Raw genomic sequence first — 137,567 nt, 5'->3', positions numbered from 1 at the left:
ATGCGGGATCTTCCCGGACCGGGGCACGAACCCGTGTCCCCTGCATCGGCAGGCGGACTCTCAACCACTGCGCCACCAGGGCAGCCCAGACTGCTTCCCTAAAAAGACCTTTATTTGGCTCAGTGTGACCTTGGACAAACATCTGAGCCTCAGTTTTCTCATTTGTAAAATAGGAATAATTACACATACCCCACAAACGCCGTTCTGGAGATTAAATGAGATACCATATAAAAAGCACCTAAGCCAGGGCTTGGTGTTCAGCAGATACTCCTTAAATCCATCTATTTCAAACAATTCCCACTGAGAATACCATATGCCAGGTAAGTTTTGGAAATTAGTTTAGGAGGGAGAACCACCTAGCTTTGAATTCCAACTCTTGCCATTTACTTGCTGAGTATCTGGGCAGGTTATTTCACCTCCCTGAGTCTCAGTTTCACCATCTGTAAATTGGACACAACATTACTTGTCTCACAGGATGATGGGATAATTAAATGAGATAATAGATGGTACATAATAGATGGTGCTCAATAAATGATGGTTATTTCATCATCATCATCATTATTCTCTTCCTAAACTCTCTTCTATGGCATGGCCTCCAGCGTGTAGGAACAAGTCTAGTGCAATGCTGCCCCATAATCTTGCTTGAGCTGTGTCTCCCTTCCCCCAAAAACTTCTTAGTCTATCTGTGAACTAGGGTTTCTGCACTGAGGCTCTGAGAACTGTGGGCATGCTCCTCTCCTCCCCTCCTGCCCTGACAGCTCCCACCTGTGCCTGCCAGATGGCAGTGAGGCCAGGAAGCCCAGTTAGAAAGCCATGCTGTGGCCTGGTCATCTAAAGCCACAGCGTGAGGCTTATACGAGATTGGAGCCCTTGAGACTGTGACTCACCCAAGGTCACAGCAGATTGTGTGTGTGTGTGTGTATGTGTGTCCACATTTCCCATTATGTCTTGTCGAGTTCCCTTAATCTCAGGACCTTGCAGAGGTGCTACAGGGGTCAAGGGAGCCAGTTGAGCCAATAGAAGTACACTATACAAATGTAAGGGTCATTTATTGTCATTTAATACAGTCAAACTTCAACTAAGTAGAACACTGGCAGATAGAAATGTTTAATTAAGACTTAACACCAAATCCCTTTGGTTCAACATTTATAGTGGAGAGTCTTTTTTATAATTATAATTTATAATAAAGTTTAATATAATAAAGATAATGCATGCTTATTGTAGAAAATTTGAAAAATGTGAGAAAGTATTAAAAAAAAAGAGAATGCAGAAACCACCCCTAAGTCCACAACCCAGAAATATTCACTGGTTATATTTTATATACATGTATATGCATTAATATGTATGTATATAGTCAGCACTTTATATGTGCCAGGGACTGAATTCAGTGCTTACTGCATTATTTATGTGTATATATATATATATATATGTAAATGAAGTATTTTACATATATGTAGATGTATCACCTGCTTTTTTCCATTTGGCATTGTATCATAACTTTTCCAAATAATTGAAAATATCCTAAAACATGATAATTTTTCTTTATAAAAATAACACATGCTTATGGTAGGGTAAATAATTCAGAAAAATAGAGAGTGGAAAGAAAAAACTCTCCAAGTGCACTTTGATCTCACCTCCCATTTTCTCAGGCACAAGTGCCATCAACAATTAAACATGATTTTTAAAGGCTGCATAACATTTTGTCACATAGATATGCCATCATTTCTGTCATTCCTTATTTTTGGACAGTTAGACTGTTTTAGAAATTTTGCTGCCATAAAAAATGAGTATTTCTCAGGAAAGATCCCCAGAGGCAGAACTGCTGGAACAGAGGGCATAAACATTTTTAAGCCTTTTGATCCATATTGAGAAACTGATTTCCTGAAAACTGCCCCTGTTTGCAGGCCCTTCAGCATAGAAAGAGAACATTCATCTTATTCATCTCACTTCATCTCAGCCCCATTGAGCACTATTTGTTTTTTATAGTCCTGCCAAGGTGATAAGTGAAAAATAACATCTCGCAGTTTTAATTGAGGTTTTGTTTTCTAATGAGTTTAAACATATTCTTAGGCACTTACTTTTAAACATAAACATAAACTTAGTCACTGTTTTTCCTTTTGTTAATTTTCTTTTTGTGTCTGCTGCCCATTTTTTTTTCTATTGAGGTTCTTAAATTTTTTTCTTTTTGATTTGCAAGTGCTCTTTATATATGTGTTGTTATTTTAATTATATTTATGGGATGTTTTGATATACAGAAGTTTCCAATTTTAAGCACACAAATATATACATCTTTTTCTTTATTTTTTCTTCCATTACTGCTGTGCTTAAAGAGACCCTTCCCATCCAGAGATCAAAATCATGAACATTTTATTCTAGCTATTTCATGGTTTCATTGTTTTCACATTTTGCAGTCTCATCCATCTGGAATTTACTCTGCTCTATAGGGTGGGGTGAAAATGGAGCTATTCACTCTCCTCCCTTCCCCCCTCCTCTATCTCCTTGTTCTCCCCAACACCACTCACGAAGCAAACCTTCCTTTCTAGGGGACTCTGTGAAGCGTAGCAGCCCCAGGCACTGGGCCGTCACCACCTGAAGATACCCCCAGTCCTCCAGCAATACCCAGGCACCAGGGCTCTCTGTCCCTCACTGGGGACACAGAAACCACCATAGCACCGTTACCGCCCTCAAGCAGCTCACAAGTAGAGAGAAAACAGGTCAATCAACAGAAAGGACGGACATCAGGGTGCTGTGTGAGTCTCAACAGGCAAGGTTTACCTGGGCCAGGTGAAGCACCTGTGCCTGCCAGATGGCAATGAGGCCAGGAAGCCCAGTTAGAAAGCCATGCTGTGGCCTGGTCATCTAAAGCCACAGCGTGAGGCTTATACGAGATTGGTGCCCTTGAGACTGTGACTCACCCAAGGTCACAGCAGATTGTGTGTGTGTGTGTATGTGTGTGTCCACATTTCCCATTATGTCTTGTCGAGTTCCCTTAATCTCAGGACCTTGCAGAGGTGCTACAGGGGTCAAGGGAGCCAGTTGAGCCAGTAGAAGTACACTATACAAATGTAAGGGTCATTTATTGTCATTTAATACAGTCAAACTTCAACTAAGTAGAACACTGGCAGATAGAAATGTTTAATTAAGACTTAACACCAAATCCCTTTGGTTCAACATTTATAGTGGAGAGTCTTTTTTATAATTATAACTTATAATAAAGTTTAATATAATAAAGATAATGCATGCTTATTGTAGAAAATTTGAAAAATGTGAGAAAGTATTAAAAAAAAAAAGAATGCAGAAACCACCCCTAAGTCCACAACCCAGAAATATTCACTGGTTATATTTTATATACATGTATATGCATTAATATGTATGTATATAGTCAGCACTTTATATGTGCCAGGGACTGAATTCAGTGCTTACTGCATTATTTATGTGTATATATATATATATATATGTAAATGAAGTATTTTACATATATGTAGATGTATCACCTGCTTTTTTCCATTTGGCATTGTATCATAACTTTTCCAAATAATTGAAAATATCCTAAAACATGATAATTTTTCTTTATAAAAATAACACATGCTTATGGTAGGGTAAATAATTCAGAAAAATAGAGAGTGGAAAGAAAAAACTCTCCAAGTGCACTTTGATCTCACCTCCCATTTTCTCAGGCACAAGTGCCATCAACAATTAAACATGATTTTTAAAGGCTGCATAACATTTTGTCACATAGATATGCCATCATTTCTGTCATTCCTTATTTTTGGACAGTTAGACTGTTTTAGAAATTTTGCTGCCATAAAAAATGAGTATTTCTCAGGAAAGATCCCCAGAGGCAGAACTGCTGGAACAGAGGGCATAAACATTTTTAAGCCTTTTGATCCATATTGAGAAACTGATTTCCTGAAAACTGCCCCTGTTTGCAGGCCCTTCAGCATAGAAAGAGAACATTCATCTTATTCATCTCACTTCATCTCAGCCCCATTGAGCACTATTTGTTTTTTATAGTCCTGCCAAGGTGATAAGTGAAAAATAACATCTCGCAGTTTTAATTGAGGTTTTGTTTTCTAACGAGTTTAAACATATTCTTAGGCACTTACTTTTAAACATAAACATAAACTTAGTCACTGTTTTTCCTTTTGTTAATTTTCTTTTTGTGTCTGCTGCCCATTTTTTTTTCTATTGAGGTTCTTAAATTTTTTTCTTTTTGATTTGCAAGTGCTCTTTATATATGTGTTGTTATTTTAATTATATTTATGGGATGTTTTGATATACAGAAGTTTCCAATTTTAAGCACACAAATATATACATCTTTTTCTTTATTTTTTCTTCCATTACTGCTGTGCTTAAAGAGACCCTTCCCATCCAGAGATCAAAATCATGAACATTTTATTCTAGCTATTTCATGGTTTCATTGTTTTCACATTTTGCAGTCTCATCCATCTGGAATTTACTCTGCTCTATAGGGTGGGGTGAAAATGGAGCTATTCACTCTCCTCCCTTCCCCCCTCCTCTATCTCCTTGTTCTCCCCAACACCACTCACGAAGCAAACCTTCCTTTCTAGGGGACTCTGTGAAGCGTAGCAGCCCCAGGCACTGGGCCGTCACCACCTGAAGATACCCCCAGTCCTCCAGCAATACCCAGGCACCAGGGCTCTCTGTCCCTCACTGGGGACACAGAAACCACCATAGCACCGTTACCGCCCTCAAGCAGCTCACAAGTAGAGAGAAAACAGGTCAATCAACAGAAAGGACGGACATCAGGGTGCTGTGTGAGTCTCAACAGGCAAGGTTTACCTGGGCCAGGTGAAGGGATGGCTGTTAAGGGATGGGTCCCAGAGGAACCGACAGTGAGCTGGAGCATTGAGAAGTGAACATATTAAAGGACACAAAAGCACCCAAAAAACAGGTGACCCAAGGGGGCCTGGGTGGGAGAAGATGATTCCCACCATGCCATTTGTAACACATGTGTGTATCTCCTAATACATACATCAAACACTCATAAGGTTACTACTCTAAATGATAGGAAAGGAGTTTGACAATTAAGCACTGGAGTGGGTGAAGGGTATCTAGGAAGAGGGAACAGCATAAACAAAGGCTTGGAGTCACAAATCAGTTTGGCCTATTTAGGGACCATTGTTGGTTCAGCCTCAGGAGGGTGAGGGGACCAAAAAGGGCCTGATACATCCCATAAGGGGCTTGGACTTTGATGGGCAGCCAATGGATGGCTTTAGGCAGAGGAATGACTTGCCAAGCTGCATTTTAGGAAGATCCATCTGGCCACAGTGTAGAGAGGGGAACAAAAGGAGCTCCTGGAGGCCTGTGGAGGGACCCATTATGAGGCGGCTGTGGCAATGTCACAGAAAGATTATGATGTGCCAGAGCCACGGTGGTCTGGGGCTGCCCCTTCCAGCCTGGAAGTCTGTCCTTGAACAAGTTCAGCCTGTGCACACCTGGCCTCCAGTCACTATGAGATCCCACCCATGAGGGAGGATTCTGGGCCCCCTCAGCCCAGGCCCCAGATTCAGCGTGCTTGGCTTCTCTGGAGCTGAAGGTCAAGGACATAAAGACCACAGAGTCCAAAGGCAACCAGAGTCTGAAGCAAGAGCAATCTCAGTCGAACCCTAGCTCTATCCCTTACCTCCTGTGAGACCTTAGGCAAAGTACTGAGCTCTTCCTAGCTCATTCTTCCATATATGTAAAATATATTCTTCCATATATGTAAAATGGGACAGCCATACCTATAAAAAGTGGTAGTGTGAGAGTCCAGTGTGAGTATTCCATTAGACCGTGTATGTAAGGTCCTTGCCTATGGGAAATGCTCAGTTTATGTCAGTACAACACCACTGCCCTAAAGAAGACAAGTGTTTTAAAACGAGAGCTTAGAAAAGGCCCTGCTTAACCCAAAGGAATGTCCAGGATTTCAGGCACAGGAAGGCAGGTGGCATCGCAGCCGACAAACTACAGCTTATAAAAGAACATTGGCCCAGTTTCTGTGTCTGACTAGCCCTTCCACTCTGCTTTTTTTCCATCCCAGCCCTCTATCAAGCCCTTATTCTCTCCTAAGTCATGTCTCAGACCTCATCAATGCTCCCATCAGTACCTCTAGCTTTCCAAAGCATTTTCCTGCTCCTGAGTTCATTGGTTCCTTGCAACCACGCTGTCAAAGCAGGCCTTAGACCCATTTCACAGATGAAGAAACTGAGACCATCCCCATATGGGGAGGAGGTGTTAGTGAGCCCCTTGGCTACTCCATGCTCCCCCAGTCTTCTTAGCCTCCCAAGCGTGGTGTCCAGAGCCCGGGCACAGGCTGAGAGGCATGAAGTGCTATGAGCCAGGGTCTGTGAGGCACATGAAAGAATCCCAGTGCCTTGGATGAGGGAAAGCTAGTGAGCACTGGAACAAGAATCAGATAGACCCAGTAACAACCCAGCACCACCAGTTGGCTGTGTGACCTTTAGGTGATCGCTTGACCTCTCAGAGCTTTTGCTTCTCATCTATAAAGAAGGCATCATCCCACAGATGCTGAAGCACTGCCGTGGGCATGAAATGAGAGAACTGGTGGTGTATTACTTATTTACTGCTGTGTAACAAATTGCCTTGTTTTTAGAGAGACTATCTCCCCAAACTAGTCAGTCCAACCTGTCCCATTTGTCAACACCACCAGTTAGATGGCATTTATCAGCCTGACCAGATGCCTGAGTGATGGGAGCAGACATTCAGAGGTGCTGACAGGTGTTCTGCATGGGAGGTGCAGGAGTTGGGGCTATCTCATGCTGTTTCTTATAACTTCTTGGTTTGGGAAGGTTAAGGGAAATGGCGATCAAATTATGGTCAGAGCTATCTGGCGGCAGATGGCTAACTAAGCAGTAAATTTAAGGCATGTGCATCAGTGTGGGAGGGTTGTACGGGGTGCTGTCCATCGTGAAGAAGATCCTGATGTCCAAGGTGTTCCCTTCCCAGGTGCTGGGTTGCTGCTCTTCCTCCACTGCCAGAAAACCTGTGTGTTCTCTCCCAGTGTCTATACTTTCATCTTTTCCCAACTCATCCCCTACTTGTACCCAGACCTTTCTCCCATAAGGGCCAGGTACGCGAGTGACAGGGCATTTTAATAAAGTTTAACCCGAATTCCATTTGAATCCCCTTTGGTCAGACTACCAAGCATAGGTTGCATTAACTAGGCTGGCCTTTCAGGGAAAGTAAGAAGTAGCCGGCCCAGGAATGGTTAGGGCAGAATCTCGATATACCCCCCCACCCTTTTCATCCTGGTTATCACCCAGGAGGTGGCCCAGAGTGGATGATCCCTTTCTGCGGGCAGCCACAATCAAAGACCAAACTGCCTTACTCAGGTGTATGGACCAAGTGGAGGGGAGGGAGATAAAGTTGGGAATGTTGACTCGACCAGACCATACGTATGGATGGCAGGGAGCAGGGACAGTCATGAACACCTTGACCATCAGCCCATTGTCAAGTGCCTTCTGTAATACAGTTGCACCATTATTAAACTGTAAATGGTCCCGAAAGCTGAAAACATGACCCAGATCGGTTTCAGGTGCCACGACGTTGTGGCCGGAATTGGCTGATCAGACTGGAACAGCAACACCATAACCTGAAAATGTGTCAGCAGCAGGGAGGCACCCACCCACAGCCCCAAGACAGGGTCAAAGGTCCAGGGCAGTCAATCGCCCAAAAGCAGTCAGGACCCGTGCCCACTGCGAGACAGCCAGGTCCACTTTGGGCAGCAGTCCCAGGTCGGTGTGCAGTGTAGGGACATGGCATCCTTTACTTGCTCAGGCCTCTGCGGGTAGTCATGTCTACTAGGATGACAGGTCCAGGCAGCAGTGGGGGCAGGCTGGGTAGGGCAGGCTTGCCAGCCGGTCTCATCAGAGGACAGACCTTTCCCGTAGGCGTCTGCAGGAGTGACCCACAAAGTTCAATCGATAGCCTCAATTTGTCGTGACAGTTTGTGACCCTATAGAGAGGTGTCTTTAATCTGCCAGCTTGTAGTTTTCCAAGCAGTAGATGAAACAGCTAGGTCATTGGCTAAATCTAAGAGACAGTAAAACTATAGCAAGCTCCCATCAAGAGCAGTGTTGGCTGGAGCTGTGAGAACAGTCTTGAGATCTGCCCACTGAGGCAGAGTAGCTGCAGCCGCCCAGTAGACACCATTGGGACAAACCCAACCTGCAGCAGTAAGAGCCCTGATACCGGTCCATCCTCCACCTATGGTTTCCTCTGGGAGTTTGTCTGTCTTGGGGAAATTTCCCCAGGAAGGTCAAAACTTCCTTAGAGCAGCTAGGACTCACAGACCTTTGACTGTCATCTCTGCCTGGATCTAAAGTTGGTATGACAGACTGCATGAGGGGCTGAGTCATCATTCTTCCCTGGCGAGTGTGACCTGTCCCACCCTATTGTCTCCAAGTGAACAAGCCAAAGTTCTAAGAATCCCGCTGGTTTCTCCCCATAGCAGTGGTGAATTTCCCTCCTTTCTTGGCATAAGTGCCCATCTCCCTAACTGCTATCTGAAAGGCAAGAGTGACCTCAGCCCACACAGGAGAAAACCTAGTGGTGGTTGTTTTCATTGGGGAAGAATGGAGGCTGAGCACTAGATTGACGAGGAAGTCCCACCACTCGGAGAGTTAGCCACGACCAGGGCAGTGTTTTGGCAGCTGTCTTTGAACCTTCTTCCTAGTACTCAGCCTGCAACCGCCTCCCCAATTCCTCCTCATTGAAAGGCCATAAAATAGGGGCCATCTGTTGCCCACTTGGCCATACAACCTGGTCAACCTATTTGCTACTGATTTCCATGGACTTCCCTCAAAATCCCATTAATTGGCTTGCCAGCCCCTCCTTTTTCCTCTTTTGGAAAGCCATGTCTCTCTCAACATCCCATTCTCATCACTGTCAAGATCTATGAAGGATCTGAGATTTTAGCCTATTTGTAGGACAATAAGTTAGCTTGCCCCGTTTCCTGGATGCTGGTGGAAGACACGAGACTCCTGGGTCAGAGACAACAGACTTTTATTACTCACAGCACCACTGGCAACGTGAGCAGTACTGGTTTTCTTGTGGTGCAAAGAGAGACAAGCGACACCTTCACACTCGGTGGGGTGCTTTATAGGAGAGGAATCCTGAGCTCAGGGAACCCAAATCTTTTATAATGGGCAGTAAAATGGCTGTGCTTTGCACAAGAGGGAGACATGAACTCTGTCTTCTAAGTCTGTTGGCTATCATATATCCTTGAAGAGAGTCTAGAAGGCAGTCAGTGCCTTTGCTTGTAAGATTCTCAGAGAGACAGACCATGGAGAGTTGTCGCCCAACACTACAAACTTTCTCATATGTGGTAGAGGATATCATCTGCATTTTACGTATGAGAAAACCACAGCCCAGAGGAAACACATGAAAAGACCGGGTTCACAGAGACTGGAAAATGGTGGAGCCAAGATTCAAACATCCACACGCTTTCACTTTTCTCCAAAGCTGGCCCTGCATTCTCAGCAGCAGCAGCTCGGGCATAAGGCTTGATGGAGAAGGTGGCAAAATCTCTTGTTCAAAGATGATTTTCGGTGGCTCTGTGTCCCCTCTCTCCCCAGCCATGGCACATTCCAGAAGAGACTCACCTCAAAGGCCTTTGGCTTCTCCCGGTCACTTGGGAGCCCACCCCTGAAGCCTAGAAACTGTCACAGAAGGTGTTGGGTGACATTACCTGCTCCCTAGTGGGGCACCCCTGGAATCTCCAGGTTCGGAATCAGACAGAATGGGATCCCAAATATACAAACTGACAATTCCTCAATTTAAAACCTTGTGTGGCTCAAGCTGGTTCTTCTTCCCTGTGAGTCGTGGCAGGGACACCCCTCAGCACAGCCAGGGCCTGGCAGAGATCCTGGCTGTAGGCCCGGATGGGGCCGAGTGGCCCCAAGGGTCAGACCTCAACCCCCTGGAGCCCCAGAGTGAGGAGGGCCTAGGAGCCAGCCAAGGCCTGTCACCAAGGCGCCACTCGGCTTTCTGGGGATCTGATGTGGTTTTTGACATGTATTGACATTATATGTTGGGCAACACAAAGCAGGGGATTCTTAAAGAGTCAAAATAGTTGTCGTCAAGTCCAGGAACAGCAACCATCCTCCCTCCATGGGTGGACGAGGAAAGGGATGAGGGAGCAGGGGTGGGAGTGGGGTCACCTTTGCCAGAGGGTCTGCTTCCAATACACACACTTAGAAAGCACCGATATGCTGCCCATTTTAGACAATTTAAGGAACTTGGCCAACATTCTATGGCCTATGGAGAAGATTTTTTTTTCCCCTCTACAAAAACTTATGAAGAGATGTGTTTCTGTTGAGATGTTAAGGAACGCACACCTTAGACTGCATGCATGTACACAGTGTTGTTTATGTGTGCGTTTTTCTAGGCATTCCTAAAGCTCCATTTTGTTCACTGCTCAAAGATGAGAAATAGAAAGTGAAACTATTACAAATAAACATTTCCAATTAATTTGCTGGTTCAAACAAAACTGACCTCAAAAAGCTGGCAATAAACACAGTATTTTAAAAATTCAACAAATGCTAAATGTGACTACAAGCAGGCCCTATTCTAACTGCTTTACAAATATAAACCCATTTAATTTCATCTTCCTAACTATCCTAGGAGGTGTCCATTCTAACAAATAAGGAAACTGAGGCTCAGAGACCTTAGGTAACTTACCCAAGGTCACTTAGCTGGAGGCAGAGCTGGGCCTGGAGCCCTGGGAGTTGCCTCCAAAGTTTGTGTGCTCAGCAGGCAAGGAAAGTCAAGTTCAGAACTGCTGCCATTCATTAGCAGGACTGGGGGTGGGAGTGGGTAGGAACACCAGCTCTGGAACCAGAGAGATATGGGTGGGAACCCTCCATCTGATACTTCCTAGCTGTGTGACCTTGGGCAACTTACTTAACTCTGCTGAGCCTCATCTATAAAACAGAAATAAGGATTAAATGAGATGATACAAAGTGCCTAGTACATAACAAGTCCCTCAGTAAATGATAACTGTTAATGATTATTGCTAAACAAAGTAACGCTTCTGTTACTAGCAATCATCTCAGCTCCTCTCAGCAGATCTAATAGGAAAGTCCACCCTAAATTTTGGAGTGAGCATCAGGGGCTCTCTAGAGCCCCTGGGCTCCCCCAAAAGGCACCATCAAGCCATCTGGTTTAGACCTTTCATTTTTGAAGGGAAGTTAAAGCCCAGTAAGAGGGCTCTCTCCCAGCATCACTCAGCCAGGTCTCCCACGGTGCCCCCAGGGAGTCCAAGGAGGTCACATTAAAAACCATGTGTGTCCTCTACTCATCACATGAGCTCCCAAGTCTCACCCTCAGAAATTCTAGGCATTTCATCTATACTCCACTGGCCTCGCTGTGACCTGCATTGAAAACAGCAAGGCTGAGAGGCTGTTATAGACTTTATCCCGGGTGACAGTCAGCCTAGACTGGACATCCCCTTCCCCAGCATTCTCCACCAAACCCCCGACCAGGCCAAGGTGACACACAACTTCCCCTGGGTTATCCAGGTTGCCAGAAGTCAGCAAAGGCCTCACGATCCCGGGGTGACGAATTGTAAAACTTTGCCTCCATATGCCTTTTATTAAAAAGCATAGGGAACACGACAATGAGAACGCACTTAATGCCACAGATCTGCACACTGAAAAATGGTTAAAATGACAAATTTTATGTTATGTGTATTTTACCACAATAACACCACCAACAACAAAAGCATAGGGAAGATGAAAAAGTTCCAGGGATGGATGGTGGTGACAGTTGTACAACAATGCAAATGTACTTAATGCCACTGAGTTGTACCCTTAAAAATGATTAAACTCGTCAATTTTATGCCATATATATATATATATATATTTTTTTTTTAACCACAATTAAAAACAAACAAAACCAAAAAATGATCTGTGCCCCTACCCTTCTTGCCTCTCGACTGCTTTGCTCAGGCAGATCCTGTCTTCACAGAAGCCTTTGCAGCATCTCTGAGAATCAGCTCCGGAAGGAGCCCCAAGTCAAGGGTTTGGCCCCCATTGGCCACTGCCTTGGTGTGTGACCCTGGTCACCACCCTGACCTCTCTGAGCCTCAGTTCTATGACAGTGACGGAACTAGATGTCCTCTAAGGGCCCTCCCAGCTTAGCCGTTCTCTGAGTCTGTGTTCTAAATCATCAAAGGAAAACGCTCCCTCCCAAATCAGGAATTCTTGCTACCACATCCCCAGGAGGGTAGAATAAGACTATAGGACCTGGAGCCTGAGGCTAGGGGAGGAGATGAGGGTTCTTAGGGGCCTGTAAGGAGAAGCCAGCTGGGGTTGTCATGAAGACACATGATACTAATAAACACACCCCCCTCTGGATGACTGCTCGTTCCTTTAGAGTTTATAAAACACACCCACATCTATTACCTCCATGACCCTTTCATTCCACAAACATCCAGGGAGCCTATCCTCTGTGCCCGGCACTGGGCTGGACCAGGGCCAGGGGGGCCAAAGGGACATAAGACATCTCTGGCTTCTAGGAGACTCCCAGGCAGGAGAGAGGGGACAGCGGCGTGGGCAGATCTTGGATTGGGCAGGAGGGAGCATAGGCAGTCACCAGAGAGGTCACTGTCACTCGGAGGACTGACAGACTTGACAGTGACACCCACACTGTCAGATTTGGGTGCAGACCATGACTCTGGGTGAACAGTGGATTGGAGGAGGTGGGAGAGGGATGGAAGCCCAGTAAGAGGCCACAGCAGCTGTCAGGAGGAGGCCCTGGTGTCCCCAACGAGGGATGTCCCAGTGGGTCACTGACTCTATTCCTGCTGGGGAAACTGAGGTTCACACAGGTCAGCTGATGGCCCAAGGCAACAGTGACTTAGGAGATCTGGATTTGAGTCCTCATACCTGCTGAGACCCCAACCCAAGCTTTCTTCACCAACCTGAGCTACCTTCCAGATAATACTAGGGAGCACTTGCTGACAGCTTAATACTTGCCAGTTGTGAGTGCTTAACAGGCATTAATTCAGTTAATCTTCCTGACAACCCTAGGATGTAAACACTCTTATTGTGTTTGGGGGTTTTTTTTTAAGATTTTTTTTTTTTTGATGTGGACCATTTTTAAAGTCTTTATCGACGTCGTTACAATATTGCTTCTGTTTTTTATGTTTTGGTTTTTTGGCCACAAGGCATGTGGGATCTTAGCTCCCTGACCAGGGATCGAACCGCACTCCGTGCTTTGGAAGGTGAAGTCTTAACCACTGGACCACCAGCGAAGTCCCAAATACTCTTAACTGTTATTCCAATGAGGCAACTCAGGCCCAGAGAGGTAAAGTATATAACTTGCCTCAGATCACCTATCTGGTAAGCAGCAGAGTCTAGATTAGAACAGGCAGCTGCAGCCAGAGGCAGCCAGAACAACGAAGTCCCCTGAAATGTGTGTGTGGAACGGGAGCTTCCAGGACAGGTGGCGGGGGGATGGGGGGAGTTCACAGAGGTGAATAGAGGTATGTGCATGCCCTCCAGAACACTGGGGGAATCTATGCCCAGACACAGAGGAAGCAGCCAGACCAGGAGTCTTGAGACATGGGTGTTAGGCTCAGCTCTGCCCTGTACTTGCTGTGTGACCTTGGGCTCCTCAATGGTCCTCTCTGAGCCTTGTGTTTTCTCACCTGAAGCATGAACACAAGATCTCCAGGGCACCCCCTCTCCCAGCTGTGCTTCCCTCACTGGTAGATCCATCCCTCCACAGCCCCTACCCCCAGACATTCCCAGAGACCAAGCAGGGAAGGGACTGGACATGGGGGTGGGCTGTGAAGCTGAGACGAAGGAGCAATGGAGGGACTAAGGCCTCTCAAAGAACCTAGTCAAGAGAAGGAAATCCATTCCCTCTCCGCCCTCACCCCAGGCCTGGGCTTGGGTTTGGGGGCAGTAAGCCCCACCCACCTCGCTTCCCAGGGCCTGCAGGGACCAGGCTCCCACGACGCTCTCCAGAGACGGGGCCTTGTTTAGAAAGTGTCTTCTTTGGAGCCTGAGTCACTGGATCCCTGGGTGGTCTGGGGGAAACCACAGAGTTTCTGCCAGCACCACAACCGGGAAAGGGGGTAGAGAGCAGGTCCTAACACCACTTGTGCCCTCAGCAACTCAGCCTGTTCTGTCTGGGACTTGGTTTCCCTGTGTGAACTGAGGGGCTAGAAGTGGAGTCTCAGACCCCCACAAAGAAAGGCAGCCACCAGGCCTTCTCCCTAACACTCGAGGCCACCCAAGGACCTTAGGGAGGTCCTCAGCCTCAGGACAGGGCAGGCCTTGGAGCAAGATTGCTACAAGGTTGAGGCCCCTGGGCCCCCAGAGTTCAGCCCTTCAGGCTCACAGACCGTCCCCAAGGGACAGTCCCCAAGGCCCACTCCAGCAAAGCCGATCATAACCAGCACAGAGGAGGACACCCAGCCAACATCTGAGACAAAGGTTTGTTCCTTTCCCCCCCAAGGAGCTTGGGCAAATGACAGCATTTGTGTAAGCATCCATTCCTCCATCTGGAAAAGGAGAATGGCAGAGAACACCCCCGCGGAGGTTCTTGTGAAGACAGGATGCATCAAAGTCACTTCACGAGTAGGAAGGACTCACAGTGAGTTAGTGTCAGTTGTCACTGACTTGGAAAGAAGACAGATACAGTGACTCCTATAGCCCATCCTCACACAGCACAGTCCAGCTCTGCTCACTGCACCCCAGGAGGACCAAGGCCTGGATAGTGGGGACACAGCAGAAGGAGTAGGGCCTCCCAGGAAGCTCGGGTCTGAGGGTGGCAGAGTGGAGTGAAAGGGTCTGGGCTGGCTGGCCTGGGTATGGGGACAGAATTAGCAGGGGTGGGGAAGGAGTCCACTGGCATATAACTTTGGGAAACCAAGTGAAATAGTGTAGTTCTTGGAGGATGTGGTGGCCATGATTCCCACCTTCTGGCAGTCACACTCTTGTGTGGTCCCCCCACCCCTACCCCCCCACACACACTGTAGCAAGAATGGTTTGTGCGATCAACAGAATATGGCAGGAGTGATGGCAGGACGCTTTTGAGATAAGGTTAGGAAAGACAGCAGCTTCACACTTGGTCTCTCTCTTTTGGATCCGTTGCCACATCATGAGTAGTCCAATGGAGAGGCCTACGTGGCAAGGAACTGAGGCCTCCAGCCAACAGCCACGTGAGTGAGCTTGGAAGTGGGTCCTCCAGCCCCAGTTAAGCCTCAGATGACTACAGCCCTGGCAGACAGCTTGATTGCAGCCTCACGAGACCCTGAACCAGATCCACCCAGCTAAGCTGCTCCTGCATTCCTGAACACAGAAACTGTGTGATAATAAATGTGAGTTGTTTCAAGCTGCCAAGTTTTAGGATCATTTATTACGCAGCAATAGATAACACACAGGACTTCTCAGAGCATTTAATAGGCTAATGTAAATCTCCAAGAAAGAAGATATACAATGTAACATTCCCCTTAGTTACTTGGCCAAGAAGGCCTTCTTTTTTGAGTTTTCTCAAGAGAGGAAACTGATTTAATTGATATGGCTCTGGTTAACTTCTAACCTTGATCTGTCTCATGAGCTAGTCATTTACCCTTCCAGAACCTTAACTTTTCCCTTTTATAGAGTAGAAAAAAACCACCTGCCTTTGCATCAATCATGACTACAGTTCCAGATGGGCAGGTTCTGAGCTACTTGGTGGGGGGATGGGAGGGTAGCTTATCTAGGTCCTAAAAGGAGTTTCACCCTGGGGCTCAGGTGGCTTCTGTGAGGTGGTAGGTGGGTTCAAGACCCACCAGCTCAGTCTTTCTTCCACAGGCCATTTCCCCAAAGTGGTGAGAATTAATGTTTTCTAGCTTGCAGACAGCTCAGAGATGAGAGGCATGGACCCAAGTCTTCCCCATCAGGCTGAGAGTTCCTCTAGGCCAGAGCATGAGCCTCCCCCATCAGACTGGAAGAGCTTACCTAGGATGGATAGCCCATGTACTCTCCCTCCTCCCCCTGAATCCTGCGGACACACTACAGCCATGGGTGGGAAGGAACAACAGAACCTTCTCTGGCCTTAAGAGCAAACATATGTCCTTCCTCCCTTTTCAATGTAATTCCCTCTACTCTTTAACCGGAAAAAGATTGAAATCAAGTTTCGGGATGCCTGATGGGTCAGAAACCCACAGAAGCCCTGCATGTTCCTCTTTGTTAAAAAGAAGACAGCTTAAAAAAAAAAAAAAAAAAAAACTATAATGCAAATACTTTATTATCAACGAGTGACTGGTATTAGCTTTTTGTCTGGGCATTAATATTTCAAAAACCATACACCAAACCCAGGCTCTTCCACCTAGCTCTGCTGTATCATTTTCTTTAAAAAAAAAAACAAACAAACAACAACAACAACAAAAAACCATAAAGAAGAGGAAGGAGGAGAAGAAAGAAAATATATCTGTATTATAAGCCAAAGTGCGTCTTTCTTGTTTTGTCCATATACACACATTGCACCATACATAAATAATTACATTGTAAAAATGACTCCATAATTACAAGTATAATATATATTTCCATATAATATATAAAACTTTATATTAAATCTAGGTAGATGATATCTGGGGGGGGTCGTCCATGGGGGCTGTGTCTCTGGGCACGGGGCCCCCGTTGGCGGGGCGGGTGGCGGGCCGCTATCTGTGGTTGTTGAGGAGGATCTCAAGCCAGCAGGGGCAGGAGGTGATGAACTGCCGGGAGTAGCAGGGACCCCAGCCCTTGGCGAAGCTGATGCGGACGCTGTTGGGGTCGTAGGGTCCGTCGGCGGCGTCGGGCTCGGGCCCGTGCTGGAGCAGGCCGGAGCGCTCGAAGTCAAACACCTTGATGGAGTAGCCAGGGGGCACCTTGCGGACCACCAGGGCGCGGCCGCCGGGCGCGTCCAGCGTGGGGGAGTTGACGAAGATGGGGTGCTCGCCGCGGTTGTAGGCCCACACGCCGTCCGGCTCCTTGCTGAGCAGGATGCCGAAGCCGATCTTGCTGCGCGTGCGCCGCACTGACTCGCTGCGCTGCTCCAGGTTGAGCTGGCCCAGGCAGAAGCCGCTGCCCTGAGGTAGGTCGTAGAAGATGCTGACGGCCTGGTCATACACCGCGTAGAGGCGGCCCACCCGTGTCCGGTGCTCCCAGTAGGCCACGCTGCACCAGTGGCTCGGCTTGGTGGCATCCGGAGACATGCTGGCGTCTGCGGGGCAAGCACAGGGCACGCGGGTGTTATTCCAGGGCAGCGGAAGTGGCACTGCCGCCTGGCCGGTGGGGTTTGAGCGGGGTCTCTGGCGCCCAACAGACATGGGGAGCAGAACTGCGGGCCAGGCCGTCCTCAGATTTAACCCACAGCAGGACCTCACCGCCCACCCCACCCCCAGACACACACGAAGGCAAGGCACCTACTGTGCCAGGCGCCCGTGGGTACCCAAACACAAACCACACCCGGCTCCTGCCTGTAGAATTTTACAAGCCAGCAGGAGAGGGACACACACCCACACACCCAAGGGAGGGACTGAATGGTGAGCACCTACGTTGTTCCGGGTGCTGTGCTCTGCACTCCTCACTCCGCACGTGACTCACTGGGTCCTCCCATAACTGTGAGGCCACCTTCTCATTTTACAGATGAGCGTCCGAGACTTTGGCAGCCACCAGCAGCCTGCCCAAGGCCACTCAGCCGGCGAGTGGCAGCACCGGGATTTGAACCCGCTCAGTCCAAGCCTCAACCTGAACAGAGCGGGGTGAAGCTATCAGAGGGCATAAACCGCCCCTCAGAGGGGACTCAGGCATAGGAAGGCGTGGTGCGCTGGGGAATGTGGCCCCCAGGATCTCTTCCGGCCCAGAATCGGAATCGCGGCTGCCCGACGGCGCCCAGCCTCAGCTTGGAGCGTTACGCAGGGTCTCCCAGTAACCCCCACCCCCGGCCCCTCAAGTTGGCTCTCTGGGCAGGAAGTGCAGCTTTTCACCAGAACTGTAGCCGCCTCTGTGAGACAGAGAAGCAGAGGGTCTCTAAGTGCAAAAGGAAATCGCTCCTCAAGGGCTCCAGTTTGCCAGCGGCTCCTCTCCGGGCCTCAGTTTCCCCATAGACGGCAAAGGGGTGGCCTGGATGATGACTGGGACCCCTCCGCACTCCAGCTTGGGGCATCTCTACATGTCTGCATGAATTTAACAATTTTCTGAGACCAGGCCTAATACCAGGTATAGGCGAGGGACCCATCTTGAAGGGCAGCCCCCTCCGCACCGCTCTCAGGTGTGGCCGGCTTCTCAGATCCTGAAGCGTTTTGACATCTGGTCTCTCCTTTGAGCTCAGGGCTCTGACAAGCAGGTGGGCACCCATGACTGCCCGGTGGGGTTATGTGTTCCCACACAGGCCCCTGGCTGGCGCTTTTGCAGAGGGAGAAGGTCTGCTGGGGGCCTGATGAGGACACACTGAGGCCCTTTATGGCTCGGCTTCTCCAAAAAAAACAGATCAAAGTCCAATCAAACCTGAGGGAGAAAGCACTGCCAACAACCTCATTCAGGAGCCTGGGTGAGGTCAGCTCTGTCTGCCTTCAGCCCAGCCCCGCCTAGAAGCCCCAGAGCAGCCGGGTGACAGGGCTCCTGACATTCTCTTATGTGCTGGGAGGCCCATCTAGCAGGAAAATGTCCACCTGAGGGGCCTCCTGTGGGCTGCCTGCTCTGCTATGGCCTGGGGCTGGGCACAGTCCCAAAGGGCATGCCCCTTGCCCTCTGCCTGGCATTAAGATCCCAGCCACAGGTCCCAGGCCAGCCCCTGAGGGCATCTCATTTTGTCTCACAGTCCCCATTCAGGCCCCTCGTGGTTCTAGCTGATGGTCGGGATGGGGGAAAGAGGCCCTGCTCCCTGCCCTCAGCTGACTTGCCCCTTAGCCAGTGGGCAGAGCGACAGCTCTAGCCCGTGGTAGGTGACACAGCTGCGGGCACTAGGCCAGCCCCAGCAGGTGGACATCTAGGAACACCCCAAGCCACTGCCCCTTTCTCCATCCATCCATCCATCCAGCCAGCCAGCCAGCCAGCCAGCACTGGTCTGAGAGTTTCCAAGAGCCAGGAGAGCAGCACCATCCCAGCCTGGCTGTGAAACTCCAACACCAACCTTCTCACCAGGCAACAAGAACTCCATTAGTGCACTAGGCACAGAGAGGCGGCGAAGCAAAGCAGCTATGCCTGGAGAATGTCGGGTGACAAGACAGACAACAGGCATCCCTGAGTGCCTTCCACGAGCCAGGCACCTTCTTCACAACGGCCTTGGTTGCACCTGTTATCACCCCAGTTCACAGGTGTGGTGACTGAGGCCCAGGGAGGTGCCATAACCGGTCAAGGGCACACACTAGTGAGTGCTGGAGCCAGCATCAGTGCCAGGCCACACTCCCGAGGGGAGCTCTTCTCCATACTCCGGGCAGACACCCCCCAAAACCCATGCACCACGCAAATGCCCCCCTTCTCGAAACCTCACCCCGTTTGTAACCATGACTGCTCTCGTGGTCTGTGAGTCCTAGAGGTGCTCACCCACAAGCCTGTGAGTCACTGCCCGCCCCAGAAACGAAAGGTCTTCATTCCCTGAAGACTCACCCAGTCCCACTGAGTGAGGGAGTACTGCCATCCCCTCTACAGATAAGCTCAGAGAGGGCCACCCTAGTCATAAAGTGGCAGCTCTGCCCCAGGAGGGAGCCACCCTGTTGTCAAAGGCAAAGAAGCAGTTTAACAGTCAGGGAGTGGGGGTAATGGGATTGAGGGGGTGGGGTAATTCCTCCCTCCCAGCTCCTAAAAGGCTTTCAATTCAAGGCCAAGTGGGCCTTCCTGTCCCCCTCCTCTCAGCACCTCCCACCCCAGCTGAGCCAAATGTGCCCTCACCCTCTCTCTACCCCCATCTCATCAACACCTGTGTCCCTGGCCTTGCCCCAGTCAGCGCTCCTCGAAGGGGGATGGGACCCTGTAAGTGGGGATGAACCCCATCCCCTCACCCCCCCGCCCCGCCCCGGAGCTGCCCTAGGGCCCAGCCTGCCCCATCCGTGGCACTCAGGGACACTGCCTGGGCCAGGCCTCACTTTCCGCGGCCTCTTTGGTTGAGCAGACTGGGTAACAACTCATCCAGCCTGGGCTCCAGGCCAGGTCTTCCAAATTCCAGGGGATGGACTGCCGCCTCTGAGAAGCCCTCTCTGACCTCTCCCTCCTGTGCGCCTAGAGCCTTAAATGCAGTCCCTCCCTTGGCCTGAGCAGGTGTCTGTGCCCCTGGCTGGCCTCAACTCTCAAGGAGGAAGGGGTGGGTCTTAGTCCTTTCTGCATCTGTCCCAAGTCTGCATGTATCCCCCCAGGGTGCTCTTGGAACACCTGCAAGGGACGAAGGAAGGAAATAAAATAGATCCCAAGTGTTGGCACACTGCCCTCACCCCTACCTCCCACAGGAATCCTGCCCAGCAGGTGGGGCCGATGCCCTCAGGCCCAAGGGGGTGCTGGGCAAGGACTAGGGTCTCAGGTCTGATCCTGGGAAAGCAGGCTGGCAGGTGAGCCCATCACCATGCTTGGGGCCTCCCCATCCCCACCTAGCTCTTAGGGTCTCTGGGCTCCAGAGCTGGAGGGTCCCCCCGGCATCATCTCATCCAGGGAGCCCCGATGCTTTGGGCTTTCACAAACCAATACACTGTTTAATGGAGGGGTTGGGAATGTCATAAGGTTACCATGGTTTTATTTTGTCACATACAGACTTATTAAAAACCCCAAGACCATCTACTATCACTAGCACAAAAGAAAGTAATTTGATGCTCACAAAATAGGTAGGACCTAAATCAGAAAATTTTAAATTAATGCATTTAGATTATAAGAAATTTTCTTATTTCTTTCACCATGAGCCAATGAAAACTTAGTCCTGAGGCTGGCCTGTGGGAACCATCAGTTGAGTCCAATGTCCTTATGCCTCCAAGATGGCACCCCCGGGGGTACCGGGTGACTTGCCCAAGGACACACAGCAGTGGGTGGCAGAAGTGGGACCAGAACTAGAGACCCCAGATTCTAACCTAATGCTTGTCACATGATCCAGAAGGTTTCCTAGTGAGACAGACCTAAGCTCTCACCACTGACTGGATATGTGGCCGTGAACAAGCCACTGAATGTACCCAAGCCTCAGTCTCCCCATTTGTAAAACGGACTTATTCATAACCGAGCGCCTCATTTGCACAGTCCATCTTTGGATTTTCTGGCAACTCTGGCAGCAGATCAATTGGGAGCAGAAAGAAGCAGCTGTCTGTTTATCCGTCCCAGCGCTGGCCTAACCCTTCCAAGGCCAGGGCTCCTTAGGGGTGTCGCGGGTCATGACCCAGGGTCACCAGCACGGGAAGTTACAATAGGACAATGGACGGCAGTGCCCTTTGCACACGGTAAAGCATTTTACAAATGTTAAGGTTTAGCTCCCAGCCCGGTACTTGAGATGCAAAGAGATGCTCAGTAAGCGAAGGAATGAAGGGTGAAGCGATGAATAACTGAATGTGGGGGACACAGGTGAGTGCTCCTGGGGTTCTATTTACACACACACACACACACACACACACACGTATTCACATCTCATGCCGTGTGTTCAGAACAAGCTGACCCACCCTCTGTGAGAAGGCAGGCACCCCCAAACCCAGGGTCACCTCTCCACTCCTCACAGACGCAGAGCCCCACCCGACCCACCACACCTCTCGTCTGCGGCCTGGGCTGCCACTCAGGCCACGAGGGGACAGTCTCTTGCAGAAGATCTTTTGCTTCTCGTGGCTCCAGGGCTGTGGTCCCACCATCAGCCTAATTAGGAACCAGCTCCTTAATTGCAAATAAATACCGCGGAGTCAGACCCGAGTGAACAACATCAAAGATGACCGCGCTCTGACCGAAACTCCTGCTCGCTACCCACTGCTCAAGGCCTGGCCTAGTTCCCAGCCAGACTCTGGGTCCCAGCTGGAAGGGTTCCAGGGGGAGGGGGAGAGGAGAGGCGCAGTCTGGCGCGATGTCTGGGGCAGATCTGGTGGAGCGGCACCAGGCCGGGGGTCAGGAGGCCTGCAGCCCGGTGTCCAGCTTCCTGGCCCTGATCAGGCAGGCCATCTCCCTTCTCCTGGCCTCAGTCTTCCTTTCTCAACAATGAGCTCTGCATTTCTGTGATTTCATGCATGTTCACAGCAGCTCTACTCGTAATCACCCAAGCTTGGAAAGCAGCTCAGATGTCCATCAACAGGAGGATGGATGTTAGGGACTAAATGTTTGTGTGTGCCCCCCCGCCCCAAATTCATGTTGGAAATCTTATAACCCCCAATGTGACAGTATCAGAAGGTAGGGTCTTTGGGAAGTGATTAGGTCATGAACGGGATTAGTGCCCTTTAAAAGAGACCCCAGAGAGCTCCCTCATTCCACCGTGTGAGGACACAGCAAGAATACAGCCATTTATGAACCAGGAAATGGCTCTCACTAGATACCAGATCTACCGGCCCCTTGATCTTGGACTTGCCAGACTCCAGAACTGTGAGAAACAAATATGCTTTATTTAAGCCACCAATTTATGGTATCGTTATTATAGCAGCCCAAACAGACTATGATAATGGATAGACAAAAATAAGGCTCATCCACACAGTGGAATACGACTCACCAATAAAAACGAACAAACTACTGAAACACACTACAATGTGGGTGAATCTCAGATGCATCCGGCTGAGTGAAAGAAGCCAGACACAGAAGATGTGCTGTTTGTTTCCATTGATACGAAATTCTTGAGTAGATAAAACTAACCTAAAATGACAGAAATCAGAACAGGGATTACTTCTGGGGAGAGGGGATGAGGGAACTTTCTTGGGTGCTGGAAATGTTTGATATCTTGATTGGTACCGTGGGAACTTGGGTGTAGACATTGTCAAAAATCATAACCTATGCACTAGAGAGCTGTGCATTTCATTGTACGTATGGTGCCTTGAAAGAATTACAACGAAGACAGTGGAAATGTGCTGCTAGGCCAGCCCTCTGTGGCCATCCTGGAGTGGTCCCAGCAGGGCTCCCAGGTGGCCCAAGGGACAAGCCCTGTGTTTCCAGGCCAGACAGGGGTGGCCTGGCCGCCCAGTGGCACCCACATTCCTGCCACCAGAGGGTGGTGATGCCCGCGGCAGGCAGGAGGAGACTGGCCTGACAGTAGGTCCTCTCTCCCCTGCACTGAAGCCGGCCCCTCCGACGGATGGCGTTCCTTCCTCTTGGCCTCTCTGCCCAGCAAGGGTGCTTCGAGCCCAACGTGTAATTCTGTCGGGGTGCTGGGGCACCAAGGGGGCCAACTGCGTCTGGGGGAGGCGGGGAGAGCTGAAATCCCAAGCAAGCTTTTAGCTTCTTTGAATCAGCAGTTTTCTGTCAAAACAAAGGGCAGGAACGTTCCTGTGTGCTGCCCCCCTGGGTCGCATGCTCCAAAGGCCTGAGCATACGCGATGCAGCTTGTTTTCCTTGTGATTCCCCCCTTTCCACTGGGCCAGACCGCCTTGGACTCACCCATCCTGGGAGGCAAACCAGAGACATGCCCAGATTAAAGTCTCCGATCCCTTAGACTCTAAGGAAGCTGGATGTGGAGGCTCAGAGCATTCGCAGGAAGCTGGACCCTGAGTCCCCCAGTCTCCAGGGCCTGGCTGGGCCGCTCACGCTCCTCCACGTTCAAAGCTTTTGCTGCTTCTTCACACCCCCTTGGGCCTTAGCAGCCTCCCTGACTCTCTTGGGGCCGGCCCAGCCACACCCCAATGAGTGATGAAGCATGGGCAGACCCCATCGAGAGCTGGGAAGGGAGACTCAGAGACTCAGAGAAGTTAAGTGACTTGCCCAGGGTCACCCAGCAAGTTGGTGGCAGAGCCAGAGAGGAGCCTAGGGCTGGCTTTTCCAATCCCCTTTGCACGGGGCCCCACTGGGGCCTCCTACCCTCCTGGAAAATCCTTTCTTCTGTCCCATGTCATGCCTGTGGCTTTAAGTTCCCATCCAACCAGCGGCTTTTTCATCTGAGGCTCCCAGGCCTGGGAGTAATTATGTGGCCCTGCATCTGGTTAACCTAACACCCTTTTAAAAGCCTTGTTTGCCCATTAGATAAGTAGTTTTTGTTATCAAACTAAAGAGGGAAAAAGAAGTTTCCACTTAACCTTCCTTTGTCATTTTAAGCTACAGAAATGGCTTCAGGTTTTCCAACAAGTCCAGAGATACAGCATTAATTAGAAGCTCTCTTTTTTTTTCTTTGTTAAGGGAGGGGGAGACCAGTCCTTTATCCACTGGGATCCGGCAGTAAAAGCAGAGAAGGAATGTGCACAGGACCATGTTAATGGTCAACAGCTTAGAACAAGCCTCTCCGCTGAACGCTTTCCAAAAGCAGGGCCCAGCTGACAGGAGTTTCCTCTTATTCGCTCCCACCGGCCCCTCCCCACCCCCACCTCAGCTCCAGCACCTTTGGCCCCCGGAGGAAGCCAGGCTTCCAAGAGGAAGTTCCTAATCGGTCATTACATCACGGGCGGTCTAGCCACTGCCACTGACTGCACGGGGTCCACCTTGGGGGCTCTTTCAGCCGCTGGTCTCTGGGGCCAAGGACTGTGCTTTGCCACCACTTTCCAGACAGTCGACCAGCCTCTCTGCTCTGTGTGTGTGTGTGCGCGTGTTCTGTGTGGTGCAAAAGGAGAATGACAGCAAGGGGAGGAGGGAAGCCAGGAAATGCGTGATCCATGTGGCCAAAATTCATGATTCTGCAGATGCAAAAACTGAGGCCCAAAGAGGGAAGGGAACTTGCCAAGGTTACAGGGAAAATTCGCAATACAGGGGCTTTCCTGGTGGCGCAGTGGTTGAGAATCTGCCTGCTAATGCGGGGGACATGGGTTCGGGCCCTGGTCTGGGAAGATCCCACATGCCGCGGGGCAACTGGGCCTGTGAGCCACAACTACTGAGCCTGCGCGTCTGGAGCCTGTGCTCCGCAACAAGAGAGGCCGCGACAGTGAGAGGCCCGTGCACCGCGATGAAGAGTGGCCCCGGCTTGCCGCAACTAGAGAAAGCCCTCGCACAGAAACGAAGACCCAACACAGCCCAAAATAAATAAATAAATAAATAAATTAATTAAAGTACCCTTTATTTAAAAAAAAAAAAGAAAAAAGAAAGAAAGTTCGCAATACAGTGGCTAGGACCAGTTGGGTGTCTCCTGCACAGGGCCCAGAAGGAAAGCTGCCTGCATGTGAATCTCAGCTCTGCCACTCACTAGTGGTGAAATCTTGGGTAAGTGACTTCACCCCCTGGGCCTCAGCTTCCTAATCTGTAAAATGGGGATGCAATCAGAGTTTACTGCCTCGGGCTGCTGGGATTAATTTCAAGTGCATTGAATAATCCCTGGTTCAAAATAAGCACTCCGTAAGTAACAGCTATTATTTTTTACTAGTATTATTACCACCATCTTATCTCTATAAGTTATTTGTATAAATTATTTAATAGATTGACTCAGCCTGTATAGTTCATAAGGGTATTCATATTAGGTAATAATAATACCTGCAATGTGCCAATGGAATTGAGAACCAAGGGGAAATAAGAGGAGTACTAGTAGTAGTAGTAATAATAACAATAAAATAAGCCAGCCAGTAGTAGTAATAATAGTAATGATGATGATTTACCAGCCAACATTTAATGAACCTTTACCAGGTGCCAAGCAGAGTATGAAGCACTTTAAATGCAGTATCTCAACATACTGTCAATCCTCACAGTAATTCCCATTTTAAGATGCAGCTGAGGCCTGAATGTCAGGTAGTGTGTCCACAGTCCTCAGCTAGGAAGTTGCAAAGCTGGGATTCAAGCTCACATCTATCTAGAGACAGGGGGCTTTGCATTACTCTCTCATGGTTGCAACCTATGGGCTGCAAACCTCCAGAGGCCTGCCAGGTAAAATGGCACAGGGACTGTGCTGTAATAACCCACCCGTGTCCACTCCAAGCTGGCACGTGGAGACTCTATAAAGACAGGATGTTAAAAGTGGCCCTTGGATGTGGCAATGTGGGGACCCCACCACACGCTGCCCACCTTCTAGGAAGACTGGGGGTTTTCAGAAACCATGCCATAGAACAGCTATCTATGGTCCCCTATGCAGCCCTGCAAACACATACACTTTTTTGGTTTTTAAGTACAGTTTCTCCCATGCAGTCCCACCACCCCTCCTCTACACAATGAGCATTTTCTAAATGCACTGCAATAATGAAGGGTGACCTTGGGAAAGGGCTGCTGACCCTGGCTGAGTAACTGGAGTGTGGGAGCTGCCAGGTGCTCTGTGCTCTGCACCAAGTCCAGGAAGCAGAATCACCTCCATTCTCAGAGGACAGACCCCAGGGACAGAGGCCACACAGCAATGCAGCACGGGAACCCTAACCGATGGCCTCTGAGCACAGCTCCTCTCTGCTGTGCCCTTCGTGCTGCCTCATCTGCCCCCTCTGCTCTTTTGGGGAGTCCATGGAACCCCCACCCTGAGGGGTTTAGAGGGATGTGAATATGAGGATAGTCAGTGGCCACCCAGCTGAGCTGTAACTGGCCTTCTCTAGAGAGAGGCCTGCTGGGCCCGGCAGGAAGGCCTTTCTTCTGGCCTTGGCGCCCTGACCCTAGCCTGCTCGGCCCCAGGTCTCTGGTTGAACAAAGTGGCGGCCTGGGCTGAGGTGGGGAAGGTTTCCATTCATCTATCTTGTGCAGTAGTCAAACAGATCCTGAAAAGACGAACTCCTCTTGCAACCCTGACATAAAACAAGCTTTCACCTGGGCCCTAATACACACAGAGGAAGCAGAATCACCTCCATTCTCAGAGGACAGACCCCGGGGACAGAGGCCACACAGCAATGCAGCACGGGAACCCTAACCGACGGCCTCTGAGCACAGCTCCCCTCTGCTGTGCCCTTCGTGCTGCCTCATCTGCCCCCTCTGCTCTTTTGGGGAGTCCATGGAACCCCCACCCTGAGGGGTTTAGAGGGATGTGAATATGAGGATAGTCAGTGGCTACCCAGCTGAGCTGTAACTGGCCTTCTCTAGAGAGAGGCCTGCTGGGCCCGGCAGGAAGGCCTTTCTTCTGGCCTTGGCGCCCTGACCCTAGCCTGCTCGGCCCCAGGTCTCTGGTTGAACAAAGTGGCGGCCTGGGCTGAGGTGGGGAAGGTTTCCATTCATCTATCTTGTGCAGTAGTCAGATCCTGAAAAGACGAACTCCTCTTGCAACCCTGACATAAAACAAGCTTTCACCTGGGCCCTAATACACACAGGCCTGCTCAGTCTCCTCCACAGGTAGCTTCCCTGGCACCTACCAGGACCTATGACTTCTATCAGCATCCTTCTCGCCCTGCCTCCCTGGCAAGATTGTTCCAGGTTCCCTGGGCCCAGTGGGCAGTGGCTTTTTTCCCCAGACCTCGGTGCTCTGTGGTCCAAGCTCCCTTCTTAAAAACACTCTGCAGGCAGCTCCAGCTTCTGAGAGCCACACTGAGGCCGCCATCAGATCACCCTCCATCAGAGCTGAGCATTCAGACTCTACCCCAGCAACAATGGTGTGCCTGCCTGGCCTGGCCCCATGCTCCTAAAGGAAAGCCCAACACCCTAAGCCAGAAAAGACAAGACCCCAAGGAGGCAGGGCAGGGGAACCACTCAGACTTCTTACAGGGAACCAAGTCCGGGTGGGAGAATTCTGGTTCCCTGTGCCCTGGAGGGAAGGACGGTGAAAAGCATCTGTCTGCCAGGGGAAGGGAGAGCCGGCGATAAGCGGCTTATAAAATCAGCCCCACATTTTCCAGAAGGAACCAGTTTCTGCAGCAAAAGCCTCTGAACTTTGCTCCCATTCCAGGTCTTCTTTTGTTTTATCACAAAGTCAGACTCTGAGTGTGTTTGTTTGTTTTCTTAGCCAGAGACCCCCTGGGATGGGAAAGCCTGGCTTTTCACATTGCCCCTGGAAAGATTCTAAAAACACACTGTGCACGATAATGAAGCTGGGTACCTCAGTCCCCAGGAAAGAGAAGGCGGTTGTGAGAAGGGAAGGGGCCCCCCAATCCTCTCTGGCTGTGGGTCTGCCCTGCTGATGGCCAAACTCCTGAATTCACACAAGAACCAGGCCCCTGGCTGCGCTTCTGGGTTCCTGTCTTGGCGGAGTGTGGGTTTTCACACCTTAGGCTTCAAGTGCCAAAGTTCACTGACTCAGCCCAACCTTGACTTCCCTGTTGAAGAAAATCGGCCCTTTGGGGGTTCAGATGGGGACAGCCTGGTCATGTGTCAGAGGTGCGTTGGGGGGCGCGATCTGTGGCAGTTGGTGGTGTGCTTCAAGGAAGCCCATTTGGGGGTACTTTCCTGCCCTGCAGGCTACCAGAGCTGGGGGAATTCAGGACACCTCCATTTCTCTTTTATTTCCCAAATACAATTTGAGTTTTATTGGCAAACCTCCTGCCTTAAACTTCTACTTGGACCCAATGTAAAGCCATAAAAGCAAAGTAACTTAAAACTGCTCTCAATCAGCCTGTCTCAGCAGCTCTGCAGGGCAGGAACCTGCCCTGATGCAGAAACATCCCAGGGGGTAATCAGGGGAGGCACCCCTGCTACTGGGATCCCTTAGTTCCCTGTGCTTTGAACACCCCACTCTGTGTGTACTTTGTCCATCCCACCCTCTCTTGATCTGGAAGATTCCCTGAGACCACAGGCAGCAGAGAGGTGAACTAGTGCAGATCTTAACAGCTGGTTTACTGTGGGCAGGCGACTACGTCTCTGAGGGCCGGGATCAGCTACAGAATTTGGGGGGCCCAGTGCAAAGTGAAAATGCAGGGCTCCTTGTTCAAAAAGTATTCAGAATTTCAGTGGTGAAAGCATAGCCTTAAATTGAGCTGAGGCCCCTTCTGAGCACGGGCCCTGAGTGGGGCACACGCTGGACACCCATGAAGCCAGCATAATAATTCACTCAAAGGGGTCAAGGACGGGGGGCAGGTTCATGACGGGCCTAACGGTAACTGGCACTTGATGAACATGAGTTTCCTCCTCCCTTCCCCAAAGTTTGTCAGACTCCTACTCAACCATCAGGACCCCGATGTCACCTCCTTTGAAAAGCCTTCCTCAGTCCCTGCGTCTGAACTGCACGGCCCCTCGTCCATGACACTCTTTGATGCCATCATCAGGAGGGCGTGTGTCTGAACCGCACCCACCTGCAAGCTGGCTGGCCTGGCATGAGGTGTCACTCATCTCTGCCCCTTCTCCCCTGAGACCTGGCACCCTGCCACCGGACCAGGGCACTGTGAACAATGGACGCTGAATGGAATTTCACATCCAAGAGCTGGGAGGGCACTTGGGAAATCATCGGGTTTTCCCCAGGTCTGAAAAAGATGCAGCAGCTGTACCGTTCCCACTGAACAGATGACACCACTGAGGCTCAGAAGCCAGGACACTGAGCGGGGGAGGGAGAAGCAGCATCCCTACTTGCTGATCCTCATGATGCAGCCCCACCAATGGAATGCCAGATGAGCTCGCTATGTGCCACACTTGTTTCAGTGGCTCAAAAAAAAAAAAAAAAATCGCCTAAAGCCTACAGTTGTCTGGCAATGGGGGTGGATTTAATTTCTCAGACTTGCTAAGTCTATGAGGGTGAATGAACAGGGAGCATGGCTGTCAATGGAAGAGCCAAAGAATAGGACGGGGAGCTGGTTTTCTTATTTGCAAAGTTCTCAAAAATAAGCCTCATCTAACACCAGCCTGGTGTTGTTTACCAACGAGCCAGTATCATGTGACCTTTGCAAGTCAAATACACCTGCCTTATTTACATTAAAGATGCACTTTGGGATAAACACCCCCAAATTAAAGTCCTGGGGTGGGGGCATTCAAATTAAATCCTTGCATTAAATCCTTCCCTTAAAAATATCCTTTTGTGGGGCTTCCCTGGTGGCGCAGTGGTTGAGAATCTGCCTGCCAAGGCAGGGGACACGGGTTCGAGCCCTGGTCTGGGAAGATCCCACGTGCCGCGGAGCAACTGGGCCCGTGAGCCACGATTACTGAGCCTGCGCGTCTGGAGCCTGTGCTCTGCAACAAGAGAGGCCGCGACAGTGAGAGGCCCGCGCACCGCGATGAAGAGTGGCCCCCGCTTGCCACAACTAGAGAAAGCCCTCGCACAGAAACGAAGACCCAACACAGCCATAAATAAATAATAAATAAATAAATTTAAAAATTGCAACCTCCCTTTAAAAAAAAAAAAATCCTTTTGTAACACAAAGGTACATGATCCACACCTCTTTAGTGAACACAGGGTCCTACATACTGGATTTTCTTTAAGTGAGGGTTGCCTGGTACATACATTTCTGGAACAAACGAGAGTGCATTATAATAAGCAAAAAGCTCATATTGACTGGAGAGACCATTAAGCCCCAATTAAATACTAATATCTCCTGTAAAGAGCACAGTAACATGAGCTTTAAAGGTTCCTTGCAAAAATGTTGCAAGATGACCTAGGGCTTGGCACAAGCTCACCCCGGAGGAGGCAAGCCGGCCTCCTGTCCGTGGTTGTGCTACCGAGTAAAACTGAAGCAGCTGAAGCTGCTCGGCACCATCCGTGCCCAAGCTGCAAGCTGCCTGGAAAGGGATGGCTTGTTTGATATGGGGCTAGAGGTGCAGAGAAGGGAGCGCGCCAGGCGGTCCGTCCATCACATCAGGCCAGCGGGTGGATCCAGCCCCACAGACTTGCGCCCCATGCCTCAGCCCCAAGTCCAAGACCCATTTCCAAAGCAGAAGGAAGCCAAGCTTGGTTCTCACAGCCCCTGTAGCCCAAGCCAAGAAGGTGGCTCTACTCCCATTGATAGTGATGGTGGAATACTGTTTCTAACTGTGGAGGGTTCTCCAATTCTCCAAGCCCATTTTAGGTTATGGAATATAAAGCTCAGACAGGTTGGGTGACTGCCCACAGGGGGTTAACGAGGAAGGAGGACCAGGGCTCATCCACATCTTCGGAGGCCAAAGGTGCTCCTTCCACTGTGTGCACGGTGCCCCACCCCCGCTCACCCCCAGCCAAGCATCTTGGGAAAATGAGTCATCAGCTCAGTAACAGTTTCTCAGAGTAATTCTTTAGTCTGTGTCCAGGTGCACATGGGCACACGCTGCACAACTCAAGTCAATGCAGCAATAATGTGAGCGCAATTGTCACAACTGTCAACTGTGCTTCTGTTTGGTCTCCTATTCCCAAGGCTAACTTTTCAGCCAAGAGGGGCACAAGGCTTGTTTGCCATGAGCCAATTCATAATCCTTAATCGTCTTCTAGGAAAGACAAGGGGATCAGGGAGACCTATGGGCAGAACCCAACCGATGGCAATGCCCAAGTGCCTTCTAGAACTGCCTCCCCGTCCTGAGGGCTGTTTGCAGCCACAGGGACCTGTGTGATAAAGGGAGGAAGGAGTGCCTTTCCTGAATCATGGGGAAGCCTGAAGGGGCTCTTGGGGAAGGGAACTGAATAATCGTGTCTACCTTAGCAAGCAGCACACACCTGGCATGCATGGGCTCGGCAAACATTAGCAGAGCTTTGCTAAGTAATGATCCTGCCATCGCTGGGTTGCTACTGAGGCCTCGTCTCCCGTCAGCCTGTGGGAATCCAGCTGCTATTGGCCACTGTCCGTCCACATACCCCGTCTCATTTAACCCTGAGAACAATCCTAGGAGGTGGATAGAATCTTACAGAGGAGGAAATGGAGGTTAAGTCCCCTGCCCAAGGTCACAAAGCCAATTAGCCAGAATTTGAACCCAGGGGAGCCAGACTCCACACCCACTCTTGCTTCCATCCCTCCTTGCAGAGTGTGACCCAAGGGGCACTCAATTTCTAGCCTATACTAGTTCCACCAGATAGTGCAGTCTCTCTCCCGGCCATCTCCTCCACTTGAGACCTGTACCTCCTCCGCCGCGGCTGATGCCTGCCCCACCGCGCCCCGCCCCCGGCCCCCCGCACCTCTACTGCCTCCCTTCCCCGTGGGCACAAATGGCCCTGCAGGCCACCAGCGTCTGCTTTCCTGGAGCACATGCCCAAGTTGGGCCCACTAAGGAGGACCCGGAGTAATTCAGCCCATAAATCATGGCCATTGTGAATTTCCCTTTTAGCCACAGGCCAAGTCAAACTCTTCCTTCCCCCACTGTAGTTAACCACTCTTGGTTCACTGTATCTCTCGTGGCTGGCTCTGCCTGGCCGGGGGCCAGCGCTCAATTATTAATTAATCTGGGAGGCGCAGGTTGCATTCTTGGCCACCTAACCACTTCCTCCTCGGTCAGGAACTCACAGGCCAGGCCCTTTTAGTTACATCAAGCGTCTCACAACATCCCAGCCCTATCTTGTGGCCATAGCTGCCAAGAAAGGATGCTTAAAACCAGAGTTAAAAATAACAGGAGAAAACCCAAACACCCAGAAGTCCCCTTTCCCAACTCCATCCCACAGCGCCAGCCCTACCTGTGTGCAAAAGCAAAGCGTGCCTCAGTTGCTCAGGTGTGAAATGGGACCATATCCCCTCCCATAACACGCAAGCTGCTGCGTGTGTGCGTGTGTGTGTGTGTGTGTGTGTGTGTGTGTGTGTGTGTGTGTGAGAGAGGCTACAGCCGAGTTCAGGTTTATTCAAGTGGTTCAGGCGACTCTGGGCGTGAGGAAGAGGATGGAAGTGTGAGCCTCTCTTTGTCTGGGTCAAGTCTTTGGGAGGTCTTTGCATGGACACACACCCCAAGAAATGTGGGGATCAAACAGAGCAAGGTGACCAACCTTGGTGTGAAAGGTAGCCCCCTGTGACAGTGAGGTCCAATTATGAAATCAGACCATGGCTCTCCTGAGATCAGTGCCGAAGCCTTGGGCCAAGTGGGACCATTAATTCCTGATTAGAAGTAATGCTGAAGGGTTGACGCCAGTGCTACTGGGATGAATGTCAAAGCTAAGCTGTAAGACCGGTGAAGGACAAAAATGATAGAGGGAACATATCGGGTCATAAAAAGGGATAAACATCTGTTGTTGCTGGAAATTGCTGTCAAGTATCCTTTGGTCACCGCCTCTCCTCCATCCCCCACTGGCCCCATACACACCCCACAGTATGTCAGCCTCACCTGCAGTGTCCCAGTGTGTCCCAGTCAAGCTCCGGGGACTTAATCCCTTAGGGTGTAGTCTAGGAAAGCTCTTTGAAATATCATGCTTTCTACTCCATGACATGTCTGCTTCCGATCAGATAAAACAAACGATTTGTCCCCCAAGCCTTCCTATAACATTGACATTCTGGGGAGGAAGGGACACTTTTGGCTTCCCTTACCCTGAGCACTGAGGCTCTTGGTTAAGGCATGCAAGATAAATTATCATGCACATACATAAAGTACCATTCATTAGGACCCATAAATCCAGAGTTTGTAATAATTCCGAAAGCAGCTGGGTTGAAGTTAAAAAAAAAAAAGTTTTGATAAACCAATGCAAAATATAAATAAGGTTCAGGAGAACTGTTTATCCTACTAGCACTGTATAAACAACTGGCATACCACTTACAAACCGCTCTTATCTGTGCACTAAAGCAGATCTCCAAATGACCTCTAACGGGAAACATTAGCCAGTTAACATCACCGTCTATGGTATTCAAACGTCACAAAATTTGGTTTCTAGACAGTAACCTTTCCAATCAGCCACCATCCAATCACCCGAATTGGTGAGTCCCTGAGTTGTCAGTGTTCCCTTTCTGTGCAACTGGAAAGGAGGCCACTTGGGCGACTGTACCTCCAGCACCCCCAGGTCCCTCGGCGGCCGTCCAGGAAGGAGAGGTAGCCCTTGGCTCCCGCAGGCCAACATGCCACCCAGTTATTTCCGCGCCCATCTGAAAGAAGCAGCGTTTCCTAGGGCGTATGGCCAGGGGACCCAGCCAACTGGGGAGTTTCCACGTGAGAGAGGGTGGGGAGGGGCCCCACCCCGTGTGGAAACCCCTCAGGCGTCAACTGCAGTAGGGGAACTCGGGATGTTTCTGGCCTCCTTGGTGATGTCTGATGAGCCAGGCCCCATGTTTTCTCCCTGGGAGGAAGCACATTTCACCTCCGGGGGCGGGCCGTGGTGGCCACTGATGTTTTCTGAGAAGCAGGCAAGGTGAGGGGACCTGCGGTCCCAGGGAGTCTGGGGTGGCAGGAAGAGGCCCGGGCAAGGCCGGGAAGCCGTCAAGCTGAGAGGGTGTGTTGGTCCTGGCCCGGGAGGACAGACTGTGAGGCCCCAGAGAGGCGGGCAGAGGGCCAAGCTGGAAACACCGGGGGCTGCTCCAGCTCGAGGAGATGGCCCTGCCAAGTCGGGGAGGCGGCGCTGACAGGCGAAAGGCAGATTCCGGCCAGGCGGGTCCGCAAGGCCACCGAGTCAGGAGCAGCCGCCTGTGTCTCTGGGCACGTGGGGGTTGGAGCTGTGCCAAGGAGACACGGAGCCGCCAGCCTCCCCGGGTGCCCCTGTCCCGGCGCTACCCCGGAGACCGCCTCCCTGCGGAGCCCAGAGGAAGGCAGAGCCCCTCCGACTGGCACTGACCTCAGGCTCAGTCTCGAGGTCGGAAGATGGTCCTTCTCCCTGCACCTTCCATCTCCTAGTTCCAGAGCTGCCCAGCAGAGCCCCACTCCCACCCCAAGACCACCGCTCTGCGGCTCCTGCCCTCTGCGCATTCCAGACATCTTCTGGACCACCAGACCCTGCGGTACCCACTGGGTGATGGAGCCCGCCTCAGAGGTGCTCCCTAGGCTAGCAGGGGCCTCTCTGCTATGCCCTGTGGGGAAGACTCATCTTGTGTCTTGTGGGGCAGGGAAGCCAGGTGTGCTGGCGGACGCTTTTTCTCCCTCTCCCTACCAATTCCTTTGCACCCCCCTCCTTGGGCTTCACATACTGCTATCAGGTAAGAGCAACAAAAATATGAAGGCTGGGACCTGCCATACACATGCATCTGCCCCCAGATGGACGTCCTGCCACAGACACCATTGATTCTGTAGTTGACCCGCAGGTTGACCAGAAGGATCTTCACCCATATGTTTGGAATCTGGGCATCCACTTGGTTTAACCCTCTCCCTCCTCATGGCCTTTACCGTAAAACAGGCAGACCGACTCACTTACTTATTATAAAGACCCACTGAAGAACCACATCCTAGTAGGTCACTCACGCCAGTCTGACCATCTCTACCTTCCCAAGGTGCCCCTCCTGACCGCTCCCACCCAGCCACGAGAGCTGCCCTGCCCAGGCCTGGAACATGTAGGGCCCCACCCTGAAACCCTGAAAGCAAATTCCCTGAGGGGAAAGAGTGGGAAGGATGTTTTCAAGAACCACTAATTGTGGGTTTGGGGTCCAGCCAACAGAAGTGCCACGGAAAGGCAAGAGCAGCATTTGCTTACGAGGGTAGGGCTCCTCTCTCACGCTCACTAAATGCCTACTGTGTGTGGGGGTGCACCAACCCGGACTCCCTGGAAGAAGGAATAATCAATTCTGCGGCAAGGGGCCTGCTGGAGGCGGGAGAGAATAACAGCGATGTCAAAGGAAATCAGAGAGGCTCTTGCTTCTGTAAACATTGCTCCTTCTGGTCAGTTCCAAGCTATTTAGTGGGCTACACACACATGTTTTTTCCCTCAAACCAAAAGAGCCCTCCCTAAGTCTCCAGTCTGAGGGGAATAAAAGAAACAGCATAAACATTCTTTGCAGCTGGCCCACAGGAGGTGAGCACTAGCCCGGGCGTGTAACTAACTGCAAGCCTGCAGAAAAAGTCCCACTTCCTGTGAGTTCTGAGGGGCATTTCCCTGCTCCCAATGCAAAATGGAACCTGTCACTTGGGAAATCCACCCACCGCCCTGGTGGGTCATGTGAATGTCTGAGAGTTGAGGGTGGGGGAGGCCATACCAGTCTTGGATTGGTGGAAACTCGGAAAATTATAGGGTGCTCTGGAACATACTGTCTAACGGCAAGAGCATGCTTATTTCAAAGAGAAACTTGGAGGAAGTAGGGGAATCTAAAGGATTCTTGGGGAGCTGCTCATTGTCAGCGTTAGAACTTATTCAGCCCAACCTCCTCCCTTTACAGAAGGGGAAACTGAGGCTCAGAGAGCAGCAATCACTTGCTGGAGGTTAGGCAGCAGCAGAGCCGGGCCCTCACAGCTAGCACTCTTGTCTCTAAGGAATGACTTGGTTCTATCAATACCACCGGGCAGGAGGAACAAATACTCCTGATGAGTCTGGCCAACATGAATTATTTTTGCAAAAGGGTCTGTTTGTTTGTTCTTGTGAGTTGCAGGGAGAGAGTCCTTCCTCGCATGGCTGTCAGAACAACTCCCCGCCTCTGCCTGAGAAGTGACCCGCCCCGGCTGGCCGGCACCACCACAGACTCTCAGGCAAAGGATGTGCGTTGCAAAAATGGGGCAAAGTTTCCTATTCTGAAGATAACATTGTAAGACACAGGAAGTCTCCGAGCAGAGGCCTGAGTTTCCAGAAGGTCTCTGCACACCCATTTGCAACCACTTCCATTGTACAGGGTTCCTAGAGATTCGAGGCTGGGGGATGGGGCGGGGAGACACTGCTGGGAACGGGCAGCAGCTGTGACTCAGGTAAGAGTCCAGAGAGGGCTTTTCAGGCTCGCCGGGCCTCCCTGCAACGCAGACCCCTCTCCGAAGGCCAGCTTCGTCAACCGAAAAACAAAAGGGTTAAAAGAGCCAGTGTTTCCCCTGCTTTGGGCCCTTATGTCCAGATTCCCAGGCCCCGCCCCTGGAGATCCTGATTCATGGGTCCTGGGTGGAGCCCAGGAATCTATGTTTTTCACAAGATTTAAGAGGCCTCTTTTCTGGCTGATATGTCACTATCCCACGAGCAGAGGGTTCAGAAGCCTGGCACAGTAGTGAGAGAGCTGGCTTCCCCGAGGGAGGGATGACAGGGGCAGGAAGGACACCAAACCAAACTGACTTCCTAGCATCACACGGACGTGGCGGTCCCAGCGCCAGGCCGGGAGACCAGCAGGGAAGGCGACACTCTGGAGCCACCGCAGATGGCCCTGACTCAGTGCACCTGGGCGTGTCTGAGGACAGGCCCTTGGGACAGCATGCACCTCCTCATGGGATCCAGCATCAAGGGCCTCGGCTCAAATCCCAGCTCTGCCACTTCCTAGCTGTGTATTAGGGACGAAAGGCCTTAGTCTCTCTGGGCCTTGGGTTCCCCATATGTGAAATGGGATCAAGAGCAGCCAGGACAAAGAATCGTGGGACAGGGAAAGACTGTGCTAGGAGCTGGCATGTCCTGCCAGCTCACCATGTGCCAGGCACCTATTTCCCACAACCCTGGGGTGTAAATATTATTAACTGCCCATTTGATGGACAAGGAGGAAACTGAGGCCTCCTGACCCATCCAAGGTCACCCACTGGGGTAAGGGGTGGTGCTGGGATTCACAAACAGGCAGTGCAACCTCTGCTCCTGGGGGGCGTGCAGCAGGCAGGGAGGCGCTCTCTCCACAGATGCCCCCTTCCACGCACAAGCACTGCCCAGAGCTCCCATAGGGCACAACGCCGGTCTCCTGCGGGGCCAGGGGACCAGGCACACCTCTGCCCTTGGAGCTCCAAGCCAGGGCAAGAGAGGACAGGACCACCAAGAACATCGTAAATGAGGGGCAGCGAGGCAAAGAAGGTCAGGCCACCAAATCCTCCTAGGGAAGGAGGATGCTGACTGGTACCCCGGAGGGGTGGAAGGGGTGGGGAGGACGGCCAGGCGCTCCAGGGCTGAGGGATGGCCTGGGCGAAGACACACGGGCAGAAGTCAAGGCGAAAGCAGTCTCCTAAGGCCAGGTCACAGAACACAGAAGGGCTCGTGGAGAAAAGAGAGTCTATAGTGGTTGGCTAGGGCTGAGCACCTGGGGTGTGTTGTGGGCATGGGTAGTCACGGGAAGGTGGGGGACAAGGAGGGTCATGGCCTGACTGGTTCTCTGCTGTTTCATGGGCATACATCCCTACACCCCACAGACTACTAGCTCATTCAGGGTGGGGACCCCGCCTACAGCTGGGTGTGATTAATACTGAGAGACAGGTGGACATTATAAGTGGGAACTCTAGGACTACAGGAAGCACCCAATGCTGAAGATGCAGAGCTTTTTTTTACCTCATCTTGATTTGTCCAGCCCGTTTAGAGACAAGACAGACCACTCTAGTTTAAAAAATCCAAGGGATGAATAGGGACCTGGCATGGTACAATGGCACAAGCACCTGTAAATACACAAATACACATATTGCAACATATTTGCAGTGTTGTTCATAAAATTCTCTGTCTACTGGATCTGTCAGCTTCTGAAAGCACTGTGTTTTAAAGTCCCATTCTCCTGGGGGTTTGTCAAATTCCCTTTTTATTTCTATCTGTCTTTTCATTTAGAGATTTCAAAGCTATGTTGTTAGGTGTATAAAGATCCTTGATTATTATATCTCCCTGAGATATAATAATTTAGCTTTGATCTATGTCAGGCGTCAGCAAACGCCAAATGTGGCCCGCCACTTGTTCTGGGCACTACCGTTTTACTAGAACACAGTCACAGGCATTGTGTTATATGTTATCTGTGTATGCCACAACGGCAGAGTTGAGCAGTGGAACAGAGACCGAAGAGCCTGCAAAGCCGAAAATATTTATCTGGCCCTTTACGGAAAAGTCTGCCAACCCTTGATCTTTGTAAAATTTGCCTCTTTGTTCCTTCTAATGCCCTTTTGTCTGGAATTATATTACCTCATATTAATACTGCTGCACTTACTTTCTCTCTGTTTAGCACTGACTTAGTGTATCTTTCCCACCAGGTCTCTTCAGTTTCAACCTGCCTATATGATTTTGTTTAGATGTGTCTCTCCTGAAAATCCAGCATGTAGCTGGGTTTATAAAAACAGACTGAGAGCTTTTGTGAAGTTTACTGTCACCAGCGTTCGGACTTGCCATGATTAAAAAATAATCTACTCTGTTTCGTTGCTGTTTTCATCCTGCTCAGCTTAAGAGTAGTTAACTGGACTTCCCTGATGGTCCAGTGGTTAAGAATCAGCCTGCCAATGCAGAGGACACGGGTTTGAGCCCTGGTCCGGGAAGATTCCCACATGCCGCGGAACAACTAAGCCCGTGCGCCACAACTACTGAGCACGTGCTCTAGAGCCCACGAGCCACAACTACTGAGCCCACGCACAGCAACTGCTGAAGCTCGCGCACTCTGGGGCCCGCATGCCACAACTACTGAGCCTGCGCGCTGTAACTACTGAAGCCCACGTGCCTAGAGCCCGTGCTCCGCAACAAGAGAAGCCACTGCAGTGAGAAGCCCGCACACCTCAACGAAGAGTAGCCCCTGCTCACCGGGACTACAGAAAGCCCGTGCGCGGCAACGAGGACCCAGCGCGGCAAAAAAAAAAAAAAAAAGAGTAGTTAACTCAGGAGCAAAGTGGGATGGGGAAGAAAGGGAGACTTCTGCTTTACCAGTATATTTCGAATGTTATATAAAGAGACTATAACTATATTGACTGTGTGATGACATGCTACTTTATATTTAGTAATAAAAAGGAGAGTGTTAAGGAACCAACGGTCATGACTATAGAAGGATCCGTGTGATGAATTCTTCAGGCAACAAAAGTTCCAGTCACACTTCCCTCCCACCGCCTCCACCCGCAGACATACACAAAGACAACAACTTTATATAAACGGGGTTTGTATAATGTGGAGTAGGCTTCAAGGAGGGTCCCTGGCCCTCTCCATCAGCTTAGCCAGAAACCAGCCCCTCAGAGCCATGTTCGGAAACTGCTCCTTGAGGTCACCCGGCCTGCCAAGGTGGCCGTCCCTCCCTCCCTGGCCCCAGCCCGGTCATCTCCATGTCTGCAGAGGGCCCGATCCCCAGTGCCCGGGCCCATCGCGTTCTGCCTGCTCTCGGCTCTGTGGTCCTGCCAGCGCTTCTTTCGCAGCTCAGTGGCCATTCCAACATCCAGGGCGTGTGTGCGGAATGCAGTGATGGGGAAAGCCCAGCCCAGCGCCCTCCAGCACTGAACCGCTCCCCCCCGACCCCGACCCCGTGCTCCCTGCTGGCCCCACCTCCAGAAATTTCCTTTAGCCCCCTCCAGCACGCTCCAGAACACTAGAGCCAGGCGAACCCTCCAAGAGACCGGGGGCGAGGCCCTGAAAGGGGCTGGGATCAAGATGCACCAGCCCCCAACCTGGGGACTCAGGCAAAGACCCATCCTCAGGGGGCTGGACCGTACATCGGGAGCCACCAGGAGTGATGCCCCGGATTCAGACTCTGCCCCTGGCAAGTCCCATGCCAGTCTGGGCCTCTGCCTGCTCTCTCTTGACTCCATGGGAGTCCCTGTCATTAAAGAAAGGGTGGCTGAAGGAGGTCCCCCATCGAAGGGAAGGGGTGTGTTCTGCTATGTCTGACCCGGACCCTGGTACCCACAGACACCAGGTTCACTCGCATGTCACACCTCTCCTCCCGTGTCCTCCCATGGAGACCAGAGCTGGCAGTGTGTGAGGATGTTATAAAAGCATTCCCTGAATACCTGCTGGGCTTCAGGCCAGACCTTCTCACACCAACCTCCTCCATTAGAGCCTGACAACAGTAGAGGAGACGAGGACTCTCACCTACACTGTACAGATGGTGAAACTGAGGCTCGGGGAGAGGAAGCAATTTACCCAGGTCACGGAAGACAGTCAAGCAGCAGAAGCCCTTCCCCACAACTCCAAGTCTCAGAACTCTTGGTGGGGTTTTTCTCCACTAGCCACAGTGCCTCAGGGAGACATGAAGCAGAACTTCCCTCCCAGCACATGAAGGTCAAGCCCAAAGCTCCTGGGGCCGGGGTGGTGGTGGTGGGTCTCTTCCTATGGAGAAGAATCAGCCAAAATAGCCACAAGGCAAGAACCCCCTGCTCCCCACTCTCACCTCTGTCCAGAGAACCCAGCTGATGCCTCAAGTCACTATGCTCCTAATGTGCTGTGTGACTTTAGGCAAGTCACTTCCCCACTCTGAGCCTCCATTCCCTCAAAACAAGGGGGTTGGACTATAAGAAACTCTGATATCCCTTCAGTCAAATTCCATCCATTACTAAACCTGACTGAGCCTCCTCTGGAAGAATCTGCTGTGTATGGGACCCCTCCCCTTTGTGGGTATGTGGGATGGAGGGGAGGGCAAACAGAGCAATGGAAAACAAATATTTTCAAGGATGGGAGTAAACACCACTGCTGGCATGGCAGCGCCGGTGGAGTTGCTGAACTAGAATCCTGAAACCGTTAAAAATAGGAAAAGAAACGGTACAGTTCACATATTTTGCAAAGCTAAGTTAAATCAACATCTGCAAAAAATATCCCCGTTAAACGGAATAGCAGGATTTCATTAAGTAAATTGCAAGTTGGCAAAAATTCTGAAAGAAAGGGGAAAAGCCACGGGCTGGCCTGTAATTTAAACCTTATTTTAACTGTGACAGCATGACTGCAAAGGGCTCCATTTCCAAACGAAAGGAAAAAAATAAAATAAAGCCTAAAAAAAAAAATTTCTTTTTTTTTTTTTTTTTTTTTTGGAAAAAAGGGCCTCCTGCACGCCCAGGCATGCCCCTCCCCCTAGCTTCCAAGGACCCACAATATTTTCAGTAATTATAACATTACCTAGTTTTCCCATGGATATAACAAATGAGGGACAGAGAGAAGGGGGAGGTGTGGGGAAGAGGGAGGAAAAAGTGAGCACACAGACAAAGTCACCATTGTCACCTCTAATTAGGTTTTTTTTTACCAAAATGGCTTGAAGCACAGAACTCTGGGAATCTTTTCCTTCCTCCAGGAGGCCTTTCTGTTTAACCCCACTGTGGGTTCCCCTGGCTGGGAGCCCCATGCAGAGGTGGAGGCCAAGCCCAGCCCTGCCCAGGGAGGGGGAGGTTACCACCCGGACCCCACTGCAACGGCCCTGCCACTCACCCAGCCCCTCACCTTGGTCAGACTCCTCCTGCCCCGAGCCTCAGTTCCTCATCCCTAAAATGGGGTGGTAACAGCAGCTGCCCTGCCCAGGCTAGTGCTGGGAGATGAGTGGTGAGCACCTTGCAAGCCACAGAGTACCCACAAAGCCCAGGGACATGCTATGGGCTCTTGCACCTGTAGCCCAGGTAGGGCCATTTCTACAGGTAAGCAGAAGGCTGCAGTGGCAATTTCATGGCCCTGGGGCATCATCCAAGGATGACCTTAGCATAATAATATTCTCATCACAAGAGACCTGAGCCAGAAGAAATCATCTACTTGGTTCTTAACATTTGTTTTCTTATTTAGCAATGGAATACCCACTGCTCTTTCCCCCCCATATAGAATCTTACTGTTAATCCCAGGATCTAAAATAGTAAAGGTACAGCTACTCCATTCCTCATGCTTTGGAGCAGTACCTGAAAAAGTTTGAAAAGCACAGATCCAAGCTGTCTCCTCTCCTCTCCTGGTACAAAAAGGGGAACTGAGACTCAGCAATAGTCAGTGACCATGGTTTGTTATTTCACGGAGGGTGGGGCCTCTGGGAAGTGTGGCCCTGCAGGCATGCTGACGAGGCCTATGAATCCATGAGGGCATGCTTGGGACCTTCCTGTGAGCAAACAAATTTCTGACAGCTTCCCAGCCTGGTGGTGACTCCTCAACATGAAGGTCACCCTCAGAGCTGGGCCATGACCTCCACAGTCCTAAGGAGTTTTTGAAGAGTAAGGACAGCACTGGAACCAACAGAGACAGCCCCTTTCTGAACACGTTTGATTGGCTACCGGAGTTTCCAGAAAATCCAAAGACAGACTGAATGAATGTGCAGTCCTTATAGGCCCAGAGAGGGAAAGGGACTTGCCTAAGGTCACACAGCAGGCAAACAGCAGAGGGGGGACTCGGGACAAGAACAAAGCAGCCTATCTCTAGCTCCAAGTGAAGTCTTACCTCTTTGATGAGGTGAGACACACTGCACCCCCAAACCACAGAGCTCCCCCTTCCCTCCCCCAGCTCCTCACTGCTGCTCTGAAGGCAGCCATAAGGCTCATCTTGTCCTTTGCACCTTCTTGTCTTAAACAGGCTTTCTTTTTTTAAATGAGATCATTTTTTTTAACATGAGTTTTTTAAAATTGAAGTATAGTTGATTTACAATGTTTCAGGTGTACAGCAAAGTGACTCATATATATATACATACTCTTTTTCAGACTCTTTTCCATTATAGGTTATTACAAGATATTGAATATACTTCCCTGTGCTATACATTAGGTCATGGTTGTTTATCTGTTTTACATATAGTAGTGTGTATCTGTTAATCCCAAATTCCCAATTTATCCCTCTCCACCCCTTCACCTTTGGTAACCATAAATTGAGTCTACTGCTGTTTTGTAAATAAGTGCATTTGTATGATTAAATGGACTTTTAACCCCTGCGCTGTTACCTTAAGTTCACATGTGCCTTTTCTCTAACCCTCAGTGAACCCACCTATAATATGGGGATTATAATGAACTATACTCCTCCTACCCCCAATGGTTATAAGGATTATGGGAGACACTCTATTAAAATGCCCAACTCTGTGCTGAACAGCTAGCAGGCACTTACTCTGCGCAACCCTATAATGTCTAGCACAAAAGGTACCTACCTGGTAACATCATCACTGACGGACAGAAAATAAAACGGGCACGTGCATTTATTGAGCTCATACCGAGTACCACCGGTAGTACTTCACACGAGGGTTTGGGTGAACTGTGTGTGTGTGTGTTTGTGCGCCAGTGGAAGATAGGGAAGAAATGAGTATGAACCCCTGCATATTGCAAACTGCAGCCAAGTCTTTCAGCAGTGCAATGAGCCAACTCCCCAGGCAGTGTCACCTGGAGCCGGGCAAACTCTGACCTTTTTGCAAGTTTGAGCGTGAGTGCGACCCCTGCCTTGATTTAAAGAGAGCACAAGCAAGAGGCCACTCTGTAACAGTGACTGAGCTGGGGCTTCCCTGGTGGCGCAGTGGTTGAGAGTCCGCCTGCCGATGCAGGGGACACGGGTTCGTGCCCCGGTCCGGGAAGATCCCACATGCCGCGGAGCGGCTGGGCCCGTGAGCCGTGGCCGCTGAGCCTGCGCGTCCGGAGCCTGTGCTCCGCAACCGAAGAGGCCACAACAGTGAGAGGCCCGCGTACCGCAAAAAAAAGAGTGACTGAGCGAGTCCAGAGACAAGAGTCAGATGGAGAGAGAGGAGGGATGAGAAATGCCCCCTTGTCTCCCAGGACCAGATAACAATATCGCCCATTCATGGTGCACTTCCTACATGCCTGTTATTAACTCAGGCCCCTGAGGTAGGGCTCCCATTATCCCCACTCTTACAGAGGAGGACAAATGAGCCCGTGACCACCCACGGTGAGCGTGGTGGGGCTGACATCTGACCCCAGAGCTTCCATCCCCAAGCACCCCACATGCTGCCTTTCAGGCCCTCTGATGGTGAAGGCAGGCAGTGCCAGGAAGCTGGGTGAGGAAATGGAGCCTCAGCATCACCTGGCTGGGGCTCTTTCCCTCATCAAGACACGTCCCCAGAGTTCTCTAAAAGACTAACGAAACCCTTGCAGCAAGAGGAGAAAAAAATTCTAAGTTTCCTTCTCAAGTTCATGAGGCTCTTTGGGGTGGGGGGCCTGAGTCCTGTCAGGAGAGAAGCACATACTGGATGCCATTAGCCATCCTATCATGGCGGAGGGCTGCAGGGTCCACACCACAGTCACTCCCCACCAGGGATCACCAGGAGGTCTGGCCCAGCCCCTAACGCAGTGTGTCTTTGAGCAAGTCACTTCCCTTCTCAGAGCCTTGGCTACCCATCTGCGCAATGAAATCTTGAGCTGAGTGAGCCCTGATGTTTCACACCCAGGAGGAAGGATCCTTAAAAAAGGCCACCCAGAGAGCTGGCAGTGGGGCAGGCATGCGGAGGCCACCATGGCCATACTCGCTTGCCCCTGATGGAGGTCGGAGGCCTCCTGAGGGAGCTAAGGCAGGAGGAGGGCAGAAGTGGAGAGATGGTGCCCGAGGGGCAGTGCTGAGGGGTCTGGGAGCAGGGAGGAACCCTGGGGGCTCCTTGGAGACACCTGACTCACAGAAGGCCCAACTGTGCCCAGATCCCGCAGCTGGGATGATACATGGGCAGGCTGGGGGATGAAACTGCTGGCACTGAGGTGGGCACTGGCATTGCCGCTCCCAGCCTGGGCACATTGTCTTACAGGACCACTCAGCCTCAGCACCTTTTGCGTATCTCGGATCCTGAAAGTGATGGGAAAGTCTGATTGGGCCTCGGGGCCTTTGTGGCAGTGACATGGGAGGCTTCAGAGAGGTGGAAGGAAGACGAGGGGCTTTAAAACCTGCTTCATGTGGCCCCAAATAAGCTACCTCCCCCCTCTGGCGCCCAATGACCTCATCTGCCAAATGAAAATAATTAAACCACCTTCCCAGGGCGGCCTGTTGTGAGAATGCAACAAGACAATACATGTAAAGCTCAGTGCATGTGGTACGTTTGGCAAGTGCTACTGTCATCCCCCTGTGCCTTCTCCCTGGAATGTCCCTCACTGTCCACTGCCAGGGCTAAAGGTCACCTCCTCCATGAAGCCTTCCCACACTTGCCTAGGCAACCCCCACTGGGATCCCAGAGCCATCTGTTCACTTCTTTATAAAAAAGATTTCTGTATGTAATTTTTAAATTCGGTGTCTGCTTCAATCAGACTGTGAGCATTAAGGGAAGAGGCTAGAGCTGGCAGGGTGATGTGACCATCTAGCCTAGTGAAAGAACTCAAAGCGCAGAGGTGATGTGACTCCCTGTAGTGACACAGCAAGCCAAGCAAGAGGTGGCCTTGAAGGCCAGCCTTCCGGGCACCAGCCCGGGGCTCTCTCCCAGAAGCCCTCCGCCCCAAAATGTCTATGGTCTGTCAGAAGGCAGGGAGGGCACCTCACAGTCAAGACTTCCGACACTGCCCCTGGCCGTCCTGACCCACTAAAATCTGTGTATGGCTGAGAGATCACTGGCCTGGGGATCTCAAGACCCCAGTAAGCTTCCCAAGCCTCAGTTACTGCAGCTTGAGAATGGGCAATGCCTGTTTGCCCCTCAATGGGTTTCCTAAGGAGCAATTGAAAAGCTGGGTTGTAAGCTGCATTTTTTTAAAGGCACTATTAAATGTAAGGGATATTTATTATGTTTATAAGCAACTATAATAAAACATACCTTACATAGCAGCTTCCTATGGAAGGAGTAGGAAGAAAGCATGCCAGCCATCTGGGACCTGGCTGCAGTCTGGTCGTCAAGAAGTCACTGTGACTCAGGGAAGTCACTGGTGTCTCTGGACCCGTTTCCTCTTCCCAACAAAACAAAGGTTTGGGCTGACTGACCGCCAAAGCCCCTCTGGCACTAATAACCTGCTCTATGCCCAGCACGATCAAGGCGCTGAGGATGCAGCACGCACAAATCAGGGGCTCGAGTCCCAGGGAGCCTTGAATATCTTGATGCCAAGACCTGCTCAAGACAGGTGAGTACAGCCAGAGCATGTGGCCGGCCTACCTCCTCCCCGCTCCCAGGCTGGCTTTGTGATTTGCTCTGACCTTGACACACACCTGTCATGTCAGGAAAACAGTGGGGCCCAGGGGGATCAGGAGTCCCGGGTTCGGTCTTAGTTCTTATGAGCCTCAGTTTCCTATTGTGTAAGAGGCAGTGACAGAACCCTTCCCGCCGGCCACCGCACAGCGTGTTGGAAGGGCTGCAGAAAGGCACGTGCTAACAGCCTGAGGGATGCGAGTGGGAGTGACCTTTTCTTGAGTATCTTTGTGCCAGGCAGCAGGCTGAGCACTGTACTTGGCTACCATTTAAGGCTCACGGTAAGTGGGCAAGGTGGGTTCAGTGGCTTCCCCAAGGCCATAGGGAACCGACTGGCCCTGTCTTCTGATTCTGGAGTAAGATGGCCTGAGGCCTCCATGCAGAGCTACAATCACCACCATCACCTGATCACCACCATCATCCTCCGACGCCCCGCAGAACAGAACTCAACAAGGTGCAGAGCATTTTCACCCAGAGAACCTCAAACACAGGGCCTGTCTCAGCGCTTCCTCTCCAAAGGGCAGGGGCTTGTCGGGCTCTCCTTTGCTGAGAACAAACTTAGGCCAAGGGCGGTGTCTTGGGGCCACCGGTGGCCTGACACATGGAGGGTGTCCAACAAACACTGCTGTTATTCTGCCCATGTCCCCTCAGCCTGCACCAGTTCAGGGCACGACCCAGCTTCTAAATGCCAGCACCTGCTCTTGTCCCAGGACGTGCCTGAGAGGCTGCTGGGGCCTTACTCTGCTTGAGAGCTGGAAGCACCAAGAATGAACACCCAAGAAGTGGTTGACTGGTGCCCCAGTTCCCTCTCCCCTCAGCTGGGATAACTCTGAGGTGAGCCCCACATTGTTTCCCAAAGTCCCTAGCAGGATTCTGCTCTTACCCACAGAGGTAACTGGCTTCATATAACGCTCCCTGCCCTGGCCTCCCCACCCCCTGTCCCTTCTCCACACTCCATTGCTGTTTCCTGGGTCAACCTCCTGCCCCAGTAATCCGTGCAATTGAATTTCTGTCTCAGGGTCTGCTCTGGGAACCCCCAAACTAAGAAAACCTTGCCTTGGCCCCAAACAAATCATAGCTACAGTAGCTGTTCCCAGGCCCAAGCTCCTGAAGAGACGGGAAGTTCTGTGGGAACCAGAGTTGGGTCTCCTCTGCTTTGTGCACCTACAGGAGGTCCCAGGCCGAGCTGTGGGGAGGTGCCCCTAAATAGAGCGAAATGAACATGAGATGGCTCATTCACTGGGTCATCACATGGAACACTCGTCCTTGTCCAGAGAAGGCCCCAGTCTAGCTGGGAAATAAGACATAAAACAGTTTGTGAAGCTGTTCACACAAAAAGAAGAATGTGGTACCAGGGGGTTTTCCTAGGTGTCTAGATAAAGGTCACAAGTCTTACTGAGAGCTGACTTACCCAAGGTCACGTGGCTCTTCTTAGTGTGAAAACAGATTACAGGCTCCTCAAGGGCAGGGTTGAGAGAAGCCCTCTGTGTCCCCGCCACGGCAGCTCAGAGCGTGCCCTGGACGAGGCAGGGAATCAGTAAAGGGCCACTGGTTAATCTTTACGGAAAGACCAGGCGCCCCAGCTGCAGTGAACATTTGAGGAAGTACCCGTATGTGTGTCCCACGTGTACACACTAACCTCGAATGATAGCACCCAGCCAAGTCTGGAAGATGTGCTGCAGACCCATGGTCTCCCCTTGCTCTCTTGGACGCCAAACCCAATCTGTCAGCAGGCCCTGGCCGGTTCTGCTGTCCCGGCATCTCAGAACCACTGTCCACACACACAGACTGGACTCCAGGACTTGGCCTGGGGCCAGGCCTCCTGGGGCAGGTATCAGCCCAGCCCACCTCCCACAATTAAAATCGTGAAGTCTCTAGACCCAAGAGGATTGAGTGAGGCAGCGTCCAGCAGGCCTGGTCCCAAGAGGTGCCCAGTGGTCACTGCGTCCCTGCCCTCTGGTTTCCTAGACCCGGAAGGGCCCTCAGGAGCTTCTATCCCAGGAATTTTTAACCAGGAAGGCACGAAGTGAGCAGCTGGGGAGCCCGCTGAATCAGACTGGCCATCAGGCACGTGTACTGTGACAAAGACCTCCAATCAGAGGCTCTAATCCAAGCCCCTCATTAAACAGAGGCGAAACTGAGTCTCCGGGAGGGGTGGTGACTGACGCAGGGCTCCAAAGCTAAGACCAAGTCCCCGCAAGTAAAGCTTTTGGAAAAGCACATCCCACACAGGCCTCTCCCTATAGCTTTGCAAGGAAACTCCTGTCCTGTCTCCTTTTCCCGATGATCTCGGGCAAGAGTGAGTTAGGGCGCAGCAGGGAAGAGGAAAAACCTGGTGAGGGGGTGGGAGCGTGACCCCTCCCCCAAGGAGCCTTGCCATCTAATGAAGCAAAGAGAAAGATTCAGGTGGCAGTTCAAACGCTTGCGTTTTAAAGATGAAAGTATGCGATTCAATTAAATGTTTAAGTAGTGTTTTCTCATACTAAATCACTGAATCGTTGGTGCATTCCTTGAATTTCTCAGGGCACTGTTCATTTTTATTTATTGTTGTAACCCAATGCCCTTAGCTCCGTGAATGGTGCTATTCGAAGGAAACTTGTTTTGCAACGGGGAAAGTTGTCCCAGGTCTCTTAAAAGGTTCATTATGTGCCTGGTAACTCCGTTCTATTAATAATTCCGGACTATATAGGCAGGGCTTACTTTCCATTTAGCATTATATTTTCCATAATTCTGTAAACAGCTCCTCCACACAAACCCTTTTGATATTCAATTCCTCCCTGCTTTTTTTCCCTAACCACTCTTCTCTCTGGGCCTACTCCTTATGAAAAGAAAAAAAAAAAAAAAAGATGGAAAGAAAGAAATCACCAAGCACACATATTTTTTCAATTAGGCCATGCTTGGTGCCAAAATATATGGATCCCACTAATAGCCATAAGTAATCTTAAGGTCTTTTCCCCAAATATTTTGATTATTTTACAAATCCCCCAAGGAATGTGCTCTTAGGGTGATTTATGGAGCCCAGGCAGGATTCATGATTCGGGCAGGGGGCAGCTGGCTGCAGCGGGGCAAGTTAGGATACGGGGGCAGCTGTGTGTGCTCCCCCCCACAAACACCGCCTTGTGGGAGGGGAGAGGTGGGGGAACCAAGGGGCTCTCAGGGGGAAACTTTAGGCCATCTCTGCAGGGGTGAAAAGGGTGAGTTGGTGGCTCCTACACAGGACAGGTGGCTGCGGTCTGCCCTTTGAGGAAATGGTGGCTGCAGAAGTAGCCTCCACAGACATACCCCATGTCTGATGATCCCCCGGTCACCTCTGTTTGCCGTGCATTCTCAGGTGGGGCGTTTTGTTCAACCTCTATCAAATTTACACTGCTCACTTTTCAACTTTCACTAAGTATACATGACTATGGGGGAAACCATGGTGGCAAGGGAAAGCTAATCTGGAATTAAGAACTACTGTATCTGTGAATAATCTTCAGGTGAAGAAGCCATGCTGGTGGACAGATGAGGAGGTACCATTGGCCCAGTGGGCTCTGTCAACGGGGGCATCTCCAGCCCCCGACCATGAAACCTCTCTACTCCCAAGGGAGAGCCAAGAAGATGGGGCCGGGGACCCTCAAAGACCAGCTGGGATCGGCAGGCTGGGCTCCCCACGGGGGCGCTGAGGAGTCTGGCCAGAACTTCCCACTGACCAAAGGGGCCCAAATCAAGGACGAGCTTGTTAGCAGGGGCAGATGAGGCTCTCAAGTGGTGGCAAGGGTCAGGCCTTGGCAGCCAGAGGTGCAGGTCCCATCCACTCCTGACAGCAAACTGTGCAACTCCTGCTAAGCCTCAGTCTCCCCACCTGCCAAGTGGAGCTAAGAAGCTCTGTCTTCCTGGCTGGATCCTCTCGTGCAAGACCTACTGGATCAAATGGGTTGTTCTTTGTAAGTGGAAAATCAGGCCAGAAGGAATTTTGTATTAGGCCTGTTATACAAATAACTGACATAATAAACATCCAACTGCACAGCCTTCCCCCAAAGTAGCTTAAATACCCCTTTTCCCTTCCTTACGCATTAAAATGAAATTAACCCTACAGAGCCAATGTCGTTGCATTCCGAGATCATCCTCCCAACTCTGGAGAATTCAGTTCTTCACACTGAAGTCTGACTCCAATGTCCCATGAAGCCACACTGGGGGGACTTGCTGGATTCACTAGCGGGTCATCGTAACCGTTCACATCTGGAAGTGAGCCCTCTGCACTGCCTCCGTCAGCTACTGTCAAACTGAACCTCGTCCTTGACTGGTCACCTGAGCAGTTTAATTATCACGCCCACCAAGGGCATGAAATCAGCCACAGCCAGAAGTGGCCGAGCCTCAGTTTGACAAAACTCAAGACATAAAAGCCTGGCAGTCGCTGTCTCAGCCTCCCGCACAGCCAGAGGGTGTCCCCAAATGACGTTTTCCCTGAACGAGCAGATGACTTTTCATAAGCAGGTACGTGCAGATCCCAACCCCCAGCCACCCACCGCCAACACCAGGAACCCCCCACCCCAGCACAAGTCCAGAGAGGAACTTGGAGCCTCTGTGTCAGCAGCAGGAACAATAGGCTGAAGTCAGGGTCCTTGAGGATGTGGAACAAAGAGCTGGCTCGCCGGAAAGGGAGACCTTTAACTTCCAGAAATCACACACGTCCCATCCCACACGTTGTCCCACGACCAGGAGAGAGCCCCAGGGTCACGTGGCCTTTGGAAGATCCCAGGTTTGTTGGGGCCAGAAAACCCCCAGGCTTGCAAACACATAATAGGACAAGAGTCATCACAGCTGCACAGCTGCTGGGGTCCCTGTCTCTCTGCATGTGCCCTGAAACCTTCACCTGTCTGAGGCCCCAGAGGGTGTGGGCAGAGGCTGGCGAGACCGGTGCCAGCCTGCCCTATCTCCCCCCATCTCCAGCACCTCCAGCTGATTCACCGGGAGCCTCGGCCTCTTATCAGGGGCCGCCAGCCAGGCACCAGCACACATCCCCACTGGCTGCACCTTCCGCCTGGAGCACGCCTTTGTCTCTGGCTCCAAACTGGCTGCAGGAAGTGGGGCGCAAGGGAGGGGCAGGGGTGCCACAAGGCCCCGGAGGCACTGCAAGGGGCCTCCCCACCTGATGTCACATGATCCTCACCTAGAGACAGAGAAGCAGAGGTGGAAAAGAACTCAAGAGACCATCCACTCACGCTGTGTATGAGCAAGCTGAGGTCCAGAGAGGGAATGAGACTTGTCCAACGTCACACGGCAAGCTGGAGGCAGAGGCTGGGCTGGAGTCCCAGCTTTCCCAGCCTGACTCTCTGTCCTGTGCTAGGCCGCCGACAGGCCGTGTGCCCTGAGCAAGGGGCTTCGCTTTTCTTAGTGTCCTCACCAACAAAGTGGATTCAGCACTCAGACCTTGAAGATTCAAGTCCAAGATGGGAAAGTGTTTTGCCAAAATAAAAGTGCCCTCCTGGAGTAGGAAGCCCTTCTCTTAGCCTGAGTAAAGGGGAAGTTTAGGGAAAGGAGTGGAGGGGAACAGAACAGGAGGGAAAAGGGAGTCACCAAAAGCTATTTTATTGCAGGGGCCCAGGAAGGGAGATGAGAGTTGGGGAGGGGATGGGGGAGTCAAGTTGAGGGGCACAGAGCCAGCCTGGGTGCTGCAAGAGAGGCCTCCCCGGTCAGTGGTGGGGCTGGACGGCCTGGGGCTGGAGCTCCCAACTTGAAAAGCAGGATGTTTGGCTGGGGCCTCTCCTCTCCAAATAAACAATCCACAACCTTATGCAAAACAGAGGGGGGGCACACTGGGGAAGGGCCTGGTCACCTTATTTCCATATCCCCTCCCCAGGGGAGTGCCACCAGCTACCTCAAGGGCCCTCAGACCAGTGGGGTGGGAGGCAGAGGCAGGGACCAGGGTTGGGCAGCAGGTGCCATCCATCCAGAGGTCACCTGGGGACCCCCCATCTTGCTGGACGTGTGGGGCAAGAGTCTTGCCAACTGACACCCTCCTCGCCCCCATCCTGACCAGGAGCACCCAGATTCCTGGCCTGAGAGCCAGAAGGGGGCCCCAAGAACAAAGTCTAGTCCCTCAAGAAACTGAGGCTCAGTCAGTGAGGCAACTGCCCCCAGTCACACAGGATCAGGGGCAGAAAACTGGCACCCAGACTCCCTGTCCGGCACTTTGCAGCACCTACAAGAGGGGTGGGGGATGGATGGCTCATCCGTTTTCTTGTGGAGATCTGGACCAATCCTCCACCATGTTCTTGGATTCGCTTGTCCCCTGGAGCCTTGGTTCACCCAGCCGGTGTTTTATAGAGAAGGGACATGGTTCTAGGTTCGGGGTGTAGCCAGCTGTGAACAACACTCAAACCCTACTTCAAAGAGCTCATATCAGCTTCCGCTGGTAACAAGCCGCTTTTTGTTATTCAACAAACATTCACCGTAGGTCTAGTCCACGTGAGCCCCGAACCAGACGCCGAGGGCAGCCAAGGCACTGTGGCCCTGCCCTTAGCCTGCACTTGTCACACGTCCTGCGCTCACGCTCCTGTGGCCTTTCAGGTGGTCATCATCTTCCCCATCCAGGTGGATGGGAAGCCACCTGAGACATGGACCAGGTCTTGGCTCTCTTCTCTGCTCCCAAATGGCCCGGCCAGAGACAGGCCACACAGCATCCACTCAAAAACTGGGAGTGGACTATTTACCAAATGCCTCCCTTCCTCTGGCAGGAAGTCGCTCCCAGCACGGTGGGTTTTTTTTTTTTTTTTTTCAACTCTTTCTGGGCTCCTGGTTTGGAAATAGCAAAGGGTTGTGAATTACAAGATCCGGGCCCTCTCCTCCACCGCTGCTGGGAGAGAAAACGGATACAGCCTTTCCGGAGGGCACTCTGACCTTAAATATGCATGGCCTTTGACCTAGCAGTCCCACTTCTAGGAATTTATCCTAAGGAAATACCCAGCAATGCGCACAAATACGTATGTACAAGGACGCTTACCAGGAGGCAATGTTCCTGAATTTAAAAAAACAATCACTGCAACAACCTAAATGTCCAGGCCCCAGGAGATTGGTAAGTAAATATGGCACATCCATGAAATGGAATGCTAAGCAGACATTAAAAAGCACACTGAATATGTGCTGAATTAAGCAACTGTTCTCAATATTGCTAAGAGCAAAACAGAGCACTACAAACAGCTATATATACTTTTAATAACTCCCTTCTTTTCGTTTGGCAGTATGTATATCTATATATTCAGCAGATTTCTACTTCCCATTTTTTGCTAAGACAGAGGATGACATGAAAAATAATATTCCAAGCTAGTTAAATAATAGTAATAATTTCCTTTCAGCATGGTACAGTTAAGGGTAATTTGTTTTTCCTTAGTGCTTTTCTTGTTTTCTAAATGTTCTGCATTAATCATGTATTACTTTAAAAAAGGAAGAAAGAAAAAAAAAAGGAAGAAAGAGGAAATGCTATTGGGGTGGGGCATGGGCCATCTAATGTCTGTAGGAGCCTCCTTTGCTCATCTAACAAGGACATCAGTGACATTGATAGCTAGAAAGACAATACCTGCACAGGTGTCGTACATCCTCCCCATTCCACACACACAAAAGCCCTTTCAGGTAGATACCCACTTTACAGATGCAGAAACTGACTCCATGCCAGCCCAGAGGCCTCTGCTCACCAAGCCCCACCGCCAGCCACCCCAAGAGAACGCAGCCCACGTCAACCTTGTGGGATTGGCTGGGAGTGGGGGGTTGGGTGGGAAGCTGGGAAAAACCTGTGCCACCACAGAGCCACCAACGCTTCTAAGAAAGCGAACTCTCAGCTGCTACAGTCTCACTGCACACTGCAGGGGACTCTCAGAATCCCACAGGAATAGGCCCTGCAGGGTCTCTGGCTGGTGGGTGCATCCATCCATTCGCTCAGCTTTCTCTGGGCAGCTGCCACAGCCAAGGCAGGAGTGACTCATGGAAGGGCAGGGCATGGTTATGTCCCGATGTGGAAACTGAGGCCCACAGAAGGAAAAGTCACACAGTCAGGGTGTGGTCTACCACATGCTGACCGTGGAGGGGCAGCCGCTCTGGAATGCAGGACTTCCAAGTGTGGGGGCTCCAGGGAAAAGAATTTCAGCGCTGAAGACTCAGGCAAGAACTCAGTAAACACACCCACCCAAGGCCAGAAGCAGAGCCAGGTCTCAGGCCAGAGAGCCGAGTGGGCAGCCCAGAGGAAAGGCCATGTCCACCGACCCACTGGACTTCCTTAAGTAAGGCTGGGGCTCCGGAAGGGGCACCAACGGTGGACAGGGTCAGAAATGCCAGGCGCGACCTGAGAAACCACCACCTGCATCAAGGAGGGTGCAAAGAGCCCACCAGTCACTCCTTCCCCTGGGGGAAAGGTCAACAAGCAAGAGCATCATGGCCGAGTCCCATTCTTGGGACTACCAATTACTGCCCAAAGGGCTGACTGGACACCCCGTGGGGTGCTAAGACCACAGACATTGGGGCTGCAGAGGACCCTGTGCAGGATCCTTTCCTGTCTGACTGTCCCATACAGAGTTCACAGGGCAAAGGCATCCACCATCTCCCCACCTGGACCCAAAGGAACCAAAAGGCCAGAGGAGATGGAGATTTTTTTTTTTTAATTTTTGTTATTTTTTTAAATACGAATTATTTCCAGCTGGAAGGCAGAGGGGTGAGGGCCATTGGAGGCCTCCGGCCACCGGCACCCAGCCAGCCTTGTAAATGTCTGGCAGCTGGAGGGAGACTCAGCTCATTGCTATCAAAATGAGCTCGTTACTGCTAATTTCCCTGGCTCACCAACGGATGTATCCAGTGTGTTCCTGAATCTTCAAAGACGTTTCCTAAGCCACCCTCAGGGGATCTGCCAAGAGTCATGGAGTGTAGGCGGAATTTCAGGGTGGCCTCAGTTTCCCCAACCAAAGTGTGGGCAGAAGAAAAGGGAACAAAGGTAGTTCATTCAACTGTAGCCGAGTCAACCACAGTCGAGGTCAACCATTCCCCACTGGGCTGCTCACTCCTGCGGGTTAGTGGGGAGACGGCAGGACAGCACAACCTCAAGGTGTCACTCAAAACAACCCCACCACTTATCAGGCACCCAGCAGCCCCCCCCCACCCCCCCGCCCCGGACAACACCAGGCACCTGGCGTGTGTGATCTCTTTTCATTTACACAACAACAAGGCAAACAGGACCTTATTACCACTCGCGTTTACAGATGAAGAAACCAAGACTCAGAGAGGTTAAGGAACTTGCCCCCAAGTACACAGCTAGTGCATACTAAGGCCTCCTCTAAAGCCAGTACTTTGCGAAGCAAGCAAGAAAAGAGACCAAGGGACTTCCCTGGTGGTCCAGTGGTTAAAACTCTGCGCTTCCACTGCAGGGGGCACAGGTTCGATCCCTGGTCAGGGAACTAAGGTCCCACATGCTGCGTGGTGCATCCAAAAAAAAAAAAAAAAAAGAGGGCAGACGTGGCAGGGGCCATGGCCACCCTGTAAGCACACACAATCTAGGCAGGATGTGCAAAGTATCCTCCTTCCCGGGAGTTGACAGAGGAGGTTAAACACCCATTGGCCACCCCAAGCTGGGGTGGCCTGAGAAGGCTTCCGAGAAGGTGACCTGGGAGAGCCACACTATTCGTGCTCAGGGCTGCCAAAGCTCAAAGGAGGGGGTGGTCAGCACCACCCCCTCGGGAGTGTCCACCTCCCTGGGCCAGGCTCAGGCAGGGAGCAACACAACCCAGAGAAGCGGTGGGGTAAGGAGCAAGGGCCCTCCACACGCGTGGGGTTCATCTTCCCACCTGGGAGGCCAGGTGTCCAGCTTACGATAGAGTGAATCAGCCCTGGGAGATCCATAGGCTGGAATCGAAGGCAGCCATCAAAAACAATGTTTACGAAAAGTGTTAACTATGCAGGGAAATATTTACTAATGCTGAGGGGGGAAAGGCAGGATACAAAGTTGTATTTTTTTAACAGAAAAACAATTTAAACAGAATCAGCCAAAATGTTCCCAGTGGTTATCTCTGGCGGGGGAGGATTACCTCTTTGCGCTCTTCTATGCTTTCCACATTTTCCATTAATGAGCCATATGCTTCTTTGAAAAACAAAAGCAAATGGGTGTGTTTTAAGTGAACCCAAACAACACCACTGCTGACCCCCAACCTCCTGTCCCCCATCCCTCTGTGCAGAGGATGAGGGAGCTGCTCTGGGAGACAGACAGGCCTGGCTGAGGCTCTCTGCTCCTGGAGGCCCTGGGAGTGAGAATCCGAGCCCTGGGAAGAGGGACACATAATGCCGCATGTTCCCCGGCCACCTCTAGTGTCCGGAAGGCTGCCGGCTTGAGCAATCCACACCTGGGTTCTGTGTGCAGCTAGGCGAGGGCCTTGGCTCCCCCCACAGGTGATACAGGACCAAGAGAGAGATGCCTGCGAGTGCAATGCATGGACTCAAAGATGCTGCATATAGGTGGTTTGTGACCACCTAGAGGGGTGGGATAGGAAGGGTGGGAGGGAGGGAGACGCAAGAGGGAGGAGATATGGGGATATATGTATATGTATAACTGATTCACTCTGTTGTAAAGCAGAAAGTAACACACCATTGTAAAGTAATTATACTCCAATAAAGATGTTAAAAAAAAAAAAAAAGATGCTGCATAAATAGTCCCGGCGTGCACTGTCCACGAGCTCCCTCAAAAAAGTGGGTGCCCCACAAGCTGCTGAAGTGCCTGGCCTACTCCTTCCACATTTCAGCCCCTCCACCTGAACCTGTTCTCTGGTCCCAAATGGAGCCAGCACCCTCACCCCACCCTACCCCTTGGAGGGGAAAATGGCAGCACTGCTCCCTGGAGAAAGCAGCGTTGTTCACAAACATTTGGAAGCCTTGGGCGGGGCGGGGGTGTGCAACACTGGAAAAGTGGTTCTAAGATGACATCAGGTAAGAAGGGCAGAAAGGAAAATGTTCTCTTCTTTGCCACTACACCGAGACGGCGTGAAAATATACCCGGGAGACAAGACACTGAAGGACAGAGGGGAAACAGAGCATGACAATTGTGTGAGGGTGATCTTTTTTCTATTTCTGAACTTCCTGGATTATCGTGAGGCTCGTTTTCATGCACCTCCACCCCCAATTTTCATGAGGATGACATGAACGGATATATTTATGAGTGGTCCGTATGCACCATCACCCAGTATCCCATTCGGAGCCTGAGACCAGCAATGTCCGCCCTGCCACACACGTTCATCCATGCCCTCACCACTCTCTTTTGCCCACCTCCCTTGGATCCTTGGTCCTATCTGTCCCACAAGAAAGAGAGCTCTCTAAGGGCCATTGGCTGTTTTATTTATATGTGTCCCCAGCCAGTGTTGTGAAAATAGCCTCTCAGTGTGTATTTTCAACAGAATTTAACACAAGGCTTTAAAAAGCCATTCTCCTTTTGCGAGACAAAGGGATGGGGATGGTAGCATAACAATGTGAATGTATTTGATGCCACTGAATGGGACACTTAAAAATGGTTAAAATGGTAAATTTTCTATTCTGTGTATTTCGCAACAATTTCTTTTTTTAAGCCATTCTTTTAATGCCAAAAGAGCAAGTGCCTTAGGGCTCCCTCTCCTAAGTGGGGTCCTGGCTCCCCCTCCACCTCCCTAGCTCCTTAGCCCCCTTCGGGGCCACGGCCCATCTCAAAAGTGGGGAGGCTGCGCTCCTCACTTCCGTGTTTATCCAGAGTGGAGTTCTGGGAAGCGAAGGCTCAGCCCAGGCTGGCTGGGGCCTGGCTCCAAGGCTCCAGGTTTGCCATAGGGGCCTTTTTCCACCTACCCAGAGCTGGCACTGCACAACTTCCTGGCTCGTTTGCATTTTTTTTTTTTTTCTCCTTCAGGTCATTTAAACCTGTTTACCTGTGGCCTATGTGGGGCCCAGGCTCCAGGCAAACGAACTTAGGTACCAGCCAAGAGGAGGGGCAGGACAGGGGGACCCTCCAAGGGGACAACGGGGTAAGGAAGAAAGATGGAACCCCACTCCCTCTACAAAATCCTTCCTTCTCCCTTCAATTCAATACCCACTTACCAAGTTCCTCCCCATGCCAGGCACTACCCTCGGACATGGAGAAGTACCGAGCTAGCAGTGAAAGGGACCAGAAGACCCCTCATTCATCCCTGCTAAGACGTGAACTGCTATCACTGAGTCTGTGCCATGAGTCGAAGGAAGGGATGACCAGTTCTGCCATAGTGGACAGGGCAGGCTCCAGAGAGGAAGTGACATGAGTTGGACCTTTGCAAGGAATCGGAGGAGTTGGCCAGGTGGACAAAAACAGCCTGGCACTGCATTCCAAGTAGAGGGAGCAGCGAAGGCTTGGGGGCTGTGAAAGAGCCTAGCGCGCTGGTAGTTTGGGGTAGGGCCTGTGTGCCAGGCTGAACTTCCGCCTGCAGGTGGCAGGGAGCCGTGGGAGGATGCTGAATTGGGGAGGTGATGAATGGGGACCCAGACTCCCTGCCTCACCCCAGCACATTCCTGGGCCCCAGCCAGGGCAGGGACCCTGGGTACTTTCCAGGTACCAGACCAAGGTTCCCTCTTGGTCTCGTGTATTCCTTTCCGCGTTCGTGAATAATGAAAGCGGTGCGGCCCAGGCATCAATATTTTTTAAAGCTGTCCTGATTGATTCTAACTGGGCTCTGCTGTCAGGCAAGACCTTTTTGAGGCCCTAGCAAGATACTGCCTCCAAAAACTTTTGTTAGTGCTGTACCCGTCCGGGATGAAAAATGTAAGCTTTGGTGGCTGCCCCACTTGAGTATGAATCATAGCTCCACCACTTACAAGATATGTGCCTGAGTAGGGCTGTCAGGTAAAACAACAATACAAGGTGCCCCCTTAAAATCTGAATTTCAGGGGCTTCCCTGGTGGCGCAGTGGTTGAGAATCTGCCTGCGAAGGCAGGGGACATGGGTTCGAGCCCTAGTCTGGGAAGATCCCACATGCTGCGGAGCAACTGGGGCCGTGAGCCACAACTACTGAGCCTGCGCGTCTGGGGCCTGTGCTACGCAACAAGAGAGGCGGCGACAGTGAGAGGCCCGCGCACCGCGATGAAGAGTGGCCCCCGCTTGCCACAACTAGAGAAATCCCTCGCACAGAAACGAAGACCCAACACAGCCAAAAATAAATAAATAAATTTATTTATTTTTTTTAAATCTGAATTTCAGATAAACCACGAATAACTTTTAGTATAAGTATGTCCCAAATCAACTCCTCCATTTGCACCAGGGAACTAACCCAGGTGAAAGAAAGCGGCGATATGCTGAGCATAAACCCAGCACTCACTGGGTGAAAGTTACCCTTTTCCTTCCTTTCTTTTCAGAACCTTGTCTCCGTAGAGATTCTTTTCCCATTATGAAAAATTTCAAGCATACAACAGAAGTAGAAAGAATAGTAACAATAAACTCCTATATACCCATGGAGTGGATGGTGTTCCATGCCCCTCCCAGGTCCCCTTTGTCCCCAGCTAGTGGGAGGTTTGGGCTGAATGGTTCACAGGTGCCCCTTACTGGGAGAATTGTCCTGGTCAGGGGATTATAGTCCCCTCTCCCAGTGTGTGTGCGTGCGTGCGTGGGTGCACGCGCACGCCCACCCACAGCCAATGAGTAACTGAAACAGAAACAAAAGGCTGACCCCTTGCCTCAAGGTGTGACCAACTCTGGGGTGCAGTTCCCGCTCCAGAGCTCCCCGTGGACCAGGCTGAGCCTGGACTCCAGCTAAGCCCACATCCTTGCTGTCCCATTTTGCTTCCCTCACTCCCTTCTCCCGAGAACAAGCCCCCCCTTATCAATAAGCTGCATGTGTCCAAATCCCGATCTCAGGCTCTGTTTCTCAGAGCCCCCCAACCTAAGCTAACTCTCACTCAGATTCAACAATTATTAAGTTGCTACATTTAGCCCCTTTTACGTATTTGCTTGTTTGTTTTGGCTAAAGTACCTCCTATCATTTCCCCCTACATCCTTCATTATGCATCTCTAAAAAAATGTGAGCAGTTAAGGTTCTGACTTCCTTCCCTGATTTCCCTCCCAAAGGGGAAGGCCCTTGTGGGGGAAAGAGTCATAACTCCCAGCAGTGCCAAGGGACGGAGACCAGAGGCCAACCAGGCGGGCACCAGGCCATCTACTCTGGCTCCAGCCCAGCCCTGGACTATGGCGTGGATTTGGTGGCCAGCAGACCACGGTCACCCCAGATCCCACCTCTTTTGTGTGGATCAAGAGCTCTGGGACAGTGTCCCAGCATCCTCTTGGGGATGCTGCCAGGGTTTAAGCATCTCTCTATTCTTAAAGAAGGGGATGGCATGTTAAGGCCAACCCAGCCATGGCTGTCTGCTGGCCAGAGCCCCTACTTGCCCTTCTACCTGGACCCTGGGCAGTCCCACCAACCAGGAGGCACAGCAGCAAGGGTCCACACTCTGCCATGCCAAGGAGTCTGCTATGCAGGAAGCTGCACGGATGGGGGGAAAGGCACACCAGGGTTTGTTTGTTTTTTTAACTGTGGTAAAATACACATAATAAAAGTTAACCATTTTAGCCATTTTTAAACATACACTTCAGTGGCATTAAGAACACTCACAATGCTATGCAGCCAACACCACTATCTAGTTCTAGATCTTCTCCATCACCCCAACGGAAACCTTGTGCCCATTAGCAGCCCCCCGCCTCACACCAGCTTCTGGGTTCAGAGAAAACTTGGGTTCAAGTCACAGCTCCTACACTCGCTCCCTGTGTGACCCTGGCAGGTAAGCTCTGAAACCTCTCTGAGCCTCAGTTTCTTCACCTGTAAAAATGGGATGAGGGGCTTCCCTGGTGGGGCAGTGGTTGAGAATCTGCCTGCTAATGCAGGGGACACGGGTTCGAGCCCTGGTCTGGGAAGATCCCACATGCCGCGGAGCAACTAGGCCCGTGAGCCACAATTACTGAGGCTGCGCGTCTGGAGCCTGTGCTCCGCAACAAGAGAGGCCGCGACAGTGAGAGGCCCGCGCACCGCGATGAAGAGTGGTCCCCGCTTGCCGCAACTAGAGAAAGCCCTCGCACAGAAACGAAGACCCAACACAGCCATTAATTAATTAATTAATGAAAAAAAAAAAAAGGGACGAGAACTCAAGAGAGGTGCCATGAAAATCAAAGCTGATGGGGATAAGGTGCTGAGCTGCTCCTAGCACTGTTACATCCAGGTCAGGCTAGGGCCTCTACGGCCGAGGATGCTCTTCTCCTCCATTGTCCTCTCCTCCCTGCTTGTACCCTTTAGGTTCCTGGGCTGTGTGCAGTGACGAAGGGAAGGAGGCTGCTTTCCTCTCCCAGAGGCAGGGCAACTGGAACGAGTACTCACGGGCTCCAGTGTTTTCCCTTCGCCATGCCCGGACCCGGTTCCAAACCAAAGAGTTACAAAGGCCTTTAAATTGCACACTCAGGGCGAGGTCAGCCAAAACCCGCATTTCCAAGCATGGTGCTTTTAAACGTTGAAAACAGCCAAACGTGAACTGGCCCCTTCTGAGGGTCACAGCTCCCAGGGGCCTCTTGGCGGCTGGCACTGATAGCTGCCTCACCAGACTCTCCCTCCTTCCCGAAGGTGGAGTCACCTCCCCGTCACCACACTGGGCTGTCTTTCCCTGTCCAAATCAGGGATGAGGGCCTGGGTCTGGGAAGAGGAGACCTGTCCTCTCATCAGCTACTGGGCAACCCCAGGCAAGTCCCCTGCCCCCTCCGTTCTGCGAAATAGGAGAGGGTTCCCTGAGGTAAGGACTCAGCTCTCCTGCCAATCTCCCACCCTGTGGTTTCTGTGAACAGCAGGCTCAAAGCTGGAAAGGATCTCACCAGGTCATCCGATCCAGCTGTCTCCACTGCCTTCCATTTTACAGACAGGAAGCTGACACCCGAAGTCTGAGGCAACTCGCCCAAAATGTCACATCTGTCTTGGTAGGATAAATTCACACTTGACTACCTCAGGGAATGTCACGGGGGAAGAGGTGATGTTGCTGAGAGTCCAGGAGAAAAAAATTCCCCACTTTGCAACTCTTCCTCTGAAACTTGGCACCCAGCACCAAGCACCATAGCCATTCAAATCCTATGCATACCAGGTCAATATATAAAAGTTAACTGTATTTCTAGATATTAGTAATGAATAACTGGAAAATGTTTTACAATTTATAACAGTACCCAGAAACGTGAACTACGTTGGTATAAATTTAACAGTCATGTGCATGATCCGTATTCCGAAAACCACAAAACACCAATGAGACAAGTCAAATACCCAAATACATGGAGAGATATTCATTGACTGGAAGACCATATTTTCAAGATGTCAATTCTGCCCAAACTGATCTATAGATTCGATGCAATCCCAATCAAAATCCCAGCAGGATTTTGTAGAAATCAACAGCTGATTCTAAAATTAATATGGAAATGCAAATGCTTGGAATAGCCAAAACAACTCTAAAAAAAGAATGAAGCTGGAGGACTCATACTACCCAATTTCAAAACTTACTATGAAGCTACAATAATTAAGACAGTGCATTATTGGTAAAAGGACAGACAATGAAACAGAACAGGGTCCAGAAAGAGAACACACATAAATGATCAATTGGTTTTTGACAAAGGGGCCAACATAATTTGGGTAAAGAGAAAGGGTAGTCTTTTCAACAAATGTTACTAGAACAATTGTACCTCCACAGGTGAGAAAAAAAAAGGAAAGAAAAAAGAAACTAGGCCCTTATCCCACACCTTGAACAAAAATTAACTCAACATGGACTATAAACCTAAATGTAAAACCAAAAACTATAAAACTCTTAGAAGAAAACATAGAAGGAAATCTTTGTTACCTTAGGTCTGGCAGGTTCTTCATATGGCACGAAAACATGAAAAGAAACAAATGACCGACTGGACTTCAGCAAAAATAAAAACTTCTGTTCTTCAAAAGACTCCATTATGAAAAGGAAAAGACAAGCCACAGACTGGGAGAAAACATTTACAAAACACGTATCTTTTAAAGGATTTATAACCAATATATAAAGAATTCTCAAAACAATATAAAAGCAATCAACCCAATATAAAAAATGTGCAAAGATCTGAACAGATACTTCACCACAGATAAAGATGGCAAATAAGCACACGAAAAGAAGTTCAACATCACTAGTCATTAGGAAAATGTGAATTAAAACCACAAAGAGATACCACTACACATCTATTAGAATAACTCAAAAACAAACTGACCATACCAAGGGCTGGTGAGGATGTGGAGTGACTGGAACTCTCATACGCTGCTGGTGAGATGGCTGAATGGTACAAACTTTGGAAAACAGTTTGGCCAATTTTTTATAAAGTTAAACATACCTTCAGCCCTACACCCAATAATCCCACTCCTGTATTTACTCAAGTGAACTGAGAACTTATGTTCGCACAAAAACCTGAACACAGATGTTTATAGCCAAAAACAGTGGAAATAACCCAAATGTCCATCCATGCGACACCATGAATGAATCTCAAAGCATTATTCTGAGTTAAAGAAAAAGGTACAAAAGGCTCCTTGCTACATGATTACATTTGTAGGATGTTCTGGAAAAGGCAAAACTAGAGAGAGAGAAAACACATGGGTGGTTGCCAGCAGCTGGGTAATGGGGTAAGGGCTGACCACAAAGGGGCATCAAGGAACTTTTGGGGGTGATGGAAATGTTCTGTACCTTGATTATATAATACTGTTACATAACTGTCAAAATTCACAGGACAGTCCGCTTTCAAACAGTTTTACTGTACGTAGATGGTATCTTAAAAAACCAAACCAAACAAACCGCATGCAGTCTCACGAGGGTTCGTCTTGTTTCTCCAACCAGTCAGATAAATGTGACGGTAATTCTGGCCCAGAGAGGTAAAGTAACTTGTCCAAGGACACAAGCTCTGCAGTCAGGTGGATGTGTGTTCAGACCTCGGCTCTGCCACTTATTAGCTTGTTACCCCTGGGCAAATTGCTTCTCCCATCTGAGCCTCAGTTTTCTCATCTGAAAAATGAGGGCAAGTAATAACAGAACCTACCTTATTGGGACTGAATGAGCTTAAGGGACAAAAACACACAGTTTGCAGTACTCAAATTTTAGCCATTATTATTACTTCTCCTACTGCTATTGTTATTATTATCGTCAAAGAGCAAGGACCGAGTTGCAGGGAATGACTTCAATCCACGTCCTCCTGCATGGGGTGTGCGATGCCAGGCACCAGGACCACCAGTTTCCCTAAAGGGGCAGAGGCAGGCCCAGGCCCTGCCCAGAAGGCATTCACAGTCTGGCTGGGGACAGCAGACAGACTCAGTGCAAAATCAACCCACAGCAAGAGAGTGATGTACAGATGAAAACTACTGAAAGTTCAGAAAAGAGAGAAGCCACTCTGGACTACGTAATTCCTGAAGGCTTCCTGGAAACGGAAGGATTTTACTGAGCCTTAAAGGACAAACCAGATATAATTAAATCAAAGGAGAGGCGCCATAGGGAAGGGGAAGAACCAGAAAACCCCTCTACCCCTAACTTCTCCCCGACCCATCCCTGGCAAAAGGCATTTCCTCCCAAGGACCAGCCCTGGGCCAAGGGGAGGTACGGGCATGACAACAGAAAGTCCGGGTATCATGCGTCAGCCAGGCACCCACATGTGTCCCCACATCTGGGCCAAAGGGTCCGATGAAGGGCTGCTCTGGGATGCTGGGCTTTCACTTTCTCCCCACTTTTTTCCAGGGACCTGAATTTGGGTTTGTCTGGGGAGTGTTTGCTTTAGCCCAAGTGTTTTTCCCCGCAGCCCAGGTCCGCTCCCTCCCTGCCCCTCCTTGCCCGCGTCTGGAGCTCCGGGCCACGGGCGCCTTTGATGCGCGTCCCTCTCCAGACTTCAATGTCGCTGTGTGCACGGCCCCTTTAATAAGTTATTTCCGTGGAAAACCCTGGTAACTCGGTCATGAATCAAGCCTATAAACACCTCCAACCCATCAAAGCACCCAAGTAAGGGAGGGGGCGGGTAGGGGAGGAAAATCTCTTACAGTAACTCACACACTGCTCCCTCAGAAAGGCCCGGCTACCCGGCTGTCAGGGGCCCTGCAGTGGCCAAGCCAGCCCACTGAAAAAGTGACATGTCCCCCAACCCTCCAGCCCAGGAATCCAAAGCCCCCAAGGACACTGCCCGTCTGCGTGTCCCCGTCTGTGTGTCCCCGGACGAGGCGAAAGTCCCGACCCAGCGCCCACAAGATTTACAGCCCGGAGAGGCAGACCCGAACGGCTGCTCCCGGGGTACAGGAATGTAATGTTTTGGCTACTGGTGAAAGGCCCAGTTTATTGGAAACACACTTCTTTTCCAATGTTTGGTTTCCTTTCACTCTTTTCTCCTTTTTGTTTTCCCAAAGTGCAATGCCCAGGGTCTTCAGAAAGGATATGGACCTAGAATCCTGCCTGGGGGGGGAAGCGGGGACGTGGGCAATGGGGCCTGAAGTCAGATGTCTGAGTGGTGGGCCGAGCACCACCTCCATGTAGGCAGAGGCCTGGACACGGAGTGGGGAGACCCCAGGTCTGGACCAGGCTGTGCCACCTGGGAGCGGTGGGGCCCAGGACCAGCACTGTCCCTCTCTGGTCTCATCTGTAAAATGGGTGGGATGAACCAAAACCCCCTTAAAAGTGTTTCTGACTGTCATGGTCTTGGACAACAGTCTGGTAAAGCATGGAATAAAGCTGACCACATGTTTGATCGAGAGCCCAGCAATGCCACTCCCGGGTATATACCCAAGAGAAGCATCTCCCTATGTCCACAGAAAGGCTTGTCCAAGAATATTTCTTAGTAACATCACCAGTAGGAGCCAGAAACTGGAAACTGCCCAAGTGCCCATCAGGAGTAAAACGGATACATTAGCCTAGGAGAACCATGGTTGTGCCCATAGCGTATTACCTGGCAATGAATGAGTGATCACAGATATTCACAATAGTACGGGTGAGCCTCACAAACATCCTGCTATGTTGAAGAAGAGCCCACAGGATTGGTGGTTGCCAAAGGTGGGGGTGGGGAAGAGTGGATGAAGGGGGTCAAAAGGTCCAAACTTCCGGCTATAAGGTAAGTGAGTCCTGGAGATGTAATGTACAGCCTGGTGACTGTAGTTAACATTACAGTATTATATATTTGAAAGTTCCTAAGAATAATCTTAGAAGTTCTCATCACAAGAAGAACAACATCTGTCACTATGTGAGGTGACGGATGGTAACTAAATTTATATGGTAATCATTTCACAATATATACACACATATATATCAAATCATTACCTTGTACACCTAAAACTAATACAATGCTATATGCCAATTATATCTCAATAAAAAAAGAAAAAAGAAAAAGGAAGAGCCCTCAGTGTATGCTTCTGTTTACACCAACTCCAGAAAGAGGAAAACTAGTCAACAGTGTTCCAAGTCAAGATAGAGCCATGCAAACCTATTCTCTAAAGCGCCTAGCAATCAAAAGTATTTCTGGGATGTACAGCCGTGGCCCACCATAGAGAAAAGTGTGGCCTTCCTTGAAATGGCATTCAAGGCCTTCCCCTTGGGCCTCACTTCTTACTGTCCTGCCAGGATTGCTCCCCTTCCCAGAGCAAGCATCATCACACGGCCTTGCCTTTGCCCAGCATGTCCCTGGGCCTGGGGTGCCCTTTCCCCCTCCTGGTGACACACCCCCTGACTCCTGGCCCAGCCCCCCTCCCAGCATGCCCTGCAGCCACCCTGGAAAGCAGCTGTCTCCCAGCCCCACACTGTGCACTTAGGAAACAGCATTTTCCCTGCCTCTCTAGGAAGTGTTTTTTTCCCCAATCTTCCCAGTTAGATTCTAAGTTTCTTGGGAAGGACTCTCCTTAGGTATCCGCTTCACACAATCCTATCCCTCATGCTAATACGTGGTTACCAATTCACTTAATTACCACTTACAGAAAATTCAATGTGCCTCAGCTACCTTGCTACCTATGGTACATATGGGATCTCCATGGCATCCATGAGGTGCTGCCCAGCCCACTTGTCAGAAGTGGAGTGAGGCAAGGCTGCAAAAGGGAGGCTGAGTGATTTTTTTTTAAATTTATTTATTTATTTTTGACTGTGTTGGGTCTTTGTTGCTGTGTGCAGGCTTTCTCCAGTTGCGGCGAGCAGGGGCTACTCTTCATTGCGGTGTGCGGGCTTCTCATTGTGGTGGCTTCTCTTGTTGTGGAGCACAGACTCTAAGCGTGCGGTCTTCAGTAGCTGTGGTGTGTGGGCTCAGTAGCTGTGGCACACGGGTCAGTAGTTGTGGCTCGCGGGCTCTAGAGCGCAGACTCGGTAGTTGTGGCACACGGGCTTAGTGGCTCCGCGGCATGTGGGATCTTCCCGGATCAGGGCTCGAACCCGTGTCCCCTGCATTGGCAGGTATGGATTCTTAATCACTGAGCCACCAGGGAAGCCCGAGGCTAAGTGATTTAAATCACAGGTCTGTCTGGCTCCAAGGCCTGGGCTTTTCACCCTTGCCCTCTTGAGTTCACGAGCATCCCTTGTCATTCATATTCCACATCCTACTCCAAGGTCTAGAAGCAGACCTGGGCAGGGATAAGTGGCTTATTTTATTTTTTTAGTAAAGCTGTTCAGACCCAAGGGAGGCATCAGGGCAAGGAGAGGGACTCAGGGCTCAGGTGGAGCTGTCCCCCGCTTTCCTGAGCAACCACAGAGAGCCCACTTTCCTGCACAAGATGAAAACGGCAATCTTCTCATGGAGGCACTGGTCAGACGCTTGCCTTTAGCTGAGTGTCTCTGAGCATCACTTTAACCACCTCCCAGACTCAGTTTTCTTCCCTGAAAACTGGAGGTCACAACTCCCACTTCACCGGGCTGTGCTGAGTAGGCACCTGGTGACTTTCCGAGGGAGGGTCAGACGTGACCTCACTGGTGCTCTCCCACCACCAATCCCCAGAACACGAGCGGTAGCTGATGGGACTAGAGCCGGGCAGCCAACAAACGGATCCAGCTGCTTTAAGATGCCAGGCACGCCCATCCCAGAGGTGATCAAGTTAAGGCACCTGCCTTGAGGGGAAGAGGGCCCAGATGCTCTAGATCCCTTCTAGGTCCATTTGGATCTGCGTTCTTAGCCCTGGTTGCACATTAGAATCACCTGGGGAATTTTTAAAACCCTGATGCCCAGTCTCTCTCCAACCATTTCTAGAGTGGGGCCTGAGCTTTTTAAAAACTCTTCAGGGGACTCTAACGTGCAAAGATGGTTGAGAACCAATGAGTGAGACCAACTGACCCACTTTACAGATAAAGAAGCCGAGTGGAAGCGGGTTGAGACCACCAAGAGATGTGGAACAGAGCCAGGACTGGGAGCCGGGTCTCCTGGGCCCCCGGGCCAGCTGTGTCACTAACTTTCAACTCAAAGGAAGCCCCCAGGGCTCTGTCTGGCTTTGCCCTGTGAGGAAGAGGGCAGGGAGCTAAGACACAGCTGGGCAGCCAGGTTGGAGGAGATGGGGTCTGTGTCTCCCCAAGCACCTGGACCCTCTCTCCTGCCCTCCTCGGCTCCTCTCCCAGGTCAAACAGCAGCAGAGGTCCCAGAAACAAGGCTCCCCCCAAACCAAATAGGGTCTCCTTGGACTTGAGACAGACAACATGAGCTGAGGGTCCAGGGATGTGGAGAAGCCACAGCCACTCTGTGAAATCTGTTCCATTTTGTTTTAAACTCTTTGGGGGGTGGGGGGCCTTCTGTGAATCACAAAACTATCCCAGCAGCTACCGCATGCCAGGCCCTGAGCTGGGTGCTAGGTGGGGATGACCCAGGCCCTGCCCTCACAGCCAAGCCCGCCAAACCCCATTCCCAACGTCTGCCCTCTGAGAGCAGCCTTGTCTTGGAAACACCGTCCCCTCTTTTGCTGTAACCCTGCGGGTAGCTCTGGGCTCAGCAGGGCAGAACCTGCCCAGAGCAGATGTGCAGTTTGCAGAAGACCACACAGCTGCTGAGCGGAAGGCTGGGACCTAACACGGGGCTGGGGAGCGTGTCCCCTCAGTGCCGGACGTAAGGCGGTGGAAAGGAGGGCCAGGGAATGTGGGTAGAATGTGGGAGGGGACACAGTCTGGGACTTGCTGGGCACACACACCCTGACACGAACAGCCTGCTGGGTGCCCCATTTTCACCCCAAGAGGCTGGAGCTGGAGCCAGAGAAGCTGCACTCTGCCCCCATCCCTCTCCCAACACACCCCACTCACCACGTCTGCCCCAGCAAAGCCTCCTCCCCCAACTTCGCTGCTTCCCCGGGCTGCTCAGGAGCCATGCAGCTCCTGGCTCTGCCCCTTCCCTTCCCGATTTCAGGCTGTGTGACTGTGTGACGGAGCCCACCTCTCCACCTTCTCCCCCACCTGGCACAGAAGGCCTGGCAGCCCTGCTCCTCCCTGCTCTGTCCAGAGCTGGCACTACCCTGGACAACTCAGATTAAAACGGCTTCCAGGCTCCTATCTCTGAGTCTCCCCCTCTCCTTTTAAAGATCAATTAAAGCCTCGGCGATGATTCACCTTGCAGTCTGGGACAGTGCCTTTGATGTCTGCTCCAGACATGAGACCTCTGTTTTTCCAGAGACTTCTACCACGGGGTGAGGGTAGCGTCCCTCCCTCGGGCCAGGGCGCCCCCTGCTTTGCAGAGGTGCCAGCCCCCCAGGCCTTACCCTCTCAGGCTGGGGGTGCCAGGCCCTGACTGGAGGGGGGGTGGAGGGAGGAGGGGAGGGCATAGGCGAAGGGCCCGTGAACACCAGGAATTCTTTCCACAAAGGACAACTGGAAAAGCGATGCATCTCCGCTTCCCTTGGCAGCCAAGGGCCACGGAGGGAGAATGTTTAATATAAAAACATCTGACAAAGTACCTTCGGGATATATTTTCTGCATCAAAGAAGGAGCTCTTGGCAACAGGTGCTCTACCCTGACAAGGAAACTTTCGAGCGCAGCTCCCAATTGTTACAGACACCCAGGGAAAGCGTGCCAGTGGGGACAGGAGGAGGGCGAGCCATGGGCCCGGCAGACAGATGGTTGTGATTAGGCTGGATGCAACCAAGTGCATTTTCTGGAATTTCAGGTCTCCTCAGAAAACCTGCCGGTTCCCCCGGTGATGTAGGCCACCCGAGGCAGAGTGAGGGGTAGGGGCCATCTGCCTCCAGCTCAGAGGCACACAGCCCTGGACGGGCACAGGGCTCCCAGTCAGCCCAGCAGCCTCCACTCAGAAGCCCATCCACCATCTCACTGATTTACTCATATATTCATCCAGCAACCATCCGACGAGCAGAGTCTCTCTAGGACCCAGTGACAGTTGTTCATGCTGAATCTCAGGTACCCAGGAACACAAAAGCCCCAGAAGAGCAAGAAGCATTGGAGTACTGTATCTTCCAGGGGGCAGAGAGGGTACCTTGCCAGACCCTGGGGAACCCAACAGGGGCCAGACTGCCTGGGTCTGATCCCAGTTTCACTGCTTTCTAGCTGGGAGACCTTAGAAAGTTACTTAAACTTTCTGAGCCACAGTTACTTCGCCTTTAATTTGGCTAATAAAAGTGGCTACTTCATAGAGTTGTTGGGAGGATTCATAAATCTGATTATTAAATGTGTTATGATCTGTCTTTATTTTTATGTGTTCTCTCTCTTTTCTAGATCTCTTTGTCCCAGGCAAAAATCCATTCATTCATTCATTTATCCCACGATGACCTCCGGCTATTGGCTAGGCCCTGTGCTGGATGCTAGGCAAGGTCCAGAGGTCCTCTGGGCCCAGTACCCACTACCTCTCGGTTCCAGTCCATTCCTCCAGATTTAGGACAACATCTCTGGATTCATCTTACCCTATTCCCCATCTCTCACGTATTAACCTTCTAGCCACAAATAAACTCACAACACACAGTGCTATTTGCATACCTCTCTGCTTCTGCACAAGCTATTCATTCCTTCTACCTGACAGGCCATCTATATCCTGTTGTCCTCCTGGTGAACTCCTAGTCATCCTATAAAACCCAACTCAGAATCACTTCCTCCTTGAAGCTTTCCCTGAACACTGCATTCCCACCCCAACAGGGTCCCCTGCTCTTGTTTCTGTGCTGGTGCTAAGGCTTGCCCACATCTCCACAGCACTCAGCAAAATCATTCACCATTCTTTGCTTGTTGTCTACCTCTCCTCCTAGACTATCAGCTCCTAAAGGGGAAGGTCCTGGCTTTCTTCACTTTGTAGCAGCTGCACTGGCATGCAGTAGGCTTGTAATACATGTTCAGTACACTGACTTGTCACCCCAAAGCCTACGGTCAGGAAACACACCAGCCCTGGGATCCTTTGTCAGGGACCCCAGAGGATGCAAAAGCTGTGTGATCTCTGGTGACCCAGTCGCCTTCTCTGGGCCTCGGATTTGTCATGGGTTAAGTGTACCCTCACTCTAGTCCCCAAGTTTTCATACTCTGGGACCAGGGCTGCCGGGGTAGGGGGCAGTACACCAACCCCCCTCCCTCCGCATGGCCTTGTCCCAGGCTGTAGTTTGGCTTTGAGACAATGATGAGAAGCTAAGATGCTGCAGGCCAGACGCCCCAGCTCTCTGTACAACCCCTCAAGGCCTAGGAGCTGGTACCCTCCGCCTGGAACACATAAGCATCAAGGGGCCCCTGAGATCAGTGGCCCAATGGCCCCAATGTACAGCTGAGCAAACTGAGACTAGGGAGTGAGGAGCTTACCTGAGGTCACACCATAGGGTAAAGGGCAAGGCCAAGCCTGGAACCCACGTAGGTGCACTGCTCACCACCCTACGTGCTTCTTGGCAAACCAAGTTGGCCAGGCCTCCTTCCACAAATGCCTGGTCCTCTGTCATTCCTGCCCATGACCCCCTCACCACCTCTCCTCCAGCTCCAAACAACCAGCCCAGGAAGAACAGGTCCCCCTGTGAGATACCTGGGAGGTTTTAGGGAGGGAAGAAGGTTTTTTTTTTTTATTTTGTTGACCAAAGCTAAAACAAAAACAAAAACACATGGCAGAGATACGAGGCAAGGAAGCAGAGGTGAGTGTGCCTTCTCCCCACCCCCGCCCCAAGAGGAGGCAAGGAGTCTGGGGCTATTTCGGAATTGGAAATGGTAAGCTGGTCCCAAGAGCCCAGCGTTAGTCCTGCAACCCATCCACAAATTTCCAAGCTGGAGCATGACCCAGTGGGTAGGCAGAGCAGGAGTGGGCCACATCCAAGGCCACCTCTTAACCCATGGGGAGCTACCTCGGTTCAAGGTGAGTAGTGCCAGGGCACCATCTGCCCCAAACTCCGGGTAAAACGTCCTTCCTGCTCTCCAAAGCCAAATGGAACCCTCTTTTCAGCTAAAACTCAATCCTCCTGCCCTCCCACTCTCTCTTCTAAACCACTCATCAACACGTGGCACCCCTAGACCCACAGGCTCTGAGCACTGTCACATGTTGGGACTGAGCACAGTCACGTGACAGCAATGTTATCCGGGACCTGCCTGTCACCGAGGTGTGATCAGTTGGTAAAAATTCACCAAGCTGGCCACTTACCTGTGTACTCTGTATATTATAGCAGAAAGTTTTTAAAAAAAAATATTACCCAGGCCTTGGCCTCCTCATGCCTCATCTCCCACTAACGTCAGGTACTTTGCTTCCCAACCCCTCTACCCTCCTTTGGTTTCTCAATATCAGGCTGTTTTCAAACTTCCAGGCCTCTGCACTTGATATTCCTTCTACCTGAACCGCATCTCCCACCTCCCCCGCCAAACCTTGCCTCTTTGGTAGATTCCTATTCATTCTATAATACCCAACTTGGATATCACCTCCTCCAGGGAGTCTTCCTGGGTCACCTCCCCACCATACCAAGAGTCAGTCACTAAGCCCTTCTTTCTCTTTACTGCCTCCTATTCCACTTCTCATTATTATTATTTGTGTCTTCACCTGTCTGTGAGTACCTTGAGGGCAGAAATGATGTAATTTTTATCTCTGTGCTTCCAGCCCAAGCACAGTGCCTGGCACACCATAATGGCCACACCTACCACATGTGTGCCAAGCCTTGGCTGATTCACTTGGCATCATCTCATTTCACCCTCACCATAAGGTGACACGTTGTTATTTTCATCCTCATTTTACAGGTTAGAAAACCAAGGGTGGGAGTGGTTAAGCCGCTGCCCCAAAGCCCCACAACTAGGAAATGGCAGAGCCGGGACTTGAACCCAGGGCCCAATGGTGCGCAGCCCATGCTCTTCAGCCCACCTTGCTAGAGAGGCTCAGCACACACTGACGGAGCTGAATTGAGGACCTCGGAGAATGAGGAGCTCTAGGGTCGTTCTGGACCAGGGCCTCTGAGGCGAGCAAGCTTGGGACCTAGAATCGGGAAGCAGCAGGAAATGATACTGCGTAACTCACTCCTCTCCTGGCTTCTGTGAGCACTGACACACATCAGACAGCACTGACCACAAAGGGGAACCTCCTCAGGGACCACTGAGAGGAAAGGCGGCAGGTGAGTGGGCAGCATGGACCCATCTAGGTTATGGCCTGGCTCCACCTCCTATGCTTGCTGTGCGGCCCTCAGCTGCTCTCCTAACCTCTCTGAGCCTCTGTTCCCAAACTCTGCCAATCTACAGAATGCATGAATCCTGGAGAATGATCTGTGCCCTTGAGGAGCTTAGAGTTTGGCTGGTGGAGGAAAGATACCCACATCCAGCTGAGCCCCCAACTCTCCACACTGTCCTGAGTAGCTCCTTTTCTTCCCGGGCCTTCTCTTCAAAGTGAAGGGCTCGCCCTCACTGACACTCTAAAGAAACCAGCATGCTCCAAGGACTGAGATACTGGTACACACAACCAAAGTCAGACAAAGGGACCGTCTGGTCCCCATGACAGGCAGCTTACACCACGTCTTGCATACAGTGGGTGCTTAATAAAGCACCTGAATGGTTATCCAATAGGCACTAGAAGAGGATACTAGAGGGGAGTTAGTGGTTCCTACAGAAGTCCGCCCAGTGCTCCACGCTCCAGCTCCACAGCACTGGAGTCAGGCAGGCCTGGCTTCTAAATGCAGCCCATCACCTCGGGCCCTGGTCAACTCCCAGAGCTCACTCAGCACCGAGCACTAAGCCTGGCCTAGCTCCTCCTACCTCATCCAGGGCAAAAAGCTCCTTGTGTCACGCTCATTCTGTTCTTCTAGCCTGGAGCCAAGAGAACCCAGCCCTCAGAGAGGTCCTTCCCATGTGGCCCTTGATCCTGCAATTTCTTTGAATTATCGCATATCCTGCCTTTAATTTGCCAAGAAGAGCTGCCCACCAGCCACTCACACCTTAGTATGAATTTAACCAGCTAATCTTGCTTTCCTCCGCAAACTAAATCAAAATAAAGGGAATGGGGAGGGGGTGTGGAGACGTTGCAGAGAGGAAGAGGATGCCCCTTAGACAGTCAAGGGGCAGCAGTTAGGCAAGGAAACCAGAGCGTCGAGGGCCTGAAGTGAAGGCACCCCAAAAAGGGACTTCTAGGCTTTCAATTTTTCCAAATCCCATTGAAGACTCCAGGTGTAAGGGTCTTTACTTAGTGGAAGCTCCACGTTCTGGCCCCCTACTGGGTGATCTTGGTGAGTCACTTGCCCCCCCCGTGAGCTTCAGTTTTCTTGTCTGTTTAGTGGGGATCACGTGTCGACATTTGGAGCTGACGTAGAGATCCGATGAGAGGGTGTCAAGCATTCGGCAGAAGGCTGAAACAAGACAGTCTCCTGCCCTGCTGCCCCCCACCCTGCCCACCGATGCATCCTCAACTGCCCTGGTTGTGACTAAGCCTCAAAATCCCCCCATTTCCCCTAAAGTGGCCTCAGCAACAGGATGGGAAAGTGAAGCAGAGACCTTGGCGCTGGATAAAAATAACCAGCCTCAGGTCGGGTGCTGGGATTGTCATTGTGCAAGACAAACAAGGGCGGCCTCCGTCCCGGAGCTGCAGACACCCTGCTCCAGCAACACCCATCCCAAGATGCTGAGAGAGGCCAGGCTCTCAGGGACAGCGCTGCCCACCCCCCCAGGATGCAGGGAGACAGAGGGGGCTGGGGGTGGTCTCCGGGAGGTCGGCAAGGTTCACCCAGCGGGGACACGGAGGAGCACAGAGCCCTGTGCCTCTTGCCAGGCCCCAGTACTTCAATCAGGACAGGCTGTCCCTGGCCTCCTTTTGATCACTCCACCTTGCCAGGTGCGGCTCAGGGAGGAGGATGGGGATCCTTGCTGTGGAAGGTTGTGCAGTCACACCGCTCAGTCTCCCACCCCAAGCCCGCCACTTACAGTTTGGGAACTTGGGCAGCTGGCCTGGCCATGAGCCTCAGTTTCCTCACCTCTGAAACAGGGGGAATCAAATGTGTCTCACTGGGTTGTGACAGGGAGTCAGCGAGATGAAGAATGACCAGCAGTTAGCAAAGTGCTAAGTAGTGAATGTCAACGTTAAATAAATAGATGTCAGCATCAGCATCCTTACCATCTGTCCTTGAGCATCAAATGCCTGGTCTGTCCCAACGCATTCTACTTGCCTGTGCTCTTCACCTTTCTGACCTCACCTCCCGCCCTGCCTCCCATCTTTGCGGGATGAGTCTTGCTTCACCATCCACTGAAACCCCTCTGGGCCTTCTTCTCACCCTGCAGGGCCTCCCTCCCTGAGTCTGTCCTCCAAGGTGACAGCCACCCACAGCCGCAGCTCTACACGCATCCAGGAGGCAGGGGCAGGGCCAACCCATCGGTCCTGGGATCCCCACGGCACAAGTAAGCTAGAAAAGCTGAACTGTGAGCCCGCAGAGTGGGAGGAGACCCACGCCGTCCCCAGGAGGGGCCTGGATGGCCACAATGGGGAACACCTACCGAGACCACCTGCAACCCAGACCAATCAACCCCCAAAAGGAAATCCCAAACTTCCTCACCAGTTCCTTCAGTCCCTTAGAATCCCAAGGCAATGGATGCCAGATTTTCTCATGAGAGCCATGCAATCCTCATCCACGGTAAAGAGCATCACATCAGGGCCTTCTCACCAGTCAGTACCAAAGGTCACTCTGGCATAGCTGGGTGGGAATCCCAAACACAGGCCCACTGGGCCCCAAAGGCAGCCCAACCTAATGGCCTCAGGGTCTCCGGAGACCTTCCAGCCTCCAGAGCATGCTCTCTCCTGGGAACCGGATGTAGGGAGGGCCTCCTGCAGGTGCTCTGGGGTCTGCTCTTTCCAGCCTGTGTCACACACCAGGCCAGCTCTGGGATGACAGAGATCAAAAGAGATCACATCTGAGAACATACCATGAACCTGTAAGGCACCTCCACACACGGCAGTTTCTGCCATTAACGATGAGGGGAAGGGATGATGAAAAACTTCCCATCTGTCCATACAACCAACGCCAGCGCAATCCATCTAAATTAAATACACTCTGACGGTTGTCAGGGACATGGAATCATGCATTCAGAAATACTTTTAAGCCTCTTGCTTCAAAATTATATGTGGCTTCCAACCACATACGCACAGAGGAAGAAGAATGGATTAAAACGTCCACTTCTTGGGTTCATCTCGTTAGGTCTTTCAGGGAAAGACATTTTAACAAGTAGGGCCAAAAGGCAGGGATGAAAACAAAGTGGGCCAATTAGAGGGGCCACCAGAGACCAGAAGGCAAGTGGGACCCAGAAGACCTAGACCCCAGTACCAGCTGCGCCATAAGCTCTACTGTACCCCTGGGAAAGTCACTTCCTGCTCTGGTTTCTAGCTTCTCTATCTTCGAAACAGACGTACTCTTGTGATCTCCCACGGCTGTGATGGAACATGGAGCGGATGGGGAAGGGCTCTGGACACGGGGACTGGACAGGCAGCCCTGAGCAGCCAACACTGTGACACCCGTAGAGTCGTGGGGAGAGTACGGCAGGAATGACAGAGCTCCGTGCGAAATAAGTTCACTGGAGGTACATCCAGCCCTTGCAGAGAAGTGGGGGACAGAACAGTGGTCAGAAGCACAGTGACATAGTGGCAAATGGCTCTGCTCCTACGTGATCCTGGGCAAGTCACTTTACTGCTGTTCTGAGATGATGATTCTAAAGGGGCCCAAGTATAGGATGTGGCCCAAAGTAAACACTCAATAGATAGCTACAATGACTGTTGTTGCCATTATGACAGGGTGTGGGGTCTGGGGAGGACAGCTCAGATGCAGGCAAACAGAGGCCTTCTCAAAGAGATCCAGCCATGCCTGCTGGGGAAGCATCTCCCGCCCGAGGGGCTGTCACCCAACGCAGCACAGAGCCAGGCCACAAGCCCCAGCTGTCCTCACAGCGCACCCTACCCGCCATGCTCCCAAAAGGCCCCATAGACCTCGGCACTTGAGCCCCTCCTGGCCCTCGAAGCCCCCGGGTCACCACCAACACGTCATTTCTCAAGGAAAGCTTGATTTAGGTATTCCCCAGAATGTGAGGGTCCCTATGGCCAAGTCTTAAATGTGGGAAGTAGGGGAGGCTCCAAATCAGGGTTCTCTCTGCTTCTTAGCCCAGCACCCAGGGCTCAGGGAGAGACACGGAAACCACCAGCCTCTGGAAAACTCCTCGCTTGCTAGACCCTCCTCCATGATCGTTCTACCCACTCCACTTCCCCCTCTTCTGACCCTGCGCATCGGTCCTTCCCCAGAGCAGGGACAGAAGGAGAAACCCAAGAAGACAAATGTAAACAAACACGTCCATTTTGCTGCCTCTCAGCAGCTTGGGGAGAGGATCCCTTGCAAAATCAGGATGGAGAGCTGGGCTGGGTTTTTATCATGTCCACAAGAGAAAACTGGTTAGAGCATGGATTGCCAGGCACTTGAAAAGTTCTCATCCTTAGGCCTCATTCATACAGATTGTTCTTAACCCCAAGAACACCAGTGATGAAGACCCTGGCAGTCTTCTCCTCGAGGGGTGGGAGGCCCAGGGAAAAGAAAAGGAGGGGGGGACATCAACAAGACCTCCGTCAGGCCCCTGCCACTGGTCCCCCTCCTATAAAGTTCAACACAATGGCAACATGCAGGGAAAAAAGAAATGCCAACCTGAGAATTCACCCGGAGCCGTGATGAGGGAGTTGGTGGCCTCCGTTTCAGTGTAAGACAATGTGGAATCAGATAGATCTACAGGAGGAAAGAGAAAGAGAACTTAAGTTGGCTGTGGGGTGTTCCTCTCTTCTTTCTCAAGCGTGTGTACACACACACACACACACACACACACACACACACACACGGGCATGCAAGCGCTTGCAAAGGGCAGCATGTCCCTCGCAACTTTCTTCTGCCACTCCCCGTCCCACAATTGCATGAGACCAGGCCAGCCAACCCTGGAACTCTTCTGGAAAATGCTGACTGCTGCAGCCCTGGCACCTGAAAAAGTTTCAATTGCTCTGGCCACAGAAATAACCCAAGTTCAGGGGACCGAACAAGTAGTAACTTGGAGCCTTCTTGGGTAAGGTTAAATTAAGCCCCTAAACAATTCATAGCTGCTGTACTTAATTACAACCATTAAAATTCTTGAAGTTGTTCCTTCTTGCTTCCTTCCTTCCTTCCTTCCTCCCTCTGGAGCTGGGGAAACTCTGTTTTAACAAGTTACCAGCCATCCTCACTCTGTCCTGCTTACACCCCTCTAATTAAGGGCTCAAGCATTTGCTCCCAGATTAACTTTTTTCTCTCTCCCCTCCCCCACCCTCACATCCAAACCCACTCCCAGAGCAACTTTCAATGTCTAGACTATTTTTTTCTTTTCTTTTTTTTTTAAAGGCGTTTATTGTTGTTTAAATAGTTTTAAGTACCTCACATGGTGTGTGCTATTTGTTTTCCCCTGTCTGCAGTGCACTTAGATGGGGAAGGGAAATTCTTTTGCACGTTTTCTCTTGAACGCTGAGCTATTAGCAGGATAAGCCGATGCCTTGGGGGGCAGGCCGACTTGGAAAGTTTTTCCTGGGCCTCTGCCTCTGCTACCAGCAACGGGGTGCTGTCCCCGTTAAGGGACAGGTCTGTCCAGGAGTTGGAAGTCATGTTCTTTCTGTGAGGCTTGTAATATCTTTCATCTTCTCACCCAGCACAACCCAGATGTGGCTCGGCTGGTCCCACCTGGCTCAGGAGAGCCACTCCAAGCTGGGGAATCCTGGCACAAAAACCGTTAGCCTAGGCCCTAGCTAGCTAGAATTCCATTCGATCCTGTAGGAATTTTTTCCTTCTACCACGTGGCTTGGGGAGCGGGAAGATGAAACGTTAAACAATTTGGCCTTTTTCTTTTTTTTTTTTCTTTCTCGTTTCCCACTTGCCAGATGCTGACTGGGTGTTCTGGGTTTTATTTTGTTTTTTTGGTTTCATGTGATCACAGTGGCTGAGAAGTGAACTGACTTTTTGTTTATGAAAAACTAACAATGCAAGGAAAAGAAAATAATACAAAAAATAACTTGGACTATTTATCGGGGCCTGAAAAAGTTATCTGCTGGTCAAATGTGTTTGGAGGAAAATAGGGACAGATGGAAAATCTCTTTAAAAGAAGATAATAACCTCAACGCCTAAGTGGGCACCTCTTTGCTTTTCAGACCTAATCTTCCCAAAGTGTTCAGGCCCCAAGTCTTGCTGCCTCTTATTGTTCAAAGTAGCAACACCCCAGGCTGAACCCTGTTTCTTAGTGAACCGCTGTGGAGCCAACACAGACAGCTTTATGAACGTTCCAGGAGTGGGGGTGATGGGTGTTTTCCATCCTTCGCAGCTGTAAGTCCCTGCCATGCACTCTCCAAACCTTCACATTTAGTGCTTCTAGTGAGGCCCTACGAGGCTGCTGTAGAAAAAGAACACTCCCAACCGTGGTCACTGCTCGAGCCCCAAGGAGGAACCCCATGTGGAAGCTGGAGCCCCAGGTTCGAGTCCCACCTCCACTCTTACTCAGCAAAATCAGGGCTCACCAGCTTTGCCTGCAAAGGGCCCCCTAGTGAATATTTTCAGCTTTGTGAGCCCTACAATCTCCACTGCAACTATCCACCTCTGCTGCTGTCCTGCGGAAGTGGCCACAGACAATACAGCTGGGTTCCAGCAGAACTTTGTTATGGACTCCGAAATTTGAATTTCATATAGTTTTCACATGTCACAAAAGACATGCTTCTGCTTTTGGTGGTTTCTTTTTTCTTAACCATTTTAAAAAGTAAAAACCATTCTTGGCTCAAGAGCCACACAAAAACAAATGGTGGGCTGTCGTTTTCGGACCCTTGAGCTGTATGACCACCAGCAAGCGTCACTTCCTCTTTCTCTGTCGCAGTTGTCCCATTTGTAAAATAACCGGGACACCTGCTGATTTCCAAATGGTCACTTTGCCCCACTGGATGCAGTCCTGATTTTTGTGGCTTTATCACCGGCTGACCCACGATTCCTTGGAGCAATGATCCTTGACATTCAAGCTCAGGTGCTACATTTATTTACTAAGAATGTTTGAGGGTTTTCCTTTTCCTCTACTAGAATGAGGGATCTTCTAAGCGACTAGTGCAATTATGTTAACTTAAAAAATGCTGAGACAGGCCTGGGAGGGAAGGATGGGGAACCTCTGAGCTGAACAGGGGCTGCTCTGGGTTCCCGCCTCAGCCCCACTGCTCATCAGCTGGGCGGTTCTCCCTGACCTTCGGCCTGATTCCTTGGCTACCAAGTGACAGGGTCCCACCAGATGACTGCTCCAGTTCCCCGGAGAACTAAATGAAGCTCCTCCATCCACGGTATGGCCGTACTTCAGGAAAAACAACGAGGAAGTTGCCATCGTTAAGCCACTGACTCATACACGGTCATGGGACAGCCTCTGTCCTCCTAGACTGAGGAGGACAAACTCCTGAAGGGACCCGGTGGGCACTCCTGTCTCCACAGGGGGGCCTGGAAGGAAAGGGCCTGGATGCCTGAGAGTTTATGACACTTCGAAGTGACCTCCCAGATGATGCTGACACACGCTACCGGGAAGAGGCCTTTACCAAAAACAAAACAAAACCCACTTTTTGTGGTCACTGGTGGAATGTGTTAGCATCAGTGCCACGCCATCTGACTTTTAAAGCTCGAGTCCCACGGCAGCTACCCACGGTAGTGCCACGGTCACAAAGGCACTCTCCCGGTACTATTCAGGCCATACTCACCCCACCACTGGGATTCTCCACTGGAGGAACCAGGAGGGCCAGGAAATGAGCCATTCCTACTTTTAAAACCACATGCATCTACCCCAGCATACGGGCTGCTCATTTAGCCCCGAGGCTTTACGGAAAACACGTTCTACCTCTGAATGGGCCCTGCCAACAATGACACTACCACTGAGGGATACCCTCCATGCCAGGGGCTTGGTGTACCAAGACACTTGCTTTCTAAACGTTCCAGCTGTTGTTTCTGTCCAGGTGAACATCTTGGCTTAAAAGAGGGGGAGGGGGAACATATAGCTCCTCTCAACAGTGATCAGTGATCGTGCTCAGCCTATCTGTCATAGTGCTAATTAATACACACCAAAGGAGAACCACGTAAGGCTGGGAGGGAAGGAGAGAAAAAGAGACAGAAACATCAACCCACCAGCATCAACAAGATGTTGAAGCTGAAACCCATTCGTCTCCCACAGGCCCATGGTTAAAGGTCACAGAGAGGTTAATGATGAGCGAGGAATTTCAAGACGTAAATAGCCCCGCTGCAAAGGCACTGCAAAGGCTGGGTCAGCTCTGGCCCAACTGGGGTGTGTTTGTAAAACTTTACCCACCCCATTTCAAAGGCAACCAGGCTGGTGATCCCTCCCTCCCCTCCTTCTCTGGCCCTTCAGCACTGAGGCAGGGCCCTGTGGGAGCCTGGGAAGGAGGCACCTCCCCAAAGGTCAGAAGGAGGACACACTTACCCAGTGGCTTGTACTCGTCGCGAGGAGACAGCCGAGAGTAGGGGGGTGGCGGTGATTCTGGAAGACAGGAGACAACGTGTCACTGCTGGGATGGGAGAGTTCACACATAGGGGTTCTACATGCTTTTGATTATTGGTTTCCTCAAATAATAAACCCAGCTCCCAGGAACCCAGCACCTCTGCTGCCCCAGTCCCCTGGAACAGCACTGCCCAACAGGGAAAGCCACAAACTTGGGGTACAGACCTGGCTCAATCCCTGCTCTGTCACCTTTGGCTGTGTGACCTCAGGCAAGTTACCTCACCTCTCTGAGCCTGTTTCCTCAGCTCTAAAATGGGGACAATAATCATAGAGACCTCCCAGGTTTGCCAGGAGGGCAAAAGGAAATAATGTATGTAAAATGCTCAGTACAAGCTCTTGGTACTGCAGAAAAATACCTCCACAAACAGTAACTATTATTATTCTAATGAGAGAAACAGGGGTACAGGGAAAGTCAGAGCTAAGGTGGCCTGTTAAAATACAGGATGCTCGGTTAAAGTTGAATTTTGTATATACATGGCATAAACTTTTAGCATAAGTATGTCCCTTGAAATATCTGGGACACACTTATACTAAAATATTATGTGTTGTTTACCTGAAATTCAAATTTAACAGGGCATTCTGTAATTTTCTTTACTAAGTTTGGCAACTCTAGTCAGAACTGACTGACTGCAGAGGCCCACATAGACATAGGAGCTCCCTTTCAAACAAACTACATTAGAGCAAACGACCTTCAGGGCAAGGAGGAGGACATGATTAGTTGGAACCCAGGAAGCCAAATCCAGCTCCCCGGATGGGAGACCTTAAACCAGTCACTGCCAGCTCTCGGCCTCAGTCTCCCCCTCTGTAAAGAGAAGGGGTGGAACACACAATCTCCGTGGCCTTCCAGCCTCTGCGATTCTTTATTGTCTATGGTATTTTTCTTTGGGTTTCCTTTCATTTGCCTAAAATACTTGTCCTTAAAAACATATACTTTGTCTTCAGAAGAATTCCTTAGGCCTCTTGCTTTCTGGGAAGTAACAATTTGCTTAACTAAGTAACAATTTGCACGAATGAAATGACCCTTCATTTTCCTTAAAAGAAACTAAAGGCCATCAAATCGCAAACTAAAACAAACTCTCAGTGGTAGTAAAGTGGTAATAACTATTATTAGGCAGGTATCAGGAATGACACAAGGGGTAATAAGTGTTTTTCACAATTATAATAAGGCACAATTAGTCGCAGGAGCAGGCAGCTTCACCTCTTCCCCACCCCAGCTTTTCCAGCTAGAAATGACTTCAACAAAGTGAAGGTGCTGCAGTCTAAAAACAGGGAATCTTTTGTGGACTGGAGTTAGGGAGAAGGAAAATGAATCATGGATTAGCCACCGGGAGCAAAGCAAACATTTGCTGAATGTGTACCCTGTGTCTCTCTCTGTGCTGGGACCTTTCAATTTCATTCACTGTATTTTATTCTTTTGGACCTTAAGTACAGAGTGGTTAGTCACGCTCATTGGGTGCCTATTTTCATTTCCTCCTTTCTTAAAAATAAATAAGATGACCATTATCATTCCCATTTCACAGATGAGAAAACTGACTTGCCCATTGTTCCCCAGCCAATCATGGTGGAGCTGGGATTTGAGCCCAGGTCTGACTCTGCTCTACACCCAATGAGACAGGCAGTCAAGAGGCACCCTATCTTCTACCCCTTCATCCCAGCTGGGTCTGGTACATCATATGCACAGAAAGTGTTCAGTAAACAGATGTGGACAAAGACAATGGTGACAAGGATAATGGTAAAGTTGGGGGCATCAGTGGACAAAAGTGTGGAAAGAGGACCTATGGGGCCAAAAGGGTGACCCAAAGGAGACCTCAAACAGGACTCAAGGAGGGGGGCTATTTGCCTTCAGGAGGAGCCCCCTTATCCACCAGTCTTGGAGGGGCTAGAGACCAGACTCTCAGGACAAGAGGCGAAATACAGGTAGGGCTAGCGCTCCACAGGGAAAAAGAATTGAAGCCAGTGCTCCCACTGTACAGAGGAGAAGACTGAGGCCTGAAGAGTAGAAGTGACTCCTTGAGGGCCACACAGGGAGCTGGTGTAGAGGCAGAACCGGAGGCCAGGTATCCGGACCCCCAGCCTCATGTCCTTTCCACTACCCCACTAACTTATCAGAAGGTCTGCAACTCCTGTGTCCGGGTTCCTCTTGCAAACAACATCTAATTGGCTGAGGCCCAGGCCATACATAGTAGGGAGCTCTGGACATCTGCCCCCAGATCTGTCCCCCAAAGTGAAACCTGGCAGCAATGGGCTGTGCAAGCTGGAGTCAAGCCACTGTAATCAACCCCTGCATCTCGGCCAGGGGCTGCTTACCTGGGACCTGTAAAGGCGGGGGCGGGGGGGGGGTCATGAAGATCCCCCTCACAGGAGCCGCCTGGGCCTTGAGTGACACCCACCACCCATGCCCACACCTGGGCTGGGGGCTCTAATGCATGAGTGAGACAGAAAGCAAATCTACAGACTTGGGACATCAGACACACCAGCCAGTGAGGAACTGCAAAGCTTTCAGGAGGGACTTTACCAGCACCCACACCCCACTTCATTCCAGCAAAACGATCTGCACAGAGACTGGAAGCACATCACTAACTTCCATCCTAGGCAAGTAAAAAAGAGACTGCACGCCAAGACACGGGGATTTAGAATGTCAGAGGTCCCCCCCAACTCAATTTCTTATTTTAACCGATGGGGCAAGTGGGGTGGAGGCAGGTAAAGGGCCCACCCAAGACCACACAGGGAGGCAGGAGATGTTATTCTACTTCAGCTGAACAAAGGGGGAGGCCAGTTCAGGACCAACATCAAGTTACTTTTTAAAAAAAACAACAGAGTTATCATTCACATACCCTAAGATCTACTCTTTTAAAATACACAATTCAGTGGTTCTTAGTACATTCAGAGCTGTGAGACCAATACCACCAACTAATTACAGAACGTTTTCATCACCCCAAAAGGAACCCTGCCCCATTCACAGTCAGTCCCTATTCCCCCAACTCCCAAACCTCAGGCAACCACAAATCTACTGTCTATCCTCATGGGTTTGCCTATTCTGGACGTTTCACACAAATGGATTCCTGTAACAGAAGGCCTTTTGTGTCTGGCTTCTTTCACTTAGCATACTGGTTTCCAGGCTCTTCCATGCTGTCACTTCTACCGTACTTCATTCTTGTTTATGGCTGAATGATATTCCACTGGGTAGCTATATCACACATTTTGTTTATCCATCTGTCAGCTAAGGGACATTCGGACTGTTTCCACCTTTTGGCTCTCAGGAATAACGCTGCTATGAACAATACTGAGGAACCTTTAACTGGTACCTCGGCCTCACTCCAACACATCCACCCTCCCTCCACAGATCTGGGAGGATGGAGCCCCAGGACATGAACTCAGGTGGGACAAAAGGTCAGAAAAGAAAGTGTAGGCTGCCTCCAGGCCCTCTGTCCACACTCCAGTCTTAGAAGCTATCTTAGTACTTAGAAAAGTTGTGTTGATTTCTAAATAATAACTTACGCGCTCTAAACTTTAAGGGGAGAACTCTTAGAGCCCTGCAGGCCCCTCAGAAAGAAATGATCATAGGGCAGGAGGGAGGGAGGGAGGGAGGGGGGGAGAGAGAAAGAGAGATCAGAAACTCCAGCCCCCCCAGACAGCCAGCCTCAGGCATCAACTTCAGGAATCTCCTCCAACTTCCTTCAGAAGTGAGAGCAGTCAGCCAGGGGCCGAGGGTACCAGAAGGCTAGCTAGCGCTCAGCCCAATGCAGCTCAGCTTAGCTCAGCAGAGATGAGGCTCTGGTTAGCCCCCAGGGGGTACTTAGCCTTTCAGGATCTAGACCCTAATTCTAAAGCCAGAAGAGTTCACAGCCTCTCCCACTGCCTGGTAACCTTTCAATTGAAGACATTACCTTCCACCCTGATCTGTGCAGCCTAGCATCTTGCTTAGGAAAGGTCCATGCACCTCCTGGGCCTCCCAGCTTTCACCCTCCCAAGGGGTGCCCTCCTGGGTGCCTGTCCCCTCCAGCCCCAGGACCTGAAGGCTCAACCCCAAGCCCCAGGGTGGGAAACGCAGAAGAGAAGCTCCTGGTGCTTTAAGGCCGGCAGAGCCTAATTGCCCAGATTCCCCCCGCAGCCAGATAAACAGCGCGGCAGGCTGGCGCCAGCAAGAGGCAAACTGCACATTATCACCCCTTCCTCACCTCCAAGGAGGAGCTCGGAGGAGCAGGGCGGGCAGGGCCGAGGGGCCGCCAGAGGGGCCGCCAGAGGGGCGGGGCGGGGGCTTGGAAGCCCAACTTGAAATTGATCTCATTTCAAAGGGATAATGCCAGGCCAAATAAAAGGAAAACTTTCTAGCCCATTCTAATTCCTATAGTCCTGGCCTGGGAACCCTGTGTTTTCCTAGGCGGCCTCCTCCAGTCGTTTAGAAGTTCTCTCTTGCTCTGTCTCTCTTTCCCTGGCGCAATTTGGATAATAGTAATTTACTGAATATAATTACAGAAAAAAAAAATGGTGAAGCAAAGAGCAGGAGATTTATTCCAAAGTTAATGGATACTTTCGGGAGAAAGGAGCTCTATAAACACAGGTTAGAACTGTGATTAAAGTATTTCTCCACATTTCCGTCCACATAGGCACCAAGCTCAGCGAACTGGCTTTTCCAGGGACAGAAAAATACACCAGAGGGAGGGAAAGCTAGGGCCTGACTCCCACGGGAGCGGGAAGCCCAGGGCAGAACTAGGCACACAGACTCCACTTTCTGAGACAAGCATGGGGGAGAGGGCAGGCCTGTGTCACCTGGAATCCTCCCAGCAGACCCTCAGAGATTCTGTTCACCACTCCCTCGCTTTACAGATGAGAAAAGAGGCCCAAGGAGGGGACCTGGCCCCAATGCCCCAAAGCAAGTTGAAAGATGGAGCAGGGTTTGCTCTGAGCAGCAGGGGGCCGCACTGCCCAGAAAGGGGCCATCTCACTAGGGATCCCTGTGGGGGCCAGGGGGGCACTGGGGGACCGGTGGTGTCCCTCAGTTGGCCCGCTGGGTGTTCCAGCGTACTCTCTATGGGTATACCGGCCCCAGTGCCCCAGCCCTCTCCCTCAGAGCCCTGGAAGGAGCAGTCTCCTTATCAGGACGCGCACGGCTGAGCTCCAGCTATGCACCCGCCCAGCTCCGGGAGCCAGGCTGGCGGCCAGGAGGCGGCGGTGGGGTGGACGGCAAAGGGCTCCCCCAGTCCTCAGTCCTGGCAGCCCAAGCCATCACGCAGGGAATAGAGCAAGAGGGTCAGCCTGGTGCCTACAGGAAACTCTTCCCTGACCACCAGTCCTCCCAATGGCCCCCGGGGTGGCTCGAACGGGGTGTGGGGGGCGGGGCTTGGGTTAATGAAGTAGCAGGAGAACAGGCACAGTCCCTGCAACAGCGCCTCCTTCTGGGAGGAGGAGAGGAGTCAAGTGCCAATGCTTAGTCTGGAATTTGAGGTGGAGAACGTTTCTCGAGCCGCCCCCACTGACCCACAGAGAGACTAAGAGGAGAGGTTACTCCTCCAAAGTCAAGTTGTCGATACCGGCAGGGCAGAGCCTAGGACCAGGTCTATGGGTCAGAACCATTCCACTGCAGTTTGCCCATTAACTTAAAACTGCTCAAGGCCACCAAACTCAAACCAAGACCCAAGCTGACTTATCCAAGGAGTACGGGCAGGGTGGGTCCTACCTGTCTCCAGTTTTCTTTACCCCACCCCTTCCCACCCTCACACCTGAGCTTGCTTGCTTGGTACCCTGACTCTCAGCGGGCCCTCTCCTCCTCCCCCTCGACACCAACCTCCCCTTACCCATCCATCCTCCAAGGCCCCGCTCCAGGTTAGAGCTCTGAGGCTCCTAGAGGTGCTCCTGTTACATGCACACCCCACAGTGCTCTGAGAGTTCAGACCCTCTGGCCTGGCCCTGCTTCCCCCATCTCTGTCCCAACTCTCCCCCCGCCACAACCCGAAGATTCTGTTTCTTGAAGGCATGGATCCTACTCATATTTCCACTCTCCCCACTACAGCACCCAGCATGGGCCTGGCACAGAGTAAGTGCTCAACAAATATTCACTAGCAGACTGATGTGGTGAGAGAGAAAATGCCCAGCAGGGCCTTCTAGAAGAGCAGAGGGGCCCCCACCAATTCTCTCCCCCTGAAAACGGGACCAGGGACAGGGCAACCACAAACAGGGCCCTCCTCCTCAGAGGCAGGGAGGAGCCAGGGTGGAAGAGGGGAGAAAGCCACTTCCAGGGAAAGCTGTCAGAAGAGGAACAAGGAGCACAGAAAGCCCGCAGAGGGCCACAGGCCAGCGACTGCCCAAAGCCCCTGAGAATCAGGCCTAGAGTGACCATGCGGAGTGCAGGGCAGCCAGATCAATGCCGCCTCTCCCCACCCCAGCCCCCATCAGTGCTCTCTCTTCAGGAACCACCACTGAGGCACCGTCCTTCCTCCAGCCACCACCCCAGACACCAACACACCTGAGACAAATCCATGCTTCTAGTCCCACCCTCCCCTTCCACGCTGGGAGTCAGGAGACCTGTGCGATCTGACCCTCTTAAATGCCCCCAGGCTGGGTGCTGCCTCTCTCCAGAGGAGCCGGGTCGGAGAAACTCAGAGCCTGCCCAGGCCCAACAGTCTATAACCCTCTGAGAGTCCCATCCCTGCAGAACCCCCAGTGCCACCTAAGATGCATACACTCAGAAGATACTACAGGCTAAAAATGTGTGATCCCTGCAGTGCAAGGGAAGGGGCGGTGGGGGGGGGGGGGATGCAAGCTTCTGGCCTGGCTGGAGTCTCCTTCTGTCCTCACCTTTGCTACAGCACCCAGGTACTGCTCAGGTAAGCAGGACTGGGTAGGTGGTGTGTGCAGAAAAATCCCAAGAAGAGGACAAAGAAGGGGGGCAGTTCTCAAAAGTACTAAAATATCCAGCTTCCTTCCCTACACCTCCAGGACCCTCAGCTCTCTAGAAAAGCTAGACACAGGATTGAGAATGATGATGACAGAAGGCCCTGGCATTTGACACCCAAGGGATGCTGGCAACAATCAAGAGGCAAGAGGGTGGTCTCCACTCTGAGAAGGGTTACCCCGCAAAAGCTTTGCTCCAAAGTATAAACGGGAACAAGTGGGACACTTTACAAACACTTTGGACACTTTGGACTCTAGCCATGAATTGCCTGCACCCAATTTCACGACATATATCTACCTGGATACAACAAAGCATAATATACCGTACGTATAGGCATATGCACACAAATGCTACAGGCCCGGGTAAATGGACTTGGTGGGTGGGGGGGCGCTCAAGTCTTTGGCCTCTCCTAGACCTGCCCTCCTCTTCCACCGTCTGGAAAGCCGGAGCCTGCCTCAGGTCCCTGAAGCTGCACAGAGAAAACTCCAACGCGCACCCTTCTGAGTTTGCTGGAGCCTTAAGATGAAGTTCCCATTTGATGTGTGCGCCCACATCCCCACTCCCCGGCTTTCCTGCCAGCGTGAGGCGCCTCCACTGGGAGCTCCCACGCTCCAGGGGCACCCGGGGGAGCACCCGCAGCTCCGCCCGCCCGCCAGAGGTGTCAAGGAGAGACAGGAGGCCGTGGAAGGGGACGGGAGGGGAACCCCGAGGGCCCGCCGGGCGCGGCGCGCTCACCTGGCCCGCAGAGCCGGCTGAAGTGGTAGGGGTTGCAGCACACGGTGGGGCCGTCGGCGGCGGCGGCGAAGCTGTGGCAGCCGCACAGGGGCTTGAGCTCCACGGCGTGCTGCAGGTCGGGCCAGCGGAAGAGGCGGCCGAGCAGCAGCTGCGGCGGCGCGGGCTGGCCGCCCAGGCGGAGGTCGGCGCGCGGCACCAGCACGCAGCCGCCCGGCACGCCGCCGCGGGACTCCACCGCCTCCAGCAGCGTGTCCAGCGAGCGCTCCTTGAGCCGCTTCAGCAGCGAGTACGTGACCGTCTTGAGCTCCTGCTCGAGCAGCAGCAGCCGCGAGCGGGCTTCGCGACTCCGCCCGCCGCCCGCCGGCTCCAGGGCCGCCCCGGCCAGGGGGTCGCCGGCGTCCCGGGGCGCGCCGGCGGCGTCCCGCTCCGAGAAAAGACAGCAGGTCACCGTCTCGCAGTCACTTTCGGGCAGCCAGCCCCGGCCTCCCGGCTCCGCCACGTCCAGCGGGGAGCCCCCAGAGCCGGTCCCCGGCTCCGACATGGGCCTCGGGGGGGCCCCTGCGCGCCGGCGCCTCCCAGCACCCTGGGCGCCTCGCTGTCCCACCGCGTCCCGGGGCCGCCTCAGGGCTACCGGGCGGACTTCGAGGCGGCCGCAGCCTCCGCCTTCTCGTGCCCGCGGGGCCGGCTCAGCTCGGCTGCCCACGCTCCCATCCTCGTCGCCGCCGCCGCCGCCGCTGCCTTCCTCCCGGTCGGGGACCACACGACTTCGCCAAAGTCGCCGCACCAGCCCCGAGCGTTTGGACCTGAACATACGATATCCTTTGGCGCCGGGGGTGGGGGGGAGGCGGTCTCCGGTTACCGGGGGTCCGTTTCCTCAGCGAGGCGCCGGCTGCGCGGGCCGCAGCCCCACATGAAGCTCTGCCGCCGGGCGCCGTGCAGACCGCGCACAGCCTGTCGTCGAAGGGGCGCCGCAGGGCTGCAACATGAGGGAGCTCGCCAGGGCGGGACGGCGGGGAACGCGCGCACGCCGAGCCGCAGTCCGCGCTCGGCCCGCGACTACATGGACCCCGGCGCCCGGGCAGCTCAGCAACTCCAGCCCCGGCGCTTTAGAGCGACTGCAGGCTGCGCGCCGCCAGCAAGACCCCGCATGGACCGGAGAGCCTTCAAAAGTTACGCGGCTGGTCCATGAGCACAAAGCGCTCGCGCCGAACCCCCCAAATGTGTCTGGGAAGCCCTGCCTTTAAAACCCAAGCACTTCACTACATGGGCTTTTCCTGCAAGATCCGAAAGGCAGGCTTGTTGATACCCTCGGCTTCCTTCTTACTCCCTGCAGAAAGAAAAAAAGAAAAAGAAAAAAAGGAAAGAAAGAAAAAGAAACCCCAAGCAAAACCAAAATCCCTGGAATTGCATGCACGAAAAGCCAACTCCGTCTCAGGTCCCAGGCGCTAGATGCACTTGGAGCGAATTTCTCCTGAACGCGGGTGTCAACACATGAGTGGAAACTGTAAAAATCCCAAAGAGCTGCTGGGAATCCTTAATTAAAAATGCAATCCACCGAGGCAGAGGTCGTAGCCCGCCCCACGCTGCGCTCGGACGCCCCGGACGCTGCGGCTGCAGAGGTCGCCCCCCTCCCCCCTCCACAAAAAGTGCCTCCCGGTGGCCCCGTGGTCCCGGCGAGGTCTGGCGAAGCAGCGCCCGGCGGCTCTTTCTCTCGGCTCGTCTCCCTCGCTCGCTCCCCCGCTCGGCTCTCTCTTTTTTGTTCTCCTCAAACGCACACTGAGGGCCCCCGGAGGAGCGCCGCGGAGTCATTGGCTGCCTCCCATCATATGCCAGTCTAGACACTTTGGCGGCTCCGCGGCGCTGATTGTTGCGCAAACAAGGTTTCAAGTTTCTTAACTCTTAAAGGAGAACACGTCCCATTGCAGGGCCCGAGGCTCCGAGGGGCCGGCTCCCGGGGCGGGCCGAGCCCCGGCCCCCGCCCCACGCTTGCCCCAGTCCCCCCGCCCCGGGCCTGACAGCGCCCACGGCCTGCTCTCTGGCTCGCGTGCGCCGCGGGCACGGATGCGAGAGCGCGCTCGCGCACACACACACACACACACACACACACACACACACACGCGGTTACACAAACCACAGGCGGGCTGCTCGAGGGCTCGGCGGACCCACTAACACTCGGACGCAAACGGGGCGCTTTGCCTCTCCCTGGCTTGTGCACAAACTTACAAACACACATTGCACTTTAGAATTGGTACAAACCCCCATCCCAGGGAAGGCTAATAAAAATGGGTGTGCGTGTATGCTTTCCTGGCTTGCGTCTCTTGGGAGCAGGGGGCGGCTGATTTGTTGGAGTAGCGGGAGCTAGCGTGATAGCACGAGGTTTCCACACCCCCTGCGCAAAGTCAGGGGTTGGCCGCCGGGCCAACCGGGGGGCGTGGAATGCCTCGCGCAGCGGGACTCCAGGCTTGCTCGAGGTAGGGGAGTTGCAGAGGGTGGGGTAGAGGCGGGGAAGGTCTTCTCTCGGGCTTCTCTCGGTCGCCGAGTCTCTTTACCTCGGAGCTAGGCGGGCCGCCAGCCGTCCCGGGGCTGGGCGACTCCTCCACCCCCTTCCCTTCCCCAGTTTATTCTCTGCACCACGGAGAGAGATGTGGGTAGGGCTCGTGATTTCCCCAGCGACGTTTCACCATGGCAGTGGGGGTGGGTTGGGGGGCCGGGTCCCGCCTGATCCGGGGCGAGCTGGTGGGAGCGCGGCAGTAGCAGCGGGCCGCCCGGCAAGGGAAGGGTTAAGGCCGCTCTTGCCCCTGGAGCCGGCGCGGCAGGGTACCTCCTCGGGCGCTCTTGCTAGTCCGAGGGTGGCAAAAGTTCAAGCTTGTAAAGTCAGGATTGGCCCCGCGCGGAGGGAAAAAAGGCCTGGTCCCCCCTCCCACCCCGGGCGCGGCGCCGATTGGCCGGGCCACTGAGCGGGCACCGCCCTCTCCCCGGCGCGCGGCGGCCCCGCCCCCGGCGTGGTGTCCCGCCCCTTTCCGGGCAAGAACCAGACCCGCACTGAATGAAAGAAATTCCGCTACTCTCATTGGCCCGGGGCTGGACGCCATTCCCCCCGCCGGGGCCAAGGGACTGCAGGCGCGCGGGTCTCCCTCGGGAGTTCCCACGTGTGGGACTGGCCTTGTGAGCGTGCTGCGGTGCTAGTCCCCGTGCGGGCCCGAGTTGTGTGTGCGCTGGGGGAGGGCCGGTGTTTGCAGGAAGGACTTAGAACCCTTTGCTGAGCTTTACCTGGAGCCAGGTACTGTTCGCTCCGCGCCCTCTGGGAGAGGCGGTTACTCTCGCGAATGGAGGGCCGGACTTAGAAGCTTCGCAACCCTCATCCCCTTCTTTGGCCCAATCAAAATAGCTGTCTTGGCTTCCGTTTGAACAACGGAGATGATGATGCCTGCCCTGCGTTCTTCACAGAACCATGAGGATCCTAGGAGACAGTGCCTTTTAAGTGCACAAATCGTAAGCAAACAGGGTGAATTTTCACAAGTGAACAAAACACCTGTGTAAGCAACACCTAGAGGACAACGGATCTTGTGGCCCCTTTTCAGTCACTTCTGACCCCTGGGGAAATGAATGCGTCTTAAAATGCAAGGAGAAACTTAATGTGATGTAAAGTGTTTTCTTTCATCAGGGTATCTGCTGGTTTGGCTGTGGATTACAATAATAGCTTGTGCTTACTATGGGCAAGGCCATGTTCCAAGCAAGCATTACAAAGATTTTAGTCATTCTCACAACAATCCTGATAGTACTATTACCTCCATTTCACAGATGAGGAAACTGAGGAACAGGAACTTACTCATTTAATTTGCCATTGAAATGAAGATAGTCTTGAAACTGCTAAGATACTAAAACCAGAGAGGCATAAACCAGTATGTGCTCTCACCCCAACAGCTAGACAGTGGTGTGGGTCTGTGATGCCGGAGCACGCCCTTCAGGACAGTGCTTTCCAAAATGTGGTCCATTGGACCTGCTGAATCAAAGTGTTGTGGGGTGAGGCCCCAGACTCCATATAACAACACTTTGGGGGTAGGCATAGTTATTCACCACTAATTTACATTAAAGGACACTGAGGCACAAAGACCTTAAGTAACTTGCACAAGCTTGTAGTTAGTGGCAGAGGTTGGATTTGAACCCAGCCAATTTGGCTGGGGCTAGAGGTATGTGTGTGTGAGGGGAAGTAAAAGGAAAAGGATAGCAGGTGGATGGATTACCCCTCAGGGCTTCCACAAATGCTCAGCACCCCTGGATGCAAATCTGTGAACTGTGACTCCTTCCCCCTCCATTCCCCCATACCTCCCTAAGGTACCAGGGCATCCTTTTCTGCAGGGTTCCGGGTGGAGCATCCTGAGGGATGTCAGGCCTGTGCTTGGGGCCTCAGGCCGAGGAGAGACTGAAGTAGGAACCTTCCTGGGGAGGGCTGCCTTCTTCCTGGGGCAGTAATTTGCACAAAGTTTGCCTTCTGCTCACCCAGAGATGTGGCATTGAGGGTGGGGTGCCATTAGGTGCCAGCTGGATGACACCTGAAGAGCATGGAAACCAGAGTCTAGTAGGCCTGAGTTCAGTACTGACCCTACTTAACCTCCCTCGCCTCTATAAGCCTCGGGGTTCTCATCTGTAAAATGGGAATAGGAATCATGCTACAGTTGGTTACCAAAGTTAAGTGACATGAGGTCCCAGAGTCATCCCTCATTCCAGGAAGACCAAGTCTCAATGGAGATAGTATCAGGAAGAGAAGGATGGTGACAGTCAGTCCCACTGTCCTTGGATTCCAGGGCCCATCCAGCCTAGCGCCTGCCTGTGTTGTGACCACTAGAGGGTGTGTGTGGCAGTGCCCAGAGGGCAGGGCCTCAGAGCTTCAGCCTAGGGCACCCTCCTAAACTGCCCCTCTGGAGAACAAGCTCAAATTCCCTGAGGGTGCAGGAAAGGAGAAAGGTAGGGTCCCAGATACTGCTCCTCAGGTCTCTGCAGCCAGGTTATTCACAAAGTAACTCACAAAGAAATAACTCTAACCCCTGAGATTTAAATCTGCCCCCTCCCCATTATTCTAATATTCCTCCAAAGTACCCTGTGTTTTCTCACAGTTCATAAAGCCATGCAACCCCGTGTCCATTCTCCTCTGCCTCTGGAATGTAAGCCCTATGTGGTTAGAGATGGTGAAACTGTCAGGCACAGGCCACCCACAGACCCACTGAGCGAGTCAGAAACAGGCCATTTGATGCCACTCTGTCTGTACCATCAAAGAAGCTAATTCACACAAGACAGCACCTGCCCCATTTCTTCTCCCCAGTCCCTAGCATTACACCTGTCACATAGCAGGCACTTAATATTTGTGACATGATTGGATTAAAACCCCTCACTTCACCAAGCTCCTGCTCATCATCATCCCATACTAAACACTTATATGCACTATCTCATCAAATCCCTCCAACAGCATAATGAGGAAGTTCTTATTCTTAAAAAATCCATTTTTTTAGGAACTTCTCTGGTGGCACAGTGGTTAAGAATCCGCCTGCCAATGCAGGGGACACGGGTTCAAGCCCTGGTCCGGGAAGATCCCACATGCCGTGGAGCAACTAAGCCCGTGTGCCACAGCTACTGAGCCTGTGCTCTAGAGCCCTTGAGCCACAATTACTAAGCCCACATGCCACAACTACTGAAGCCCGCGTGCCTAGAGTCTGTGCTCTGCAACAAGAGAAGCCACCACAATGAGAAGCCGGCGCATCTCAACGAAGAGTAGCCCCCGCTCGCCACAACTAGAGAAAGCCCACGCGCAGCAACGAACACCCAATGCAGCCATAAATAAATAAATTAATTAATTAAAGAAAAAAAGAATCATTAAAAAAAAGTACTATTAAAAAAAATCCATTTTTTTAGAGAAGGAAACAGAGAGGTTAAGTAATTTGTCTTTGGTCACACAGCCAACAAGTGGCAGAGATGGGACTTTAACCCCGGGCTGCTTGAGTTGAATGTTCATCTTCTGAATATCTGGCCCTAGAAAAGAAAACATGGTCTTTTGCCCTTGGGATGTTTCCACATTAGCTGGGAATTCACAAGGCATGAAACAGCAGAAATAATACAAGGCAGATCTTGCTTCTTGGTGGTGGAAAGAGGCAGGCTCTAGGGGCCACTGCTTATGAACAGAGGCATTACAGAGGGAGTCTGGGCCACCTCTTGCTATGGTGAGATGAACTGGCAGGGAGACTGACTCATTCTAGCCCACTTCACAGAAAACTAATGGATAAACCAAGGCTTCACTTATTAACTCTCAGGAGAAAAACTATAGGCCCAACTGGCTAAGTGGTATTGTCTGCCCCTTTAGAAAGTAAATCTAATTGGCCAACATGGTCCCAAATGGGGGAGCTGGGGTACCCTTTGGTGGTAGACAACCCTCCTGAGACTTTGATGAGTGCTTTGGAGCCTTTCTCTCTTAAAAAATGCACATGTGGGGCTTCCCTGATGGCGCGGTGGTTGCGCGTCCGCCTGCCGATGCAGGGGAGCCGGGTTCGCGCCCCGGTCTGGGAGGGTCCCGCGTGCCGCGGAGCGGCTGGGCCCGTGGGCCGTGGCCGCTGGGCCTGCGCGTCCGGAGCCTGTGCTCCGCAACGGGAGAGGCCGCGGCAGGGGGAGGCCCGCATACCACAAAAAAAAAAAAAAATGCACATGTGCACGAATGGAACTTTGTATTCACCCACATGACATGTACTCATTGAGCTCCTATTGGGTGCCAAGCCATGTTCTAGGTGCTAGGGATCCTGCAGTAAGCAAAACACAAAAACTCCCGAGCTCAAGGAGTCCAGTGGGAGGACAGACAGACCGTAAACAAAATAATCAGGTATCCAGCATCTTGGAAGATAAAGATGCCAAGGTTAAAAATGGAACAGAGAAGAGGAGACAGAAATGCCAGGAGAGGGTAGATGTGGTTCAGAAAAAGTGGTCAGGGAATGCTTCTCTGGGAAGGTGACATTTGAGAAAGGTCTTGATGGTGAAGGGAACCTCTCTGACACTATCTGGGGGAAGAACGTTCCAGGCTCAGAGAACAGCAAGTGCAAGGGTCCTGAGGTTGTAGTGTGCCTGGCATGTCCCAGGACCATGAGAGGTGATGAGATGGGAGAAATACTGGGGGGAGGGGGCGTGCAGATTATAGGGTCACACAGGCCATTGGTGGGTCTTTGGCTTGTCCTCTGAGCTGGGAGCCCCTGGAGGTTCTGAGAGGGGGAGGGACATATCTGCCTTCTGTTTTAACTGGCTCCCCCTAGTTGCCATATGGAAAACAGACTGCAGGGGCAGGGCGGGGAGCGGGGCCTGGTGGGAGACTGTTGCAGTGACCCAGGAGAGGCCATGCTGGCGTAGGGAGAAGAGGTCAGATCCTGGACATATTGAAGATAGAACCAGCATGACTTGCATTACATATTTGAGAGTGCGAAAGAACATCTGAACAGTGTAGACATGTTATTGACACTTATTTACTTAATTTTTAAAATCAGTTCACCACTTTTATTTAGCCTTGTCATAAGCAGTAATAGCCATGGAGTCACAGATGTGCTAGTTATATTTATCACTTTTAAATAAATACATAAAATAGGAAGTTTATCTGTGTATCACCTGAAATTATCCTAATATCCACCTGGATACATGCACTGCTGGGAACACCAGTTTAATCAATACGTAACCTCACCCACTTTTAGGCTTTTTTGTTTGTTTGATTTTTCCTACATTCTCTCAGAGACAAGGATTTTTCCTGGTCCTGTCTATAATTATGGGACCTATTACCATAGCCTCTATGAATCAAATGCCGATTTTACTATTGCCACTCCAGGCAGCCTGTGCTTGGGTAGCACAGAGTAATTGTTCTTAACCATCACTTTATTGAACTAAACAGACCTTGGTGCAAATCCTGTTCAGCTACCTCTTAGCTGTGTGACCTTGGGCAACTTCCTTAATTTCCTACAACAACCCCCAATAGGGGCCTATTATTATTCCCAGGTTATGGGGAGCCTGAGACTTAACTGGTAATAATAATATTGGGAGATTGTTTTGAAGATTCAAATGCTTAGCCCAGTGTCTGGCACCTAATAAGTGCTCAGTAAATGGGAGCTATTATTAGTGAAATAAGCAAGGAGTTAGTTGTTACCAGGTTAAGCCACTCAACTAACAACCAACTATTTAACCTCAGGGAGACTCAGTTTCCTCATCAATAAAATGGACCTGCTTGGGGACTTGCCTGGCGGTCCGGTGGTTAAGACTCCGCGCTTCCAATGCAGGGGGTGTGAGTTCAATCCCTGGTTTGGGAACTAAGATCCCACATGCTGCACGGCCAAAATTTTTAAAATAAATAATTTAAAATTTTTTTTAAAAAGGACCTGCTCGACCGTGGTGGGAGTTAAATGAGTAAGGTCCTGGCACGACGCTGTAGGACTCAGCAGCTCCAGAGAATCGAGAGAAACTTCCCTTCTCCATGCTATTGGTCACACACCTCGGGCTGCACTTAACCCTCCACTATTTAAATAGCCTAAATAGCTCAAAGCAGAATAGGGCAGGGAGGGGGGCCAGGGCAGATTCTAGAACCAGGAAAGGAGGGTGATTTGCCCAAGATCACAGTGCCGCTTGGAGGGAGCCGGAAGTTGATCTGAGGTTTTCCGGCTCCCAGGGCTCTTTGCCTCTTATCCCAGTGCTTAAGGCTTCTCATCCCAACTGCACAGTGTACACAGTACAGGAGGTAAAAGGGCAGCCTTGGGGTCAGACTGCCTAGTCTTAATCCTGGCTCTGCTGCTTCTAGGGTGGCCTCTGTCACTTTACCTTTAACTCCTCTCTGAGTTTCAGTTTCCCCGTCTGTAAAATGGGTTTAATAACAATAGTACGTACCTCAAAGGGTCATTGTATTGATTGAGATCATATATGCAAAGCATTTAGAGCCGCTACTGTTATTCTGCTCCTTGTGGATGTCATAGGAGAGGGCAACGCCCTGCACATTTCTGGTTTCAGAAATACCAGGTGAATGAATGAACAGAGGCGTGAATGAGTGTAGTGCAGCAAGTCTCCTGGTTGTTAAGAGGGCCGAAGGCAGTTCCACAGAGACCAGGGTAAGGACTGTAGCTTTGCTGCAGTGAAACTGGATTGCCTGCATCCATCCTTCTCAAACTGGGCGGACCCCTCGAAATCAAAGGATTTTTCTGGAGGGCTAATTTGACTCAAAGATGTTAGAAAAACTTACTTTAAAAAAAAAATTAATTTATTTATTTTTGGCTGCGTTGGGTCTTCGTCGCTGCACGTGGTCTTTCTCTAGTTGCGGCGAGCGGGGGCTACTCTTGGTTGCGGTGCACAGGCTTCTTATTGCAGTGGCTTCTCTTTGTTGTGGAGCACAGGCCCTAGAGCACATGGGCTTCAGTAGTTGTGGCACGCAGGCTCAGTAGTTGTGGCTCACGGGCTCTAGAGCACAGGCTCAGTAGTTGTGGCACACGGGCTTAGTTGCTCCACAGCATGTGGGATCTTCCCGTGTCCCCTGCATTGGCAGGCGGATTCTTAACCACTGCGCCACCAGGGAAGTCCCGAGAAACTTACTTTATATTATATTTGTAATACATCCTATTTAATGTTAAAGCTAACCTAGATAATATCAGGGAATAGTATGCAAAATGGAGGAGTTTTTTTGAACAGAGATGAGAGATTTCTAAAGAATGTCACAGTCACTGTAAGCAGCATCAGACCATGACCCCAGACCTGACCCTCGGCCTTAGCCCAGGCCTCCTGGAGGAAGCTCACAGCCCTCAGCCTTCAGGGGAATACAGAAGCCCTCATTTCAGAGACAATGCCAGGGAATATGGCTTATTTTGGTTCTTGGCTATAATTCAACTGCCTGTTTCTACCCTTGCTATGGGCTAAAGGCCTTTAGTGCAGGGAGCCTGTCCTTCAGGGACTGGGAGTTTACTGGAAGAAACGTTAGCATTCAATCATTCCTCCACACCACGGCCAGAGAGAGGCTTCTAGCATTTCTCTCACCATGAGGCTACCGGATTGAGAACCCTTCAATGGAGCCCCATGACCAACAGATCAAAGAGTCGCTTCCCAGCCCTGTTAGGTGCAGGTTCCATCTCATTTCCCCTCCCACCACATGGACGCTGAACAAGAGAAGGCCTGCTGCCCAGAACACCCCAAAGTTCCCCTGTGACACCTGGCCTTTGCACATGCTGGTTCACCTACCTGCAGTGCCCTTCCTTCTTTTCTTCCCAGCAAACATTTTTTTCCTCTCTCCTGAGTGACAGGCCCATGGTTGTCTTCCTTGCACTGTCCTGGCATCTGTACAGCCCTCCTTCCCAGGGCTGCAAGTGATCTGTCCCAATCTGAGAGCCCCCGAAGAGCAAAGCCTGAGTGCTCCTCACCTCTGTACCTCTAGCCCAGCACCCAGGAGGTGGTCCAGAAATTGTTTGGAGAGGAGGGATTTAATTTAGATAAATATGGCCACATTGGCCTCCCCATGGAGGTTGTACCAACTTCCCCTCCCTGCACAATGTGCACATCTCTTGACGCTGTGATTCCATTATACAGATGTGCTTGCACATAGTGAAAAAAGTATATATACAGTTACTTAATGCACAACTGGAAGAGTGGGGAGTTATGCTCCATAAGTTTACTTTATAACAGAGATTGGAAACAAACTTATCAATAGAGGATCTAGTTAAATCAATTATGGTATATCATCCAGCTGTTGAAAAAGAATGAGGCAGCCCTCAGTATGAAAAGATCAAGATATTAAGTGACTAAAAACAAACAACTCAGTGAAAAAATGGGCAGAAGACCTAAATACACATTTCTCCAAAGAAGACATCCAGATGGCCAACAGGCACACGAAAAGATGCTCAACGTTGCAAATTATTAGAGAAATGCAAATCAAAACCACAAAGAGGCTATCATCAAATGGCTTTCATCAAAAAATCTACAAATAATAAATGCTGGAGAGGGTCTGGAAAAAAGGGAGCTGTCCTACACTGTTGGCGGGAATGTAAATTGGTACAGACACTATGGAGGACAGTATGGCGGTTCCTTAAAAAACTAAAAATAGAACTACCATATGACCCAGCAATCCCACTCCTGGGCATATATTTGGAAAAGATGAAAACTCTAAATCAAAAAGATATATGCACCCCAATGTTCATAGCAACACTATTTACAATAGCCAAGACATGGAAACAACCCAAGTGCCCATCAACAGATGACTGGTTTAAGATGTGATGTATGTATACACACACACACACACACACACACACACACACACACACACACACACACACACAGAGGAATATTACTCAGCCATAAAAAAGGAAGAAATATTGCCATTTATATCAACATGGATAGACCTAGAGAATATCTTACTAAGTGCAGTCAGACAGAGAAAGACAAATTTTATATGATATCACTTATATGTGGAGTCTAAAAAATAACACAAATGAATCTATATACAAAACAGAAACAGACTCACAGACATAGAAAACAAACATGGTTACCAAAGGGGAAAGGGAGGGGGGAGGGATAAATTAGGAGTATGGGATTAACAGATACAAACTACTGTACATAAAATAGATGAGCAACAAGGATTTACTGTATAGCACAGGGAACTATCAATATATTAAATATCTTATAATAACCTATAAAGGGAAATAATTTCAAAAACATATATATATGTTTATATATATATAAAACTGGAAAAAACAACCTTAAGTGACTAACAACGTGTACAGTGTGCTACAATTTGGGTAAATGTTTTAAAAAACATATATGCTTGCATATGCATAAAATGTCTTTGGAAAGATACATGGTAAGCTGGGAAAGTTGGTTGTCTCTGGGGTGGTGGGAGTGACAGGGAAGCTGGAAACTGGGTAAGAGGGAGATTGACTTTTCAACACATACCTGTTTGGAGTTTTGTTTGCTTGTTTGTTTTCAGCCATTCTGTTAGATAGGTAATGCTTGCACATGGCATAAACAGGACCAAAGGTTCAGCACAAAAGAAACCTCCCTCTCTCCCCTGCCTTCAGCCTTCTTCAGTACCTTCTGAATTTCTGCACCATGGGCTGAATTACCCACTCAATTAAATTGGACAATTAAATCCAATATTTTAAAATAACAAATATGTTATTAAAATAGTAATTTTTTGTTGAAGAAAGGAAAAAAATCCACAAAAGAATAGTTGATTGAAGCATTAAATAGATGAAACAGTTCAATAACCTGAAAAGCAGGACATAACTAAGTGACAAATGAAATGACAAAAATAAGAGATAGAAGGGACTTCCCTTGTGGCACAGTAGTTGGGAGTCCGCCTGCCAATGCAGGGGACACGGGTTCGAGCCCTGGTCCGGGAAGATCCCCCGTGCTGCGGAGCAGCTAAGCCCATGCGCCACAACTACTGAGCCTGCGCTCTAGAGCCCGCGAGCCACAACTACTGAGCCCATGTGCTGCAACTACAGAAGCCCACGTACCTAGAGCCCATGCTCCGCAACGAGAAGCCACCGCAATGAGAAGCCCGAGCACTGCAATGAAGAGGAGCCCCCATTCGCCACAACTAGAGAAAGCCCGCGTGCAGCAACCAAGACCCAACGCAGCCAAAATGAATAATAAGAAGAGATAGAAGTAAGAACTGGCCACACTGGGAAAAAGCATCCTGTCTTGTCCTGCTCTTGGTTTCCTGTGTGTACATCATCTCTTCCCAGCCAGACCAGGACACACCTGTTGCTCTTGTTTACTTCCCAGAGTTCTCGGCACGCAGAGGTGTGTAATAAACATTTCTTGCCTCAGTCCCCACTAGCACTGGCTGTGCTCTGGGAAGGGCTGGGGGACACAATGGTCAGCGCCTTCCAGGGCCCAGGACTGTGTGCAGGGCTGCATTGCGAATTCCATGATTCCTAGACACTTTTGTCTTCATGGGTCCCTTCTTCCATAAAAAAATATTAAATAATATATTTTACAAGTATATTGGCATAAAGACAGGTGTAATCCAGGCTGGATTCATTGTTGTATGTTTATCATTATTATTTCTTTTCTTCTGATTTCAAACAAAATGAAAATTAAAGCATTTTGTAGGCCCCCTAAAATTACCGTGGGTCCTAGACACTGTGTCTGCTGTGCCTAATGGATAAATGGGCCCCAGGCCTGTGCCCTGGGCATGGCCGGTGCTCAGTAAACAGGCACTGCTTCCAGGAGCAGCCTGGCCAGGGAAATGCACGTGAGCTTTGGAGCCCTAAAGGTCTGGGTGTGATCCCAGCTCCAGCACTTACCCACTGAGGCTCTGAAGGCAATCACTAAGGCTTCCTGAGTTCTGTTTCCCTCCCTCCTGCTAAAATGCAGTGTTGCCATGAGGATTAGAAATAACCTTAGATGCTTAATAAATGCCCAATATTATTAGTTGATTTGTCCCCGGGATGGAGCGGGTGCTGTGAAGGTGCCCCAGGGACATGGCTGGCGTGGATGCCACCAACCCCAGCCAGGAGTCCTGGCCCCTTCAGAAGAAAAGGCAGAAGGAAGGCGGTGGGAGGAGGTGCAGCCACCTGGCCTTTTATATACTCTTAGTATATATGTACTCTTAGTATAAGTCTGGAGCAGATAAAGAAAGATTAAAATTCAGAGCCAGGCCTCTGCTCAGGTATTCTCGGCCTTGACTGTGCATTAGAATCACCTGGGAGCTTAAAAAATACTAAAGCTCAATCCCTACCCCAGGTCAATTAAATCAGAATATCTGATGTGGGGCTGGGTATTTTTTTTTAAGCATCCCCAGGTGATTCTAATCCGGAGCAGGGCTGAGCATCCCCGTGGCCATTTCTGCGGATGGAAGGAGTGAGCTGGGGAATGATCTGTTCCGTCCAGCAGACGACGTCTCACCCTGACAACATCTAAGACCATGAACTCTTAGTGGTTGCCAGAGGTGGATTGAAAGTAGGGTAAAATTCACTTGTAGGAGGTCCTTCCAAGGCCCCTCACCCAACAGAGTATTCTTTTTCTCTGGGACAGCCTCCCAAATCACCTAGCTTCAGGCTGCACCAGGCTGGATCCACCCCTGTGGATGCCACTCTCGGCCCAGAACCTTGCTGGGTCCTGAGACGAAGGGAGAAGAGCATGCCCCCGTCTGACAGGGGGATAACAAAGAAGACAGGGGACCTACCCCAGCAAGCACTGAGTGCGTTTCTCCAAGGGTGGGCTGCAGACCTCCTCCACCTGAAGACCTGAGTGCTGTTCATCTGCCCTCCTGGGCCACCCAAGACCCACTGAATCAGCATCTCTGGGTTAGGCCAGAGGCTGCATTTTTCACATTCTCCAGAGGGGATTCTCATGCACAGGAACGTATCTGAGTTAAGAGAGAAACTCAGAAACATTCCATATCTTGATTTGGGAGAGGGTTACACAGTGCACACATAGGTAAAAAATCACCAAGTTTTACACTTAAGATGTGTACTTTATGTGCCCAACTCAAGAACAGAAACAAAAGTGAACTAACCTACCATGTGCCTGGAGCTTTAGGAAGAAAAATCGGGGGAGGCTGCCTGGAAGAGGGTCTCTTTGAGGTAGGCCTAGGCAGGGAGAAGAACAGGGGAACAGAGCAGAGGGAGTTGGGAGGCCCATTGGGGAAGAGACTCTTGTACCCACAGCAGTGGGGGAGGCAGGCAGGAATGGGAAAAGGGTTGTTTCTGAGGCCTTTTCAGGCAGCTGCCTCATCCCCACCCGGCAACAGGGTGTCCTTAGAGGCCCACAGGCTGCTGTGGTCAGCATAGGTAGCCCATGTAAACTCCCAACTTGCCTCCAAGTGCATCCAGGTCATTCTCCCCAGCAAGACGGCATTGTTTGGGGTTCCAGTGGAGGGCAAGAAAAACAGAGAGCCCAACTGTCCCTGTCATAATGGTATATAATTTATAATAATGTCAGCTATTAGAGGATTTTTAGTAATTAACTGACAGTGGTGTGCTATTTCACTGCATTTTTGCCTGTCATAATGATCTGGAACTTTGCAAGACGGTTTTGAACTTGCTCAAAATAAGTCCTGAATACAAAGAAGGGTGAGATCATTCCAAATAAGGGGTAAGAGACATTGGACAAGATGGGGCTGTTCTTCTCCCAGGAAGAGTGGTGAGCTGTACAGAACCAGGAAGATCTCAGGCCCACTGTCTTCCCAGGGAGCTATACAACCAGTAAAACGCCTGCCAGGCCACAGTGGTGAGTAAAGCAAGTCAGCTGTTTCAAAAGAGTGTATTAAGTTGCATTTTATTCAATATACCTTGTTTGCATGATACACAGCTAAGACTATTTTTCTCTTCCCCAGAGAAATATGCTTCCACTCTCATTTTTCTTGAAGCACATGATTCTCTTGGTATATTTTTTTCTCTTTTGATTTTTAACAGAGACATAGTATAGGAAATATTTCTTTCTCCTCTTAATTCCACTAAGAAAAAAAAAAAGTCAACACAAGCCCAGTGATAAATAGTAATTGACATGGAGTGCTGGAGAGGCATCAGGGGGTGGTGGGGTCTGTGGGAAACTCATGAGCTCAGGCCCAGTGTGAGTGAGGCATCTGCAACTCCACTCCAAACAATCAGGACTGCAGGCCCCTGGCAGAGGCTGTTAAGTGCCAATGGCAACCTTGATTCTTCCCTTTTCTCTTTAATAGCAGAAAGATGATTTATTTTTAGCTTGGCAAATTTCATCCTGGGGAAAAAGGCTACTTTGGCTTGAGCACAGTCACATGACTATGTCTATCCTCCCTTGCCCTTGGTATAGCCATGTGACTATCTAGACAATAAGTTGTAAGTAGAAGCTTTGTGCAGGAATTCTGGGAAGGCTGCATAAAGAGAGCTGACTCCCTTTTTGCCTTCAACTTTTCCTTCTCTGGCCTAGAGTGTGAATGTGATGGCTGGAGCCCTGGAAGCCACCATGGGCCACGAAGCAACCTTTGCAAATGGGAACTATACACTGAAAACAACAGAGCCGAGAGAGAAGCCTAAGCCCCTGATGGCTTTTTGAATCTACCTCCCCAGTCCTGGGCTGCCTACTTATCTCCTGGCTCCTTTTATATGAGAAAGAAACATGTATCTTATTTAAGCTACTGTTATTTTGACATTTTCTGTTATAATCTGCCCAACTGAATCCTAGTTAATACACCTGGGCTCACTGTCACCAGATAGTTCAACTTTTCAAATTTAGCCAGATTATACAGATTTGTGTATGGCATAGATTGATGTCATACCTGTTGGAAACCTTATAAAACTATTTAAAATACTGAACAGGCCAAACAAATCATGTCTGAGCTGCATTCAGCCCAAGCCCCGCTCTGGCCTATACCATTGATGGTAGGTATTAAAACTGTTGATAAACAGTCAGTTCTTTCATTTCTGGGAACATAGTAGGATTGTACTTCTCGACCCAATTGAACTCAAATGTGTCCATGTGACTTCCTTTGGCCAACACTTCAGGGCAGGTGATTTAAAAACCAGTGTGTGGTTTGCCATATTCTCTTTTCCCTGCTACTGTCATTATGGAAGCATAGCAACATGGAGCTTCCTACACAGCTGGATGGTTGAGTGACTTTGAAGAACAGACCACCCTGATAACTCACCATGTAGTACCTAAACATGGTTGTTGTAAAGCCACTGGAATTTAGGGGATGTTTGTTACCACAGCATTATCTAGCTTATCCTGACTGATCTGCCATCTGCACCATAGATATTGATCAGTGGAATTTTACGAAGCCCTCCTTCAACCTTTTTCTCTGTGGCTGAAATTTCCCCATTTTTTTAGCCCTCTTACTCATTCTTTTTCTTTCATTTATTCATTCATTCATTCATACATTTATACATCAAACACTGGGGGTGGGGTGGGGGGATGCCCTCTATGTGGCAAGTCAAGTCACTGCTATCTGGGAGCTCACATGCTTCCATTGATTGGGTTGCTTCTCTTGCCAATATCCCTTTGGACCCTTCCCAACCTCCCTCACATACAATCCAGAGGTGGAAAGGGATAGGAAGGGAGAGAGATGAAGTCCTTTGAGGGCAGCCTCTCAGGTCTAGGATTTGCATTAGTGTTTTCTGTTTTCCTTTTATCTGATTCAAACCTTAACACATCCAGTGAGAAAACCAAGTCTCAGAGAGGTTAATTAACTTGCCCAAAGTCACACAGTTAGAAAGCAGCAGACCTAGACCTGAAGCCAGTTCTGACAACCTGCAAGGCCTATGCCGTCCAGCTACCCTATACCACCTGCCTCCATGGAAGTCTCTCTACTGTGGTCATTGCTACCACCAGGAGCCATCTGTAGCTACAGGGCAGCATAGCAGATAACAGCCCATTCCCCACTTCTGACTCTTTCTTTCATCACAGACTGAAAAGCATTTGAGGGCTTCCGTAGTGGCTCAGTGGTTAAGAATCCGCCTGCCAATGTAGGGGACACAGGTTTGAGCCCTGGTCCAGGAAGATCCCACATGCCACGGAGCAACTAAGCCCGTGCACCACAACTACTGAGCCTGCACTCTAGAGCCTGCAAGCCACAACTACTGAGCCCATGTGCCACAACTACTGAAGCCCACGCCTAAAGCCCGTGCTCCACAACGAGAAGACACCACAATGAGAAGCCCGTGCACCAAAACGAAGAGTAGCCCCTGCTTGCCGCAACTGGAGAAAGCCTGTGCGCAGCAATGAAGACCCAATGCAGCCGAATAAATAAATAAATTAGATTTATTTAACAAAAAAAGAAAAGCATTTGAAACTCTATTGAATCTGATGCACACAGTATAAGCTTGTGGTCAGCAGAGAAAAACAGGAGGGTTTGGCCTGCAGTCTGTGGGAGCCAAGAATGCTTGCACACAGGCTTGGAGATGGTAGATGGCAGCTGTGTCTACTAGGAAGCCTTGGGCTGCAAGTAACTGGAAAGCCAACTCAAAGTGGTTCAAACAATAAGAATCTTTATTATTTCATTAAAAGAAAAAAACAGAGATAGAACAGATTCTCACAGCAGCTCTGCAACGTCATCAAGGACCCAGTTCTTTCCATCTCTTTTCTTTTCTACCCTCTGTAGGTCAGTTTTGCCTTAGACTGGTTTCCCTCACAGTTGCAGGATAGCTGCTGCAGTTCCAGGCATCACATCAGACACAGTGAGAAACAGCTCTCTTCTTGTCTCCTTCCTAAAAGTAAAGAACCTTTCTCCAGAAATTCCCTAGCAGATTCCCCTCAAGTTTCATTTGCCAGAACGGAGTCACTGATTGACTTAAAGTAGAGAAATTTCATTTGCTATACTTCAACAAATTTTTGTTGTTGTTGTTGTTGTTTGTTTGTTTGTTTGTTTTTTGCGGTACGCGGGCCTCTCACTGCTGTGGCCTCTCCCGTTGCGGAGCACAGGCTCCGGACGCACGGGCTCAGCGGCCATGGCTCACGGGCCCAGCCACTCCGCGGCATGTGGGATCTTCCCGGACCGGGGCACGAACCCGTGTCCCCTGCATCGGCAGGCGGACTCTAAACCACCGCGCCACCAGGGAAGCCCCAACAAATTTTTTGTAAAAAGAAAGGTATTTCATCTGATAGGTGGCTGGATATCTTCCATTCATCCTTCCCCTTCTCCACCTTCTCTGTGTCCTGGGAGGTTGATGTGTCTGGGCTGCATCACCAGGCAACCTTGCTCTCTGACTTCAGGTTGGACCCAGCCAATAATGGACACCAGAAAGTGCTCCCAGAACAGGAAGGGGGAGCAGTCAGGGTATTTAATCCCCTGTGTCCTCCTTTCTCGGTCATCTGCATCTTCTACCAAAGCCCACAGCTCCTGCAATGCAGCCCTCTCCATAGCACACACTCTCCTGGTTCTGGTTCCTGCTCCCTCCCTTGGGGTCTTCTCAGTCCTAGGGGGTGATAACAGCTCCCCACCATTGCTAGCCTCAGGCTACTTCACTACTCCTCTCACAATACCAAACCCTTCATGCACCTTTGTAAATAGTCCTTTATCCATCTCTCCTGATTGCCCAGTCTGAATGTGCTATCCTCTACCTTTCCCTAGAGCTGATGATACACTGGGCTGGGGATAAATCTCCCTTTGCAGTATTGAATCACTGTCTCTGGGCCTCTTACCAGAAGGTCTTTTTAGCACTTGACCCTCCGTTCATCCCCAATAGCATGCATCTCCTTACCCCCCATGCTGACTTCCCCATCTCTGTCAATAGCACCACCAACCATTCAGTCACCCAGGATCAAAACCTGGGTGTTGACTCCCACTTTCCCATTGCCCTGCCCCCAACCTTATCCAGAACAGGTTCCATTGATTCTACCTCTGCTGTCTCCCATTCCTCACCCCTACCCAATTTCAGGCCTATCGCTGCTCATCTGCTCACTGACAGCAGCCTCCTAATGACCCCCTGCCTCCGATTCATACCATTCGCCGCTGCCTCAGGAAACTTCCTTAACCACAGTTCTGATCATCTTAATCTTCTGCTCAAAAACCTGCTCCTGTTGCCTGCAAATTAACATCAAATCCCTCCTCATTCAGGCCCCTACCCAGCTTCTCAGCCTCAGTTCCTACTACATCCATAACCCACTGGCAATACAGGTTACATCAGTCAGCTATTGCTGGGTTTAAAAAAAAAAAAAAAAATTACCCCAAGACTCAGTAGCTTAAAACAACAATGTCTATTATTGCTAACAAGTCTAAGGTCAGCAGAACTTCTGCTGATCTGGACCAGGGTCGGCTGATCTTGGCTTGGCTCACTCACATGTCTGCAAGCAGCAAACAGGTTGGCTGGGGGCTAGCTGATCTGGGACAGCCTCGCTCACATGCCTGGTGGTTGTATGGCTGTTGGCTGAGTGAAAGGAAGTGACTGGGCCTGATGTCACTCAATCCAGCAGACTAGCCTAGTGGTATATTAGTTATCTGTTGCGGCATAACAAATTACACAGCTAAAACCAACAAACCTTTATTTTCTCAGTTTCTGTGGGTCAGGAATCCAAGTGCCACTTAGCTGGGTGTCTTTGACCCAGGGCCTCTCACAAGGCTACAGGCAAGGTATCAACTAGGACTTCAGTCATCTCAAGGCTCAGATAGGGGAGGATCTGCTTCTCAGCTCACTCACGTGACTTTGGCTGGTCTCAAGTCCTCGCTGGCTATTGACCAGAGACATCATATCCACGCCGTGTGGGCTCCTCCACAGGGCACTCACAGCATGGTGGCTGGATTGCCTCAAAGCAAGCCAGCAAGGGAGTAAGAAAAGGAGAGCAAGATGGAAGTCACACAGTCTTTTCATAACCTAATAGCAGAAGTGCCAAGCCGTCTCTTTTGCTGTATTCTACTCATTAGAAGCGAGGCACTAGGCCCAGCCAACACTGTGGGATTACACAGGGCATTAATCCCAGGAGGTGGAGATTCTTGGGAGCCATTTTAGGGGCTGCCTGTCACACCTGGGCTTGGTCATAAACTGGTGGCAGGGTTCCAAGGACAGCAAGGTGAGTCCAGAAGTGTGCAAGGCTTCTCGAGGCCCAGGCTTGGAACCTGCATATATTTGATCAAAGCAAGTCATAAGGCCAAGCACGGATTCAAGGGATGGGGAAGTAGACTCCGTCTCTTGATGGGGAGAGCTGCCTAGTTACACTTCCAAGGGGATATGGACTAGGATGGAGAATTGTGTCTGTTTTTGCAAGGAACCACACAGGTTTTCCCACTGGACACAAAAATGCCTTGTGCTTTCTAGCCTAAAGGCCACTGGGTGTACAGTTTCCTCTTCCTGTGTGTCCTAGCCCCACCTCTGCCTATTACATCCTGCCAGTCTTCAAGGACCAACTCACATCCTGTATCAGTTTCCTTTTGCTGCTATAACAAATTACCACAAACTTAGCGGCTTAAAACAACTCAAATTTTATTACCTTATAGTTCAGGACATCTGAACCAGAACAGGTGTCACTGGGCTAAAATCAGAGCACTGGCAGGGCTGCATACCTTCTGGAAGCTCTAAGGGAGAATCCATTTTCTTGCCTTTTCCAGCTTCTAGAGGCAGCCCACATTCCTTGGTTCATGGCCCCTTCATCCATCTTCAAAGCCAAGAATGGCTGGTGGAGCCTCTGTCACTCACATCACTCTGACAATGACTCTCTCTCCCTCCTTCCTCCACTTATAAGCACCCTTGCGATGACATTGGCCCTACCGTGATAATCCAAGATAATCTCCCCAACTCAAGGTCAGCTGATTAGCAACCTTAATTCCACCAGCAACCTGAATTCCCCTGTGCCACGTAAGCTAACACAGTCACAGGTTCCAGGGATTAGGACATGGACATCTTTGGTCCGGGGGAGCATTATTCTGTCTACCACTCCCTCTCCCACCCCCAGGAGCAATAATGGCAGCAGTATTTATTGAGCACTTACCATGTAGCTGTCAGTGCACCCACCACTTCTTTTCCTGAACAATCTCATCCACTCTTTACAACCCTATAAGGAAGGTTCTATTAGTGGTCTCATTTTACAGACTCAAAGAAGTTAAGCAATTCCACAAGTCTACTCAGCAAGTAAGGGCTGGATATTGGAATTTGAACTCAAGTCTGTCCAACTCTGAAGGCAGAGTCCCAACCATATGTGCGTCCTATGAAGCCACCCAATCCCCTCCTCTGTGTTCCTATAGCTGAGTGGTCGGGCCTCTCTTTTTAAATGATACTCCGCTTAAGTTTCAACTTTGGGCAGGCCACCTCCCCCGCTCAGCTGTCACAGTAATAAGAGTAGTTATTTAACGAAAATCTACCATGTCTCAGACCCTTCACATACAACATCTCTGACACCCACTGCTAAGGCCGGTCCTGTTTCCACTTTCCACAGAAGGAAGCTGAGACTCAGAGAAGCGAGGGTCAGCCTCAGGGGTCATTAATGTCAGTTCTGGAAGTCGAACACAGGCCTAATTCCAAAGCCAGTTCCTGCCTCGGCCAGGCCACCTTTGCAGTTGTAAACGCCTGCTGCCTTTGTAAGCAGGGTAGAGACATATACATATCATTAGCTGGCTTTAAGCTGGCAGTGTAGTCCAGTGGTTAAATTGGAGATGCTGGAGTCATACTGCTGGGGTTCAAATCCCAGCCCTCCCACTTTCTGCCTGTGTGACTTATGCAAGTCACTTAACCTGTGTCTGCCTCAATTTCCTCATCTGTAAAACGTGTAATGATAGTACCTACCTCATAAGGGCTGTTGTGAAGATTAAATGAGTTAACATATCTCAAGTGCTTTGATAGTCACTGCCACACAGCAGGCGCTATGTAAGTGGTGGCTTTTATTGTGGGGTGACCTGGTCAGCTGAGGGTCATGCAGAGCCCCTGCCCCAATGTCTGGTCATGTCATTGGTCCTCGGCTCCAGTCTTGTTAGGCATCTTTCTTCTGTGAAACTTTATGAGCCCAAACTACCTAAATGGAAGGTTATCTGGAAGACCAGAAAAGATATATGTTGAGAAAATACTTTATAAACTGTAGAGAGAAATGCCCATGTTGGCTATCATTGACCTTTATGAAGTGCTTAACAATCAGACCAGGAAACCATAGACCCACCGGAAGACCCAGTGTCAGCCTTCTCAGTGTGGGCCCCAGGGGAACAGAGGGCCGGCAGCTGTCATATGTCCTCCTCCCTCCCATCTCCACACCCCATCCCGCCCTCATCCATCCTGGGGTTGTAGGAATGCGATGGTATCTCAGCAAACAGACAGTCTGTTCCCAGAGGAGATGGGGCCGCCCCCAGGAGGCCCCACTCTCCCAGCCACTGTAAACACAAGGGTCTGTCCTCTTTATCAGCTTGGCTCAGCGGCAGCGGAGACAGTCTGCCCGCTGGAGAGTCACTGTGCAGCGATAAGCCGCCGGGCCCCTTGTTGGCTGCCCTCCTGGGGCTGCAGCCGAGCTGTGCCAGAATAGGAATCTTGGGGCTGTCCTGGCTTGGGGCCTAAACACCTCGTCCAGGGCCTGGGGGCTAAGGATGGGGGGCTGGATGCCTTTGCTCTGAGGATGTTAGCCACTCAGAGGAAGGAAGCAAAGGCCCAGAGTTGCCAAGGGGCCAGGGCACACAGTCTGCAAAGCCCCCAGGAGCTCCAAGACTGCTGACTCTGTTAATTACATTGCTTTGCAAGATATCTTTATCCTCCTCCTCCCTCATCATCGTTGTCTTTACAGACCATACATATTGATGATAGTTTTCCCCGTGTTTTCCAATCCACACTCCAGTCAAAGAATTAATGCACAGAAAGCACTTAGCACTGGGCTTGGTAAGGGCTCAGAGAAAGTCACCTTGCATAGGCACAGTGTGTAGCGTTCTTGTGGTTCAGGCAACCCCCGGTCCCTTAAAATAATAACAGCTAATTTTATCCGGGACAGTCATACCCATTATATCCTCAGTCTCTCCACTGACTGGACGTGGGGAATACTGGTATGAACATCATTCCCATTTGACAGAGGAGGGAACTGAAGGGCCCAGAGAGGTGAAGTGATTTGCCTAAGCTGCACAGTCAGGACATGGCACAGCTGGGACCGGCCCCAAGGCCTCAGACTCAAAGTCTGACAAATCCCTTTCCATCCTGGCCACTGCCTGCCCACAGCCAACCACGGAGGAGCCTGAACTGGGTCACTGGCCCATGTCCTGAATCCTTTCTGAGGTCAGGCAGAGGCAGATCAAGATCCTGGGGGCTGGGGACAGGCTGACAGCTCCTCCACAGCACCCATAGCACTGGCAAGCAACAGTGAATGGAACTCCAAAACAACCAGTGCGGTTGTGAACCCACAGGATGAGCACTTGGCTGGAAGCCCAACAGCCCTGGGTTCCAGTCCCAACTCTGCTGTTTTCAGGGTGCTGACCTGGAACTGGGCACTTAACCTCTCAGGGTTTGGTCCCCAGATCTTTATTTCCTTATTTGTAATGTAAGTCACCTCCTCTGCCTTGGCTATCTCCTCCGAGAGTTGCTGGGTGAACTAAATGAGATAGTACACATTAAAACCCCGGGTTTGGAGCTCCTGATTAAAATGTCCTCTCTTCCTGATCAGATGACTTTCAAACCCCTGACCATCCTTCAGTTCAGATTCCTCCTCTTCCTGGAATCCCTCTCTGGTCTCCCAGTTAGGCATAGCCATAGCCTCCCTGGATCTGTCACATCTCTCCTGGGGTACCCTCTTCCTCACATGGAGTCAAAGTTCAGGACTGATTCCTTGGGGCATCCCCAGATTCCAGCATGGAGTCCAGCACACATTAAGTGCTTAATAAAGTGAATGAGTAAATGAAAGGACTACCAAAGTAAAATGGCCACTCTGTCCCCCTTCTCTATGAGGCTCAGAGAGCATGTCTCCTCCTCCCCTTTGGGCACCTCACACTGGTAAAGGCCCCTGAATGGCAAGTCTTCTCAAATACAGCTTCCTTCCTTTGTCACCTCCTACTCTCAGCTCCAGATCCTCTTGTGTTCCCTGGGGCTCTCAGGATTCTATCCTGACTCCTTGGCCTGGCCTTCAAGGCCCTTCCCAACCTGGCCTCGGTGCCTGCTCAGGCTCTTCTCTAGCCCCTGGTCCCAAGAGTGCCCTCTACCTGGACCTTGCTCTCTGTTCCCCAACACTCACAGAAACATCTCCGCTCTCACTGAGTCTCCAATCCAGCCACCACCATCACCATCACAGGGACTTCTGCTGCCTTCTCCCTTCTAAAGGCACCCCCTGCACCCCAACAGGTGCCCTCTCCTAGCCAAGGGAACTCCAGGTGGCCTTTGATTCTCATGAATGGGTCCACCATCACCTTCCCCACAAACCAGCTGGGCCCTCGAACCTCCCCTCCCCCACATCAACAGGCTCTGATTCTCAGGGTGACAGAGGAAAGGGATGGACACTGAGCTGGAAGTTGGGACATACAGAATGGCTCCCCAGATGTCTCAAGTTTCCTCCAGGCCATGTCTTCTCCCTGTGCTCACCGGAGTGTCCCGCCTCCACCACACACATATCCACCAGATCCCACATCACAAGGTGGCCCTTTAGTCCACTGCTGTAGCCTCAGACCTCCGGCTACTGCCCCAGGCAAGACCATGGCCCCTCTGTCACCTCCCCCGAACACCCAGCCTATCACCACCTTACTCACGGATACTTACTGAGTGTCTTCTCTGCACCAAGTACTCTTCCAGGCACTGGGGGGGGACAGCAGTGAACTAAACAGACAGGGTCCCTTCCCTCACAGGGCTTTCACTCTAATGAAGGAAGCGAGGGGGGAAACACAATTAAACAAAACAAATGAGTAAACTATAGGGCATTTTAAGTAAGTTTTATTACAGATAACTTTACTATCATTGAAAATAGGGCTTTGGTTAAAGAAAAAAAAGGGATGGGTTTGGGGAGTGTGGGGTGGAGTTGCTGTTTAAATGGGGAGGTCACGTAGGCCCCCTTGAGAAGGGGACATTTGCTCAAAGAGTTGAAGGAGGTAAGGGGGTCGACCCTAAGGATTCCGAGGAAGAGCATTCCAAGCAAAGGGAACAGCCAGGGCGAAGGCCCCTCTTTGAATTCATGTTGCCTTTTCTGTGTACCCACACTTTTCACCCCTTTATTTGGCCCTGAGCAGAGTTCAGGAGCATCAGGGGAAGTTGTTCACTTGGCCACCTGTCCTGCTGTACCAGGAGCTCCTTGGGGCAGGGACCCTGTAACGGTCAAGTTCACAGTCACCTCAGACCCCACGCTGACATGTCCAGACACACACACAGACCCAGACCCAGACCCTCATGCCCAGACATACACACCCAAACTTGTGTACAGAGATCCACACACTATGCCAATAGAGAAGGCCTCAGTGATTGTCTATTGAGATGAACTGAGTGAAGAGGAAATCGTAATTAAGTACACCCAGCCCCATCTAGTTTACAAAGGTCTCCCTTGTGCCTACTCTTTGAGCTTGAGGAGTGGGTGGTTAAAAAAAGTGAGGCTCAGAGAGACCAAGGTGAACGGGCTTGTCACTGGTATTTGCAATACTGGAACCCAGCTCTTCTGATTACCATCCAATATATGTTTTCATTTAAAAAACAAAAAAATAGGTCAGATGTGAACATAGTACAAAATTCAAAATGTCCACAGAGGCAAGTGTCCCTCTTCTCCCCGCCACCCCCACACCCCCGCTCGGCACACAGCTTCCTCCCTAGAGTCAGAGTGCACTTACCAATTTACTTCCAACGGAGACTTTGGCTCTCCTCTCTCTGTGAAGAGAATCTGCATTGCACATACACCTGACATTCTGAAAGCAGGCCAGGAGTCCCCACTCTGGAAGCATCTCCTCTTTGCTCCTAGAACCTAGGTTGTCTGGAGCCAGGCTTGGCATCCACTTGGTTTCCCCAAACCCACAAGCCTCTTGGATCCATGACATGGTCGCTGAATAGTTCACATCTTCGTCCCTGGGGATGATCCACTCATCATGAGGAACACTTCGTCCTCAGAGAGAAGAGACAGGGACTGAGGGAGAAGAGGGAAGGAGTAGGAAGGGGCTTGGGAGGGGGAAGCTGGGAACTGCAGGAAATCACACTGTGAGGCAGTTTCTTTAAAACTAGGCCCCCATTTAAGGACCTCTGGATTCTTCCCCAGAGGTTTCAAAGCTGATGGACCGTAAGTTCTCCATGAAAAGCATGGGGCTGGAGTCACTGGATGACCACCCCAACCGAACCCTAGCACAGTGCCCCAAACACACTCAACTACAACTGTGGTGTCCAGTGCATGCCTTGCCTTTACTAGGAGCAGATGAAAATGCGTCAGCCATGGACCTGCTGCCAGGAGCTTACAGCCTAGGGGAGACACACACATACACCCAGTGGGACAGTGCTCAGGGAGCCTTGGGGGACCAAAGGATGCTGCTTCTCCTGGAATGAGTGAAGGAGAGAGAAGAAGGAATACACAGGAACCCCAGCAGAGGGGCCGACATATACAAAGAGCAGGGACACTTAAGAAATGCTAAGGGGAATTCTGGTTTTGGGCGGCAGAGTTCAAACAGGAAGGGTCAGTGGGGGCGGATCAGAAGCAAAGGGCCTGGATGTCAAGCGGATGTGTTTGATTTTATTTTCTTAAGTGGAGGTTTTCAAGCAGGGTTATGGCAGGATCCGACTTGTATATTATCTGGATCTCTCACAAACTGTGAGCAGTGTAGAGGATGGGGTCGAGGCTTCCAGGGCATGGGATATGAAGGTCTGATTAAAGTCGAGCAGAGAAAATGTATTTATAATGCTTTATTTCTTAAATAGGGTGATGCGGACACTGTTTCTACTCTTTCTTATATGTCTGAAATAGTTCATAATGAAAAGGAAATTTTAATTAAAAAAGTGAATTTAAAAAGTCAGTGAAAAAGCTCCAAGAGGGTGCAGATAACAACAGCTAATAATGAAGCTTGTTATGCTCTTAATAAGAGTGCTTAATACGCACAATTTCTAGGACTTTCTAAGTATACAGTCATTTAACCCTCACAACCCTAGGAGGTGGGTGTTTTACTCCCCAGTTACAGATGAGGATAGGGAAATATAGAGAAGCTGAGTATCTTGCCCAAAGTCACCCAGTCAGTAGGATGGAAAGCAGCGATTCAGGGATCCATCACACTCTTCACTAAGGCTTGTATTACCACATGGCTCCTGTTCACTACCACATCCCCAGCACCTGGCACCTGGTCTATAGTAAATTTTCGTTGAATGCATGCAGCCCAGAGAGGTTCAGCAAGTTCCCTTAGGCCACACAGCAGAGCCCTTCAAGACTATGCCCCCATGGGGAGCCCGGTTGTCTGGCTTCCGGTCCAGCGCTCCTTCCCCCGACCTGGCCGCACCCCTTTCTCCCTCTCCTGTTCCTCCTCGCAGTCTCCAGTCCCAGCCGTCCTGGGTCAGTATACCGGCGGCAGCCTAAGCCTGACTCAGCCAGACCAGCGGAGCGGGAGCCGCGTAGGACGAGGCTGAGGGGAGGCGGGGCCAGAAGTGGGCGGGGCTACGTGGGGGCAGGACCTGGGTGGGCGGGGTTAGGAGGGCTGCGCCGACGCCGGGCAGAGGCAGGACAGTCCTGAGCTGACAGGAAAGCACAGCCTTCTTATTCTGTCGGCAGTGCCAGCTGTCACTCGCTCGCTCTAAGAGACCTCGTTATGTGGAGCCTGTCTTCCAACCCCAAATGTCTGTGCTCTCTCAAGGGTCTAGGCCGGGGGAGTACCCAAGGAACGTTTCTGTGCAGAGCGCTGGGTGCCATGGAAATGGAGGGCCAACTGGGGAGCCATGGCAGGCTTCTGAGCAGTAAGGGGGTCGACAAACTTGAACCTGGACGATGACCGGCCGTGGAGGGGCGGCAGGAAGCTGCCTCAGCCTACCCATACCCTTGCCTTCGTAACTCCATCCCTTGGCACACTTCCCTTGTTTACTCCTGACCTTGTTGCTCTTCTTGGAACATTATAAGCCCTTTCCCACCTCACGGCCTTTACCCTTGCTGTTCCCTTTGCTGGAAAAGTAGAAGGAGAAGACGCAAACACTTGCAGCCCTTACTAACGTGCCAGGCACTTTCTAGGCACTTCACATGTATTAACTCATTTAATCCTCTCCACAACCCTATAGATAGATACTATTCTTATTCCTTTTGTGTAGGTGAGCAAACTGAGGCATAGAGAGAAGTGGCTTGTTTAAGGCCTCATGGTAGTGGCAGAGCTAGGACATGAAACTCTGGGATTCAACTCTTATTCCATTCGAATGGTTTGCCCATCCCTTCACCATCCAGTATAAAAAAGCTTTCTGTGCAAACCTCCCACCAATGCTTACCCTCTGTGGTTTTCATCATGGCATTTGTGTCCCCTTGACATTCTGCATTTCTTTCTTGGTCTCTGTTATCTGAGTTGTCCATCAGATTGTGAGGTCTGCTGTGTGAAGGCAGGACTTTGTCTCATTCACAGCTGTAACCCTCGCTCCCAGCACAGTGCCTGGGACATAGTAGGAATTCAATAAAGGTTTGTTGAATGACTAAAGGAACAGGAGTGTGGATGTGAGATAGAGAAACTCAGCTCAAGCCTCCGTGGACCTCTATCCTTTCCTGAACCCCCGATCCCAAGAGAAAGGATCCCTCCCACCTGCTTTGTGTTCCTCATCCCATCCTTGCCTTGTTAGCTCACACAAGTGTGTCTTGCCACTGGATTGTTCACCACCTAAAGACAGCAACTATGTCATAGTCATCTGAACAAAAATAATACTAATAATAACCCGCGTTTTCTTTTTCTCTTTTTTTTTTTTTTTTGTTGCACCAGGTCTTAGTTGTGGCAGGCGGGCTCCTTAGTTGTGGCATGCATGTGGGATCTAGTTCCCTGACCAGGGATCGAGCCCAGGCCCCCTGCATTGGGAGGACAGAGTCCTATCCACTGCACTACAAGGAAAGTCCCAATAACTCACATTTTTTTGAGCTTTTATTAGGTGTCAGGCACTGTTCTAAGCATTTAAATGAGTGTGAACTCATTTAATCTTTCTAATAATCTTATAAGGCATGTACCACTCTCCCCATTTTACAGATAAGGAAACTGAAGCAGCAGAAGGTTAAGTGTCTTGCCCACAGTCACACACTTAGTAAAAGGCAAATTCAGGATTTGGATTCAGGTCCCACAGACTCCAAAGCCAGTGCTCTTTTCCCCACGCAGCAGCTGGCAGGCCTGCTCCCCACTGGGTCCCTGCATAGAACGCTGGCCTCCCCATGGGCTGGCCAGAAATCTCTCCCCAATTACCCACAGGCCTACAGGGCCTCAGAGTAAGCACACGGAGCCCTAGTGGACTTGAAGCCTGGTACATGGAGCCCGTGCCTCTGAGTCCGCTGGGGTTTGCAGTACAGGGGAGAGAACTGGCAGGGCAGGAGCTTCTGGGATATATTAGTTTCCTGTTGCTGCCATGACAAATTGCTGCAAACTTAGTGGCTTCAAATAACACAAATTATTATGTTACAGTAGGTCAGGAGTCTGACACGGGTCTCTAAACTCAAGGTGTTCCTTCTGGGCACACTGGGGGAGAAGTCACTTCCATACCTTTCCTAGCTTCTAGAGGCCTCCTGTATTCCGTGGCTGATGTCCTCTTCCTCCATCTTCAAAGCCAGCAACGGCAGACCCAATCCTCCTGGCATTGCACCACCCTGACTCTGCTTCCTTCTTCATATCTCTTTCTCTGACTCTCTTCTGCCTCCCTCCTCCCCTTGTAAGGACTCTTGTGACGACACTGGGCCCATCCAGATAACTGAGAATAATCTTCCCACCTTAAAGTTAGCTGCTAGTAACCATAATTCTATCTGCGACCTTAATTCCCCATTTCCTTGTAACCCAACAAATTCACAGGTCCTGGGGATCAGGACATGGACATTTTGTGGGAGAGGGGGTTTTATTCTGCCTACCTCACAGGTGTTTCTCAGATTGTTCCTCGAAACTTCTCATCCCCGAAGCTCGTGCACCGCAACGAAGAGTAGGCCCCACTCGCCACAACTAGAGAAAAGCCCACCGCAGCAATGAAGACCCAACGCAGCCAAATAAATAAATAAACAAATAATTTTTTAAAAAAACAAAACATGTTGTAAACCGATGTGCTCTCATGGCTTTCTTTTTCCATTTATGGAGCACAGGCAGGGTAGAAAAAAAAACTTCTCATCCCTAAATATCTGTAAAACTATTGGAGCAGCCCCCAAAGTCTGCGCAGTGGGACAGCCTGAGCCCCAGTTCCTTCAAAGTCTCCAGTGATGGGGCGGGGGGCGTGGGCCTCCCTCAGAGAAGCCCCTCACAACCCACAAAGAGGAGACACATGGGGGTCAGCTGAGGGCTTGCAGTGGACCACGTGACAGGAAGAGAGCCGCCCCTCAGTGCATTTCCACCTGTTATCAATCGCTCACTAATTCGCAGTGGGAGGCCATGAAGAGATTCACATCCCCATTTTAAAGTGCAGGAAAGTGAGCCTTGAAAAGTAAGGTGGCTGCCCCAGCAGCAACCTACATGCACGTGCTCTGAGTCTGTGCTCATTCTGCAACCTTGCTTCTCGCAGTGGGGTATTTGCCTCATCCAGGTGGCCACGGTTCTGGAAATCAGATAAATATGACCCTTCTCCCCCACTATAATGCTTTGTTGAGCATAAGTTACCTAAAATATGCCTTCTTTATTAAAATAGCACAAATATTATTAGGTAAAATCAATAAAATAAAATAAAATAAATTAAGGAAAAGCCATTTGAATTATTTTTAAAAAGATAGATCAAGAAAGACTGCGGGGTTTGCCTGGGTCAAGTCTGCCAAATCTTAGTGTTCGCTTTTCGGCTCCCCAGTCTTGAGGGGTGTTTCAGAGAAGCAAGGCGCTACATGTGCCAACACAACACTGCTTGCACATATATGTGCGTGCACACACACACACACACACACACACACACACACACACACACACACTGCCACCCTCCCAAGAGACCCGGAAAAGCCTGTGGTCCACTGTAGCCAACTGGATTCTCCCTTTCCAATATGGATGCTTTTTATTTCTTTTTCTTGCGTGACAACACTAGCTAGAACCTCTAGTACAATAGTGAATAGAAATGGTGACAGCAGACAGCCTCATCCTGACTTAGGGATCTTAGGGAGAAAGCATTCAGTCTTTCACTATTAAGATGTTAGCTGTGGATTTTTCATAGATGCCCTTTATCAGGATGAGAAGTTCCCATCTATTCCTAATTTATTTAGAGTTTTTATCTGGAGTGGATGTCAGATTTTGTCAAATGCTTTTTCTGCACTTATTAAAATGATCACATAATTTTTCACTTTTAGTCTGTTATTATGGTGAATTACGTTGATTTCTTAATAGTACACCAACCTTGCATTCCTGGGATTAAACTGCCCTTGATATAAGGTATTATCCTTTCCATATATTGCTACATTCAATTGCTAAAATTTTGCTATTAATTTTTACATCTATGTTCATGAGGAATATTGGTCTGTAGTTTTTTTTCTTGTAATGTCTTGGGTTTTTGTAAGACAGTAATACTGGCCTAATAGAATGGGTTAGGAAGTAAGCCCTCCTCTTCAGTTTCCTAGGAGGTTTTGTGGATAATTATATGCTTTCTTCCTTAAATGTCTGGTAGAATTCATCAGTGAAGCCACCTGGGCCTAGAGTTTTCTTTTTGAGAAGGTTTTTCACTACAAATTCAATGTCTTTAATACATACTGGGCTGTTAAGGTTATCTATTTCTTCTTGAATGAGTTTTGGAAGTTTGTGTCTCTCAAAAAAATTTGTCCATTTCATCTAAGTTGTCAAGTGTATTGTCACATATTGTACATAACATTCCCTTATTATCCTTTTAATATCTGTAGAATTTGTGATGCTCATTTCTAGTATTGATCATTTTTAATCTATTGTTTTTCTGTTTATTTCATTGGTTTTTGTTCTAATCCTTATTATTTTCCTTCTTCTACTTTGAGTTTCATTTGTTCTTCTCTTCTAGTTCTTTAAGGTAAACACTGAGGTAATAGATTGAGGGCATTTTCTTCCTAATAGAGGCATTTTAGTGCTATAAAATTTCCTCTATATACTGCCTTAGATACATCCCACAAATTTGGATATGTTGTGTTTTCATTTACATTCAGTTCAAAATACTTTTTAAAAAAAAATTTATTTATTTATTTATTTATTTATTTTTGGCTGCATTGGGTCTTCGTTTCTGTGCGAGGGCTTTCTCTAGTTGCGGCAAGCGGGGGCCACTCTTCATGGTGGTGCGTGGGCCTCTCACTATCACGGCCTTTCTTGTTGCGAAGCGCAGGCTCCAGACGCACAGGCTCAGTAGTTGTGGCTCACAGGCCTTGTTGCTCTGCGGCATGTGGGATCTTCCCAGACCAGGGCTCAAACCCATGTCCCCTGCATTGGCAGGCAGATTCTCAACCACTGTGCCACCAGGGAAGCCCTCAAAATACTTTTAAATTTACCTTTGCTTTCTCCTTTGACCCATGGTTCATTTAGAAGTATGTTACTTAGTTTCTAATAATTGGATTTTCCAGAAATCTTTCTGTTGTTGATTTCTAATTACAGTTAACCCTTGAACAATGCAGGGGTAAGGGGTAACAATCCTCTACATAGTCAAAAATCTACATCTAAGTATACAGTCAGCCCTCTGTATCCACAATTCTGCATCCACAGATTCAACTGACCACAGATCATGTAGTACTTTAGCATTTACCATTGAAAAACATCCATTTATAAGTGGACTTGCACAATTCAAATCCCTTTTGTCCAAGGGTCACCTGTACTTCCACTGTGATCAGAGAACGTACTTGGTAGGACTTGAGTTATTTTAAATTCATTGAGTCTTGTTTAATGGCCCAAAGTGTGGTGTATCTGGATAAATGTCCTGTATGTACTTGAAACGAATGTGTATTCTGCAGTTGTTGGATATATTGTTTTAGAAATTTCAATTAGGTCAAGTTAGTTGGTAGTGCTGTTAAAAACTTCTGTATCATTCTATATCACTGATTTTCTGTCAACTTGTTCTATGAATTATTGAAAGAGGAGTGTTGGCATCTGTCTATAACTGTGGATTTGTCTTTATCTCTTGCAGTTCTACTATTTGCTTCATGTATTTTGAAATGTGGTTATTAGATGCCTAAACATTTAAGACTGTTACGTTACTGTGATGAATTGACCTCTTTATCATTATGAAGTGAACTTCCTTATCCCTGGTATTTGTTTTACTCTGATATCTACTTTGTTTGATATTAACATAGCCACTTCAGTTTTCTTTGGATTAGTATTAGCATGGTGTGTGTGCGGGGGCGGGGGGGGGGTTGGCCACACGGCATGTGGGATCTTAGTTCCCCAACCAGGGATCAAACCCATGCCCTTGCAGTGGAAGCGCAGAGTCTTAACCATTGGACCACCAGGGAAGTCCCAGTATATATTTTTCTATCCTTTTACTTTTTTAAAAAATATTTATTTATTTATTTGGTTGTGCTGGTCTTAGTTGCAGCAGGCGGGCTCCTTAGTTGCAGCTCACAGGCAGGCTTCTTAGTTGTGGTTTGTCAGCTCCTTAGTTGTGGCATGCAAGCTCAGTTGCAGCATGCATGTGGGATCTAGTTCCCTGATCAGGGATTGAACCTGGGCCCCCTGCATTGAGAGTGCAGAGTCTTAACCACTGCACCACCAGGGAAGTTCCTACCCTTTTACTTTTAAGCTATTTTTTTCTTTATATTTAAAGTGGGTTTCTTGTAGGCAGCAGATGGTTGGGTCTTGCTCTTTCTTTTCTTTTTTTTTTTTTTTTTTTTTTGGTATGCGGGCCTCCCTCTGCTGCGGCCTCTCCCGTTGCGGAGCACAGGCTCCGGACGCGCAGGCTCAGCGGCCATGGCTCACGGGCCCAGCCGCTCCGCGGCATGTGGGATCCTCCCAGACCGGGGCGCGAACCCGGTTCCCCTGCATCGGCAGGCGGACGCGCAACCACTGCGCCACCAGGGAAGCCCTCTTTTCTTATTTTTAAAAAATTTAAACAGTGACATTTTATGTTAACATTAAATAATAAAAGTAGTTGGGGTAACAAACATAGTTTGGGAGGGGTCTTTCTCTTTTATCCAATCTGACAATCTCTGGCTTTATTTGGGGTGTTCACATTTAATCACATTCAATGTGACTATTGATAGGGTTGGGTTTAAACCTATCATTTTGCTATTTGCTTTCTAATTGTCCCAACTCTTATTTCTTCCCCTTTTTCCCCTTTTCTGTTTGGATTTTTTTTTTTTTTTTTTATTAACTAAGTAGTTTTTTATGGTTCTATTTTTCTCCTTTGCTAGCTTATTAGATGTAACTCTTTTTGTGCGACGTTTTAGTGGTTTCTTTGGTGTATCTCTTTAATTTATCACAGTCTACCTTCAAATAATACTGTACCACTTTAGAGTACACAAATCTTATAATAGTATAATACATTTGTCCAAGCCTTTGTGCTATTGTTGTCAGATATTTTGTTTAAATTTGTTACAAATTCAACAATACGTTGTAATTATTTTTCTCTTAATATTCAATTATATTTTAACTATATTAAGCAGTAATAATTGTAGCTACCATTTACAGTGCTCTTTATCCCTTGTGTAGATCTAGGTATCCGTAAGGCATCATTTTCCGTCTCTTGAAAAATTCCTGTAGAACAGATATAACTAGTGATGAATTCTTTTTACTTTTATATGTCATAAAAAGTCTTTCCTTCATTTTTATTTTTGAAAGATGTTTTTGCTGGGTAGAGTTTTTTTTTCTTTTTTCTTTTGATACTTTGAAGATATTCCTCTGTTTTCTATCTTGCATCGTTCATAATTTAATATCTGCTGTAATCCTTAGCCTTGTTTCTCTGTATGTAATATGTCTTTTTTTCTTCTGGCTGCTTATAAATTTTTCCCTTAATTACTAGTTTTAAGCAATTTGATTCTGATGTGCTTTGGTTCAGTTTTCTTTATGTTTCTTTTGCTGGACTTTCTTGAACTTCTTGGATCTCTAGGTTTAGAGTTTTCATCATATTTGGAAAATTTTCAGACATTAATTTTAAAAATCATTTATCAGTCTCCTTCTCTATTCTCCTTCAGAAATTTCAGTTGCATGTGTATTTGGCTTCATGAAATCACCCCCACAGTTCACTGATGCTCCATTTATTGTTCTTAATTCTTTTTCTTGCTGTGTTTCATTTTGGATAGTTTCCTTAACTATGTCTTCAAATTCACTATTCTTTTCTTCTATAACATCCATCTAATCTATCCTTAATCTTATGCAGTACTTTTCTCATCTCACACTTTGTGGTTTTCATCTTTAGAAATTTGATTTGGATTTTTTTTGTCCTATATGTCTCTAATTAACATGTTCAATCATTAGCTTCTTGAACTTATGGTATACCAGTATAATACCTGTTTTCATATGCTTTCTTCATTATGCATTAATGACCCTCTCTTTGTTTTTGTTTTTTTGTGGTTTTGTTTTGTTTGGGTTTTTTTTGTTTGGTTGGTTGGTTTTTTTGCCACACCGTGCAGCATGCAGGATCTTAGTTCCCCGGCCAGGGATCAAACCCTTGCCCCCTGCATTGGGAGTGTGCAGTCTTAACCACTGGACTTCCAGGGAAGTCCCGCAACCCTCTCTTCATTGAGTGTTGGATTTTCCTTCTTTATATGCCTGGTAATTTTGATGAGATGCTAAGCATTGTGACTTTTACCTTTTGGGGTAAAATCCTTTTGTATTTCTAAAATTATTCTTGAGATTAGTTCTGGGACATGGTTAAGTTACTTGGAAAGAGTTGGATACTTTTTTGTCTTTATTATTATTTTTGGCTGCATCGGGTCTTAGTTGCAGCACACAGGATCTTTCGTTGAGGAATGTGGGATCTTTCATCATGGTGCACGGGCTTCTCTCTAGTTGTGGTGTGCGAGTTTTCTCTCTCTAGTTGTGGCGCGTGGGCTCTGTAGTTGTGGAGAGCGGGCTCCAGAGCACGTGGGCTCTCTCATTGAGGTGCGCGATCTCAGTAGTTGTGGCATGAGGGCTTAGTTGCCCTGCGGCATGTGGGATCTTAGTTCCCCGGCCAAGGATCGAACCAGTGTCCCCTGCATTGGAAGGTGGATTCTTTACCACTGGACCACCAGGGAAGTGCCTGGTAAAAGTTTGAAGCGTTTTTAGGTTTTGATTTTAAGCTTCATTAGGCAGGACAAAAGTAGCATGTAGTCCAGGGTTAAGTGTCCCCACTACTGAGATGAGACCTTTCACAGCACTCTAACTGATGTCCGGTTATGGGCACCTTATGATCTTTTACACTCTGGATTTTGGAAATAGGCACTATTCTGAGTTCTGTAGAGCTCCAGGTACTGCTCTCTCTAACCTTTTGGGGTTCTTTTCTGGCCTTGGGTAGCTTTCTCACACTGAATACTACAGGGAACTCTGACTTTCTCTCCCTATGTAGCTTTCCCCTCTCTAGTATTTTTCCCTGCGAATTCTAGCTACCTTGGCTTTTTTGGACTCTCAGCTCCACCTTCTCAAGATGACTTCTGGGCTCTACATGAGTCACTCTCCCTTTGCTGTGGATGGAAATGCTCTCCAGGAAGTAAGCTGGAGCAATCATTGCTCATCTCATTTGTTTTCCATCACTGTCCTCTATTGCCTTATATCCAACATCTTGAGAGTCATTGTTTTCTGTACTTTGTCAGATTTTTCGGTTGTTTCAGATGGCAGGGTAAATTCAGCTCCTGGATTTTTTTTTTTAAGTGGAAGTGTCAATAATCGGAATTTGAAATTGAAAACAAAAACAGTACTACTTAAAATAGCGTTTAAGGGAATTCCCTGGCAGTCCAGTGGTTAGGACTCTTTGCTCTCACTGCTGAGGGCCCAGGTTCAATCCCTACTTGGGGAACTATCGATAAAATCCCACAAGCTGTGCAGTGCGGCCAAGAAAGAAAGAAAGAAATATAAATAAAATAAAATAGCGTTTAAACATTCTCTGACATAAATCGTACCAATGTTTTTCTTAGGTCAGTCTCCCAAGGCAACAGAAATAAAAACAAAAATAAACAAATGGGACCTAATCAAACTTACAACCTTTTGCACAGCAAAGGAAACCATAAAAAAATGAAAAGACAACCTATGGAATGGGAGAAAATATTTGCAAATGATGCGACAGACAAGGGCTTAATCTCCAAAATATCCAAACAGCTCATACAACTTAACAACAAAAAAAACAAGCAACCCAATCGAAAAACGGTCAGAAGACCTAAATAGACATTTCTCCAAAGAAGACATACAGATGGCCAGTAGGCACATGAAAAGAGGCTCAACATCACTAATTATTAGAGAAATACAAATCAAAACTACAATGAGGTATCACCTCACGCCAGTCAGAATGGCCATCATTAAAAAGTCTACAAATAACAAATGCTGGAGAGGGTGTGCAGAAAAGGGAACCCTCCTACATTGTTGGTGGGAATGTAAGTTGGTGCAGCCACCGTGGAAAACAGTATGGAGGTTCCTCAGAAAACTAAAAATAGAATTACCATATGATCCAGCAATCCCACTCCTGGGCACACACCTGGACAAAACTATAATTCAAAAAGATACGTGCACCCCAATGTTCATAGCAGCACTATTCACAATAGCCAAGATATGGAAACAACCTAAATGTCCATCAACTGATGAATGGATAAAGACGTTGTGGTACATATATACAATGGAATACTATTCAGCCATAAAAAAGAACAAAATAATGGCATTTGCAGCAACATGGATGCAACTAGAAGCTTTCATACTAAGTGGAGTAAGTCAGAAAGGGAAAGACAAATACCATATGACATCACTTATATGTGGAATCTAAAATATGGCACAAATGAACCTATCTACAAAACAGAAACAGACTCACAGACATAAAGAACAGACTTGTCGTTGCCAAGGGGGAGGGGAGTAGGGGAGGAAAGGACTGGGAGTTTGGGATTAGCAGATGTAAACTCTTATATACATAGGATGGATAAACAACAAGGTCCTACTGTATAGCACAGGGAACTATATTCAGTATCCTGTGATAAACCATAACGGAAAAGAATATAAAAAAAAGAACGTCTGTATGTGTATAACTGAGTCGCTTTGCTGTAGGGCAGAGACTGGCACAACACTATACATCAATTAAACTTCAATTAAAATTTTTTTTAAATTAAACATAAAACAGCGTTTAAAAATATGAAATACAGATAAATCTGACAAAAGCTGTGCAAGATCTGTAGAGTGAAAAATACAAAACATTGCTACGAGGAAATTAAAGCATATATAAACAAATGGAGAGCTATACATCTTCATGTATCAGAAGACTCAACATTTCTAAGATGTCAATTCTATCCAAATTGACATGTATTCAATGCAATCGCAATGAAAATTCTAGCAGGCATTTTTTTGTTGAAATTGACAAGCTGATTCCAAAATTCATAAGGAAATGCAAAGAACCTAAAATAACCAAGACAATTTTGAAAAAGAAACAAAGTTGGAGGATTTACACTGCCTTCTCTCAAGACTATTGCACAGTAATCAATACAGTGTAGCATTGCCCTCAAGATAGAGATCAATGAAACAGAATAGAATCCAGAAATAGACCTGTATGTAAATGATCAATTGATCTTTTGACAAATGTTCCAAGATAATTCAATGGGGAAACAAGAGTCTTTTCAACAAATGGTACCAAAATAAATGGATATCTATATGCAAAAATAAAAACAGAACTTTAATCCATACCTTGCACCATATATAAAAACTAACTCAAAATGGATCATAGACCTAAATGTAAAACTTAATACTATAAAACTTTAGAAGAAAACATAGGAGAAAATCTTTGTGACCTTAGATTAGGCAAAGATTTCTTAGATACTCATTAAAAACACAATTGATACAAGAAAAAAATGATAAGTTGAACTTCATCAATGTAAGAACTTCTGCTCTTTGAAAGGCACTGGTAAGAGCATGAAAAGATAAGCCACAGCCTGGGAGAAAACACTTGCAAATCAGATATTTGATAAAGGACTTATACCCAGAACATATATAGAACTCTCAAAACTCAATAATGAGAACATAAACAACCCAATTTAAAAATCTGCAAATGATCTGAACAGACACACTTCACAAAAGAAGATATGCAGATAGCAAATAAGCAAATGAAAAGATGCTCAGTATCATTAGTCACTAGGGAAATGTAAATTAAAACCACAATGAGATATCACTACACACCTATTAGAAAGTCTAAAACAAAAAAGACCAATCATACCAAGTGTTGGCAAGGATGTGGAACAACTGGGATTCTCTTTACACCGCTGGTTGGAATGAAAATAGTACAACCTCAGTGGAAGACAGTTTAGCAGTTTCTTTAAAAAGTTGAACATACATCTACTATATGACTTAGCCTTCCATTCCTTGGGTATTTACCCAAGAGTAATGAAAGCTTATGTTCATACAAAGACTTGAACACAAATGTTCACAGAAGTTTTATTTATAAGAGTAAAAACGTGGAAACGTCCCAAATGCCCATCAGCAGATGGATTAACAAATTGTGGGACATCCATTCAATGGAACACTCAACAATAAAAAGGAATGAACGACTGATATACACACAATATAGATGAGTCTCAAAATACTTGTGCTGAGTGGAAGAAGCCTTACACACAAGAATACACATTGTCTGACATCATTTATATACAATTCTTGAAAATGCAAACTAATGTAAGTGACTTGAAGCAGATCAGTGGTTGCCTAGGGACTGAGGTAGGGGGTGGGGAGAGAGGGAGAGAGGGAAAGATTAAAGTGGCACGAGGAAACATTTGGCAGTGATGGACATGTTCATTTTCTTGATTATGGTGATGGTTTCATGACTGTAAACATATGTCAAAAGTTATCACGTTGTACACTGTAAGTACATGCAATTTCTTGCATGTGAACCACATCTCAACAGAGCTGTTTTTAAAACATGAAAGAAAGAAACACAGAGATAAGTCTGACCTGGACTCTGCTTCTAGCACCCTGATGGGGAGGGGGAGGAGGGCTGTGCATTGTAACCTAATCAAAGCCTGAGGCTGGAGGGTGAAGCTGGAAGGGCGGAGTTTAAGCACAGAGCAAGGGCGGGAATCTGAGCTGGAGACACACAGACTTCTGAGTTCCTGAAGTCACCCTCCCACGTGAGAGGCTGGCTCTGCCTTATCTCCAATGCCTTCTCCTCCAACATTCTTTCATCCTAAGATGTTTCCAGCCAAAAAAGACTTCCTGAAATTGGGCAGGGCAGCCTGAGGACGCAAGAACAATAGCAGAGCCCCAACTATGTGGCCAGGCTCTCTTGCACACTTTATCGTTTTTAACCCTCCCATCACCCCAGTATGAGCTAGTTATCGCAGTCCTATTTTACTAATAAAGAAACTGGGGCGTGGTGGGGATGGGAAGCAGAGGCTGAGAAAGGTGAAATGACTACTGCTCCGAGGATAAGAGCTGACAGCATCCCCCTCCCCCGAGGCACAGCACGCTTGAGGGTGTTACACACACACACACACACACACACACACACACACACACACGTTGGAGGACCAGTGGTTGAGGGGCCCTTTGAAGCCTTTTCTCAACCCCAGGCACTCTTATTTTGGAAATCCCACCCCACTCCATATAAGGCATAGTAAATCAATAGATCCTATAGTGATTATGATTTTTACTGTGCTTATTCATTTTATTTGCAGTGTTTTGTTGCATTTGAGAGCCAAGATATGTTCTTTTCCCCAGTTTCTAACATCTTCTTAAGCTCTAAGTTCTAAGGGCAAAGTGGCCCTATTTGTTGGGGGTGGGATGAGGGTAGTAGCTTTGTGGAGGTGAAGACCCAGGAAGAGGCCCTGGGCTCCAATACAGGCGTGCCTGGTTCCTGGGGACAGCGGGGGCAGTGGGGGCAGTGCTGCCAGGAAGCCTGGCTTGGCACGCAAGCTCTGGAGTCAGTTGTCTGGTGCACATCCTGGCTCTACTGCCACTCCTGTGTGACCTGGGCAATGTCATCTTACCTCTCTGAGCCTCCCTTTCTTCTGTGAAGTTGGGATCCTAATACCTACCCGACAGGGTCAATGACTGTAACATGTCTGGTTGGATGGTATTCAAGGTCCTTTGCTGTGTGGAGACATGTGAGGACTCAAGAACTAATGTCTGAACAGATGCCAGAAATCTTGTTCTGTCGGCCATTTAGGCACCCTCTGGACTCCGGCTGATTTCCTTTGGAGTCATCTTACCTTATCAAGTCACAAGTCCCTGAGTCACCCCCAGCCCTGAGGCCAGCTCCCCGGCTGTCCCTGCCATGCTTCCTGTGGCCCTCCTCCGCCCACCCCATATTGTTCCTTGCCCCACCACATTCAGGGACGTTTTGTCTCCCTGGGCCTGGCGACTGTGAGCCGCTGGGAACAGGAACTGCTTAGAGGCCCCTGGTCATTCCCAGGAAGTCCACGTGGAATGCAAGTGGACGTGTCTAGCGGCAGGCCTGTCTGCTCAGCCTGGCCTCCAGCTTCTAGCCACTGCCTCCCGGCCCCGGGCCCCCCTGCCAGAGGGTGGTAACAAGATCAGAACAAGGTACACCAGCCTGGCCTTGGGCCCCCCTCTGAGTCTTTAGAGTCACAATGTCACCCACCATTCTATCAGGGTCCTGGATGTGCCATTAAGGTTTCTGGATCTGGGGAGGTCTAGGGCCTGGGGGAGGGGCCAGGCAGCCTGAGCACTGGAGGGAAGGGGACCATATGTATTTGCAACACATATATAAGTGCATCAATATTTTAACCACTGGTATGGCCATGCCCACACAAGCCAGCTGAAGGTCAGCCCTGCAGGTTCAATCCCCTCTGCCTACTCAAGGTGACACCCCTTCCAGGAAGCCCTCTCTGACTACACCAGCCAGTATTAGGGACCCTTTCCAGTGGCCGTGCTTACCCTTATTGTGGCACTTGTCACATCATGACCCCCAACACCTATTCCCTTATCTGTCTGTCCCTTGAGATATCCTGGGGAGAGGGGTTCAGGCTGTCTCTCCCATCTTTACCTCAATGAAAAGGGCTGCACTTTTACGTTAAATGAATAAAAGGCATTATATATGTCCAGAACCCGTCAGGGCTGGGTTTACATCCCTGCCACCCCCTCATAGTTATGTGCTCTTTGGTCTCTGTAAACCACCTTGTACTCAGTTTCCTCCTCTGACAAATGGGGTTACCAGTGGCTGCCTAAAACATCAGTTGGAACCATTTGGGCAAAGTGTCCGTCTTTCTCTTTTTACTAACCCTTAGATGAAGGTTGAGCGACCACCTGTCACAGGCCCAGACAGAGAGGTAGCTTTGGCTTTCTGGTTAGAGGTCTCTTAAGAGACCTCACCCAAACTTCGCTGCTGCCCAACCCCCTCTCCCCCTGCTAAATGCAAGACCAATGCCCCCTTTGTGAACTCCCAGGCCTTGAATTGTGCCACTGACATATGTGCTACGCTGTCATCATCATGGGAACAACTTACATTTACAAGAGCTTTGGGAGTCACAAATCCGATCTTTATCTCCACAAGCACCTTGTAACATCAACCATAGGAGTCTCCCATTGTACAGATGAGAAAACTGAGGTTCCCAGAGTCCCACAGCACGAACTACATGTAGATTACTAAGAGTGCTCAAAGATCCTGCTCACACACTTTTGCATTTTGACCTGAAGGAAAGCCCAGAGTAAATGGAATGATTCGCTAATGGTGGGATTTCAGGCCAAAAAGGTGGGAGAGGAAATTGAGGGATGGCAAGGGCGTTTTCCCAAGCTTTTGAAACCCTATCCCACAGGTGATCCCGCCCCCTCTACCTGTAGTTAGACCTGGAAAAGCAAACAAACATCTCTCCCTTGCTGCCTCCCTGGCCACGGGAGGATGCAGGGAGAAACTTGGCCCTGGGTCTGTACCGAGCTGGCTCTCCACCCTTCGTTTTTATAAGTTCAGGCAGAAGAAGAGGCTGGGAGAAAAATCTGCTACTAATAAGGAAATCAATTAGTTGGTGTGCGTGTCACGAAATGCTTCAATAAAAATCTGCCTTTCAGGGATTTTTTTCCTCCCCCTTTAGTTTTTTTCCCCCAAAGAGACCTGGCTGGGGCCAGAATGTGTTTCCAGCGCCCTCCCGTCAGAGGGAGGTGACGCTGCTGCGTCTGGAGCTGATTACAAGAGGGATATGCTCTGGTGCCATGCTGGCATCATGGGTGCCTATGGGGTCCCCTCCTCTACCTGGCCCGACTACACCCATGGGCGGTCAAGGAGGAGGGGTCGTACCCACCCCGTGTGCTGATCAACCAGGCTTAGTAGAGGCTTCATGGTCCTCCAATACACACAATGACACACACACAGTCATTCCAGATCTCTCACACATATACACACACACACACACGTCCACATACACACATAAATCTCTCACAATAACATACTCACAGACATACAAATTGCACCCAGACCCACATATCACAACCCACATACATGCACACACACAATTACACACATCCACTCACCCCTGAATACACATATACACGTTCAGAATCATCCTTCTCCATACACGTATACAATGCCACACAGACACACACACTCCAATCACACACACCCACAGACACAATCATGCACACATAATCCATCTACTCTCACACATGCCGTTATACCCACATACTCACCATCCCCCACATCCAATCACACACCTAACCACACACAGCCACTCACATAATCACACACACACACACCTAACTGCCTACAATCATGCACACAATCACATGCATATACTTGACGTGAGAATCCAAGAATATCTGAGCTAGGATGGAACGTCCAAGTCCTCATTTCCAACCTCCCCTCACATTGCCAGTGGGGAAACTGAGGCCCAGAGAGAAAGCATGAATTGCACAAATGTGCCTCTCTATCCTTTCCCACCTGGTGAAAGATGTCTTGGGATGAGAAATATTGACCAGGGGATCCAAGGCTGAGAGAAGGCAGGAAAGAGAAACTCATAGGGAGCCCAGCCCCCAAAGAACATCAGCCAAATCTTCTAATAAGGAAATGTAAAAATAATAATCAGGAAGGAATCCACACAGCCCCATCACTCCCCTGACCCCTGCCCAGCCTGGAGAATAGCAAGTGCTAAGACCACAGGCTTACTGGGGAGACAGATCAGGCTTCCTGAAACAGGCTCTAAATGGCTGTGCCATTCATTTGCTGGGTGACCTAGGGCAAGGTAATTCACCTCTCTGAGCCTCAGTTTTCTCAACTATAAAATGGGAATAAAACTGACCTCAGGGCTTCCCTGGTGGCGCAGTGGTTGAGAGTCCACCTGCCGATGCAGGGGACGCGGGTTCGTGCCCCGGTCCGGGAGGATCCCACGTGCCGCGGAGCGGCTGGGCCCGTGACCCATGGCCGCTGAGCCTGCACGTCCGGAGCCTGTGCTCCGCGGCGGGAGAGGCCACAGCGGTGAGGGGCTGCGTACCGCAAAAAAAAACAAAAAAAAAACAAAAAAAAACTGACCTCAAAGAGTTGGAGGAAGGAGTAATAAGTTAATGTCTCCAGAGCATCGAGCACTGTGCCTGGCAGGTAGCAGGTACTCAATCCATCCTACTTCCTTTACTCAGACCGCGTTACTGCCATGTGATCTGTGTGAGTCCCTTCCCTTTCTAGCCTCCCCATCTAAAGGGATCTCTAAGGCCAAATAGTAATGAGCTTCTTGGCTGAGCAGAGCAGGCCTAGGTGGTAACCCAGGCGATGGTCTGGAACTTGCCCCTGAGACCCACGGCCTCCAGGTTCGAGGGGAGCAGGGCTATTGCCCCTCAGACAGAAGGTTCTGAGGGGAACTCAGCCTTTGTCAGACCCTGCCTGGGGAGGCTGGTATTTGAAATATTCTTCTGAACAGTTGAGAGACGCTGGGAGGTCTCAGGGTAAGCTGGGAGGAGGGATGCAGTTGCCTAGGAAACCATGTGTTTTCACTTTTCTGAGAGAGGGGGCGCCGAAGAGGAAGGGCCTGGGGTGCACACAAGTGGAGGGGAATGAGGGGTAAGCTGAGGGGGAAGGGAGGAAGCCAGCCGACAAGGGGCTCAGTGAGAGGCTTGAGGGAAACATTTATGGGCCCCAAATGCCTGTGGGCAAACGGCAGACTCAGAACCACCAAAATGATCGCCCAAAATACAGATTCCTAGGCCCTGCCTAGGACTCACTAAGTAGGAGGGCAGAAAGTTGGACAGGGAGATGAAAGTCTGCCTTATTAACCAGCTCCTGGATTGGGAACGTCAGGAGGATATCAGGGGTGTCAAATTAGGAAGAAGGACCACGGGGCTAAGCCTGGCCCCTCTAGGACCTGGGTGTTCTCATTTATAAAAATAGGGCGGGAGGAGGGCAGGACAAACAGAATCAAAGGCCTCTCCATAACTCCAATCCCTGGAGGCTCTGGCAGGAAGGCAGCAGCATCCTAGGCTTTTGCAATAGGATGGTCTGGGTTCAAATTCCGGTTCTCCCAGTTACTGATGTGGTCTTGCCCCAGTCATTTGCCTGAGCCGCTGTTTGCTTGACTATAACATGGGTATAAACCTACTATTATTATTTATCTTTTTTGTGTGTGGTAATGTAACAGTCATGTAATTTGAAACCTGTTCTTCTGTCCTTGCCTTGGGGTGTAAGAACCTCCTCAATCTGGCTCCTTTCATCTCTACCTCCCCCAGCCCCCCTCCATCTTTCCACTGCTGGGCCTCCAGGTCTTTGCCTGTGCTGGGCCCTCTGCCTTCCTCCTCTCTACTGTCTTCCTTTTAACCACCCCAGGTGTTCCCTAGCTTCTCCCCCCGCCCCACCCCCCCGGACTCCACAATGCCTGGTCCATCCCTGCTTGAATTCTTCACCACTGCCTCTCAGCTCTGCATGCTCCTGGTTGACACATGGCATTGGCAGTGGGCAGGGGGTCTGTTGTTGGCTGCATGAAATCTGTACTCAGACTCTCCTTCAGGTGTCCCCTGCAGGGCTGACCTCACTTACAGCCCCAGAGAGCAGGTTAGACCACCTGCCCCCATCCCAAGTGTCTTTACCTGCAACCTCCTGGGTTACTTCGGATGCCTGCAGCAGGGAGGGGGCAGAGAGGTGCCTTCTTGTTCTGCTTTCACGTGTAAGGTTCCAGTCCCTCCATCACCTAGGGGCCAAAGGTGGTCTTGGGTGGCAGCTTAGAGAGACAGGAGGATTTCTGTAAGCTAAGATGAAGAGGGCATTCTAAGCAGAGGAAGCAACCGGAGCAAGGGGGTGGGTGTGCTGAGAACAGAAAGACCTGCTAGGAGAGGGGACCCAGCTGTCTCCATCCCCACTGCTGAAAGAACCCAGCCATTTTTGCTATGTCAGGGCCTGGGCCCCTGCAGACCTCACTGGTGGTTGGCACACTGAGGGGCTCAGCTGGCCCTGCCTCTTTGCCATTGGCACCCAGCCACTGGGAAAGGAATGACTTTCTAGACCCGGTATGGGGAAGATCCTGATGGGGGTCGTGGGAGTGGCTTTGGCCAGTTGTGTTCTCTGGGCCCCAAGTATGTCTTCTATAAAATGGGGATGGGGCAATCTCCCAAAAAGCCCCTCCCGGCTCCAAGTTGGCCAGTTCCTCCCACATCCGCTGCCAAGGGGGCGTTTAGGGCCTCCCTGCCCGCTCAGAGGCCCCTGCATCCAGCAGCAGCCCCATCTCCCATACCCTCCCCAGGCCCAAGGGGCTGGGGGCAGGCCGGGCCCCCTGCTCTGCTCTGCGGGACACCGCCACCCCAGCTTTGCCCTCGGGGAGCCCAAAGGGACCGGCCCGCCAGCGTGGAGCCGGGAGCGGGAGCCTCGGTGGGGGGAGAGGCCGGCCAGCCCGGGGCCGGCGGCGGGAGACAGCGCGGAGACAGGGCGCGATAAAGCGGCGGCTCCGCGGGCGGCCCCTCCCCGGCCCCGTCGGGTCAAGAAAACCGAACTCCAGCGTCCGGCGGCGGCGGCAGGCGGGCGCGGGGAGAGCTGGCAGCGCGGG

The 137,567-nt window shown here is 50.2% G+C and overlaps 1 protein-coding gene across 1 annotated transcript; it reads right to left on the bottom strand.

The window, feature by feature from the left end:
* Positions 1 to 16,306: 16,306 nt before the first annotated feature.
* On the bottom strand, positions 16,307 to 91,899 carry SMAD6 (SMAD family member 6). The gene is made up of 4 exons (XM_007127850.4): positions 90,093 to 91,899; positions 82,388 to 82,444; positions 78,574 to 78,651; positions 16,307 to 17,223 (listed from the first exon to the last, which is right to left on the bottom strand). Exons 1-4 carry the CDS (start codon positions 90,901 to 90,903, stop codon positions 16,682 to 16,684), a joined length of 1,488 nt encoding a protein of 495 aa, XP_007127912.2. The 5' UTR covers positions 90,904 to 91,899; the 3' UTR covers positions 16,307 to 16,681.
* Between the last annotated feature and the right edge of the window lie 45,668 nt (positions 91,900 to 137,567).

Source organism: Physeter macrocephalus, chromosome 11 (assembly GCF_002837175.3).
Source record: "Physeter macrocephalus isolate SW-GA chromosome 11, ASM283717v5, whole genome shotgun sequence".
Lineage (NCBI taxonomy): Eukaryota > Metazoa > Chordata > Mammalia > Artiodactyla > Physeteridae > Physeter > Physeter macrocephalus.
The sequence above is the reverse complement of the archived record's forward strand: the minus strand, read 5'-3'. Positions and strand labels throughout refer to the sequence as shown.

Coding starts and splice junctions, on each gene's coding strand:
- SMAD6 (XM_007127850.4), bottom strand. CDS start 90,903: ATGTTCAGGTCCAAACGCTCGGGGCTGGTGCGGCGACTTTGGCGAAGT. Junction 82,445..90,092: donor CAGCCGGCTCTGCGGGCCAG/GTGAGCGCGCCG, acceptor CCTGTCTTCCAG/AATCACCGCCACCCCCCTAC. Junction 78,652..82,387: donor CGACGAGTACAAGCCACTGG/GTAAGTGTGTCC, acceptor TTCCTCCTGTAG/ATCTATCTGATTCCACATTG.